At 47.4% G+C, this 104,883-nt stretch overlaps 3 protein-coding genes across 4 annotated transcripts; 2 read left to right on the forward strand and 1 right to left on the reverse strand.

The window, feature by feature from the left end:
• Positions 1–14,108: 14,108 nt before the first annotated feature.
• On the forward strand, positions 14,109–44,747 carry CSF1R (colony stimulating factor 1 receptor). Its single transcript, XM_025867257.2, has 21 exons — positions 14,109–14,303; positions 18,685–18,942; positions 19,385–19,669; positions 21,378–21,514; positions 22,162–22,321; positions 25,835–26,021; positions 28,630–28,745; positions 28,933–29,053; positions 29,145–29,332; positions 31,066–31,181; positions 36,651–36,777; positions 36,914–37,018; positions 37,505–37,615; positions 38,231–38,393; positions 40,482–40,573; positions 40,686–40,783; positions 41,823–41,945; positions 42,025–42,136; positions 42,659–42,758; positions 43,621–43,729; positions 43,828–44,747. Exons 1-21 carry the CDS (start codon positions 14,255–14,257, stop codon positions 43,969–43,971), a joined length of 2,901 nt encoding a protein of 966 aa, XP_025723042.1. The 5' UTR covers positions 14,109–14,254; the 3' UTR covers positions 43,972–44,747.
• A 153-nt stretch (positions 44,748–44,900) lies between these two features.
• HMGXB3 (HMG-box containing 3) lies at positions 44,901–89,921 on the reverse strand. Of its 2 annotated transcripts, XM_073890872.1 has the most exons (21): positions 89,442–89,568; positions 86,721–86,859; positions 85,452–85,626; positions 81,993–82,490; positions 80,833–80,931; positions 74,772–74,903; positions 70,104–70,250; positions 69,832–70,007; positions 67,984–68,159; positions 67,744–67,841; positions 65,784–65,882; positions 64,063–64,212; positions 60,915–61,216; positions 60,277–60,404; positions 55,905–56,036; positions 54,808–54,992; positions 51,122–51,341; positions 50,136–50,269; positions 49,179–49,295; positions 47,311–47,520; positions 44,901–46,314 (listed from the first exon to the last, which is right to left on the reverse strand). In XM_073890872.1, the coding sequence occupies exons 2-21, from the start codon at positions 86,855–86,857 to the stop codon at positions 45,847–45,849; spliced, it is 3,783 nt and encodes a 1,260-aa protein (XP_073746973.1). In that variant the 5' UTR covers positions 86,858–86,859; positions 89,442–89,568; the 3' UTR covers positions 44,901–45,846. The 2 variants fall into 2 exon arrangements, with proteins under 2 accessions (XP_073746973.1, XP_025723039.1); XM_025867254.2 differs by having other exon boundaries at positions 69,832–70,250; positions 89,442–89,921.
• Positions 89,922–90,008: 87 nt separating this feature from the next.
• On the forward strand, positions 90,009–97,291 carry TIGD6 (tigger transposable element derived 6). The gene is made up of 2 exons (XM_025867258.2): positions 90,009–90,146; positions 93,255–97,291. Exon 2 carries the CDS (start codon positions 93,338–93,340, stop codon positions 94,910–94,912), a length of 1,575 nt encoding a protein of 524 aa, XP_025723043.1. The 5' UTR covers positions 90,009–90,146; positions 93,255–93,337; the 3' UTR covers positions 94,913–97,291.
• The last annotated feature ends 7,592 nt before the right edge of the window (positions 97,292–104,883 follow it).

Below are 104,883 nucleotides of genomic sequence, written 5' to 3' on the forward strand. Positions count from 1 at the left end.
TGAAGGGCAAATGGGCCCAGATCAAAGCTGCCTCCTCCAAGAAGCCTCCCGGATCACTCAGCAGGAAGTGGTTTTTCTTCCTAGTCCTTTGTTTGACAGCCTCAGTTTCTGGATGCCCTAGGCACTCTCTCATCTCCTGTACCGTGCTGGCTCTCCTTCCTGGAATATGCCCCACTCCTCCCTGTACCTCCCCCCAACTCCTGGTCAACTTAGGCAGACCCCTTTTTGACTCCCCTCTTCAGTGCTCCCCAGAAGTCCTACCACCCCCCGAGCTCCGGGTCCTCTCTTGCCTCTGCCACCAGTCTGGGAGCTTCAGAGCGGGGAACGATGACTGCTGTGTTCACCACTGTGTCCCTAGGGCCAGGCACAGAGTACACGTGAGATAAATATTTGTTGAGTGCGCTAAGGGTTATTGTCTCACTGGATCTGAGTCAGTAACCCCTCCCCCACTTCACCAATGAAGAAACTAAGGCCTCAAGAGGCCAGGGAGCTGGCTAGGGTCACACAGCTATGGCGTGGGGAATGTGATTTCTGGTCTCTCTGGCTCTAAAGCCCAGGTCATTCCCCTCTAGCCTTGACCTTTCTGAGAGCCCCAGCTATTGCTGAAGGCAGATGGTTAAGCATATGGACTCTGGGGCCAAGTTCCTGGATTCAAATGCAGTCCTGCCACTTGTCAGCTGTGTGACCCTGAGCAGGTCGCTTACCGTCTCTGAGCCTGTCTTTCCTCATGTGTGACATGGGATTATAGCTATCCCCAAAGGTGGTTGTGAGGATGAGATGAGATGATCTGTGCAGAGACGGGCACAAAAGGCGTGCCCAGTGGGCAGGGTGATGGAGAATGATCCCTCTTTGTGCCCCTGCGTTAGTGCAATTATGCATAGCAACCCTTGGATGACGGATCATGTCAATATGGATCACTGCCGGCACTGCGGTGTAGGATCGTAGGGCCGCTAGGTGCTTGCGTTACCTCCCACCAGGACAGCCAGGGCCCTGCTGGCAGGGCAGAGCCCTGAGCTTTCTCCTTCCTGGGCCCGAGAGCAGGGCCAGCTGCGAGAAGCACCCAGGGAAGTGGCTTCTGAGAGCCGAGAACTCCCTCCACTCTCCCCATTTGTCCACCCGCTCCGCTCCCTCCATTCCTGTGCCCTGGCCCTCACTGAGCTCTCCCCGCTCTGCCAGGTGTGGGCTAAGCACAGAGTGAACAGGAGACCCAGAGACACGGTGGCCCTGCCAGGGGGCTTGCATCGGGGGGTGGAGGGGTTGACATGGAGTCAGTCAGTAACCCCCTTAGAACAGGGCTTGTGCTGCGCACTCGGGGCCAGGAGGAGGGTGGGGCGGAGAGCTCAGGCCAGACTGAGGCAGGGCCACATCCAGCAGTAAGTAAGGAGCCAAGTGAGTTCAGCTGCTGAAAATCCAGCGTGCAGTGCTGGAGGAGGGTGGCGGGGCGGGTGGGGGGGGGGTGTGGGTAGGAGGAGAGACCCGCAGTGAACAGCTCACAGGGCAGCTATATGCCCTGCTAGAGGAGGGAGCTGAGCTGCACTGCTGGGCTGGAATAGTGTCCCACAGTGTCCTATGCCAGATGCTAGAGCCCAGTGACTCCTCGAGCCCAGAGGGAGGGGTGGTCGGACCTCTCTGGCCGGGGATTGAAGCAGGACCAGGAGCCAACTATCCTGGGTCCCTGGCTCCTGGCTTGGGCTCCTCCACTCCAAGATGGGGGAACTTCCCCGGATCCCAGGGCATGGGTTGGGGCTGGGGTTGAGTGATCCGGAGGTCCAAGTTGCCCCTGCCGTGAGGTCTGGAAGTGCCAGGAGCCAGGGGCCAGGCAGGGAGAGGAGTTTCAAGCGCTTAGTATGTGCAGAAGTATGACACGGCCCACACAGTTACTTTGGGATTTCCTAATCCTTGGGCTGACGTGCAAACCCTTTTTAAAGTTCCTCTGCTGTAGGAAGGAGTGATGTCAATCGAGGATTCCTGCTCATCCCCCTCCCAGCTGCATCACTGCGGCTTCCTTGCTGGGTATCACCTCCCTGAACTGCAGGCCACGTCCATTCCATGGCCCCTGGTGGTCAGCATGTTTGCTGCTGGGGACCACACTCTGTGCAGTGTGGCGGCCATTAGCACAGGCTCTGAAGCCAGGCTGCCCGGTTCCAACCCCAGCTGTGTCACCTGCCGGCTCTGGGGCCTCGGGCAAGTGACCTAACCCCCCTGATCCTTAGTTTCCTCATCTGCAAAATGGGAATTACTAGAATTACTAGAATCAGACTCATGGCTGAGAGGATGAAACGAGATAAATGTGCAAAGGGCCTGGCATTAGTGCCTGGCACATAAACCATACTCAGAACATATGAGGCCTCCAGAGGCCATATTCCCAGGAGGGGAGAGTACTGTCCTGCTTGCAGAGTTTGGGAACAGCATTTATTCATGGACTCATTCATTCTTCAAATATCTAAAGTCGGTGGATCAGAATGGTCATGGACACCGTAGGCTCAGGAGGCAGGAATACCCTCACTCGCTGTGGGATCTTGGGAAAGTGACTTAACTTCTCTGAGCTTTGGGATAATAACAACGCCTACCTTTAGTGTTGAGGATTCCATGAGAAAACTTCAGAGTGCGTGGGATGCTGCTGACGCGTTGTAAGCACCTGATCAACCTTTGCTAAACCTCATCTGCCAAGTGAGGAAAGTACTGGAATGGCCTGGGATGCGTAGGAAGGACACTTGCCTGTCTGTCAGGGCGAGGGCGACCTCCTGGAGGTAGGGAATGTGAGGAGCGATGGGAGTTTGCTGGGTGGGCAGAAACGACAGAGCGAGCACCTTCTTCTGAGCTGGGGACAGAGCCAGGTTCTGCTGAGGTGGCCTAAGCCTCCCCTCAGGGCCACTGCGGCGTCCAACCCCCTCGCAGGCCACATCCATTCTCTATCTCCAGACCCTCCACCAGAAAGGGGTCTCTGCCAGCCTGGGTCAGGGACTTAGTGGGAATAGCATGGAAGGCGGGCACTGTCTCCCAGGATCAGATGCAGACTTTACCGACATGTTAGGGGTTCTCGGGTTCCCTTGAGACCATCCGTGGGTTTTTGAGGGCAGTGGCTTCTGCCATGAGTGAGCATCAGAACTCCCTAGGGAGCATGTTTCTTCTGCAGGTTTCCATCTCTCACCCCTAATTCAGCTGGCCTGGGATGGCCTTGGATTCTGCATTTTAACAGGTACTTCTATGAGTCTGAGCCTGGAATCCCCAGACCATACTTGGAGGTGCCCACCCAGAGGCTCCCATCAAGAGCCTGGCAGATAAGCCACTGCCGTCAAAAACCCACGGATGGTCTCAAGGAAACCCGAGAACCCCTAACATGTCGGTAAAGTCTGCATCTGATCCTGGGAGACGGTGCCCGCCTTCCATGCTATTCCCACTAAGTCCCTGACCCAGGCTGGCAGAGACCCCTTTCTGGTGGAGGGTGTGGAGATACAGAATGGATGTGGCCTGCGAGGGGGTTGGACGCCGCAGTGGCCTTGAGGGGAGGCTTAGGCCACCTCAGCAGAACCTGGCTCTGTGGCTGACAGGATAAAGTCTGAGCTCCAGGTGGGGTCGTCAGGGACTCTGCACCTGGACCTCACCCCTTCCTACTTCCACCTCTGCTCCCTCCCTCTGGCTGGCCCTGATTTCCCCCGTCTCCTGCCCCCACACCAGTCCTTCTCTAGATTCCCCTTCTGCCTGGAGGACTCCTCCGAGGCCCACTCTAAAGCCTCACAGATGCTCTGTCCTCTTTCCCCCAAGACATCTTTACCCCTTTGTGCCTCTGTCTCCACATGAAGGGGTTCCCTCCAAATGTGCTGGACTTGAAAAAGTTAATGTCACGTTGTTGACCGCGCATATGTTGAAGATCTGATGAGGGTGAGGATGACCAAATGCATTTGGAGAGCAGGCCCGACGAGGGCTGCTAAGGGACCAGTGTGCCCAGCCCAGAGATGTGGTGCCTCCGGGGAGCACAGGGCTGCCTCCACATTACGGGAGGCCCATCAAGAGGCAAGGAGCAAAGTTGTCTGAGAGTCCAGAATGCAGCACCAAAAGGGACAGGAGATGCCCCAGGGAGGCAGTCTGTTCCCTGGTAAGGAAGCGTGGGCTACAGCTTCCCAACAGCAGGAGGCGTGCGGGTGACCTGCGGAGCAGGGGGTGGGGGGATGGGGTGGGGGAATGCTATTGGCCCAATGGCCCCAGGAGCAGGGAGTGGTGACCTTGGTTTAAGACTCTGAGAATCCCAAATCTGGCTCTGGGTCTTCCCCAGAGTAGCTGGGTGACCGGAGGTAAGTCACTTACTAACCTCGCTGACCTTCCCGTTTCTTATCTCTCCGGTGGAGATAATATGCACTTCGCTGGGTCCCTGTGGCCCAAGCCTGTATGAGAACATGGAAATGAAAGTGCATTGTAAGTAAGAAATGGCTCACCCTGCCTAAGCAAGACATGACACCCAGAAGCCAGAAATGAAAAGACCAACAGATTTGACTACGTATAAAGTAAAAAATTCTGTGTACGTGGAGACACCAAAAAAGAGGGTTAAAAACAGAAGTGGTAGACTAGTGGAAGACACCTCAACATATACGATGGTAGGGCTAATAGACATAATACAGAATAGAAATAGTCCCAACAAATCAACAAAAGACAAAAACAAATAGAAAAATGGACAAAGGATATCTGTAGAAGAAATACACTTTAAAAAGCGTGTCGATAACCAATCACCTTGGATCCTTCTATTGGGAAGACTGTCCTTCCCCGCCCTGCAATCTCACAGTGCTGTCTCCATCATTTATCAAGTGCCTGCGTGTAGAGATCTGTGTGTGTCAGTAGCAAACGCAACCATACTGTCCTCATAGTATTTCTTCATACGTAGTGGAACACGGCTTTGCGTTTCTTTCTTCTTTAAGAGTGTCTTGGCTATTCTCAGCCCTATACTTGTAGTAGTCCCCATTCATTTTGTTAAGGTTTAAGTAACAGAGTAAAATTCACCCTTTTTAGTCTACAGTTCTTTTTTTTCTTTTTAAAGATTTTATTTATTTATTTGAGAGAGCGAGAATGAGAGAGAGAGAGAGAGAGAGAGAGAGAGCACATGAGAGGGGGGAGGGTCAGAGGGAGAAGCAGACTCCCTGCTGAGCAGGGAGCCCGATGCGGGACTCGATTCCGGGGACTCCAGGATCATGACCTGAGCCGAAGGCAGTCCCTTAACCAACTGAGCCACCCAGGCGCCCTAGTCTACAGTTCTTTAGAGTAGTCTATAGTGCTACTTTTGTTTTGTGTAATCTCTACACCTGGCTTGGGTCTCGAACTCAACACCTGGAGCTTAAGAGTTGCATGCTCTTTGGACTGAGCCAGCCGGGCACCCCTATAGTGCTACTTTTGTCGGATGTATATAGTCATGTGACTACTACCACAATTAAGACATAGTTCCATCACCCCTTATCGGATATATCATTTGCTAGTATCTTCTCCCATTCAGTAGGGTGCCTTTTCGTTTTGATGATGGTTTCCTTCGCTGAGCAAAAGCCTTTTATTTTGATGTTGTCCCAATAGTTTGGTTTTGCTTTTGTTTCCTTTGCCTGAGGAGATATATCTAGAAAATTGTTTCTACGGCCAATGTCAAAGAAATTACTACCTGTGTTTTCTTCTAGGATTTCTATGGTTTCAGGTCTCACATTTAGGTCTTTAATCCATTTTGAGTTTATTTCTGGGTATGGAGTAAGCCGGTGGTCCAGTCTCGTTCTTTTACTTGTAGCTGTCCAGTTTTCCCAGCACCATTTGTTGAAGAAACTGTCTTTTTCCCATTGCATTTTCTTGTCTCCTTTGTCTTAGGTTAATTGATCATATAAGTGGTTTATTTCTTGGCTCTCTATTCTGTTCATTGTTCTATGTGTCCGTTTTAGTGCCAATACCCTACTGTTTTGATAACTACAGCTTCCTAGTACATCTTGAAATCTGGGATTGAGATACCTCCAGCTTTGTTCTTCTTTTCCAAGATTGCTTTTGCTATTCAGGATCTTTTTTGGCTCCATACACATTTTAGTAATGTTTGTTCCAGTTCTGTAAAAAATGTTGTTGGTATTCTGATAAGGATTGCATTAAATCCATAGATTGCTTTGGCTAGTATGGACATTTTAACAATATTGGTTCTTCCAATCCATGAGCATGGAATGCCTTTTCATTGTGTCATCTTCAATTTCTTTCATGAGTGTTTTATAGTTTTTGGAGTACAGGTCTTTCATCTCCTCACTTAATTTTATTCCTGGTATTTTATTATTTTTGGTGCAATTGTAAGTGGGATTGTTTTCTTAACTTCTCCTTCTGCTACTTCGTTGGTGGTGTGTAGAAATGCAACAGATTTCTGTACATTAATTTTGTATCTTGTGACTTTACTGAATTCATTTATCAGTCCTAGTAGTTTTTTGGTAAAGTCTTCAGGGTTTTCTATATATGGTATCATGCCATCTGCAAATAGTGAAAGTTTTATTTCTTCCTTACCGATCTGGGTGCCCCTTATTTCTCTTTCTCATCTGACTGCTGTGGCTAGGACTTCCAGTACTATGTTGAATAAAAGTAGTGAGAGTGGACATCCTTGTCTTGTTCCTGATCTTAGAGGAAAAGCTTTCACCATTCAGTATGATGTTAACTGTGGGTTTTTCATATATGGCCTTTATTATGTTGAGATATGTTCCCTCTAAACCTACTTTGTTGAGAGGTTTTATCATGAATGGATGTTGTATTGTGTCAAATGCCTTTTCTGCATTCTATTGAGATGATCATATTGTTTTTTATGTTTTCTCTTGTTAATGTGTTGTGGCACACTGATTGATTTGCAGATACTCAAACCACCCTTGCATCCCTGGAATAAATTCCCTTGATCGTGGTGAGTGATTTTTCTTTTTTTTAATGTATTGCTGGATTTGGTTTGCTAATATATTGTTTTAAGATTTTACTTATTTATTTGTCAGAGATAGAGAGCATGCACAAGCAGGGGGAGCGGCAGGTAGAGGGAGAAACAGGCTCCCCACTGAGCAGGGAGCCCGATGCAAGACTCCATCCCAGGACCCTGGGATCACGACCTGAGCCAAAGGCAGACGCTTAACGGACGGAGCCCCACAGTTGTCCCTGGTTTGCTAATATTTTTGAGGATTTTTTGCATCTGTGTTTATTAGTGATATTGGCCTGTAGTTTATTTTCTTGTAATGTCCTTGTATAGTTATGTTATCAGGGTAGTGCTGGTATAATACAATGAGCTGGAAAGTGTTCTCTCCTCTGCTACATTGTGGAAAAGTTTGTGTAGACTTGGTATTATCTCTTCCTTGTTTTGTAGAATTTGCCAAGAAAAATATCTGGGCCTGGAATTTTGTTTTCATTTTCTGGGGGTCTGTTGTTATTGTTAGAAGGCTTTATATAAATGCAGGGCCATTCATGTGAGATTGGCCCTTTGTGTCTTTCAAGGAATTAGTCCATTTTATCTAACCCAATGAATTTAGTCTAACCTAACCTAACAATTAGCATTGTATGGAGTATTTCCTTATTAGCCTTTTAGTGTCCATAGGGTTGGTAGTAATGTGCCCACTTTCATTCTTGATATTAGTAACTTGTGTCTTTCTTGTTTTGTTTTTTGTTTCTTGGATGTTTTATTGTTTTTTTCAATGGTTTTACTGGTTTTTCTCTAGCATTTTTGTTCGGGATATCATTGATTTCTGGTGCTATCTTTAGTTTCTTCCTTATGGTTGCTTTCGGTTTAATTTTTTCTTCTTTTTCTAGTTTCTTAAGATAGAAGTACAAATCATTGATTATTTTTTCATTCAATTCTAAATATTTTCTAATTTCCCTTGTGATTTCCTCTTTGACTCATGGGTTATTTATAAGTGTGTTACTCAATTTCCGAATGTTTCGGATTTCCCAGATAGCTTTCTGTTAATGAATTCAAGTTCAATTCTGTTATGGTGCAAGGAATAATTTGTAAAATTTAGTTATTTGTGTTTTGTTCTGTTCTAAAGATTTTATTTCTTTATTTGAGAGAGCGAGAGAGAAAGAGAGAGAGTGCATGAGCAGGGGGAGGGGCAGAGGGACAAGCAGACTCCCCACTCAGTGGGGAGCCGACTCTGGGCTCAATCCCAGGACCCTGAGATCATGACCTGAGCTGAAGGGAGACGCTTAACCCAGCTGAGCCACCCAGGCACAACCTAGTTATTTGTGGTTTTTATTTTATTTTATTTTAATTTCCCAGAATATAGTAATCCTGGTGAAATTTCCATGTGCCCTAAAGAAGAATGTGTATTCTGCTACCGTTAAGTGGATTATTCTATAAATATCAATTAGGCCAAACTTGTTTATAGCTTTGTTCAGGTCTGTATTCTTACTGTTTTCTCTCTACCTGTACTATTTATTATGGAGAGAGGCGTGTCGCCAGATATTCGTCTGTCTGTTCTTTCAGTTCCATTGGTTTTGTTTCCCATATTTTGAAGCTCTGCTCTTACTGAGGTGCATATACATTTAGAATCGTTACATCACCTTGGATAATTGACTCCTTTGTCATTATGTAATATCCTTCATTATCCTGAGAAGTATTCCTTATTCAGAAGTCTACTTTGTCTGACATCAGTGTAACACACCAGCACTCTTTTTGATTATTGTTTATATGGAATATCTTTTTCCATCCTTTTACATTTACCTTGTCTATGTTGTTATATTTAAAGTGGATCTCTTGTAGAAAGCAAATAGCTGGAGTTTGTTTTTTTATCCATTCTGACAATCTCTGTCTTCAGTTGGTATATTTAGGCTGCTGACATATAGGAGACTAGCTTACATTTAAGATAATAAGACAAATCTATCATCTTGTTAGATGTTTCTATTTGTTTCAGCTGGTCTTTCCTTCCTACTCTTTTTCCTCCTTTGGATTAATGGAGGATATTTTATGACTCTATTATTTTATCTCCACTGTTGTCTTATAATGTATATTTAAATTTAAACAATTTTAGTGGTTATTCCAGGTTTAAAATATACATCTTTAATTAATCAAAACCTACCTGCAAATCATAGTATTGTGCTCCAAATATAGTATAAGGGCCTTACAAGAGTATACCTGCATATCTTCTATAATATCGTCCTACATTGTACTTCTACAGAGGCCAGACGCGTACAATACATGGCTAGTATATCCGCTTTAAGTCAGCCCATGCCGAGCCCGCACTTGTTTTTGTTAAGTCAGGTCTTACTGGGGTACAGCTATATAGTCAATAGCTCCGGTGTCATCCGCCGCTGCTTCTGCTCTATGTGGCCGCGGTGAGCAGTTGCCACACAAAGTGAATGGCTTGCAAAATCTAAAATATACACTATCTGGTTCTTTACAAAAAAAAAATTCACCAATGTCTGCTTTAGACAGTCTGTTATCTTCTTGGGCAACTAAAAACAAGATAAAAGTCTTTTTTATATTTACCTTGATTTTTTCATTTCCAGCTTGTTTTTATGTGTCTATCCAAGTTCTCTCTGGTATCATATTCTTGCCTGAAGAACTTCCCTTAACATTTTTTTTCTTTTGTAGTGTTGGCCTCCTGGCAATGAATTTTATGGTTTTGTTTTTCTAAAAAAGTCTATATCCCTTCTTCTTCTTTCTTTTTTTAAGATTTTATTTATTTATTTGAGAGAGAGAGAATGAGAGATAGAGAGCACGAGAGGGAAGAGGGTCAGAGGGAGAAGCAGACTCCCCGCTGAGCGGGGAGCCCGACGCGGGACTCGATCCCGGGACTCCAGGATCATGACCTGAGCCGAAGGCAGTCCCTTAACCAACTGAGCCACCCAGGCGCCCTCTTCTTTTCTTTTTTTTAATTGAGGTAAAATCCATATAACAGGAACTTAAACATCAACGACTTCAATGTACAATTCAGTGACGTTTAGCGCACTCACAGTGTTGTGCAACCATCTCCTCTGTCTAGTTCTGAGACATTCTCATCACCCCAAAAGGCAACACTCTCCCCATCAAGCAGTCACTCCCCGTTCCCCTCCTCCCTGCAGCTCCTGACAACCACCAGTCAGCTTTCCGTCTCTGTGGACTGACGTATTCTAGATGTTTCATATAAATGTGGTCATACCATATGTGATTTTGTGTCTGGCTTCCTTCACTCAGCATAATGTTTTTGGGGTTCATGCATGTTGTGACATTTATCAGTGCTCATTCTCTTTTTTTATTATTTATGTATATTTTTTAGTAATCTCTACAACCAGTGTGGGGCTCGAACTCACAGCCCTGAGATCAAGAGTCTCCTCATGCTCTTCCGACAGAGCCAACCAGGCGCCCCTCATTCTCTTTATGGCTGAATAACATTCCATTGTATGGAGATGCCACGCTTTTGTCTATCCATTCGTCAACTGTTTCCACCTTTTAGTTATTGTGAATACTGCTGTGTTAAACATTCGTGTGCAAGTATTTGCTCAAATCCCTGTTTTTAATTCTTTCGGATATGCCTAGGAGTGGAATTGCTGGGTCATGTGGTAATTCTGAGTTTAACATCTTTTTTAAGTTTTATTTATTTGTTTGAGAGAGAAAGAGAGAATGCACGAGCTGAGGCAGGGGCAGAGGGAGAGAGAGAATCCTCAAGCAGACTCCCTGCTGAGCACAGGGCTCGATCCCAGAACCCTAGATCATGACCCGAGCTGAAATCAAGAGTCGACCACTCAACTGACTGAGCCACCCAGGCGCCCCTGTGTTTAACTTTTTGAGGAACTATCAAACTGATTACCACAGCAGCTACACCATTTTATATTCTCACCAGCAATGCACAAGGGTTCACTTTTCTCCACATCATTCACTTGTTATTTTCTGATTTTTCAGTTATGGACAACCTAATTGGTGTGAGGCGGTATCTCATTGTGGTTTTGATTTGCATTTCCCTGATGACTAATGATGTTGAGCATTTTTCATGCTCGTTGGTCATTCGTACATCTTCCTTTTTTTTTTTTAAGATTTTATTTATTTATTTGACAGAGATAGACACAGGGAGCGAGGGAACACAAGCAGGGGGAGTGGGAGAGGGAGAAGCAGGCTTCCCGCGGAGCAGGGAGCTCGATGCGGGGCTCGATCCCAGGACCCTGGGATCATGACCTGAGCCGAAGGCAGACACTTAACGACTGAGCCACCCAGGCACCCCATTCGTACATCTTCTTTGGAGAAATATATACTCAACTTTTTTGCTCACTTTTAATTGAGTTGTTTGCCTTTTTGTTGATGAGTTAGACTAGATACATATATTCTAGAGATCTAATCCTTATCATACATGTGATTTGCAAATATTTTCTCCCGTTCTGTGTGTTGTCTTTTTATTCTCTTGATAATGTCCTTTGAAGTACCAAAATGTTTCATTTTGATGGAATCGAAACTTACCGACTTTTTCTTTGGTTGCTTGCACTTCTGATGACATAGCTAAGAGACCATTTCCATGCCCAGGTCATGAATATTTACCCTTATGTTTTCTTCTAAGAGTTTTTTAGTTTTAGCTTTTATATTCAAGTCTTTGATACTTTATAATTTTTATATATGGTGTGAAGGGTCTAAATTCATTCTTTTGTATGTGGATATCCAGTTCTTTTAACACCATTTGTTGAAAAGATTGTTCTTTCCACATTAACGTTCTGGGCCCCTTTGTTGAAAATCAATTAACCATAGATGTAAAGGTTTATTTCTGGACTTTCAATTTTATTCTGTTGATCTATATGCCTCTCCTTATGCCAATACCACACTGTTTTGACATCTGTTGCTTTGTAGTAAGTTTTGAAACTGGGAAGTGTGACTCCTCCAACTTTGTTCTTTTTTAAGATTGTTTGGTCCACTCAGAGTCTCTTGAAATTCCATATGAATTTGAGAATCAGCTTTTCCATTTCTGAGAAAATGGCCACTGGGCTTTTAATAGGGACTGCTTGGAATCTGCAGATCACTTTGGGGAGGATTGCCATCTTTACAATATTAAATATTCCAATCCATGAACACGAGGTGTCTTTCCATTTATTTAGTCTTCTTAATTTCCTTCAGCAGTGTTTTGTGGTTTGCAGGGCATATGTCTTGCATCTTTTTGGTTAAAGTTATTCCCAAGTATTTTTATTCATTTTGGTGTTATTGTAAATAAAATAATTTTTTAAACCTCCTTTTTGGATTGCTCATGGTAACTATAGAAATAAAATTGAGTTTTGTGTGTTGATCTTGTACCCAGCAACTTTGCTGAAAACCCATAGATTCTTTAGGATTTTTCTATACATAGATTATGTCATCTGTGAAAAGAGATAGTTTTACCTCTTCCTTCTGAATTTGGATACTTATTTTTCTTTGTGATTGCTCTGCCTAGAACTTCCATTACAGTGTTGAAAAGAAGCAGTGAAAGTGGTATCCTTGTCTTATTCCTGATTTAAAGGGAGAAGCTTTCAACCTTTCACCATTGAGTTAGCTGTGAGTTTTTCATCTACAGGTTTTTTTTTTTAAGATTTTATTTATTTGACAGAGAGCACAAGCAGGGGGAGTGGGAGAGGGGGAAGCAGGCACCCCGCTGACCAGGGAGTCCGATGTGGGGCTCAATCCCAGGACCCTGGGATCATGACCTGAGCTGAAGGCAGACGCTTAACTGACTGAGTCACCCAGGCGCCCCTCATCTATGTTTTCAGTCATGTTAAAGATGTTGCCTTATATTCCTAGTTTGTTGGTTTCTTTATTTAAATCATAAATTTTGTCAAAGGTTTTTTCTGCATCAATTGGGATGATCACATGGGTTGCTTTTTTTTCACCCGATAAATGTAGTGTTTCAGACTGATTTTCATGTGTTGAACCGTCTTTACATTTCTGGGATGAGTCTCACTTGGTCATTCACTGTAATGTTGTGTTTGGCTTGCTAGTATTTTGCTGCGTATGTTTGCATCTATGTTCATCAGGGACATTGATCTGTAGTTTTATTTTCTTGTGATGTCTCTATCTGGCTTTAATATTAAGGTAATGCTGTCTTCATAGAATGAGTTGATAAGTGTTCTTTCCTCTTCTATTTTTTGAATGAGTTTGAGAAGAATTGGGGTTAATTCTTTAAGTATTTTGTAGAATTTACCGGTGAAGCCATCTGGTCGTGGGGTTTTCTTTGTTGGGAGGTTTTTGTATATTGATTTGATCTCTTTACTAGTTATAAGTCTATTCAGATTTTCGATTTCTTCTTGAGTCAGTTTTTGTTGGTATTCATGGTTACCTGAGGTTCAAAACACTTTCCTGAAAAAAATGTATATATAAACATATTACATATACCCGAGTACATGGAAAGACTAGTCATTTTCCTGGATTGATGTTATATTGGAATTTTTTTAGTTTCAAGACGTAACTTTACAACCATGTTGTTTAGAAATAAGAAGGAAAATACTAAGGGAATCCGTTAAAAGGGGTAAAAGCAATTGACTCCAGGAAAAGGAAAGGGCAGAGGAATGCTATTTTTCTGAAGAAATAGAGCAGCACAATTAGACTTTTTGTAAAAACAAACAATGATGTGATGTAAATTTAAACAATTTAAGTGATGTAAAAAGAGTTCTACAACCAGGCTGTCTAGATCCAAACCCCACGTCTGCCATTCGGTAGCCCTTTAACTATGGGTACGTTTAAGGTGTTTGATCTCTCTGAGCCTCAGTTTTTCCATTTGCGAAATGGGAATGGCAGTAGTACCTATTACAGAAAGGTTCTACAGGAACTGGAGGAAACAGTGAATGTAAAGGGCTTAGCTGCAGAGTGTCCTGGAAATAGAAGCTTCTTGCTTCCATCATCAGGCTCTCCCAGACCAAACTAACTTTCCTTTTGGCTGAGCCAGAGCTGCCTGGTCACCCTGGAGACTCCCCCACTTGTGCTACTGACTGACTGACTGCCTGACCTTGGGCATGTCTCTTCTCCCAGGATCCTTTGGAGGTGGCTTCAGAAGGGCCCTAAACTTAGCCAGCTCCCCCAGGCTCAGGCTGGCCCTGTCCCAGACTCCAACCTCTCCCCCTGGGGGTCATGGCTTTGTTTTCTTCTAAAGGCCCAAGATTTCCAAACTCTGTGGTTGCCTTGCCTAGCTAAAAGGGGAAGAAGGGGATCAGCCCAAGAAGGAGGAGGAGGAAGAGGAAAACAAGAGAAACAGCCAGTACAGCAGAGAGGAGTGTGTGCCCAGCGGTCCTGGTCCCTGCGGAGCTAGCAGCTGAGACCCCAGTGCCTTGCCCACCCCTCAGCCCTGCATCAGCCTGCCACCTCCCCAAGGAGGCCATGGGCCCAGGGGCTCTGCTGGTCCTGCTGGGGGCCACAACTTGGCATGGTAAGAGCAAAACAGGGGACTCTGCGGGCTGGGGGGGATGAGTGACTACAGAGAAGGCCCCTGTGCAAGGACCCTGTAAACCTCTGCCTCTCCCTGGGTATCCCCGCTCTGGACCGCAGGTTTGCGGGTGTCTGCTTTGGAGAGGCAGTGGAGGGAAAAGAGGGTGTGGGTGGGGTGGAAGTAGCCAGGAGGGCTGCAGATCTGTTCCAGCTCAGAGGTTGACTCACCATGTGTCCTTAACAAGCCCCTGATGCCCCGGGGCTTCAGTGTCCACATCTATTCAATGGCAGGTGTTGGGGGCAGTGGTGAGCTGCACTAAAGCATGCTCTTCAAACTCCGCTCTGCAGATGGATTCCCTGGGGATCTTGCTACAATGCTCATTCTGACTCAGTAGGTCCCAGGTGCAAAGTGAGATTCTGCATTTCTAACAAGCTCCTAGGAGAGGCTGGTAACAGCTGGTCCAGACTTACAGCCCTCTAGGAGGCCCTAGAGAGCTCCTGATGGCTCTGCCAGCTCTCTGCCTGTAAGCCGCAGAGAGCAGGCCGGACCCGACTTGGAGGGGCCCAAGGGGGCAGCGGTCATTCCTCGGGAGGCTTGGGTAAGGGTCTGGAAGGGGAGATGAGAGGTTAGCCTCTGTGGCTCAGGGCTCAAGTGAGGTGAATTTGGGAGGAGAGTAGAGGAGGACTAGAGGAGGGCCTGCGGGGAGGACAGTGCTGGCCTCCCTGGCCAGAGTGCTCCCAGACGCAGGCTGCCGGGCCTCAGCCCAGGGAGCTGTGTGGCAGACCCCGTCCTGCCTCCAACTCTGGTAGCAGCAGATCTGGTGTAGCTCCAATCCAGGAAGGTGCCTCACTGGGGGTGAGGGGCTGGCTGCTTGGCTTGTAGCTACAGTTATATTTTATCACATACTTATTTGGAGGGATCTTGGGCCAGGATGGGGATGGGGTGGGGTGAGGTGGGAAGGCAGCCTCAGCTCTGGCCTCCCCATAGTTCTGGGGCTGCCGGACCCTGGGGAGTAGGTGCATCTGGTCCCCGATGAGGAGATGGCCCGCTGAAGGTCTTTTTATGGCCAGGTCAATCTCTCTGGGCTCCAGTGTCTGTTCCTTGTTATTGAGATGTAATTTACATACAGTAAAACGCACAGATTCTTAAGTATACAGTCTGATGAGGTTTGACAAATGCATATGCTTGTGTACCCACCATCCCAATGAAGACAGAAACTATTCCCCTCTCTCCAGAAAGTCCCATGAGTTTTATTTCACTGTCTTCTCCTATTTTCCTGCCTAGCACCTGCCAGTGGGGCACTGTTGGGGGATGGGAGGATTGTCCAGCATCTAGACCTGGAAGAAAGAAAAGATAGGAGGCAGCAGGCTAGAAGCCTCAGGTTTCAGCCCAACAGACCAGTGGTGCGAGAGTGGGGGGTGCAGGGGCGGCCATGAGGGAGTCAAGGGCCAGGCTCTGGATACCCTGGAGATGGGCAGAAGGCCACTAAGATCCTGGGCTGAGGAGGGGGCTATGTCCCAGGCCTTGGTGTGCAGTATGGAGGGGACATTGAGGGAGAGGAGTGGAGGTTGCGCCACATCCTGGGAGCTGAGATGAGAGACAGGCACGGAAGGGGACCTTGGTCAGTGTCTGCCAAGCCCCGGCCCCCAGCCCAAGGAGGACGGGCCTGAGCAGGCTTTCTCTTCCCGCCAGCCAAACCAGCAGGGGGAAGTTAGGGGCAGAAGTTGAGGGTGTCAGCCTGGCCCTGCGTGAATATCTGGGACAAGCCGACACGACAGAACAGGACACATTTCTCTGACCACATTTCCAGGAGACCGAGACAAGGGCTAGAGGGGCAGGGCAGGGAAGGAGAAGGTGCCACTGAGACCGGGTGGGTGCAGAGCGGAACACAGTGAGAATCACAGAATCTGAGACCTTGGATGGTACACAGACTGTGACCTTGAAAAGTTAAAAACTTTAGGGGCGCCTGGGTGGGTCAGGCAGTTAAGTGTCTGATTCTTGATCCCAGCGCATGTCTTGATCTCAGGGTCGTGAGTTCAAGCCCCATGTTTAGCTCCACACTGGGCGTGGAGCCTACTTAAAAAAACTGTTGAATCACAGACCTGTACCTCTGAAACAAATAATGCAAGATATGTTAAAAAAAAAAAAGAAGAAGAAGATAGCAGGAGGGGAAGAATGAAGGGAGTAAGTCAGAGGGGGAGACGAACCATGAGAGACGATGGACTCTGAAAAACAAACTGAGGGTTCTAGAGGGGAGGGGGTGGGGGGATGGGTTAGCCTGGTGATGGGTATTAAAGAGGGCACGTACTGCATGGAGCGCTGGGTGTTTTGAACAAACAATGAATCATGGAACACTACATCAAAATCTAATGATGTAATGTATGGCGATTAACATAACAATAAAGAATTTTAAAAAAATAAAAAATAAAAATTCAAAAAAAAAAACAAAACAAAACCGAAAGTTAAAAAGTTTAGATATCAGAGTGTCAGGACCAGACGGGGGGTTAGAAATGTCACGTCTGAGGCAGTAGCCCAGGGCAAGGGCACTGGACTGAACCTGGGGCCGCTCTCGCCTTACTGAATCCTCCCGGGACCTCCCAGGTGGAAAGGGACTATTCCCATTGGAAGGAAGAGTAGCCGGAGAGTCAGAGAGGGTAAGCAAGCTACCCAGAGTAAAAGGGAGAACCAAGTGTCAGCCCGTGTGGGTGTGACCCCACAGTCCAAGCTCTTCCCCGCGGTCAAGCCCCATCCGGGACCCCCCATGGCTGCAGCTGCAATAAGTCAGCCCCAGCTCTGCTGGGATTTGTCGACAGCCTGCCAGATATGATGCTTGCCCTTCTCCCTGGCGGTCATGTGGCACAGGAGGGATACAACCCCCAGGTGCTGGCCTTGGCAGTATTCCACCAGTTCCCTCAATGCTTTATGCTCATCAGAAGCTCAGGCAGCAAGGCAAACGCCTCTGGATGGGTCTAACATCAAAATGCTAACAAAGCCATCCTGAAATAATTCGACAGAGAAGATCTTTCCAATTCTGGAGTCTATGCTGGGGATGGGGTGGAAAACCCCACTTCGGGCACTTCTGTGCAGGACAGTGGAGAACCCTGAATTCAGCCGATGCCCTGGGGGCAGCAGTGACCAGGCCCCTGTCACTGGAGTAGAGCGGTCGGATTCATTAGGGGCACCCAGTTGGTCAGTGGCAGAGCCAGGCCCTGCAGCCCAGAATGTTCCAGTGTGCAGCAGGTGGCACTCCCTCTCCTGGGGGGTCCCTCCGTTGGAGAGGGGGCGGTAGCCAGGAGGGCCAGGAAACAGAAGTGAGAACATCCCTGGGAGGAGGGCTGCAGGCCGAGCGGAAACTGGGGGCCGGGCTGGACACCAGCAATGTGCTTCCGCCCACACGGGCTCAAGGGGGGCGCCTGGCCGCCCCTCCAAGGCCTTGAATCAGTTCTCACTTCCCTCCTTTGCCCCTATTTTAGGCCTGGAAAAATGCTGACGCGGCAGAGGCACCAGGTCTTTCCAGAGGGCCTGATACGGGTTTCAAGTTCTCTTTTCTCCTTCAAGAAAATTTTCCTTAAAAGAGATTGGCTTCCTAGTAAACACAGTGGTGCTGGTGTGCTGGGCTGGAAGGCTGACCAGCCCTTACTGAGTATTTATTTGGTGACAGATGAGGATGCAAAGGCTTTCCATGCACTTAAACCTCCTGGCATCCCAATAAATGTGTACAATTATGGCCCCCATTTTATAGGTGGGGGCAACTGAGGCTCAGAGCCTCTGAACCATCCCACTGTGCTGCAGAGCAGATGTCCAGTGGTGGGAGTGGGCATGACACAAGACTCCCAGAACCCTTCTAACTCTGCTGGGCCAAGATCCTACGACCCTTCTCTTCCTCTTCATATAAATCAAATTGGAGCACTTTGCCACGAACATTCCATTCCTTTGTTTTTTCCTTTGCTTGTTTGAGCTCCCTGCTTCGAGCCAGGTCCTGGGTTTGGCACTAGGGATACAGTCCATTTTGTACGTGGGGCCGAAGGGGTCCACCCGTTGGGAGGATGTTGCAGTCACAGCTGAGAAGACGAAGGCAGGAGGCTGGGGGAGACCCCACGGAACAGCAGCTGACTGGGCCCTGACAAAGCTCCCGGTGCCTGCTTCTCAGAGGAGGGGGCTGCTGGACATCAGTCCCTCCCTGAGCACCTTGTGGGGGGTGCTGAGCAAATGGCAAAGAGGGCCAGGACTTGCTCAAGGTGATCCCCAGTCACAGCTGAACCCCAGCACCACACGTCTCCAGCCAGGAGGATCTCAGAGGCTAGGATCATCAGACCAGGGAGGGTCTCCTCAGGGCTCACTCCTGTCTGCTATTTACCCCCCCCCCCCCCCCCCCCCCCAGTTCAAGGAGTCCCAGTGATAGAACCCAGCGGCCCTGAGCTCGTCGTGGAGCCAGGCACAACGGTGACCCTGCGATGTGTGGGCAATGGCAGCGTGGAATGGGATGGCCCCATCTTTCCCCATTGGAACCTGGACACTGACGCCCCCAGCAGCATCCTGACCACAAATAATGCCACCTTCCTAAACACGGGGACCTATCGTTGCACTGAACCTGGAAGCCCCCTGGGGGGCAGTGCCACCATCCACCTCTATGTCAAAGGTGAGGACTCTGGGCCCACTCCCAAGAGGCCTGGCCCAACAGGCTCCACCAGGAATGGGCAAAAGGGCTGGGCCCTCGGATTAACAACCATAATAAAGCAGCTCCACATTGACTGAGTGTCTGCCCTTGACAAAGACCAGCGGCAGTGCCTCCAATTTAATGTAGTTCTCACGGTAACCCTGTGGCGTAGGTCCCACGATTATGCCCGTTTTCCAGAGGCTCAGACAGGTTGAGTCATTTGCCCAAAGTCACACAGCACCAAGTAGGAGGGCTGAACCCTGGCTCTAGCGCCCCCACCCTGAAGCGTCCGTGGAGCTGCTCTGACGTGGTGTGGACCTCGGGCAAACGATCAGCTTCTCCGAGCCTCCCTGTCACCAATGTCCAGGGACCGCTTGGCCTGGTGGAGGGAGGGCAGTTGTAACCCCGTACCCCTCTACCCCAGACCCTGTTCGTCCCTGGAAGGTGCTGGCCCAGGAAGTGACGGTGATGGAGGGCCAGGACGCACTGCTGCCCTGCCTGCTCACCGACCCCACGTTGGAGGCAGGCGTCTCGCTAAGGCGGGTGCGAGGCAGGCCTGTCATGCGCCAAACCAACTATTCCTTCTCGCCCTGGTACGGCTTCACCATCCACAAGGCACAGTTCACTGAGACCCACGGCTACCAATGCAGTGCTCGAGTGGGTGGCAGTATGGTAACATCCATGAACATCTGGCTCAAAGTGCAGAAAGGTGCGTGGGGCTGGGAGGGACAGGCCAGGGTGGAGGGCAGGGACAGAGAGCCGGCAGACATGCGAGCCCAGGCAGGGCCCAGGCCTGAGGGGGAGCAACGGGCTGTCCCTCCTCTTTCACTTCTTCCTTCCAGTTGCACCGTGGTCATCCACAGGGCGCCTGCGAGGGCAAGACAAGCAAGGTGCGCTGGGCACAGAGAGACAGCCCAGGATCGTCTCAGCTCATGAGACATGCCATGCAAATCATTCCACAAGGGGATAGGAGAGGGTGGGGGGGCGCTCTCTGAGACAGTGACATTTTAGTCCAGCTGAACTGGGAATGATGGGAAGCAGGTGGCTGTGCAAAGCTGCTTCCGCAGACGAAACAGCGGGTACAAAGTCATGAGGTGGACGCAGGCTCTGACTGTTCCAGGAACAGAAGGAGGGCCCAAAGCTGTCCCACATGGATTTCCACTGAGTGTCGGCGCACTGCTGGGTGCTGGGCACAAGCAGGAGGGGCGGTGAGCCAAGTGATGGGAAGGTGGGGGTGGGTGCACGTGACAGCTCTCACCGTGGGGGTGACCATGGTGTTGAAGTCTTCCTCCTCTCCGCCTTGCCCCGGCTAGGCTGGTGCACCAGATTCTGGTTTCTGGAAGGCCCTGGTATGAGTACGCAGGACCCCAGGCTTGACACCTGGCTTGAGACAGGAATCAGGTCCGTGCACCGAGGGGTGGGGTCACAGCCACTTGGCTGGCAACAATGCCCTGGGCTCTGAAGCCATGAAACCTGTTCGGGAAGTCACAGGACCCCACCATGTGGGCAGAGGGGGCCATTAAGTCTCTTTCCCCCCCGCACTCCAGCTGGCAGAGCCATGGGCCCTCGTTCTGCCAGGATCCCCTCAGTGACCTTGGATGAGGCCCTTAGTGTCTCTGGGCCTTGAGAAACTGGATTAGATTATCTTTCAACACCAGCAATAGCCACGAGCTAGAATTCAAACACCCACTCTGCGTCAGGCACTGTACTAGCCATTGAGATATCTCCATCTTCCTGGGGGAGACAGAACAGAGAGCAAATAACACGCTGACTGTGATCCACAAGAACCCGCACCGGAGAAAGCTGGATGTATGTGGGCTGGGGGAGGCTCATTCAGCTGACTGGTCACAGAAGGCTTCTCGGAGCGAAAGATCTGGAGGATGAAAGTGGCCGCCCGCTCACGGTGTGGAAGGAAAAGCACTCCGGGCAGAGGGGGGCAAGTGTGCAGTCTGTGGCGGGAAGGCCAGTGCGGCTGCAGAGGGGCCGTAAGCACGAGGCAGCAGGTGCTCGGGTGGTCAGCAACAGGCCGGGGCTTGCATTCCAAGAGTGATGGGAAGCCACGGATATGGGCCCAGGAGCACACGTGATCCAATCCACGTTCTCAAGAGCTCCCTCGGGCTGCTGCAAGGAGTCTGCCTCGTGCAGGGGCCAGAGGGGAAGCGGGGGCCTTCCAGGCGGCTGTTGCAGGCGCCCAGAGCAGAGAACAGGGTGAGACTGGGGAGAGGTGTGGTGATGAAGGGGAGTGGACTTCTCAGAGTCTGTTTCAAAGACGAGACTTGCTGTCTGAGGCCTCCAGGCTGCCTCCCAGGATTTGCGATGGGAGCGTGGTGGGGTCCCCAGCCAGTTTCCGGCCTGTGGCAGGGAGCCGAGTGACAGCTCCGGCCTGAGTGTTCATGGGTTGCTCCGCCTGGCCTCAGTCATCCCAGGGCCCCCGACCTTGACGCTGGAGCCTGCAGAGCTGGTACGGATTCAGGGAGAGACTGCCAAGATCGTGTGTTCAGCCAGGAATGTTGATGTTAACTTTGAAGTCTTCCTCCAACACGGAGAAACCAAGGTCAGTCCGTGCAGAGACAGCAGGGTGAAGGGTACCCAACCTCCCAGAACACCAGGCCCCGCAGGATGGAGCCCCAGCCCCACTACCAGCTGGCTCTCTGGACTGAGGGCACGGCCCAGGCCCTGAGATCTCACTGCCTGTCAATAGCTGATTCAGAACCAGGACTTGGGCTCATGTCACTGATTCTTGGGGGGGGGGGGGTACTCTACCCCTTTGATCTTTGTCCCAGCCTGTAGATAAGTGCCAGAGGTCAGTTCACTTCTGACTTAGCAAGGGGTTCCTTGGCCACCTCGAAGCCCAGCAATATAAAGGCCATTTCAGAAAGACTAGGAGAGAGGGAAGCAGGGTGAGTATCCCCAAAAGGGAATGGCATCCGGCTGCTTCTAAGAGCTCCTTCCTGCGCCACTGTGCCCTACCATGTGCCGGCCACAACCCTACCCCCATTTACATGCAATAGCTCATTGTTCTTCACTACAACCCTAGGAGCATGGGCTGGTGTTAGTCCCATTTTACAGATGAGGACACTGAGTTCAGTCCCTTGCCCAAGGAAAGGCAGATAGTAATCTTTAAAGGCTGCCGATTTGAACCCAGAGTTTTCTCATCCCTAAACAATATTTGTATCCCATTTTCATTCCTTCTGGCTACAGCTCACAATCCCTCAACAATCCGACTTCCAAGGTAACCAGTACCAAAAAGTCCTGGCCCTCGAGCTCGATCACGTAGGCTTCCAAGACGCCGGCAACTACTCCTGCGTGGCCACCAATGTCCAAGGCATCAACTCCACCTCCATGGTCTTCCGGGTGGTAGGTGAGCGTCAGGGCGACGGGGGAGAGGGTTGCCAGGGATCCCGGGGCAAGCGAGTGTGTGAGGGGATTGGGAAGGAGGGAGCTGATGGCGGACAATGAGGAGACACTGTTAAGAACAGCTGCACGAGCCTCCCCTTATCCTGCGCCTGGCAAGGGAGCCCCACCACTGGGATCCCTCCCAGATCCTTCCCCAGAATCCTTCACTCCCTTCCTGGAGCTCCGACAGTGCATTACTGCATTTTGTTTTGTGACTGGCGTCCAGTAGCTCCCTATTAGACTGCTGTTCACGCCTTTATTCATTCCTCCATGCCGGGACCACCCATGTCACACAGACGCAAGAGCAGACAACGCTCACCCAGGGAGATCATGCAGGAGGCAGAGCGTCCTGGGAACACCAAGGGGGGGGGGCCCCAACCCTGGCTTGGTCAAAGTGGCCTAAGCTAGGCCCCAAAGAATGGAGGTGGGTTAGCGAGGCAGAAGGATGGGAAAGGAAATGCAACAGCAGAGCTTGTGGATGGCCCAAAGGGAGAGAGCAGAGAGCGTCTGAGATGTGGAGGGAAGCTGGCAGCGGCAGGGATGTGAGTGGTGTGACAAGGGGCCAGACAGAAGCCGGGAGCGAGGCAGCATGCAGACGGCAAAACGGGTGGGTGGCTTGCAGCCTATCCTGTTGGAAAGTCACTGAGAGTTTAAGAGAGAGTGATGGGATCAGACTGCCTGCAGGGGTACATTGTGGTGGCAGCACCCCAACCTGGCTCCGCCAATGACTAGCACGATACCTAACTGCAAGACGGGGATACTGACAGTACTAGCAGTCACTGTCTCATAGGTTTGTTGTGAGCATTAAGTGCATCTATCATCTACCTACCTACCTACCTACTCTGGCGCAGAGTAAATGCTGCCTAAGTGTGCACAGGGGACGTCATCTGAAAGGCCAGTCCGATGCCCTGTGCATTGGATGGGAGATCCGAGGCTGGACAGGCTAAGTGGGAATTTCTCACGGTCAAGACAGGCTGAGTGATTTTGGTCTGGCCACACCTCGTGTGTTCAATGTTAGGGGAGACAGAGGCGTGTCGGGGAGAGCACGCGTGAGCCTCCCCACCCGGAGAGCAGCCACACTGCACAAGGCTCGCGGGCACCGTGAGCTCCGCGGGGGGCCCCGTCCTGCGCCAGGAGCTGTGCGGGGTGAAGGAGGAGAGGAGCACATCAAGTAGTTCCCCAGTGGTGGGTTCTGAGCCTGTGTGTCTCCTAGTGCACGGGTACGGCAGTCACTCAGCGTGTGTGTTCGTGCACGCTCCTGGTCAGACACTGCTCTGGAGGCCAAGGACGCTGCTGCAAACACGGAGGCCCCTGCACACGGGAAGTTTGTGCTCCAGCTGGGGAAAGATAAGCAATGAGCGACATAGATTCTGGAAACCAAATCAGTTCTATATGGTTTGCCATTTAAGATAGGGTGTCCTCAAGGAAGGTCTCACTGGTCAGCTGCCATGTGAGCCATGGCTTGAAGCTGGCGAAGGGGTAAGCCACACAGATGCGCGGCAGCACAGAGCTCCGGGCAGAGGGCGAGCGGGACTGTGCTCGCCACGTGCAAGGAACGAGTCAGCCAGCATGGCCGGGGGGGAGGGAGCGGCGGGCTCCGGAGAAAGAGTGGTACAAGGGGAGGTCGGAGAGCTGGGCGGGAGAGGTGGCAAGTTCCCCAGGGCCCTGGAAGCCAGTGTAAGGACTTGGGTCTTTTCCCCTTGAGAGAGATGGGGTGCCGTTGGAGGGTCTGAGTAAAGGAGTGTGACGCCATCTGACTGGCACATAATGAGATTGAACGTGGCTTTCTGGTGCTATGTGGAGGGTAGAAGCAGGGGGAGAAGGTCGGAGGCTACTGCGATTTCCAAGCTAGAGGTGACGACGGCTTGATTAGGGTGGGGGAGGGGGAGGTGGTGGGAGGACGGCTGGAGCATGGATAGACAGATAGAGGCTGAGGGGGAGAGAGGGGAGGACAAAAGCCTTGCCCTAAAAGCTCACAGATTAGTTGGACAGAGAGGGTGCTTACCCAAGGGGAGAAGCAGACGCACAAAGTAGGATAGATGTGGTGCCTAACGAAGGTGTGGACTCTCCGGGCCGCAGAAGTGCAGGGGAGGGAGAGTTCCCTGTGGCCTGGCCTGTGGCTGGGCACCGCCTGAGAGGGATGAGCCTTGAAGGATGAGAAGGATTTAAATAGAAAAGAGGAAGAAGACATGGCTCCCGGTGGAGGAAATGTCTTGAACAAAACCTCCAAAGTAGGAATGACTGTGGTGTGTTGGTGTGGTCAGGGGATGTTAGGAGACCCAGATGGGTGGGGTAGTGTGTGTGTGTGTGTGTGTGTGTGTGTGTATGTGTGTGTAGGAAGAGGGGGCTGGCTAGATGGGCATAAGGAGAGACTTGACTGAGGAGAGCCTTGAATGCCACTCTGTATGTGGACACAATAGGGAGCCATAAGCTTTGGAGCAGGTATATAACAGGGTAGAAGAAGAAATTTTAGATTTCATAGAATTGAGGAAGGAGAGGAACCCTTAGAGATCATATAATCCAGGGCTTTTTGCAAAGTCTTGGGGATTTAAGAAAGCATTTCAGGGGCTTCCATGAGAGGTATGGAGAGACTGAGTGAATGGGGATTCTTGCCATAGCTCCTTTGCCTGAGATTCAGCCAGAGCAACTGATTTTAATTCATGCAAGATTTACTTCGAAGAAACTAGTCAGGACTTTTTCAGGCATAGGTACAGAAATCAACTTGAGCTGGCCTAATCACAAGAGGATTTTTATCGGCCTTATAGCTAAAAAGCTCATGGATATGAGCTTCGGGTAAATTGGATCTAGGTGTTCAGTTGATGTGGGCAAGAACCTGTTGCTTCTCACCTCTACATCTCAGCTCTACATTTTTCTTGTGGACCCCTTGCAGCATCAGGCTTGACAACCCCAGTGGAGTTGGGGCTTCTCCTTTCCCAGAGCTCCAACAAAAATCATGGAAATAAGTGTCATAGGACCCACGGGCTCATGTGCCTACCCCAAACCACTCTCTGGTCCAAAGGGGACATACTACTTTGGCTGGCTGGCCTGGCTCGCATGCCCCCTTAGAGCTGGATGTGGGAGCTTCACTGGCTGAACTATTAGCAGGAGAAGGGGAAATGGGTGAGGGGGTCCAGAAAAAAAACAGCAGACTTTGATTTTTTGCCACTGAAAATTTTCAAAAAATTGTAATAACACAAATACATTCAATCTCTTTGTTATATAAATAAGGATAGAGGTACCAAGGAGGAGAGGAATTTGTCCAGGTTCTCCTAGCGACTCAGCAAAGAGAAGAGTTTGGGATTCTGTGGGGCAGTGGTGGGCAGAGAGGTGTCTGAGGGTGAGTCTTGGTTAGGGGTGGGGGCTATACACAGTAGGCACTCAGGATGAATGGCTGTATCAATGGGTAGATCACCAAATGAGCAAACGAACGGAAACATCTTTCCTCTAATGCCCGATCTGTATGTGTTCTGCTTTCCAGAGAGTGCCTACTTGAACTTGACCTCTGAACAGAACCTCCTCCAGGAGGTGACCGTGGGTGAGAAGGTCAATCTCCAAGTCAAGGTGGAGGCCTACCCGGGCCTGCAAGGTTTTAACTGGACCTACCTGGGACCTTTCTCTGACCACCAGCCCAAGCTCAATTTTGTCATGATGAAGGACACATACAGGTACAGCCTATCAGCTCCCATCTGGACAGCCCCATAGCCAGAGGGAAATGCTTCAGCCAGGAGGCAGGACACTGACTGGGTCATGTCTCGACCTTGCTGGTGACCTGGAGTAAATCCCTTCCCCTTTCTGGGTCTCACTTTCGCTGACTATAGAACCTCAATATCAGTCATCCGTGTTCGAGGCGTCGACAAAATTGGCTTGCCCCTCTGTCCCACATCCTTGGGAAATCCAGCGAACCTCCTCAAGAGTTCTACCATTTCTTGGGACGTGGATTCTCATGCTCACTCAAGAGCCCTTAATCCCATTCAATCTCTTCTTTCACAGCCAATCCGAATGTAGAAGACATGCTCCATGATTTCTACTCCTAGATACACTCCTAATAATGATGGCACAGGGAATCTGCCACATACCCGGGTTTGGGGGATAGAATTAACATCACATGATCACAGATACATCAAAAGTTCTTTAAAGGCCTGTGGTCACCCACCCCTGAGAAGTTCTCTGTCATTCTTCTCCACAGACTCCAAATGCTTCTCATAAAGTGCCATCCGACTCTACCTCCTCTTTCCTCCCTTCTCTCCATTTCCAGAATCTGGCTTATCTCACAGGCACAGCATGTTAGAAGTCTATTTCCTGTCTCCCTACATCCTCAGAGTGTTACTTGCCCATCCAAAGTGGCCTCACTTTGGTAGTCTACTACATAAGAGAGTCTCCTCCACAGAAGGAACACCGATACCATGTGCTCAAACAATAGCTTCTTTACCCACTTGTGTTTTAACGAGAGCACGGCACTCAAGGACAGCAAGCTTGTGCTGTGCGTGCAACCCATCCCTCTCCCACACTCTTGACAGACTTCGCTAATCCACTGTTGAGCTCTTGCCCGCAGGGTCCGAATGCAGCCTGGGAGTCCTTCTTAGCACAGTCTCCTAGCCAGTATTTTCATCATCACTGACTCAGGAGAGGAGACGTGTTTGCCGTTATTTGGGGATTTGCTAGATATTTGCTAGGTAATCCCTTAGCCATCTTCCAACTCCAGAACTCTCCAGGTTCTCTTCCTAGCTCCTGAAGCCCAGACCTCATGAATGCCTGGCCTCCAGCTTGCCAATTATCAGAATCAAAACAGAACAAAATGTTCAACAGGACAAAAATGTTTCCTTGTCTTCATTTTTCTCCTCCTAGTTCCCTTCTCATCTATTCTGGTCAGGATTTCTAGCTTCCCCTTGTCCAAAGCAGAAGTTCTGAATCTGGAGTCTATAGACCCCTGGGAGGGGGTTGGTCCATGGACAGGTTTCAGGGGTCCGTATGCAATAGGGACATTGCAGAAAGAAACCATGGAGATCCCCCAAAACACAGTAGTGTAGGGACATTCGGCACAGGGCAGATAAGCCTGGGCACCAAACAGCCACCAAATTTAGCTCACGTGATGGGTGTGTTCACAATGGTGACATTGAGTCACGCAAAAAAAGTTAAATTCTTTCCACTTAAGAGGTAGATGTGTAGAGGGGTTCTGTATGCCAAGGGTCCTGCTGAATGAGACTGCCCTTTGAATACCATGGGTATTAGTTTGGTATAATTTATAATTATATGCTATAATTTATTTTAAAAAACTTATTTATTACCTAAACAATACATGTCCGTTATGGACAAATGCTAAAATAGAGCTTAAGAAAAGAAAAAATGAAAAATTACCTGGAATCAGCTGAGGATAATTTATGTTGTCTGCATCTGCTCCCGAGTCTTTTCTGTAACAGAGGTCACCATTAAACCGAGTAGCTACGACGAGTCGGGCTCTGTGTCAATCACCCTGCATGTATGTCCCTTTAATCTTCAGGCCAAGCCTGTGAATTAATACCATTGGTGTTACCCTCATAGAAAAGGAAGCAAAGATCAGAGACGTTAAGTACTTGACTAAGATCACGCAGCTAAGACAGACGGCACGAGAACTTGAACCCTGGTTTCTGTGGCCCCATGGCTATGTCTTGCCTCTCATCCCTCTCACAGTCCCTCCTGGCAGGGTTGGTGCTTTAGGAACTGCAGCTAACCTGGGTGCTGGTGTTCTGAGCAGGGACTGCTTAGCCCAGTAACGATGGTGGAAGTAGGTACATATGGTGGGAGCTTGTGATGTGCCTCCCAGTGTCAGCACTTCACAGACATCATTTCTATTAAACCTCAGAACAAAACCACTTTACAAATGAGAGAAGCAGGGACGCCGGGGAGGCTCAGTCGGCTAAGTGTCTGCCTTCGGCTCAGGTCATGATCTTAGGGTCCCGGGATCGAGCCTTTCATGGGGCTCCTGGCTAAGTGGGGAGTCTGCTTCTCCCTCTGCCTGCCGCTCCCCCTGCTTGTGCTTTCTCTCTCTCTCTCTCTCTGACAAGTGAATAAATAAAATCTTAAAAAACGAGAGAAGCAATTAAGGAAATTGGGTTGGTGGTTTCCCATGTCTTAATGGCACTCAGCCTGGGTCCCTGGCTCAGCCAAGGCCTTTGCATCCTGGACACTTTACCAAAAATAAAACAAAGCCCTTTCAGAAGGTTGTCTGAGCCCACTGTCTTGCAGGGGCCATACGAGGACTGGGTTCATGCCAGACGGCTTGCCCCTCTTGTGTAGGTACACCTCTATCCTCTCCCTGCCTCGCCTGAAGCCCTCGGAGGCCGGTCGCTACTCCTTCCTGGCCAGAAACACTGGAGGCGAGCATTCTCTGACCTTTGAGCTCACGCTGCTCTGTGAGTGATGGGGCAGGTGGGCGGGCGGGGCAGTACTGGGGACTAAGGTGCCTGGGGCTGCCTGTATGTCCCTGAGGCTGGCGGATGGGCAATGGAGGGAAAGCAGCTCAGTGCAAGGGTGGTCAGACAGGGACTTGGGGCCTCTGGGGCTGATCCCTCCTTCTTCCACCCCTCTTTTACTCCTCAGACCCCCCAGAGGTAAGGGTCACGTGGACTGTCATCAATGGCTCTGACGCACTGCTCTGTGAGGCCTCCGGGTACCCCCAGCCCAATGTGACATGGCTGGAGTGCAGGAGCCACACGGATAGGTAGGTGGCTCTACTCACCTTCTTCACCCCAGGCTGAGGGGCCTGACGGCGGGGCGTCCGGAAACTCTAAGCCACACTCTGCTCTTCCCAGGTGTGATGAGGCCCAAGGGCTCGTCCTAGAGGACTCACACGCGGAGGTGCTGAGCCGGGAGCCCTTCCACAAGGTGATCGTCCGTAGCCTGCTGGCCATGGGGACCTTGGAGCACAACCGGACTTACGAGTGCCGGGCTCTCAACAGCATGGGGAACAGCTCCCAGGCCTTCAGGCCCATCTCTATAGGTGAGCCTTCACCCCTCCCGGGCCAGGGTGGGAGGTGGGCCCAGGAAACTACCCCAGCCCCAGGGAGCCTGGGAGCCAGGGCCTAAGTGCCAGAGTGGAGCAGATCCCAGCCATACCGAGTTCCACCTCTCTGGGTCCAGCTGCAGCCGCCTCCTGACCAAAGATCTCCTGAAGAGGCCAGGCGGAGGCGTCTAGGACCCATGGGACTAGAAGCAGGGAGGAGAGGGGCAGAGGGAGAAAGCAGCCTGAAGCGTGGCTTCATCTGGCCCCTGTGCTCTTATTCCAGCATTCGATCTCCCCCGTGAACGCACAAGTATGTATTTGGCACGAACTGCGTGCCAGGCACTCACTCAGTGCAGGGGAGCAGTGTGTGCATGGAGCTTGGAGCCTGGGGGGGGGGTAGAGAGACAGGCCAACCGTCCCCCAGGGCCGGCCCCGACAGCCTCCTCCATTCCTCTCGGACTCTCTTCCCCCCAGAGGCACAGTCCTATCCATTCGGGGCCACTGTCCCCGGGTGGGGCTGATGGCCAGCCCCGGGCACTGACTTGGGCTGCGTCTGGTCGGAGGAAGGCGTGCCTTCCCTGTGTGGTACAAAGGCTGCAGCTGCCTGAGTGGGAGAGACCCACAGCTGCGGGGACCCACAGCACCTTCAGACTTCCAGCAAACGGGACTCAGCACCACTGTGTGTCAGGCCCTGGCCAGACTCTCTGGGCAGGCAGCACCGAGTGGGAGCCTCTGCCTGGCTCTGAGGCGGCCCCGCAGGTGCCTCGGAGCAGCTGGGACCAGGGCCAGACTCCACACACAGCTGCCTGTGGCAGGCCTGTCTCAGGGCTGGGGTCCGATATTAAACATGCTAGACGGATGTTTCACTGAGTGCTTACCGTGTGCCAGGCGCTGTGCTGAGCACCTTACAGTCATTATCTCAGCGAGCTCACACGACCCTAGGAGGTTAGCACTATTTTCCTTTCCGCTTGGGAGACGATGGACCAGAGGCTTAGGGAGAAGTCACACGCCTCCTAAGTGGCAGAGGTGAGATTTGGCCTCAGACCCACACTCTTGATCTGGGCAAGATGATGGACACTGTGTCCTTTAAACATATTGAAAGAAGTAAGGATATTGATCTGGAGGAGGAGACCCAGGGGCTATTAGTCAAGCTTTCAGACCCTCAGAAGGGCTGTGTGGTTCCAAGCGGCGCTCGGGAGAGCAGTGGGGAAATGCTGGGAGGGCAGATTTCAGCCTAACCTCTAGGTCTTTTTGTCTGAGCTGCCTGAAGGTGTAGGGGGTGAACGCCCATCACTGGGGTGTGTGTTTGTGTGTGTGTGTGTGTGTGTGTGTGGTGTGCATCTGTGTGTGTGTGTGTGTGTGTGTGTGTGCGCACAAGCCACAGCTGGGCACTGGCACAAGCTCTGCTGCAGAGCACCTCACATCGGCAGGAGGTGGTACTGTGTGACCTGAGGGGCTCCCCAGCCACAGAGGCTGTGACTGAGGGCAGGGCTTGGGGCTGAGCATAAGCAGACCCGGAGGGGCTGTCCTCCCGGCCCCTGGCTCGGGGAGGGTCTATAGGAAGACTCTCTGAGGCTCTGGGGGCTTCCAGGTGAAGACTCTTGGTTCAGTCAACGGGTATTTATGGAGCACCTACTGTGTTCCAGGCAATGCAGTGGCCTGATCTCAGTGGTGGCAGGAGGGCTCGGAGGCCCCGCTGCCGGCTCACTCCTCCGCCCTACCCCTTGCAGGAGCCCACACGCAGCTCCCCGACGAGCCGCTCTTCACGCCCGTGTTGGTCACCTGCATGTCCATCACGGCCTTGTTGCTGCTATTGCTCATGCTGCTTTTCTACAAGTACAAGCAGGTGAGCCTGGGTAGGGCGGGGGTGGGGGCGTCCAGGCACCTGAGCCAGCCCAACCCTGGCACAGGGCCACCAGGTTGCGAGGATCCACCCTGTAGCCCCCGAGAACCCACTCGTTCTGTCAGCCATTCGGCCAACAGCTCTTTAGTGGGCACCAGCTGTATGCCAACGTGAGCGGCTGGGCGCTGAGTGAGCCAGAACTCGGAGGCTCTGAGGCTCTCCCCTTGTGGAGCTCACCGTCTAGAGCAGGCGATGGTTGCAAAAAAAGTGAAGGTGCGGATTGCAGAGCAAAAGATGCAGTGGGGAGAGGGATGGGGTGCTCCAGAGAGTGTGAACATGGGGCCCCGTCCCCGCAGGGGGAGGGGGATGCAAGCACACAGAGAGGGCACCACGGGGCCAGGCCTGTGTCTCACGTCAGGCGGTGGGCAGTCTAGTGGAGGAGGAAGGCTTGGCCAGCATCATCCTCTTCATTAGTTATTATTCATTGAAGCTGCCATTGAGTTCTCAGTCAGCGTTAGTAACTTAAGGGACATTTTCCTGAAGACTGTTACTCACATCCTCTCGTTGAAGGCCCGCAACGCTCACGGCATGTGGATGGCATCGCTAACCCTATTTTACAGAGCTGGAAGCTGAGATTCTGAGAGGGGGAGGCAGCTGCCCTTGCCTGCAGCTGGTCGGTGGCAGAGGCTGGGTTTTAAGAAGCCATGTTTTTAGCCATTATGTGAAACACCGAATCATCTGATCTTACCCTCATGACGACCTGGAAGCAGGGACTGAAGCAGTCAGTATTTTACAGTAAGGAAACTGAGGGCTGGCAAGGGTGAAGAACCAGCCCAAGGATCCCAGGTGCCTCCCACGTGACAGCCTGAGGCCTCTGCCACCTGCCTCGCTGCCCTCCTACACAAAAGATGGAGTCCATTGTCGCTGGTGGGGAAGGGAGCCTGCTTGGAGAAAGTGGTGGGCATGGAGGGGCCAGATCTTAGAGAATGGGGGGTGCAGCAAAGGGAGACAAGACTCAGGGAAATGGTATCTCTGGGGGAGAGGGTAATGTGAACAAAGGGGAGGGCGGGGTGGGGTGAGACCAAGGCAAGTTCCAGAAATATTGATGCCTGGAAGAGGAGGCAGATTGGGGGTCCAAGGAGTTGGGCCCCAGCCTGTAGGCTCAGAGCCATCAGGAGGTTCGAACAAGGGAGCAGTGTGAGTAAGGGGTGAACAGCCCACCATGTGGGCCTCCTCTGCATCTTTTCTTCTGCATCCCTGCCTTGGGGTTTTTAGCATCAGAAGAGGACTTAGACAGTGTGGATGGGATATGGGGGCCCATAGGGGCAGCTCTCATGCTCATGCCAGCACCCAGCATGAAGAGGCAGCTCTGAAGGCAGCCTCCAAGAAACAAAGGTCCTGGGTCAAGACTTCAGGGGCCTGGGTCCAGCTCCAAAACTGTTTTGCCATGTGACCTTGGCTAACTCACTGCCCGCTCTGATCCTCAGTTTCCCTTCCCTACCAGGAAGACCGGTCACAGTCTTCCTGCTCTGACGTTCCACGAGCCTACGGATAGTCTGGTTTAAGAGCCAGGGGTTGGGAGTTGGACAGCTGAGGCTCCTGCCTCTGCCAGTCTCCAGCTATTGCAACTCTGGGGAAGCTGGGGTTGTCTCTGTCTCTGTTTCTCCATCTGTGAAATGGGTTTAATAATGGTGGCCACCCCACCAGGCTGTCGTGAGGATTCAATGACAGACCGCATGGAGGGGATTTAGCAGGGTGCTGGGCACAGATGGCGCTCAGGATGGACCCTGCGTGCCCTTGCCCCAGGAGGAAGCTGACTGGGGAAGCTGAGTCAGCTCATGCATCTTGGGGTTGTAGGAGTGTCTGAGGTTGGGCATCTCCTTGACTATACACCAACAGTGGTTGGAACACCCCTCTCTGGAGCACCCCATCCCTCTCCCACTGCATCTTTTGCTCTGCAATCCGCACCTTCACTTTTTTTGCAACCATCGCCTGCTCTAGACGGTGAGCTCCACAAGGGGAGAGCCTCAGAGCCTCCGAGTTCTGGCTCACTCAGGAACTCACTCAAGGAAGGAACAGTGGTTCCTTCCTCCGGGTAGAGACCTGAGATCCAGCCGGACGACCTCTCCTTCCTCTGACCGCCTCCCTCCCTTTCCCCAGTACCCCCTGCCTCGCTGGGGGCCCGGGCAGCACTGGGGAGGGGGCTGACTCAGGCCCAGCCTTTCAAGGCCTTGCTCACCCACCTCTATGGACAGGCCTTAACTCACTCTTGTTGAGTTCCTTCTCTGCGCAGCTCTGATTATTGTAAGTTTCTTCCTTTTATAGAACTGAAAATTGCCTCCCAGCCAGTGCCCCACAGAGCTGCCTCCTCAGCCCAGAGGGCTCTGCAGAGATTCCAGAGAAGGCCCAGTTCCCTCTCCAGCCCCTTCTACCTTTAGATGCCCAGCCCCCTTGGCCAGTTTTGGTTTGGGGACACCTTACCTTCTCTCCATGGGACCATTTTTGGAACATGTGGTCCCAGCCACCTCGTTTCCCGTCCAGGAAATGTAACTGCCCCCTGAACCCATCCAAGGCCAAGAAAAGGAGGGCACCCCATGGGACAAGACCTTGAGGGGTGCCTCTGGGCCCTCCGTCTAATCCCCTCTGCTTTGCCCCGTGGGGTGCTGAGCTTTGCCTCTGCACTGGGGACTCTGCCTGGCCCGTCCTCACTGCCTGGGCCTGCGGTGAGGGGTGGCTCTGGCTGGGGGGAAGGGTTGGTTCTGCCTCAGGGCTGAGTCATCACCTTCCTGGCCCCCAGAGAGACCACAAGGGGGGCCATCGGGGCCGGGGGGGGGGGGAAAAGGGCAGGAGTCAGCAGGCTGGAAGGAGGAAGGACACAAGGAGGAAAGGGTGAGGTAGGGAGGCACGAAGCCCGGGACTCTGGAGTCAGAACTGAGCTCTGGGACCTAGAGGCCGACTGGGGCCAGGTGGGAGGGTCCCCAAGGTTTCCAGTGGGAAGTATTGAGGTTGCTACCTTCCCAGGACAGAGAACATCCAGCAGCCTAGAACCATCAGGCCTAGATGGGGAGAGTCACGGGACTGGGCTGTCTCCCTGCCCATCTCAGTTGCCAAGGGGAAGTTGGGGTGAGCCTGGGCCTGGGCCTGGTGTAAGGAGTGAGAGGACCCATGCTGAGCGTGCCAGCCGGTGCGCTGCTCAGGGAGCGCGCCCTCCTACCGGGACAGCTACTACTGTTAGGAAACCTGGTCGAGGTGGCCCGTCCCAACTTCCCTGTAAGGGCTCTCCTTCAGAGGAGACCCCCCCAGGTAGAAGCCCTGGGTAGCCAAGGGTACAGAAGCAGAACTGCTGGCTGCCTTCCAGGACGGGGCAGGGACGCCAGCGGCACAGGGGGAGGCGGGGGAGAGCCGTTCCTTCCTCCAGGTAGAGACCCGAGATCCAGCCGGACGACCTCTCCTTCCTCTGACCGCCTCCCTCCCTTTCCCCAGTACCCCCTGCCTCGCTGGGGGCCCGGGCAGCACTGGGGAGGGGGTGACTCAGGCCCAGCTGCAGGGGCCAGAAGAAGGAGAAGTGGTGAGCAGAAAAAAACAGCTTTGGCCACAGAAGCCCCTGGAGATGGAAGTGGCTGGGGGAGGTCAAGGAACTCCCTCTGGGCTTTCTCTCCTTGTTTAGGGTTGGGAAGGCATCTGCATGCGGGGCTTGCATCCTGCATGACTCAGGAGCTTCCTCCTTTGGTCCCGCTTCAGACTCTTCCTCCCGAGCCACAGCACGGTTGTTTTTAAGTTTACCTGCAGCCTCCCTCCTGAATCAGAACCCGGAAGTTCTTCCTTATGTCTACCCACAGTCTCCTCTCCCAAACTACCATCTGGAAAGTTCTTCCCTACGGCTCTCTGGAGTCTTTTCTCTTAATCTGATGCAACTTGCAGCCACAGGCCGCCTCCCTCCCTGACATCCAGTCACATACCCGTTAGCTCCCCCAGGCTGGGTGCCCAGAGAAGGAGCCCAGCTGCTAAGCACAGCCCAGCTGGTCCCTGTCCCCTTGGGCTGACCGGAAAGAGCAGGACTGCTGACCCAAGGCCTCAGTGTCCTCCACCACCCAGGCCCAGCTTCCACTTTCCCCCTAAAGTCTGTCTTCCATCAGCGCTTCTCATGGGCACCCCCTGGCATGATGCCCCCAAGCAGCCGTCGCCCTGGGCAGGAAAGAGCCACGCATCTGCTTTCCTCCCTACGTCTGGCTCTGCCCTCTCTCTCTCCTTTGACAACATAAATTCGGATGTATCCCTCACCTGCGTCACCCCCTCAAGGGCTTCTCAGTGCAGTTAGGAGGGAATCCATTCACCTATCCCAGCGCTCAAGACCTTCCTGTCTCTGGAACATCCCTATCTCCTTCAAGCCCCCCCCCCCCGGGGAACCTTCCGGTCCCTCAAACTTGCCAGGACTTGGCCCACCTGCAGGCCTCTGCATCTGCTCCTCACTGAGCCTGCAAAGAGCTTCCTCTGACAGTCATCTGGCCAGCTTCTCTTCACCTCCTCAGGGGCCTTCCCTGACTTACCTTCCGTTGTACCCGGTGCTCTCTAGACCATCACCCTGCTTTGTTTTCTTCATGGCACTATAGGAAAATGTCCGACATAAGTATGTATTTGAGTTGAATGCCTGTCTTAGCCCCTTGCCTGGGGGCACAGGGCCTTTATCTTCTTCAGTTCTGAATCTATGGTGTCTGACACAAATAGGGATTTGGTGAAATATTTGTCTGGAAATATTATTCAGCCTTAAAAAGGAAAGAAATTCTGACCCACAGATGGATCTTGAAGACATTAGGCTGAGTGAAATAAACCAGTCACAAAAGGACAAATACTGCATGATTCCGATTAAGTGAGGTACCTAGAGTCATCAGATTCAGGAGATAAGTGGCCAGAGGCTCAGAGGAGGTAGGAATGGGGAGTCGCTTAACGAGTATGGAGTGTCAGTTCTGCAAGACGGAAAGCATTCTGGAGACTGGTTGCACGACAGTGTGAACGAATACTTCTGAATGATATACTAAAAAATGGTTGAGATGGTAAATTTTCTGTTGTTATGGATCTTACCGCAATTAAAAATAAAACCAGACAGTATTTGGTTGGGAGGATGGACGGATGGATAGGCCTCAAGATCCCTCCCTCCCTCCTGGCTCAGGAATTACCGAGTTATCAGGGCTGTCAGGGCTCTCAGAGGTGACCCTGTCCCCCGTCTTTCAATATACAGGTGGGGAAACCAAGGCTTGCGGAAGGGAAGGCCACATGGTGAGGCCAAGCCAGGCAAGGACAGGGCTCTCAGTGCCTTGGACGTGGGACAACCCGGTCCCTCTCACCACATCTCAGGCCACCCCTGCCTCCTCCCGCACGCCTTGGGACTGCCCACACCCCTGCCCTCGGGGGTCGGGGATGAGATCCCAGATCTGCCTGCAGGGGGCTGACGTACGCTTCCCCCTCCCTCTGCAGAAGCCCAAGTACCAGGTGCGCTGGAAGATCATCGAGAGCTACGAGGGCAACAGCTACACCTTCATTGACCCCACCCAGCTGCCCTACAACGAGAAGTGGGAGTTCCCCCGAAACAACCTGCAGTTCGGTGAGATGCGATCCTAGCACCCACATGGGACCAGCATGCACCGCAGGGAGCCTGTGGGCCCTTAGAGAAAGGGCTCTTTGTCACCCAGGGACCTAAGGAGACCGTGTGTGTGTGTGTGTGTATGTGTGTGTGGCAGGGAAGACTCTCGGAGCCGGTGCCTTCGGGAAGGTGGTAGAGGCCACAGCCTTTGGTCTGGGCAAGGAAGATGCTGTTCTGAAGGTGGCTGTGAAGATGCTGAAGTGTGAGTGAGGGGAAGGGGCTTCGGGAATCGCGGGGAGCGGGGAGGAGGTGGTGTATGCTGGGGGGGGGCCTGCCCTGTCATCACAAAAGGCACCACCCACACTTTTGGCCTGGGGTAGGGCCTGGGATTGGAGGCAAGGGCTCTTGGCTTCTTTTGTGAGCTCCAGCCTCCCCCTAACTCCTGGGTGTGGAAGGTCTTCTGATGGAGCCCCAAAGAGGCTGGGGCGCACAGAGGCCACCCTGGGCCATGGCCCGGCCACAGCGTGGTTTCCTGCCACTCGGGAGCAGCGCAGGGACGGGCCGTCTCTCCTTTCGCCCTGACTCCCATCTGTGTGTCTGCATTTTTCCTTTTCCCTCTTTTGGTCACTGATCACTTTGGGGCACTGGGTGTGCCCCGCTTGCTCTCTTGGGTGTCTCCTGTCCGTCTGTGTGGCTCTCTATGTCCTGCCCTCTCCCCATCCATGGGACCTGTGGCTCCGTCTTCCAGCCACGGCTCACGCGGACGAGAAGGAGGCCCTCATGTCGGAACTGAAGATCATGAGTCACCTAGGCCAACACGAAAACATAGTCAACCTTCTGGGAGCCTGCACCCATGGAGGTGAGGGGTCCTGGCAGGCACTGGGGCCCATGGTCTGGGAGCCTCTTGGGTGTCTGAGGGCCCAGGGTCACCTCACTCCATCTTTTCCTCCCTCTCCCCTCCAAGTGATGGTAGGATCTCTACCTCAGCATTCCTCAAATTCCTAGACCAGGTGCCTGGATTTGTCAGAAGGTGTTTATGACTGATAGTCAGTTCCACGAGCTCTGATCAGTGGTTCTCAGACCTTGGTGCGTGTCCTAGTCAGCCAGAGACGGGTATAAGAGTGCAGATCTCTGGTTCCTGCTGCAGGGAGTCTGATTCTGGGGGCCTGGAGGGAAGCTCCCACCCAAAGACACTTGGACACTCATGACAGGGTCCACAGAGGTGCCCCAGGGCCTGTCATAGATTTCCTTTGAAGAAAGAATTCTTTGGCTAGTTTTTTGAGATTCCTCTGTTTTAGACAGATGGGATTACTGAGGCACAAAAAGCAGAAAAAGCTGCTCATAGCCAGGCAGGATTAGAACTCAGGTTTCCCGAGTCCCATTCCAGGGGGCCGTGTTGCCCCACACCATGTTCCTGTCCACATGGGGGAGTGGGCTGAGGAGTGGCCTCACCCCACTCTCTTGGCTGCTCTAGGCCCTGTTCTGGTCATCACCGAGTACTGTTGCTATGGCGACCTGCTCAACTTTCTGCGAAGGAAGGCCGAGGCCATGCTGGGACCCAGCCTGAGTGTGGGCCAAGACCCCCAGGCAGGTGCTGGCTACAAGAACATCCACCTGGAGAAGAAATACGTCCGCAGGTAGGACCCTGGCAAAGGACAGGAAGGAGGCTGGGACTGGAGGAGGGGGGCCTGGGTCTGTCCGTAAAGCTAACAGAGGCTCGGTGGCCCTCACATTCCCATCTCTGCCATGGGAAGTAGTCACCCCCGCTTAGATGGGCCAACCCGGCTTTTCTACTACTTATTCCGAACATCCAACAAATATTTAGGCACCTAGTATGTTCTAGGAATATGGAGGGCAAAGATGGGCCCCTCATAGTCTGGTGGAGACAGGCGTTAATGAAATCATCACTTTAATGTACGTAAAAGATAAACCAGGATCCATTCAGCGCTCTAGCCAGAGATGGGCAGATCTTGAGGGCAACTGCCCTATTTGTCCCATGCTGTCAGGGGCTATACAGCACCCGGACAGAGTCTGCTGCTTGTTGGGGGACAAGGGGCAAAACAGGGTGACCGTGGCCAGGCCCCTGATCTACTTGGGCCTCGGTTTCCCCGGGGTGAGCCACTGGGGGGGTTGAACCTCTCAGAGTCTTTCCTACTCTGTCATTCTGTAATGCTGTGATTCCTGGAAGCCACCCCGAGGAAGATGGATGAAGCCACATGGGGAATCAGAGAGCGGAAGTGGCCAGTTTCGTGTCACACATGAGTCAGGGGCAGAGGCAGAGCCTGCGCTAGAACTCTGCCCCCTCAATTCCTGGTCCAGTACTCACCTGAGCCTCACTGCTGTCCTGAAGTCTCGGTCTCGGGGCGTGTGGGGCCTCAGGGCCAGGCTGCTGAGACAGGATCAGAACAAGAAGGGTGTACATGGGGCCCCTATCTCAGCCGCTATCAGCTGCCAAGCCTGGGGAGGCAAAAGGGGAAGGAGGCCATTTCATTCCATCTGGTATCCTCGAATATGAGGGCTGGCAGGATCTGCTTCCTCTTCCTCTCTCTGCTGCCCCTCTGAGAGGGCAGCTCACACCGGGCCTCCTCAGGCTGGAACCTCAGGTCAAGTCAAATCAAAATGAGAACTGAAGTAAAGTACTAACTTCTTATCTTCAAATGTGCAGATGGGGAAAGGATTCAGTGAGGTGACTTCAAGGGCAAATGGCATGTGAACCAATCCTGCCAGCGGGTTCCCAGGCTACATTAATGGAAGTATAGTTTCTAAACCAAGGGAGGGGATGGTTTTGCCATGGTCAAAGCCTAAATAAGACATTCCCTTCTCTTTCTGGGAACACTAGATCTAGTATGGGCATTGTCAAGGTGCACGTCTCCATCACAGAGGGAGCAGGGGTCGGGTAGGGTGGTGGGGAGGAGTCCAGAAATCATACCTAGTTGTAATATTAGAAGCAGTAGTGGCTATTCAATCTAGGGAAGTGCTTTCTCCAACTGTGACTCAAAGCGTGAGCTCATAGGCATCACCTGAGAGCTGTTAGAAATGCAAGAGCTCAGGCCACCAGACCTGCTGAGTCAGAATCAGCATTTCAGTAAGACCTCCCCAGGAGAATCATATGCTCCCGAATTAGTTTAAGAAGCACTCCTCTAGACCAGTGGCCTTTAGCCAGGCTGCACACTGGAATCACCTGGAGAGATTTCAAAGTGTGAACCACTGGGTTTTGCCCCCTAATTTCTGAGGTGGTCCGGGCACAGGGAGAGTCGACAATTCCCCAGGTGATTGAATGTGAAGCCAGCGGTGAGAACCACTGTCCAGACAGAGAAGGCTCAAAGATGGGGCCCTAGAATATGCTCAAATCCCTGTAGGGCTGTTACGGGAAAAGGGAACCTCATTCTCTGTGGCCCTTGAGGGCGGAGCAAGGACCAGCTGGAGGAAAACCCCAGGGGCAGGTTGGCATTAGGAACAGTGAAGAACTTTCTAACAGGCAGAGAGCTGCCCAACGATAGAACAAATTGTAAGCTTCTTCCCTGAATGGCCGTGCTGAAATCAATGATCACTCACACACAATGCGGCAGGGGAATTCCCTGTCAGAAAGGGATGTTCGAGTGGACCTTGAGGTCCCCGTCCTTCCCTGCCGATTGGAGAGGCCATGGGGAGCTAAAGGTCAAGGCCTGAGCTGGGCAGTTTAGCAAGAGGGACTCACCCGCCCCCCAACCATTTCTCCTATATAGGGACAGCGGCTTCTCCAGCCAGGGTGTAGACATCTATGTGGAGATGAGGCCTGTCTCTACTTCTTCTTCAAACGACTCCTTCTCTGAACAAGGTGAGGAGGTACTGGGTTGCAGGTCAGGGAGGGGCGGAGAGGGGCAACTGGGGGCTGGACAGGGAGGGGCAGGGGTGAGGTAGGGTTGCACTGACACCTCTTCCCACACCAGACCTGGACAAGGAGGATGGGCGACCACTGGAGTTGCGGGACCTGCTCCACTTCTCGAGCCAGGTGGCCCAGGGCATGGCATTCCTTGCTTCCAAGAATGTGAGTTGTAAACTGCGTCTGAGTGTGGTCACCCAGGGGGGTGGGAGGCAGCTGAGCCCCGCCCCCCCCCACGTGAGGCTGGATGACTGACGATGAAGGGGAGTAAAGGGGAGCATATGATGGAGCCAAGGAGGAGCCAGGTGCCAGAGAGCAGGTGGGCAGCGACCACACGGCCTCTAGGAGTGAGCAGAAGAGACCTACGGCTGCGAGTTCCTCCACTACGGGACGGTGGGAGCCCAAGCCTGAGCAGACCCGTTTCCCTGGTGTGCAGCAGACCATGGAGGACCCCATGTCCAAGAACAGGCTTTATTCCTTCGGTTTTGGTCGACAGTGTGAACAAGACAACCATTGTGTCCTTTTGTGAAGCCCCCGGTCTCGTGGGGCTAATAAGGGAACCTCCCTGAGTTGTGAGGGTATGAGAAGACATGTGCAACACACTCAACCCACGAAGTTCCCAGCGAGTGGGAGCTGTGACCGTCCTCCTTACAGCAGATTTGGGAGTCCAGAGTTTGATCGGTGGCTCAGCCATTTGCTGGGTGACTTTGAGCAACTATTGCAATTCTCTGAGCCTCGGTTCCTATACCTGGAAAAATGGGCACAATCACAGGGTTGTCTTAAGGGCAAAACAGGGTAATAATGTGGGCAGATGCTTAGAGAAGAGCCTGGCACGGTAGGGCCCTGGAGGTAGCAGCTGCTGTTATTAGTACCTGGGGGACAGGGCGCAGAGGCTGTTCCCAGCGCTAGGGCTCATTGCTTCTTGCCCAAGCGGACTGCCCGAGCTCTAAGGCAGCAGCCGCTGCTCAGGGCCAGAGGATCAGTGATGGTGCTTTTTAAACAGTGAACCGTCCGACCGCATTGAATTTCCTCAGACCTGGGTCTTGGTAGAAGGTAGGGACAGGAGCCAGAATAGAGGACCAAAATGGATGCCCACTCCCTCAATGAGGAGCCCAAGGCCTTCTGGGGCCCTGTCTGCTCCCCCTGCACCTCGGGCTCAAGTAGGGGAGGGGCTGAGACTAACTCTGAAAGCCCTTCCCTTCAGTGCATACACCGGGACGTGGCAGCACGAAACGTCCTGCTGACCAGTGGGCGTGTGGCCAAGATCGGGGACTTTGGGCTGGCCAGGGACATCATGAATGACTCCAACTACATCGTCAAGGGCAATGTGAGTACTAAGGAGGGTAGGCCAGGCTGGGGAGGGGCGGTGAGCTAGGGTCCGAGGTGACTGGGGTCTGCTGTGCCAGGCCCGCCTGCCCGTGAAGTGGATGGCTCCAGAGAGCATCTTCGACTGTGTCTACACGGTTCAGAGCGACGTCTGGTCCTACGGCATCCTGCTCTGGGAAATCTTCTCACTCGGTAAGCCACCGGCCCAGGGCAGGCTTGGCCTGGGGCTGACTCATGTTCGGTTACCATGGTGTCCTATACCTCGTGGAGGATGCCAGTCAAGGATACTTGGTGCCCCGGGCACAGCAAAGGCTGCTGGGAGTGAAAACCAAGCAGTGCACCTCCTGCATGGGCTGGGCAGACGCTCCATGCCACGAGGCATTCTGTCCAGACTCTTCCCTTGTCTGCCTGCCCGAGCGGTTGCTGCTTCCTTGAATGGTTTTCCCTCATACTGTGCGTACCTGCTTCTGGAGCTCTAGGCACAGGGACTTGGGCTAAGCCCTTCAACGAGCTCCTCTAACCTCTTATTCCAAAGCCTGTGCCAGAATTCTCTGTGGGGTATGATGAGGCCTGGGCGAAGGCTCCCCAGTTCCATCAAAGCCTACACCCTTTGTAACTCTTCACACCCCAGCCTCACCAAGATGTAATGTGGGTGTGGGGGCAGGTGAAGGTGAGCACTGAGCGTGGTCTCCTACATGATCTTGGCCTTTGCAGGGCTGAACCCCTACCCTGGCATCCTGGTGAACAGCAAGTTCTATAAACTGGTGAAGGATGGATACCAAATGGCCCAACCTGCATTTGCCCCAAAGAACATGTAAGTGCAGGACCCCAGGGAGGGAACAGGGTACCCCAGGCTTTCGTTGAAGGAGACGAAGTGTGTGTGTGGTCCCAGTCTCCCTGCCCAGTGTTCCAGAGCCAGGCTTTATCTCCCCCCAGTGGGCCAACCCAAGCCCTTTTCCGAGTGAGTTCAGGGTTTCCACTGCCTTCCCAGGTAGCCTAGAGGATGTGCTCCAAGGACTCTTTAACTGGGACTGGTCCTAACTCAAATGATAGGTTTTTAAGTCAGACTCTCTTACTACAACCTCGAGGAAGGCTCCTGCCATTTCTTCCATCCTGGCACCCTGTGGTGTCGGCCAGCCAGCCACAGCAGCCTCTCCACCACGAGCCGCCGACTCCCCACGGCCTCTGCGTGGGCCAGCGGGCCACGCATTCACCCACCGCACCTTCCCCCGCCACTCTCAACACGGCCGCTCCCGGTGCCCAGCCAGGCCCTCGCGGCCTGCCGGCTCACCAGCTCCACAGCCCCTGCAGCCCCCCTGCCCTGTTAAGACTCTTGCTACAGTCAGCCGCTCGCTCATCGCTCAGCCCACCTGGCAAACCGATCTGCAGGCAGCAAGGGCACCCCTTCTTGGTTCTAGGAGCTTGGGCAAGAGAGCATCTCTGAGCTTTTTCTCCTTTGAGCTGTCAAATGGGCGTGATGGAAATACCTTCCAAGGGCTACTGGGGAGATTAAGTAAGACAAGCATGTCAAGGACTTAGCACAGGTCTCGTGTCAGGCTCGCTCCTCACTAGGCTTCAGGCCCTCTGCTGGGCGAGACTGAGGGGCTGTGTGTGCATGTGCACAGGGGAATGGGTCACGGTCCCCAGGCCCACAGGCAGCTTCTGTTCTGTCTCAGATACAGCATCATGCAGGCCTGCTGGGCCCTGGAGCCCACCCACAGACCCACCTTCCAGCAGATTTGCTCCTTCCTCCAGGAGCAGGCCCAAGTGGACAGGAGAGAGCCGGTGAGTGGGGCCAGCCTCAGGGTGGGTGGCTGGCTCCAGCAGGCCAGGTGGGGCCTGAGCCATCAGGACCGACCACCCCTGGCCTCTCACACCCTCAGGACTACACCAACTTGCCAGGCAGCAGTGGCAGCGGAGGCAGTGGCAGTGAGCCAGAGGAGAGCTCCAGCGAGCACCTGGCCTGCTGTGAGCAGGGGGATATCGCCCAGCCCCTGCTGCAGCCCAACAACTACCAGTTCTGCTGAGGAGACGGCCAGGAAGCTCTGCTTTCCCCTTCCTCCAAGCTTCCACTCCACCGTGGATGGGGCACCGCGGGGAGACCTACAGACTTTGCCCTTGGTCATTTCACTCAACAGCCCGGCCCAGCTCTGAAACTCAGGGATGTGAGACCCACGGGAGTTTGGGGAGGACCCCACTTCCGCGGCCTGGGCCATCACTGCCAGTCAGGGGCTAGGGCTGAGCCCCCCGCCCACTGTTCTCAATGCTATGGCCTCATGTTCGCTATGCCAACTAGGAGAACGCCCAGCTCACTCTTAACCTTGTTCCCATGTCCAGGTACCCCTTTCCCTACCCCCCATCATCTCGTTGGAAATGGACCGGTTTTGTGCCTACCAAGTGCCCCAATGTTGAGACCAAGCTCCTTGGGCCTTGGCAGAGTAGAAGGACCCCCTCTGTAGCCGAGTGAAACGGCAAGAGCAAACAGGTGCTCAGACACTGTGCCTGGCTCAGGCACCTAAGAGCAGGGTGGCCCCTTTCTACGAATGAACCGTACCTCCTAGGCCCCACCCTCTGGCCTTCTTTCTGCAGCCCCACCCACCCTGGATCTGATCGCTACAATGAGCCAGGTGGCAGCTACAAGTTCGGGGTTCTGCCCAGTCCCCCGTCATTCTGAGTTGGAAGGCAGGGGGCCTGTGTGGCTGGCCACACCAAGCAAGCAGCATGCACTCCACCAAGCTGACCCCCTGTAACTAACAGTCGCCCTGTGGGATGTCTCGGTCATTAAACTAACAGCATTAACACAGCTGGCCTCCGACCTCCGATTCTCTGTGCCACTAGGGGACCTGCGGATTCCCTGGGGCCTCTTCCATCCTCCTTCACGTTGAGTGGCCAGCTCAGCATCTCGGGTGCTCAACCGCACTGTGCCCTACACAATGAGCATGGAATTGACTCCTGCTTCACCAAAACAGATAATTTAATAAATTTTATTCTTGGTGGGGGAAGGAGGGGAAAAAAGCCACCTACTCCACTCCTCTCAATAAATTAAATAACACACGGCCAATTCCCGTGCCCTAAGCAAACCTTAGGCACTTGAGCCAGTCCCGCTATTTCCTTATGGCCCAGTCTGCTTCCCCTTCACAGAAGGGAGTTTTTCCTACTGCTGCCAGGTTATGTCATGCCAACGGGCCACATCCCCTCTGTGGCGAGGGTCCAGGGCCCAGAAAGGATGTAAGGTGCAGCAGCAGTGGCCAGGAAAAGGAGGAAGGGGATCCTCTTCCTCAAAGCTCAGGGCAGAGAAGACAGTCCTGGAAGAACGCTGTGGCTGTTTCTCCCTCCTCAGCTTCCCCCCAATTTGGGTGCAGGAAGAGTAGGAGGGAAATGCATCCCTCCTCTGGGAAAATCAAGAGCCCGAAGGGACCCCTAGAGCTAATGAGGCCCCTAAGGCCCCAAGTCAAAGGCAACAGGCTAAGGAAGTCGTGTGGCTGCAGGGGCTGGCAAGAGTGTCCCCCCAGGGGTGGGAAGGGATACCTCAGCAGCCTTCCCACCTAGCGCCGGACTCCGCCTCAGCCTACCCCAGGACCTCCACCCTGACCCGCAGGAGGCCCCAGGGAAGCTACCACCATTCCCTCAGCCTCCCCTCCCCTTTGCTGAACATTCTATGTCCCCCAAGTGCTCTCTCAGGGCCAGTAAGGAGTGTCCTGGTGCTTCTCCTGACCCTCAGAAGGTGGAGAACCACGGACCCGGGGCCCCACCATGCTCAGGAAATGGAAGCTCTTTGGTCAGTCCCAGCATCAGAGGCCTCCCCAAAGGTGAACACTCCCGCCGGTCCCCTGGATGGATCTGCCTCGGGCAAGGGCCTCACTATGGCTTGAGATGGTGCAGTCCCTGTGCAAGAGCCCGGCTTAGACTGTCACTGCAGCCACCTCCTCTTCCTCACCCTCCTCCTCTGCCTCTGTCTTGATCTGAGCTACCCCAAGGCGGTAGAGGGTGTCTCGGATGACCACCTCGCCAGGCTGGCAGCTCTGCACGATGTCATGGATCTGCCGGTTGACTATCTCACGGCTGGTGAGGAAGTCCATGAGGCGGTTGTAGAGGTAATAGTGGGTGGCATTGTCAAAGGCAATGGGCCGCTGGCGGACACTGTTTGGTTTGCCGTCTGCAATGGAGGCCAGGATAGTTGCGTAGGGCGCCAACTCAGGGCACAGGGCTGAAGAGTGGTGCCCGGTACTGGGGTCACCAGGACTGGGTTGTGTGTCTACATGGACGATATGACGTGTGGCCGTCTTGGTGACTGGGTGCTGGACGGAGTGCTCAGCCTCCATCATGTCCACAGTATAATGCTGGTCCAAGAGTTCTGGGCAGGATACACTCTAGAGGAGAGATAAGAAACCACTGTGACATGAGGGAATGACTAAGGTAGAAGCTGTGGGGTGGGTGAGAGTGAAGGGGGGGGCGTGTCAATCAGCCCCATTTAAACCCTCACATCACCACATATGCTCACATCTCCTGGGGCAAGTCCCCTCTCCTCTTCCTCTCTCCTTGTGAAGACGGGGACAGTGACAGCGGCCAGCTCCCAGAGGTGGGAGAACAGATGCTGGATCGCCTGAGCTGCTACTGCTTATTACCATGCCTAGTCAATTCTGGCTGGGGCTGCAGGGGAGTGGGGAGCGGGGCTCTCGCTGAGGCTCAGTTGCCTTTTGGCAGTGCCGGGCACAAGCTCACAGAGCCACTGAGTCCAGGGAATAAGGAAAAGGTTGAGTGATGACAATGACGCCTCCTTCTTCCTGTTGCCAGTCCTAACATTCTTCCCAGCAAAGGGCACGTGTGTCTGGTAGGAATCACAGTCTGGTACAAAGCACCAAAATACAGAGACAAGGGCTCTGCCCCTTACCTGCTGTGCGACACTGGCTAAGTCCACTTCCCCTCTCTGGACCTTACTTTACCTTTTACTAAAAGGGGAGAGTTGGATACAGTGGTGTTTTCTAAGCCTCTGCACCTCTAGATCACAACAGGTATGCCATGCAGTACATTCATGGTCAGACCCAAGATCTGACTGGTCCGGGCCTTTGGTACTCCGGTGTGCAGCAATTTCATAGGCTTGTCTGAAAGGCAGGCGACCCCTGTGACTCCAAAATACCTGTGTTTGAGACACCCTGGGCACCCTAAGTGACATGCTGAGGCCTCACACACACAGGGCTTGATCAGTAAACATTTGTGGAGGAAATGCTGGCTCACAGCATCAAGACAAAATATTAGTGGAGACAAAGGATGCTGGAGATGGTTCCCAGAAGGCCTTCCCAAACAACCAGGAGGAGAGACATGGTCAGTCTGTGGGACTGTTTCCAGTTCCTCAGAAGGGAACTCACCACAGGTGGCTCTGCGGGGCTAGAGAAACAGCCCTGGTTCCTCCCCCACATCTGGTTGGTCAGCTCTGGGTAGCAGAGGTCAGCACACAGGGCCACTGGTGTGGCCATGTCTACCACGTAGACAGGTGGCCAATGGCGGGAAGAGACAAGCAGATCCACATGGTCGCGGGCACTCTCGCCCCGCACAAGATACTTGGAGCCACAGATCACCTGAGCAGGGAGATGAAGGGCACAGCAGAGGGTTAAGAAGCCAATCACCAGACAGAGTTGAGTCTTCTTCCCATAAAGATGAATAATCAGGTTTCGTGACTAAAGCCATGGCCGTCCTGCCAGAGCCCATCACATTCTGCTTCCTATTTCTGTCCCTAAATGAAGTCGCCAGCTCATCCCTGACTTCCTGAGAGAATACGGCTGGGAGCATCTGGTCTTCAATTGAGGCTGAGAGGCCCCCAAGGGCATCTATTCCAAACCCCACCCTCCACACTGTCCTACCAAGCACCCTCCAGTCCAGGGGCTCCAACTCCCAGCCACACAGCACTGGCAGCTCACAGCTGGTTAGAGATGGAGGTTCCTGTGCCTTACCCCACACCCAAGAAATTAGCCCCTGGGGGTGGGGTCTGAGCATCTGTATTTTGAGCAGCTCCCCACCAGACCCGGATAGGCTGCCCAGATGGGAACCTCAATGTAGACTAGTAAACACCTCCAATGACAGTGCCCCCCAGGTGCCACTTCGTTGCTGGGGAGGGGGCACTCTGTGTATAGTGGGGGATCCTGCATCTGTCTCCACCTCCCTACCTTCACCCCCACCAGTCTTAGCTATCACCTCCTAGTAATATTGCTTGCCCATCACAGCCCGGAAGCTCTGTAACTCTCATGGCCCCAGGCGGTCAAGTGCCTCTCACGAGATGGTCCCCAGTCACAGGAACACAGTCCTCTAAGCAGGCTCTGTTCTGCCAGAGGAAAGGCATCCAGTCTGTCCCTCAAACACAGCTTTGGCTGAAGTAGTTGATAATCAGATTCTCTTTTGACAGCCAGTTGCCATGCCCCCTCAGGCACCTGAGTGAACTGAAGGCTCTGCTAGCAATCCCTCCCCCATTCAGTACCTGTTCAGGGGGTTTTCGACCCCAGTATCTTCCTGGGCCTGCTTTGTCATATAGTGCACAACCTTCCCAGAGCTATCCCAGTGCCTGCCCTGTCTGCACTCTACAGACATGAGGCATGCTCTCCTTAAACCAAAATCAGAACTACGTCCTCCCCAATTCCCACTGAGAACTGTCCACTAGGCCCCTTACCACCCTCAGAGGGAAACCCAGACTGCTACTGTGGCCTACAAAGTTCTGCATGATCTGGTCTCTGCTCACCCCTCCAACCTTCCTCTTTTGGGCTCACCAGGCTTCCCCACACAAGACTTACTGGTCACCCTTCCCTCTGCTGGAACATTCTTTCCATAACTCATCACTGGGCTCTCAGCCTTCTCTGGCTGCCCCAGACAGCAGGTCCCTCTCTGTTGCCTTCTATCCCAAGACTTTGTCTAGTTCCTTCAAAGCTAGCGCCCTAAGCCATGGTGGCTCTATTTCCCCTCTAAAATGAGGTCAACTAGAGAAGAATGAATCTTCACTGCTCACCTCTGTACCCTCAACAGCTGACGCAGGGCCAGGATGTGAAAGGGTGCTTAATACTCACTGGTGATGACCCAGGCTCCCTTCCTACTCCAAAGAGTGGCATTTGACCCATAAGGAGCTACTCCACAGGCTGCCCAGTGACCTAAGTGCCAATTCCCACAGAATGAGCTGGATCAGCCAGATTATCTGTATGGGCAACGTGACATGGACAAATTCACCCCAAGCTACTCCTTATTATCCTCTTACCTGATGGGGGCACACCTTATAGATTTTACCCCCTGTGAGATGAGGTGGGGGCTGTCTAGCTCTGGTTCCATTCTGTACAGATTCATAGAGGGCCAACAAGGAGAAGCAGAGCTGTTCCTGGAGCAGAACAAGATTAAAAACAAAGCAGTAAATGCTAAGAAACCAGGCCTGGTGTGCAGCACCAAATGCTCACTTCAACACCCAAAGAGAAAGAATAAACTGTCAAGGCCAGAGTGTGCCTTGGAGCCTCACTAGCTTAATGTCCTCTAGGTACAGACGGGGATTCTGAGGCCCTGAAAGGACCAGGTCCCAGAGATAGCCAGCCAGAGTGATCAAGGTGCCAGACTTTTGAGGCCTGGGAGGGTCTTCCTACTTTTCACAGGGCAGGGGATGCTTCAAAGATAAGCTAATATTTGATCTGAACTTGAAGGAGGCATGAAATTTTCGAAAGGACATTAGTATGAAGAAAAGTAAATAATATAAATCACACACACACACATACACACCCCCCCCCCCCCCCCCCCCACCCCCCCCCCCCCCCCCGGATGTAACAACACTCCTTCTCTAAGGGCCTGGAGAGGTGATAACCACACACTGCAAAGTGCCTTCCTTCCTTACAACAACCTCATCGGGTCAGTATGTTGGTTATTTCCGCTTTGTAAACCAGGAAAATGAGCCTAAGAAATGAAATGTAGCTTAGCAAGGTCACGCCCAGTCAGCGGGAGAGCCAGGATTCCTGACCCAGAGTCTGGACCCACTACCTTCACCAGAGGAACTGACTGGAGGGAGAGGCCTCGCACACCTATCGTGACCTGGCCGTGGACGATCTCCCAGGCCCGACTGCTAGCACCTCATGTCCAACACAGGCACCTGTCACAGCTGGCTCATGTCGCCCAGAAAGCAGACCACCAGCCTACTCCCTGAGTCCCTATCTGCGCTGCTGCCCCCGCCACTCACCTTGGAGTCTTCTGTCCCAAAGGGGATGCCACACTGCCTCAGCAGGTGCCGCAGTTCCTCCTCACTGTACGAGCCAATCTCCTCAAGCTTGCAGGTGCCCTCGTGGAGCAGCCTCACCAGGGCACTGCCATGGCCTGCAAGAGATGACACTGCTGAAGGGAGGGCACGGCCGCCAGGCAACAGAGGTCACGGGGAGTCCCTCAGGTGTGAGGGTGAGAACCAGGGGATGAGGTCTAAGTCCGGCAAGCAGTGCAAGCAGGCTCTGCCCTGAGCACTGCCCTGCGTGCTGAGGGAGGTGGACTCGAGGCAGGTCTTATAACTTCTGCAGATATATGAAGTCTCTCAGAACTGGCTTTCTGCCCATGAACGTCTAGGGGAGAGATCCAGCAGAGCGCTCTTGCAAAGAACCTCAAAATGAGTAAGCTTTTAATCTTTTAAGGTTTTTCAGAACCAAGATCTCAGAGGCTTACCACAAGGGCAGCAACACAAGGAGCAGTAGGTCTCATTTCAAAAACGCTCTCTTTACACTGTGCTCCTGAACCTGCCTAACCACAATGAACTATATGGGGGCCTTAAAAAAGAACCAATTTCTGGGCTTTGAAACAGCAAGAATGAGGTAGGACCTCAGCATCTAATGTTAGGAAGCACTATCTGAGAACCAGTGGATCACAACATATTAAATACTTATCAAATCATCTCAGTGGGTCATATCCAGAATTTTAAAAATGAAATAAAACAAAATATATTCCACTTGGTAAGGAAAGGTATTGTTTTGTGAAAGTTGGCTGGCAGCTCTTCAAAACTCTACACCTTGACTTTAACCTCTAGGGAATTTTGTCACACTGTGTCATCATCCTTCTAGCAAGAGCCCTCTCCATGAGCCTGCCCCTGCCCTCCTCTGCCACTGATACTGGCTGGCCATGGAAATGTTCCCAACTCTGGACTCGGCCCTTCCCTGACCCCAGTCAGTCACCAGGTGGTCTTACCAGGTACTGGCTGCACATCCAGGTTTTTGTCCTTTTCGGTGTTGACGACCACAGCGCCTCTCATGAGTGGTGGGAAGAAGGGGGCAATAACAGAGGCATCAAACTTGGTGATAGGGATGCTAGCAGGGAAGGCCACCTGCTCAATCACCTCTGTCTCCATCGTGGCCCAAAAGTCCTCCACGTTTACCTCGCTCGGGCCCAAGAACTCAGGCCAGGTGAACTGAAAGGTCAGGATAAAAAAGATCAAACTGTAGGAACCCCAGAGTATTAGCAACACAAGGGCCCACCTTCCTGATCCACTCAGGACAACAAAGCGGGGGGCGGTATCAGACGGCCACGCACCGCCAGGGTGCCCGCCCTCAATTCTGACATCTTAGTGCCTGACGGCCTTTTGGCCACATTCTTCTCCCCCAGAGCACAGCTCTCCCCAATACCTGAACAGCGCTCAGTCCCTTCTGCATCTGCCTCTGGTCAAGTCCTTTCCCTGATCTGCCAGGAAAGGGGAGCTACCGCCGAATACCTGTTACATGTCGGACACTGTTTAACTACTGCAAAAGTCTGGGCGGCGAAGGCGAGACTACCACAGGGAAGGGCCGAATAAGAACGTGAACTAAAGTCTAGTCCCAAAGCCCAAGCCGTGCTCCCCACCACATGGGACGGTAGCGCACACTGTGAGTACACAGCACGAACCTCCCGCCACGCTTCACAGCTACTGAGCCCGCCCTCTCCACAGAACAAGGGGACAAGGAATGCCAACCACATGTGCTGCTGGGCACACCAACTGATGTGGTGACAGTCATCAGGCTAGAGGATCCTCCTCTATACGGTCCCTGAGGGGAGAGGCCACCAGACAGTCTCCTCCTGGACAACTGCCAATGTGAGTTTTGTTAAAAGTAACTTCTTGTTTCCTCTCACTGACTTCAGAATACCCTCTACCTGCTTCTCCGCCCATGCACCACACCACTCTGCACACACAAAAGGGAAAAAATAAAGTAGGCCCTGGTCTCTAGAAAGATATACCCAGTACCATAGAAGAGAAGAGACATGCATACCGAGAGTGAAGGGAATTCTACTCCATTCTGTGAGAAAGAGCCTTGATCGGACAAGGCAGATGCCAGGTAGGACTAGGAGACATGAGCTTTTGCAGGAGGGTGGGCATCTGTTTACTTCTGGAAACCAAATGGATTCTGCAGCTAGACGTCTTTTTAAAAAAAAACAAAAAAAACTTGGGCTCAGAGTCCCAGGAGTTGCTAGCAAGCATGGCAGTGCTTATGAGCTCAGATTCTGGAGTCAGACAGACCAAGGTCAAGCCCCAGCTCTACCCCTCCTGGCCCGGGTAAACGTGAACAAAACCCCTGGGCTTCAGTCCTTTCATCTACAAAAAAATCTCACAGGGCTGGGGTGAGAAGTCAGTCAAGCACTGAGCCCATCCTAAGAACTTGGCATATGTAGTAATATGCTCAATGAATTCTAGCTGGGTCACTAGTAACACTGCCAGTAGGGCAGCCTGGGTCATTCAGTCGGTTAAGCAACTGCCTTCAACTCAGGTCATGATCCCGGAGTCCTGGGATCCAGCCCCGCGTCGGGCTCTCTGCTCAGTGAGGAGTTTGCTTCTCCCTCTCCCTTTGCCTCCCTCTGCCTGCCACTCTGCCTGCTTGTGCTGTCAAATAAATAAAATCTTAAAAAAAAAAAAAAAAAAAACCTGCCATTAGATTACCATTAGACAAGCAGATCTGAATGAGGGTAGAAATAGCCTCTTGGTGAGATAACACACAAAAGCAAAATTTTTTATTGGTCATTTTATCTACAAAGAACACTTAGAAGACTCCAGAAAGCATTATGCTTACTTTCATAGATCTTGTTATGCACCACCATAGTCCAAATGGGATATGTGATCAAAATGTATATATATATTTTTTAATTGGGAAGAAAAGGAGGAATACGCATTAAATCCCTAACAGGCTCAGCTGGCCATGCCAAAATGGACCCAAGCTTTTCTCAGGAGGGCCTGCACCACCCCCAGTGGTGAACAGGTGACCTGCAGGTCCAGTGCCTAAAGAGACACTTGATGTTACAGTCCTCTCTCCGTCACTGTGCTGGAGTTCAGGGGTGACAAGCTCACCGCCCCCACCCCCACCTCCCTGCTACTACTAGCACTCACGGGGCACTCCATGCCTATGCATGCAGACCAGACCTCTCAGCATGATCATGGGGGAGAGTTCAGCAATCTTATGTGATTTTTTAAAAACACTGTGTACCAGGTCAAGAAAGATTCCTATTATTCTCAGTTTACTAAGAGTTTTATCATAAAAGGGTGTTGAATGATAATGAAAGCCCTTTTTACATCTATTGAAATAATCATATGGGTTTTTTTCCTTTAAACTGTACAGGAGCAAATTACATTAGTATATTTTCTACTGAAACAATCCTGCTTTCCTGGGATAAGCTTGTCGTGGTGGGTTACTTCCTTCACTGTTATATATGAACTGGCCATTATTTTATTCAGCACAGTGGCATCTATATTCATGAGTACAATCAGCTCCAATTTGTTCTCTTGTATTAAATGTCTGGCTTTATTTTCAAAGTTATCTGGCCATATACAATGAGGTAGGGAAATACATCTGCTTTTGCCATTCTTTTATGATCCGAACCATATATTTCTTGGCTGTTAGAATTAATGTATGAAGCCCTCTGAATTTGGTATTATCTTTATGTGACATTTTTTTAGTTAAGAACCAAGTCACAGATCGGACACTCTTCCTCAAAACCCACCCACGGCTCTCCATCTCACTCGGCATTCAGTCCTCCCAGTGGCCGCACCCCGCAGCCACTTGCACCTCTCACGTCCTACCACTCTTGCCACTGCTCATGTGCTCCAGCCACACTGGCCTCCTTACTGTTCCTTAACCAAGCTCAGTAAGCCCACCTGACACCGTTTTGCTGCTCTCGCTGCCTAGAATACTCCTCCCCTGAAAGCTACGTGCACTTCAGATCTCTCCTCAAATGCCTCCATGTTGCAGAGGCCTCCCCCTGACTACCCTCTAGAAAACAGGAATCCCCTTCTCCACCACTGTTCTCTCCTTTCCTGCTTTACTATTACCATGCTACTTTTAATTACTACATACTGCCTATATGATAGACATTAATACAACATATGCAATTATTAATAATGTTTGTTTCCGGGGCGCCTGGGTGGCTCATTCGTTAAGCGTCTGCCTTCACCTTGGGTCATGATCCCAGGGTCCTGGGATCGAGCCCCACATCGAGCCCCACATCGGGCTCCCTGCTCCACGGGAAGCCTGCTTCTCCCTCTCCCACTCCCTCTGCTTGTGCTCCCTCTCTTGCTGTGTCTCTCTCTGTCAAATAAATTAAATAAACAAAATCTTTTAAAAAATAATGTTTGCTTCCTGTCTTCCCAAACCAGAATTCAAGCCCCATGAACATAGAAACTTTATAGGTTTTTTTTTACCGCCCTGTCCCAAGTGTCTAAAAAGTGCACCTGCTTCATGTTTAATAAATTCATTGAAATATAACAAATGTCTCTATTTCCATCCAGCCTTCCTTAGATGAAAAAGCCACTCGCCTCCCCCAGGCAGGACCGGAGCCATCTGTTCCTGGGACAGCACACAGGAAGGTGGCTCCCAGAAGTGCGAGGGCGGTTCTAAAGGTGGCCAGGAGGCACTTACTTCCACACTCTTGAGTGCCAACACGTTTTCTTCATTCCTCTGGGCCATTTCCACTTTAGGAGCCACACCACAGATGCCACAGATCATGTCATTGTAGTCTCGGACAGTGAGGCACTCGAAAGCCCAATAGCCATTGCACAGCAGCTCCTGCAGCTGGCTCAGCTCCTCAGAGGTCAGAGTCTTCTCTGCAAGGAGAGCAAGAGCTCTGAGAAGGTCACAAAAAAGACCCCACGGCCACTGGGGATGAGCCAGTGGCCAACAAGAAAAGTGACTCTGCAAGACTGCTGCCCTAAGGACACCCAAGAGCACTTACCACCCCGAGGGTCAAGCACCCTGGCCTTTGAGGGCTTGGGTGGCAACCCCAAAGGGCAATTCCAGAGTTATTAAAACTGCCTTGCGCCAGTACCTACTAGGCACCAGAACATGTGCTGACATCTTCGAATACATTATTTCATTTAACTCTCACGTCTTTATGAAACCAAAGCTAGTCTCATCCCCATTTTACAACTGGAGAAACTGAGACACAGAGGATAACTGACTCAAAAATCACGCTGCCACTAACTGGCAGAGCCAAGACTCCAAAACACAGGCCTCTCCAACCCTAGAACCTTTGCCCTATTCCATATGACTTCACAGCAGGCAAGGTGCAAGGGAACTGAAGTCTACAGAGATGGGAAGGGGAAAGCATCAAAAGAAAGAAGGAAAGCAAGGAGAAAAAGAATTTCTAATATTAAGGAGGCTGATCCCCATCTTCAAGTCTCAATATGAGCCTTGGGACTGGTAGCAGACCTCCAGAACCTGTGTATTCAGAATGAATCCAATTAACATGCAGCGAGGCCAACTCTACCTATCATCAAAGGATCAACTTCTAAAGAGTCAGCTTAACCTTTTGATGAAGGTTCCCTGGATGGATGGAAAGATTCACGTTTTTGGCATTTGTAAAATTAAAAAAGAGGAGTGCATCAGGGAAGTCAAGAATGTCTCTTTTTCAAACTATCAGATTCTTCTCTAAGTTGATATTTTCAACCAAAGCCCATCGCTGAAAATTCCCAGGGGACTCAGGACGAGTGTGGGAAAGGGAAGAAGCCAACCTGTACCTGTCTGCTCCTGCACTGACTTCAGAACAGCACTGATGGACACTCTGGGGTCCTCTCCCAGCTTGATCTGGTTCCGGATTGCAAAAAGCAAGTCCAGGCTCACTAGTAGCTTGTTCCCAACATTAAAGAGACCTGTAAAGTTAAAAAGAGGCAACAGAGAAACTCACTGTAAAACATCCACAATGGAAAAAATTAGAAACAAACTAAGTATCCAGCAACAGGGGAATAGTTAATTATGGTACATTCCTAAAACAGAAAATTATACCTCATTAAAAAGAATAACATAGACCTAAATGCTCCGGCGTGGAGCTGTCCATAATACACTGTTAAATGAAAAAAGCAAGCAATGAAATCTGTATAGGAATTTTTAATTAAAACAAACAAACAAAAAATCCAAAACCCTCCATACCGCCCAGCTCAGCCCTCATGGACCACCAGGGCCCACTCTTCCTCTACTTCTCAACAACTGCACCATGGGTAAAGGCCAGGAGCACCCTCTAGTCCAGGGATGTGTAGGAGATGTAACAAAAGCAACAAAATCACCCACCCCTAACCAAATCCCGAGATAAAAGACTTGGAGGGATTTAAATGCAGTCAATTTAAGACCAAAAAAAGAGGGCAATTTTATATTTGCACAAAGTATAATGCGCAAATTTGCACAAAATCAAGTTCTATAATATGTGCTCCCATGAAAGAAGAGTATAGAGGAGTGGGGAAGTCCTTTCTGAGCATGATACCAAATACTTGAAACCAATAAAGGAGATGATTAAATATGATTACATAAAAATTAAAATAAAAACAAAAAGCAACCCCCCCCCCAAAAAAAAACAGAAAAATACCTTTGTGTCCAGAAAAAAAAAAAAATCACAAAGTAAAAGGCAATGGATAAACTAGGGAAGAACTCAGTCAATATTCCAATGAAGAATGGAAATGTTCACAAAATTCAAAGATATTAAAAAAAAATACATCCTCCTAGTAATCAAATAAATGCAAATTAAGAAATGATACACTAGTTTTTACCTACCAAATTGGCAAACTTTAAAAAAATTATAATATTGATCTACAAAAAGTTCCTTAAGCTGGTAAGTGAGTTTAGCATGGTCACTGGATAAAAATGGGTTTTGTCTACCCAATCATGTTTCTACACTAACACTGAACAGTTAGAAACTGAACCACATTATTTACCATGGAACAAAATGAAATAACAGGTATAAATCTAACAAAATATGTGCAGGATCTATATGCTTAAAACTACAAACCACTGATGAAAGAAATAAAGAAAACCCTAATAAAATGGAAAGATGGACAGGTTTAGGGATTAGAAGACTCAGTATTTCTAAGCATGTCAAGCTTTGACCAATTGATCTATATAGATTCAATGTAATCCCAATTAAAATTCTAACAGGATTCTGCAGATACTGAGAAGCTGACTTTAAAATTTATATGGAAATAGAAAGGAACTAAAATAGCCAAAACAACTCAGAAAACAATTCAGGAAGAACAAGGTGGGAGGACTCACACTAACTGATTTAAGGACCTACTATCTGGGCTGTAGTAATCCAGACCAGTGTGGTATTGGCAAAAGAACAGACAACATAAACCAATGGGACAGCATAGACCACAGAAATATACCCACACATATATGATCGGCTGTTTTTCAACAAAGGAGCCAAAGCAACTCAATGGAGAAAAGACTACCTTTCAACAAATGGTGGTACAAATGATGTCCATATGCAAAAGAAGAAAAGAAAGAACTCAATCTGGGCCTCCCACTTTATATAATAATGAATTCAAAATGAATCACAGACCTAAATGTAACCCATAAAATCATAAAACTAGAAAAAAATAGAAAAAATATTTATGATCTTCACCTAGAGAGACACACCTTAGGCCATCAAAAGCATAATCCCTAGAAGTAACAACTGATGAAGTGGTCTTTGTCCTAAGAACTTCTGCTCTGTGGAGGATTCCATTTAGAGAACGAAAAGTCAAGCCAGAGACCATAAGAAAACATCTGTAAATCAGTTATCTGAAAAGGACTTATGGGTCCAGAATATATAAAGAATTCTCAAAAAAAAAAAAAAAACTCTCAAAATTCAACAGTAAGAAAACAATCCAATTCAACAAGCCAAAGATGGAATAGATATTTCACCAAAGATGACACATGGGTGGCAAATAAACCCATGAAATGATGCTCAATATCATCAGTCATCGAGGAAATACAAATCAGAACCACAATGAGGTACCACTTCATAAAACCATCAGAATGGCTAAGAAAAAAATAAACAGTATCAAGTGCTCACAAATGGAGCAAAACAGAACTCTCACTCACTGTTGGGAGGTACTGCAAAATGGTACAAACATTTATGTAACAGTCTGGCAGTTCCTTTAGAAAAAAAAAATAAACCACACTTAGCATACAGCCCAGCAATTTGACTCCTCAGTATTCACTCAAGAGAAATGAAAATTTGTGTTCACACAAAAGCCTGTATGTGAATGTTTATAGTAGCTCTATTCATGTGTCAAAACCTGGTAACAACACGTATGTCCTTCAACAAGTGAAGATAAGCAAATTGTGGTACTCCACACAATGGAAAACTACTCAACATGAAGAAGGAACTATTGATACATACAACAATATGGATGACTTGACTTTTTCTTTCGTTTTTTTTTTTTTTGAGAGAGAGAAAGTGCACTTGAGTGGGAGGAGGCGCAGAGAGAGGGGCAGAATGCCAAGCAGACTACATGCTGAACCCAGAGCCTGACACGGGGCTTGATCACAGGACCCTGAGATCATGACCTGAGCCAAAACCAAGAGTCAGACGCTCAATGGACTGAGCCACCCAGGTGCCCCCGATATGGATGACTTTCAAAAGGCATGATGTTTAATGAAAGAAGCCAGACTCACTTAAAATGCTACAAACAGGGGCACCTGGGTGGCTCAGTTAAGTGTCTGCCTTCGGCTCAGGTCATGATCCCAGGGTCCTGGGATCAAGCCCCGCATCGGGCTCCCTGCTCAGCGGGAAGCCTGCTTCTCCCTCTCCCACTCCCCCTACTTGTGTTCCCTCTCTTGCTGTCTCTGTCAAATAAATAAAATCTTAAAAAAAAAAAATGCTACAAACACTGTATATCAACTATACTTAAATTCAAAAACTCATTTTTAAAAATAATTTTGTAAAAATGCTACATACTGTGACGTGAGTGACATTCTGGAAAGATAAAGCTATAGGAATGAAGAACATTATCAAATGGTTGCTAGAGGCTAAGGGTGTGGGGTGGGTTTGATAACAAGGGCACAGTACAGGAGAAAGGCTTTGGGCAATGGAACTGTTCTATTGATTGCGGTGGCAGTTAAACATCTCGGTGCATTTGTCAGAACTCATGTAACCGTCAAACAACAAAGTAAATTTTGCTGTATGTAAATTTAAAAGATAAAATTAAAAAAAAAATATATGTAATCCTAGGTACTACTGACCTAGACAGACTGCAGGTAAATGGTGTTCTCATTAACTACTGGCAAGACCAAAAAATAGGACAAATTCTATTGGGCGATACAAAACATTAAGAGCATGAATTCAAAACAAGGCACCTGAAGGTTCTGAAGACAAAGAGAGTAACAGATACTCTTTAATCTTCAGCACTCAATTCTACATGTGAAATTCAAGATCCAAATTCTGACATTGTTGGCACATGGTGAATGCTCTGTAGTGTTTGGAGTTGATGAATTTTAGGGGGGATAGGTAAACACGCAGCAATTCTGTGTGGAGCATGTGCCCCAGAGGAAATAATTAAGGCCTGCACACCATTAGTTAATTACAAGGAGGATTCTAAAATGGAGTCCCATGCCCCCCTTAAAAATGGTCATGTATTTCTCCACTTGCTGGCACAGAAAGATGCCTATGATACACTGCTAAACTTAAAAATAATATTCCAAAATAATACCCAGCACAATCCCACTTCTGTCGAAAGAAAAACTATAAACCCATAAATTTCCCAGGGCCTTATATTCTGTATGGATGAAAACACATCTGAAAGATTAAAGAGCAGAATGCTAAGTGTTTATCTCACGGCAGTACGATTACTACTGGCTTCAGTTTCTTCTTTATACGTGTCAGCATGTTCCATTTCTTCCACAATGAGGATTTGTTATTTAGGAATGAACTTTGTTTAAAGATCCCAGATATGAGAGTCCTAACACTTGATAGACGAACATCATCTTCTGGGGCTAAGACATCCAGAAGGAAAAACTGCCTCTTTCTCAGAAGCTCCATCTGAAAGAAGGCCCAGTGCTCAAAGGAGCAAGGTCTAACCCCCAGAGGCTGCGCCCAAGCCTGCTTTGGGGCCCTCTGAGGGAAGAAAGACTGACACCCACCTGTATAAATGTCCATGAAACTGTGCAGGGCCAGACAATGAGGGTTCAGACACATCTTCACTTGGGCAGTCACCACCTGCAGCCGGCTGGCTGTCAGCAGCCAGCACTCCTGGGGCCCAGCCAGGGAGCTAGTACCAAAACATCACCAACAGAAAAACAGAAGGGAAATCAACTTAATGCAGTCCCAAGCCTCAGTGATCAATGGCAAAATTCTCAAGACTAATGCAATAGGCAAATGAAGGTGCTGGGGCTTATGTTCCAGGGTTTTCTAGGTGGGTGTTCCCACTCTGTTGGAATAAGGTCTGTGGAATCACCCCGAAAGTTAACGTAACTCTTAATTTATTACCCAATTTAACCAATCCCCCTGAACTCCCAAATCCAAGCATTATGCTGGGCAGTCCAAATGTAAATAAAATCCTAACTTGGTAACAATAACTTTCAGGCATTTTTCATTAAAAATAATAGACGATTACTAATTATTACTATTTTACTTTAGCAGTTCAAAAGCAAAGGAAACCTAAGAGAAACAGAGACTAACACCTTCAAAGGCTTTAACTTTATAGCTATCTCAAAGGGGCAATATGGGCTGAGGAAGACAGGGCAGCTGGGGACGGGGTAAATCTGAAAGGGGTGCTTACTTTTGTCCCCCTTTGAATAATGGGCTGCTACAGAGTAGGCACTGCGTGGACGGAGACTCATAATAATTCGACCAAGAGGTCTGCTCGATGGTGACTGTCTCTTCACTCACGTTGGACAGAATGAGTCGAGAGCTGTTGAGTTCGTGAATCAGGGCGAAGACCTCGGCCAGCTCTGACTCGTTCTCAGGAATCTGCAGGACTTTGCGCAGTAGCTGCAGCGTGGACTGGCGCTGGATCTCCCTCTGGGCCAGGCTCAGCGGCTCTGTGGCACTCAGCACATCTGGGAGAGGTGAGTTGACCTCCTGGAAAGAGAGCGGACTGAACGATCAGCCAGCACCCAGGGTACCACCAGCCTCAGGCTAAAACACGGAGAGGCTACAAGTGACAGAGGGATGGGCCCAGCCATGGTAAGGGGGGGAGGGGACCCTAGTCTTTGAACCAGCTCAGTTAGTAACTCGTTGTGTGACTCAACGCAGGTGCTTTCCTTCTCTGGTGCTAGGTTCTCTCTCAGAAATGAGAGGATGACACACACTGCTTGGTAATAGTTTCAAGAGTCAGCTTCCATTCACCAGGGATGGGATTTAGAGAATAACACACCCAGGTCTCAATTTTGGACATGCCACGTAACAGCTACACATGTGTGAACCAAAGCAATTTAGTTATCTTTCTGAGCCTCAGTTTCCTCACCTATGAAACGAAGGATGAAATACTAGTGATCTCCTAGAGTTGTTGTACAGAGTCAATAAAATATTGCAAGTAAAGCACTTAGCACACAGTACTGGGGATGCAATGAAAACTCTATGAATGGTAGTTTTGATACATAAACAACGATCTGTATGTACTGCTTCAAGTATTTCTCTTTAACACTTTTATCTTCTGGGTACAAGGGAACTATATTAGACACCAATCAGAGGCTTTCACGAACAAGGTTCTGAAATGCTCATTAAAAACAGGTCCTTTACAATCCCTTGTACAAATGCAGCAGGAATCCCTCCCTCCCTCATGCTCCCAGAGTCCATTCTTTTACTGCAGAATTCACTGACTCACAGTTGGTGAGACTATTCCCCCATCTCTGGTGAGAATAAGGTCCCTGCTTATTTATAGATTCCCAATACCAGCATAACGGCACACAAAAATGCTAATTCATATTTGCTGGACATATTACATGTTGCTTTGCAGAAGTTAACTGCTAAATAACAAGAAGGAACTTTCTAGTAACTCTGCACACCTGCAACAACTCTTGGTCTCATTATCTGTAAGTTTGGCTACCTCTCTCCCCCACTAGACTGTGAGCTCCTCAAGGGAAGGGACCATGTCCTATTTATCTCTGTATCTCCAAAGACCTGACCTATGGTAGGCATTCAATGTGTGCTTGCTGAAAGAAAGAATGAACGGCTGCAGAGAGCTGAATGACACTAGGAGTTGCCCTCGTAGATAGTGTGTTCCCAGTCATGACTATGTTGAACCATGGATTGGAAGAAGAGTTGACAGGAATACTATATCCTTTTGCTCTGAACCAGATGAAAGATGGAAAAGAACGAAGACCATTCCTGCCCAAAGATGTTATAGTCTTAATTACAGCCAAGGACAAGTTGCACAGGAAACATATGGCCACCAGGGGGCCCCAAAGAGCACCACACACAAAGGTCCCCAACAAAGGTCCCCAGGGTCTCTGACCAGTGTTCCAGTTTATGAAAAACAGTAATTACATTTTATTTCTCTAAAATTTAGGAAGTTAAAGGTGACAGAATGTCAGAAGATAAGTGTCCCACGGGTAGGCAGCTATAAGCCAAAGACAGAAGAATATAAATATAAATACAAATATAAATTTCAAAGACTAGGATTTGAAATCAATAGGCTAGAAGTCCCTAGACCATTCCTGTCTGACCTGGAAAATTACGTCACTTCATTATCCTAAATCTAGGGACCAACATCCATTTCCATACTGCAAACCACACCAACAGCTACAATCAAATAGGAGAAAGGCATGTTCAGAGCCTCTACCTATACGGAACTCAATTCCATTCTATAATCACTGATCAACACATTGATTATGCACACTCCCGGGTCAAATGATATGGCGAAATAGATACACCTGCCCTAAAAGAGACTCCCAGTGGTGTCACTGGGAGTCAAGACAGAATGTCGTCAAATCATGGGCCTCAATGTGACCCTACGGCCTAAAAAACAAATCGCCTGGTTTAGCATTAAAGATCTTCCACAGTACGGCCCCAATGGGCCTTCTGTGCCTTATTTTCTGTACTCCTCCCTACATATCTTTCTCTTTTAGGCGACTGGAACACCCTCTCCAGCTCCTTGCTTTTGCCATTGCTTATCCTTGAGTATGGAATGCCTTCCCCTTCCATCCAAATCCTGCCCACCTTGCAAAGTCCAGCTTAGATCTGGAGTGGCCAGGCTCCACCTTGGATCCTGACCTATTCTGGATGCCCTCCTCTTTTCCCCCAAGGCAGATCAGGGAGATCTGTCTTCTTACCCTCAACCTAGTCATTCCATCTGCTGCCTCAGGTGCTGTATCTTTCTGCTCGCTTAAAGAAATTCACAGGACCTCTAAACATACCCACTTTTCCCGGTTCTGATAAACAAAAAACAAGTCCTAAGGAGCCAAGTGGAATGTGTTTTACCATCCAAATAGCTTGGTCCAACCTCAGAGAGATTTGCCAAGACTGCTAGAAGTAAAGCTTTGTGTTGAGCCAAAAGCTCTGCAAGGAAACTGAGAAGCAGTGATCTAATCTACAAAGTCTTAGGGTTGGCATTCTCTACATACCAAGACACTATTTACAGGTCCTCCACCAGGTCTCAGATCTAAAAGAATGTAACCCTTCCATCCCTCTCTTCTTCAGAATTCTCTTTAAAGCCTGTGTTCCCACTCACCTTGGGGAATGAACTCTTGGTCCACTGGGCTAGAAGGTTTTCAGACATTCAGGTACCTAGCCAACCTTCTCAACTTAACAATGAAGACAAGGAAGCCCAGAGAGAAGGAGGCTAGGTTAAGAACTTAACAACTGGTTACAGTTCTGGTGTTCTAACTACTATCATGTACTAAGAAATCATTTTCTATTTCTACTAAAACAGGTGCACCAACAGAGCTCACACAAGGTGACGGGATGTGTTTAGGGAAGGAACTCACGAGAGCCTTGGTGGTCTTCTCAGTTCGGTCTTTGGCAAGGTTAAAACCACAACTGGGACAAATCCGCGGTTTATGCCTGTTGGTGTAGACGTAGTTACAAGAGGGATTCTTGCATTTTCCCCTGCCTCTTGAAGTAGCCAGGCCCAAATCCTAAAAAAGTAAGACCAATATTTAATTCCATGAAAGTTACACCTGGGCAGAGTAAAAAACCAGGATGACCAGCTATCAGTCATTCAAAGATGAGAGTGACAACTGCAAAAGTACATGTAGACTAACTTCCAAAAAGCCTTGAAACAAGATCCTTTTTCTGCAGTTATCCCCTTTCAACTTACTACAGCCTGTGTAATTTTGGCAAGTCCCTCCTCCCCATCTGTGAAACGAGTGGACTCTTAAGGGTCAGAAATTCAAATGCCTTCAGGGTCCAGGCCACCAGCAGAGTGAAGCAGGCCTTTTCTAACAGAGTGCTGGATACTGTGGTGAACTAAGAGAGTCCATGCCCTGCCTGAAGACAACCATGACCTCTGCACTACCTAGGCTCCTACGACATCTAGGCTCTTACGACAAGCTGTTATCTAATCAGCCAAAGAGGAAGGTCCTGAAAGTTCCCCCAGATGGTAACCCTAGTGCCTCCTGTAGCCAAAGGGATGGGGAAGTAAAGGTACAGATGGCATATAACTAGGTCTCTGGGGAAAGAAAACTAAGCAGGTATCCAGGATAAAGGAGATATTCTCCTTAAGGATCAGGCCAAGACTATGCATTAATCCACCATACTGTGCTGTCTTGTTACTACGGAATCACCAGCAAAGTGCCTGGCCAGGGCAGGTGCTCAGGAAATATTTTTTGAATGAATGAATGGTTCTGCACCTGTCTGCCTTTATCTGGTAAGAATTTTCAAAAATCCAGCTGCTCTCTCAAAATCTGTGTATCCTACTCAGCTCAGCCAGAGAACCTGCAAAAAGGTACCTGGCTAACTGGTACCTTAAGGATCAACAAAATTAGAGAATATTAAGAGCAAGAAAAGCCCCAACATGGTATCGAGAATGACGCAGCACTTTATAGATGGTAAAAACTAAGGCCCAGAGAAGCAAAGAGCCTTGCCCAAGGTCATGTGGCATGCTGGCAGCAGAGCCAGAACCACTTCTGGATGAAGTCCTTCAAGTGTTTATTCTACTGCTCCACGTGGCTTACCCTGCTAAAGGATGACCCCAGAGTCACACATTTGTTTACTGGGATGATATATGTAGTGTTAAAAATAAAAGGTGGGTGGGGAGGGAAAACCTTGGTAGGAAATGCCAAGTGAAACAAAGTTGCTTTACCAAAGCACTTCTCAAATGCTTTGAGATACCAGTACTGAATGTGACTATGCTAAGGAGGATAAATACAACTTTCTCAAGCTTATCTGTGGAAAACACTTCTGAGGCGAAAAGGTCCAAAGACTGCTGAATGCTAAAGCTGGACTAGATTCTCATCTCCAATTACTCTCCAAGAAATATCCAGGTCTCAGCTGGCCTACACTCTGTAGATCTCGTCTGGGAAAAACCCAGCTGATTCACCCAGCAGCTATCATTTGTATCAGTGATGGCCTCTTCAGAACCAATGATCTATCCCTGACCCTACTATCACTCCGAACTACCACTCCCCACCTCCCTCAGACTTCTACTCACCCTCCACCAGAAAACCAAAACCACCTCCATGTCAACTCATCACCTGGCTACACTTACCAGCGTTACAGTGCAGCTGTACTTGTATGGAGGAAACATATCAGGCTTGACCTCTACAACTTTCACCTGAGATGTCCTACTGGCCGGACCATTTGAGAGCTGTGGATCAGAACAAGTGATTTACTTTATCTAAGAGTTTATAGACAGTTTATCTAATTGAGGTTTATCTGAAACCTCAAATTGCTGAGGTCCTGTGTCCCGAAACAGCTTGAGGAGATAGTTTCCCAAGGGAATGTGTAGAGCTATGCTCCATGTGAGCCTTCTAGGATGCTAGCCAGCATCACCAGCCTACCAAAGGTTGAGTATCACTTCCAAGTCCAGGGTTGCCACAGTCTTCTGTGCAGCTTCTAACACTACATGTTAGAAACACTGTGAATCAGATGGACAACTGATACCAAGTGAGAAAAGCTCATGATGGTTATACATGCAAATATGTGGTTGAATAATGTTGGCACAGAAAGAAGTCTGAGAGACTGTTCACTAAAGTGTCACAGGGTGAGAGGAAGATCATGCCTGTTTTCCCTTTTACCACCATCTATGAAATTTTCCAATGTTTGGGGCACCTGGGTGGCTCAGTCGGTTAAGCAGCTGCCTTCAGCCTGATTTTCCTATTTCAATTTGGTCTAACAGGGTTTCTGAACTACAGGTCGTGACCCACTGAGGGCTCATGAAATTAATGAGTTGAAACGAGCATTTTGCAAAATGGAAAATAGCGAAGTGACTACATATAATAAAGGCATAGATAGCTTCCTTACAGTTTTTACGTATACAGGTATGGATAAGTTTACTGGGCTGTGATGTGAAAATGTGTTATTGAGGGTCATGACCCAAAAAAAGAGGTCTAGTAAAAAAATGCTGATTTAGGGAATTTTGATCCTAACTATTCTAGTCACATATGGAAAACGAACTAAAACAAAAAACGTAAGAGCAAGTGTGCTTGAATACACTGAATTTCTGGCACCTGGGAGGCCTCTAATAACTCTATCATTAAGTTGAATGGATTATATACTGGCTACAAACCAGAATGTGGAGTAAGAGCCATGTTTCTTGGTTTTAAAAAAATCCTATTAAAAAACACACACAAATATAGGAAAGGACTTAAAGGCTGAATGGGCGCTGGGTGACAGGGATTTATTTTCTTTCTGCCTTACCTGAATTTTCTGTAACAGCCATGCATTCATTTTTTCCAAAAGAGGCTAAAGAAAGAAGACAGCTCAATGCAATTACCTAATCCTGGACTGACTGCTGTACTGGAGTGGAGAAACGCTGTCAAGGACCTAACTGGCTAAAACCGATGAGATGGGAATGCAAATGACAGACTGAAGTATCGTATCAGCGTGTCAGTAACGGAATGCCCTTCTTAGGAAATACACAGTGAAGCAGTAAGAAGCTCAAGGACAGGTCACCCCCTGAACGACCTGTATTTTAGAAGAACACAGGAGGATAAACGGCAAAGACGGGCGGTAACCGCAAGTGACGACGAGTTAGACGTGCGTGCTCGCTCTCTGCACCGACTTTACTCTTGCAATGCGATGTGTTTCCTAAGTTTCCAAATTTTTTTTTTTTAAGATTTTATTTATTTAAGAGAGTGAGGGAGAGAACAAGTGGGGGGCAGCAGAGGGAAAAGCAGGCTCTCCGCTGAGCAGGGAGCACGACGCGGGGCTCGATCCCAAGACCCCGGGATTATGACCTGAGCCGAAGGCAGACACTTAACCAACTGAGCCACCCAGGCACCCCTCAAAATTATTTCTAAATTAAAAGTTTAAAAACACGCATTCATTTTATAACAAGAAAAGAAATTTAACTAAAACTAAGTAACTCATTCATGGTCAACTTCATTCCAGAAGTCTACCAGTACAAGAACAGGCTTTTCGCCTCTGGCCTTGGGACACTAAGTAGAAGTCCTGTCCTCAGAGCAGCAGGCGTCCGACAAGCCCCACCTCTGGAGCACGGGGCTTACCTTCACCTCCCTGGCATTTGATGGCTGTTGGATCGGCTGGCCCAGCTGCTTCAGCGTGCTTGGCTTCAGGCCACAAGTCCTCACAGAAGGGGTTTTATCTGAGATAATCAGGAGCCAAACTGGTCACTTAAGTGCATTCAGAGTCTCCCTAAGTCTCTCAAGTCCATTCTCAACAACTCCCACTCCTGTCCCCTTCCCACTGGACAGCTCTCCACTCCCAGGTTTGTCCCAGCCCCTTACCACTCAGGGGAAAGGCCTGCCGGGCCCTGGGCAGTCCCATGCTGCTGCCTCGGCCCACATTAGATGGGGCCGGGAGAATTGCTCTCATGGGTCTTGCTGCAGCCAGTAATGAGGGTTTGACCCGAGCTTTGCCTTTGAGCTCCGGGACTCTGGCCCCAGGGGTGAGCAGGTCAACTCTGAAAAAAAAACAAGAAGGCAAATCTAAAAATTCCAGACCAAGGGGAAGAAAACCGAAGTACAATCTCCAAATAGCATTTTAGTAGAGGGATAGTGTAGTAAACTGTCAGGCTTTAGAGAGATATCTCATGGGGTCGTTATGAAGATAAAAAAGCACAAAACAGTACCCACAGTGCAGAATACCAACAGCTATTGGAGTTATACTATCTGATATGCCTCTCATTAGTATTTAAAGTTTATCAGTCTCCCATGTGAGGGCGGCTAAGAGACCCTGCAGAACAAAATCCAGTTTTTTTGTAGCTCCGGTGCGGAGCACAGTCTACATCATAGAGGGCCTCAATACACATTTGCCAAGTGACTCACTTGCCCAAAACAAAAGGTCTAAACTGCATGGCTTCATTCTCTAAGGATACAGAACCATCCCGAAGTATACTGTTAAATAAAGACAGGCAAGATATAGAAGTAAGTTATGCTACCATTTGTGTAAAAAAAAAAAAGCAGGAAAAAAAATATATATACATACACATCTATACATACACACATATGAAGTATGTGTGTAAAACTATGTCTAGAAACACAGGAAGGTGGGAATGCTGTGTCTGGAAAATGGAAATGGGAGTGAAGGAAGGGCTAGAAGAGAGATTTGTTTCAGTTTATATCTTCTGAGTTTGAACCGTATGAATATATTTCCTATTCAACAAGAAAATGTTTTAAATCAAATAATATACACCAGAATTTCTAAGCCTTGGCACTACTGACATTTTGGGCAGGCTAATTCTTTGTCGGGGCCTGTCCTGTGCACTGGAGGATGTTTAGCAGCGCATCTGGCCTCTGCCCACCAGATACCTGCAGCACCTCCTCCCCCACAGCTGTCACAACCCCAAATGCCTCTAAACATTGCCTCAATGTCCCCTGGGAGCAAAAGTGTTCCCTGTTGAGAACCACCGATATAAACAAATAGGGGCCATAAGGGCCATTAGTTATAAGACCATAATAGCCTCTGGGAAGGGGCCACATGAAAAATCCGGTCAGGCCTTTAAGGAGAGAACGGGAGGAAAAATAGCCCATATTTATGGGCCTCCTCCTATCTGTAAGGCACTGGGCTGTGCATGCTTTACACACAATCTTGTTCAGGCTGTTAAGGTCAGCCATTAAATTTTAGGTATTTTTCAATACCCAACTCAACATTTTTCAGGAGAGAATGGGCATGAAGGGACAATGCCCAAGATCAAACGGGCATGAAGGGACAATGCCCAAAGTCAGAGACAGATCACAACCAAAATTGAATTCTCTGACGACCAGGACAGGGATCGTGCTATAAGATGTCTTAATAAGATTTTTTTTCTTCCAAATCTAGTATCCAGGATTGGATACTAGTTTGTAACACGACCCTCGGCTTGTACCAGCAGGACCCTAATAACTGCTTCAGAGAAAATGACAAGAAGAGATGTACAGGAACTTAACAACAAAGCAGGGATAGCTGAGTGTAAGACAAAAGACAAATCATTCCATGGCTCTAGGCCTTGGTTTCTGTATCTCTAAAATAGGAACCATTAACTGGGTTAACTCCTCCCTCTTAGGAATGCTCTAAGAACATAGGATAAAACAAGGAGCATTTCCCAACCTGCTAGTCTAAATACAATCCTATAATATATGAGCACATTAATTTACCCTGCAGGCTTCTTAGGAGCAGGGAGAGGACTGGAGGTGCTGGTCCTCTCAGCTGGTGGTGGTATGTCTGGTCCAGGACTGTCATTCTCCGTTGTCCCCAGAGAGACCTCAGGCTGCACACCACTCTTGACCACCGGCTTCTTCGTGGCTGCTGTACCACGACTCCCAGGAGCTTCCTTGACCAAAACATGGGCATCTGAGATGATCACTTCCTCCCACTCATTCTCCTCACCCACTTCTCTTGGAGGAGCTACACTTAGGAGCTGGCTTACAGCTTCCGAGTTCTCCAGAGTCAGTTTGGAGGCGTGTTCCTTAGGGGAGTTTTGCTCAGTGTTGACAGGCTGCTGATTTCTTTTAACCACCGAGCCTCTGGAGGAGATACCAGGAGCCAATTCCACTTTGACTTTGGCTGGCTTTTCCTAGAAAAAAAAATAAGAATGCCTGTATGCATACAGCATTTTACAGCGGACACCACATCACAAGTACTCTCTCATTTGATCCTCACAACAAAAATGTATGGGTAACAGATTAGGAGACAGAGACCCAGAGAGAGTAAGTAATAAGCTAACTTAAGGGCCCAAGTACAAAACTGGCCTGAATCTAAGTCTTCTGGCTTCAGGTCCTTTTCACTACAGTATTCAACACCCCAGTTAGGATAAAGCTGTTCTCCTAACAAATTTCTCATTGATAGCTTAAGTTTCAGCAAACAAATGCTGGCATTTTGGGCCTGACCTTTCTTCAAAGTCTGTTTCTCTACGTCTAGGTAGAAGCTGACATATTGCCATACTGGGCCTAAAAGTTCTAGATTGTTTGTCTTGGTGGTCCCTTTATGAGATTCAGTTAATCCCAATGTGGTCAAATCTCACATGGAGAGACTCAAAGCTTCCAATTCTATTGGGGAAAACTCTTCTGTCCCAGATTCTTTCAGGTAAATCTTAAGGCTGGCCTACACACATGCCACAAACTTCTCCCTTGGTCAAATTAACTCAAACATATTAATTACTTACTAGAAAATACTCAAACTCACTAAAAATACCAGTTGTTATTTCAGATCAACCTACTTTAAAAAATTCCTTGGTGCAGTAGCTTTTATCCCATCAGCATTGCTGTGGAAATACACTATTATTTATACGCACACCTGTACACATACACCTATATTTATATACATACACATAAACAATTAAAAAAAAAAAAAACCGTGGTCGTCTCCAGAACAGGTCTCAGGAAAGTTTTTTAAGAATTCCATGTGAATAGCGAAAGGCACTATAAACAAGGATAAAAGCTGGGTTCTATCTAGGCTGTGCTTCACATCTAATTACTTATGTCACCTAAGACAAACTTCATTAGAACCCTCATTTTGCCACCATGAAATAAGAAGAGTCAGGCTCTCAGTGTTCATCAACAGCAGTACAAAAGCCTTTTGGGTAGCCCAATTCATGGTGCAGGATTCCCTTGCACATTGCAGAAGGTTAGCATCTGTGGCTAATGTTATTAAATTTCAGTATTCTCACCCAGTCACTGACTACCAAAACCCCTCACATTTCCAAAGCCACCTGGGCACCACATTGCCTCTGATTAACAATCAATATGGATGGGGCGCCTGGGTGGCTCAGTTAGTTAAGCGACTGCCTTCAGCTCAGGTCATGATCCTGGAGTCCCAGGATCGAGTCCCACATTGGGCTCCCTGCTTAGCAAGGCGTCTGCTTCTCCCTGATCCTCTTCTCTCTCGTGCTCTCTATCTCTCATTCTCTCTCTCTCAAATAAATAAATAAAATCTTTGGAAAAAAAAAAACAATATGGATGACCTTTAAAAAAATCTCCAGTAAAGCATTCCCAGATTGTAACACACAATAATAATCCATAAGGACAAGTAAATACAGAGAAAAATTCCAAGTAAACTGCACAGAGCCCACTGACTGCTGGAGAGGGAAAAATCAGCAGAAAAACAGGAGACAAGTTAAACTAAATCCCTGCAATGAAATCTCTGAGCAAAGCACTGCCCACTAAGTGGGCTATTTTAGATAAAAATCCTTTGCAGGGAGACTGAATAATTTAAAGAATCAGAGCAAAAAGCTAGCTAGTGAGCTCACATTTCCTTAACTCAGCCTACCCTTTTAGATGTCACTTTCTTTTAAGATGGAAGGTAAATACTACCAGTTGCCCACTCACAGAGACCTCAATTACCACTATCAGAGAGCCAAAGGAGTGAGGCTTTGAGCTAAAGAGCTTTATACACCATCTTTTGTTCCACCCAATTCATTGGGAACAGTGCCAAACTTTCTTGGGCTAATTTTAGCCAGTATGAACTCTGGAACAATACAAGAAAAGGTGAGTCATTTCTTGATGGGCACGAACACATTTGGAGCTTTTAGAAACTATTTATACTTGCTGCTTCAAAAATCAGAACTCCAGAAATCTTAAGATTCTGCAGCTAAACAGCATAGCAATGCCTAAGAAGTGTGATTTAGTGGAAAAGCACTGACATAATTAGCTATGTGAACTTAACAAGTTACTTCTCTTGAATGTATTTTTCTTCAGCTAGAGACTTGGACTATCTAAAAACCAGAGTCACTTTTATCTCTAAAAGTCCAAGTGCAATGATGCTAAAATGTTATCCTTTCTCTTCTTATACTCACTTATTCTGATCCTATGAGATTTAGAAATCACAGCACCTACTCTTTACATGGCAGTTCTCATAAAAACCTTTGGAGAAAAAAATCTGACTTAGCAAATCAAGATGGGGGACAAGCAGCTAAGAAAAAAACTGGTTTCACATTATGAGTTTGATCTTAGAAAAAGAACCATGGCTCAAAAGTTATTTCAATCAAAGGGAGAAAATGGACATAAATGAAAAAGAAAAGAAAGCCAAAGTAAAAACAGAACCTGAAGGAGACAAGGCCACGGATCAATGCAAAAGCACAAGGAATAAGGTCATTTGACAGACCTGACAGACAGCAGTGTGCATCTGTGAAGAAGAGCCAAGGAGGATCCTGACTATCCTATTCAATCTCTCTACTGCAGCTGAGGAAGTACATTAAGGGTGGGAGGAAACCGAATGGCTGCATAGCAGCCCAACAGAGATGGTGAGCACAAGAAACTCAACAAAATCTGAAACACACTAGCACTGGGTCCTTCCTGCCCCTTGAAGTGAAAGCAGTGAAGAGCAGTAACAGAGACAATCCCACTGCTGCCAAGAGCAACAGTAGTGACCCTGATCGAGGATTTAATCTATACTAGGAATGTGCCGTCCACTTTACAGGGATAATCTCATTTGATCCTTCCACCAACCCTAATGAGGTAGGCACTATTGTTCATTTCCATTTACAAATGAAAGATAAACCAAATAAAGAATAGACATAAAGTGACTTGGCCAAGGTTTCACAGCTAAAATCCCTGGGAAACAGAAGTTTAAACTAAGGAAAGCTGACTCCAGAAGTGTACTCCTCCCCACCCCCAAGGATACTCCTTTCTCTTCTATCACTCAGGAAATTTCTAGGGTTTTAGGAACTCAGTGCCAGGAACCTGGTGCAGAGACCAAGCACAAGTTTTTCTTTTTTCTTTCTTTCATGTTTGTTTTGTGTACGTCTACCTGTATGTATGTAATCTCCACACTCAATGTGGAGCTCCAACCCACACCCTGAGATCTAAAGTCTCAGGCTCTCCCGACTCAGCCAGTCAGGCACCTGCAGAAGTTTTTTTTTTTTTTTTAAGATTTTATTTTTTTGACAGAAAAAGACACAGCGAGAGAGGGAACACAAGCAGGGGGAGTGGGAGAGGGAGAAGCAGGCTTCCCGCGGAGCAGGGAGCCCCATGTGGGGCTCAATCCCAGGACTCTGGGATCATAACCTGAGCCGAAGGCAGATCCTTAACGACTGAGCCACCCAGGCGCCCCTCCAGAAGTATATTCTTAATTATTAACCTATTCTGTCTTCTGGAACTAGTGATGCCCTGAACTCCCAACACTCAGCCAGAAGGCAAAAGTCACCATCCCAGTGTTTTTCAGGCATGTTCTATGGAAACTGCCCCCGAGAAACTTAACGGGTATGCCACTACATAAGTTTTCTCTACATGGATAAATTTGGACCATGCTGAGTTAGACACCTAACAAACACAAACCTAGCCTAAGGATTTTCGCAAAAACAAAGCACTCTCTTTCCTTTTCTACCTACTCAAATTCTACTAATCCTTCAAGACCATCTCCTCTATAACCCATCCTTGACTACTCTAGTTCTTTTGACCCCACTTTATAGTCTCATATAAAAAATGTGGCAAGTATGTATGATTTATATAATCAGTGCAAAGTATAAAACAAGTAACAAAAAAACATGTTGAACTGAACTTCACAGGGGCATAGCTCTGGTGCTCATTTATTTATCAGGCATCATTTACTTAAGAGAGAAACAGACACAGAAGTATACACTTGGAAAGTTAATTATGAAAGACCTAAATATCAGGTTAAGGACCTCTACATTAAATAGACACTATAGGGACTTTGAGCTAAAAAGCGAGCAGATGTGAGTTATGTATCTGAGTAACTAAGCAGTCAGTGTGGAGGGTGGATTGTTAAAAATTTAACTAATAGGAAATGAATAAATCACCCTGGTGTAGTCATTCATGGGAACTTATAAAGCAATTAAAGATAATAGTCTTGAAGAGTATTTAATGGCATAAAAAAAAAGAAAAAAGGCAAGCTACAGAACTTGGATATTCACAGAAAAAAGACTGAAAGAAAAGACACCGAAATGATAACAATGGTTTTTCTTTGGATGGCATAAGATTACGGATAACATTTTATTCTCTTTTTTAAACAGTCACAATGAACCTTACTTGTATAGTCAGAAAATAAAAACGAGTATTTATTTTTTAAGTCCTCTGCTCTAAAGGGGACCAGGAAGCCCACTTTGTGGGGCCTCCAAAGCATCAATGACCACTGGACTTACCTTTGGGACCCACTTCCCTCCTAAGAAGTTACCACATATAGGGCACTTAGGTGGTTTGTGCCTGGTGACGTATGTAAAGGAGCAACCTGGGCTGGTGCAGGTCCCATGGCCCCGGCGGGTGTACGTAGTGGTCTGTAAGGAAAAGAGCAGGTCAGAATCAACACCACAGTGTAACCCCTCTCGGAGCCTGATGCCCATTATAACCACAACAATGCCAGGAAGATGCCAGCTTGTAGAAGAACAGCCAATTCATGGTATCTTAAAAGGTCAGAGTTGGAAAGGTCCTAAGATACAACTAATTATTTAGAAATGGAGAAACTAGGTTCAAATGAGGAAAAACAGCTGCCCAAGATTACACAGATAAGTATCAGAAGAATAAAGATAGCAATAATTACTAATTAAGCCAAGTACCACATAGTGCTAAAACATTTTACCAATATCTCATTTAACACTCTCAGCAACGCTATGAAGTAGGTATTATAACTACTGAGCTTCAAAGTGGTTAAATGCTTTGCCTCAAATTGTATAGTGAATCAAGGGCACACCTAGACCTAGAACCCTGAAATCTTTGATTCTTGGTCCAAGATTGCTTCCATGCACTCGGCTACACCCTCAGTCCTAAATACTTCGAAGAATTTGCTTCATCTTCATTCTTGTTAAAAATAAAAAAATTAAAAAAAGATAGTAGGAAGGGAAAAATGAAGGGGGTGAAATCGGAGCAGGAGACGGACCATGAGAGACTATGGACTCTGAGAAACAAACTGCAGGTTCTAGAGGGGAGGAGGGTGGGGGGATGGGTTAGCCTGGTGATGGGTATTAAAGAGGGCACATATTGAATGGAGCACTGGGTGTTATACGCAAACAATGAATCATGGAACACTACATCAAAAACTAATGATGTAATGTATGGTGATTAATATAATAAAATTAAAAAAAAAATCAAAGAACCAAGGACTCAGGGTTCAGAGATATAAAAATAGACAATGGCCACTTAAAAAAAAAAGGAGGGAATTCCAATAGAAATCAAGTTCTTTGACACTCAACAGAATTTATTTGCATATGAATATATTCAGCTACTGGCTCTCACCATCTCCAATGACTTCCCTTTGAACAGAATGATTACAAGGGGTTATTACATTTCAGCTGCAAATAGAAACTAGCCATGCCCCATTTCTTGATTAATGCTGCAAAGAAAACATTTCCCTTTCAGATTTGTTCTGTCACTTATGGGTGTTTACTCATATTAATCCCACCTTCCCGAGACTGGCCAAAAAGCAAAAACTCAAGCTGCCACTAGGTTACCTCTACCAGAACGCCTAGGGAAAGGTGATTGTAATAGTGGTAGCAAGTCAAGAATGAGGGTGAGTGGTGTGGCACCCAGGAAAAAGACTGACCGGGCCTTGAGTTCCAACTCTACCACTAACACACTGGATGACCTAGAGGTAAGTCACGTTAGCTCTTGGGCCCTGGGTTTCCTCCTCTGTAAAATCACCTGCCCTTCCTATACCCTAAAGAGCAAATGAGGTAAGAAATAAGGAAATATGTTGCTTAGTAACTTGTAAAAGATTCTATAGGTTTGTGAGAAATTATTATTACTGGGCTATATAAAACATCTCTCATCTTTGCTCAGACTGTGGCTCCATATGGAATATTCATTCTGAACACCACCAGAAAGCACAGTAAAAATTTAAGTTAGGTCAGTTCTACAAATAAATTACCATGAACTTGGAAAGACTCCTAAATAGCAGCTTATAGAAATAACTTTAGGAAAAAAATGCTAGTGTTCGAGGCTGTTTAAGTATTATTTATAAAGGCTTTCTAGAAGAGTCTGGCTGACACTTATTAAATCATAAAAGAGTAATTTCCAGGAGAGCAAAGGCTCAGGAGAAACCTGTAATTTCTCCATGAATTGGGTTGCAGTGGCTGTTCCTGTTGAAGATATGACAAATTTCTCATCTAAAAATAGACTGTTTATCCATAGGTTTTAGAAGATAGACTGTGGTAAGTTAAAGACGTACACTATTAATCCTCAAGAAACCACCAAATAGCTAAAACACAGTTAATAGCTAATAAGCCAATAAGGGAGATAAAACGAATTCATAAGAAATATTCAATTCAGAAGAAAGCAAAATAACACAGGACAAAAAGAAACAGTAAAAGGAAAGATTTAAACCTAACTATACATTTATACATTAAATGTTTATGGCCTAAATACTGCAATTAAAAATAGAGATTGTCAGATAGGTCTTGCTCTTAGATCCAAACTATATACCGCCTACAAAAAAAAAAGTACCTTAAATATAAATAGGTTAAAAGTAAAATGCTGGAAAAAGATATAACTTCCTAATAATAACAATAATCGAAAGAAAGCTCATTATCAAAGTAAATTTCATAGCAGACAATATTGCCAGAGATAAAGAAGGTCATTTCATAATGATAAAGGGGCCAATTCATCAAGAAGACATAACAATCCTGGGATGCCTGGGTGGCTCAAAGGGTTAAGCGTCTGCCTTCAGCTCAGGTCATGATCTCAGGGTCCTGTGTGCTGGGCTCCCTGCCCAACCGGAATCTGCTTCTCCCTCTTCCTCTGCCCCTGCTCTCAAATAAATAAAATCTTTAAAAAAAAAAAAGAAGATATAACCATCTTAAATGTTTAAGTACTTAATTACAGAGTCAAAACACATGACACAAAAATTAATAAAAATGAAAAAGGATATAGACAAATACTATTTATAGTGACAGGTAGATGTCTTCTCTCAATAACTGACAGAACAAGCAGACAGAAAATCAGTCAGGATATAAAAGAGTTGACCACTATCAATCAACCTGACCTAAACTGACACACACAGAACACTCTAACTCGGGCACCTGGGTGGCTCAGTTGGTTAAGCGACTGCCTTCGGCTCAGGTCATGATCCTGGAGTCCCGGGATCGAGTCCAACATCGGGCTCCCTGCTCAGCAGGGAGTCTGCTTCTCCCTCTGACCCTCTTCCCTCTTGTGCTATCTCTCATTCTCTCTCTCTCATAAATAAATAAAATCTTTAAAAATAAATAAATAAATAAAAAATACAACACTCTAACTCAACAGAAGACACATTCTTTTCAAGTGCACACAGAACATTTATCAAGACAAATCATATTTTGGGCCATAAAATAAGTTTTAATAAATTTAAGAAGATTCAAGTCTTAAAAACACAAAGTTCTGACTATAATGGAATTAAATCAGAAATCAATGAAAGGAAGATATCTGGAAAATCCCAAATATTTAGAAAGCAAATAATGTACTTTTAAGTAACTTATGGGTCAAAGAATAAATCAGAAAGTATTCTGAATAAAATAAAAATAAAAACATACCATATCAAAATTTGTGGGATGCCACTAAAGTAGTCTTTTTTTTTTTTAAGATATATTTTATTTATTTGAAAGAGAGAGCACAAGAAGGGGTAGGGTCAGAGGGAGAAGCAGACTCCCCGCCATGTGCAGACAGCCCGATGCGGGACTCGATCCCAGGACTCCAGGATCAGGACCTGAGCCGAAGGCAGTCGTTTAACCAACTGAGCCACCCAGGCGCCCCCCAAAGTAGTCCTTAGAGGGAAATTTAGAGCACTAAACAGCTATATTAGAAAGAGAGGTCTCAAATCAATGACTGAGCTTCTATCTTAATTTTTAGACACTAGAAAAGAATAAATTAAGCCCAAAGTAAGCAGAAGAAAGATTAAAGATCTGGGCAAGTATCAGTGAAATACAACACAGAAAAACAATAGAGAAAAATCAATGAAACCAAAAGCTGGTTCTTCAAAGGTCAATACAATTGATAACCTCTAGCCAGGCTTGTCAGGAAAAACAGAAAGGACATCCAAATTACCACTATCAGTGATGAGACAGGTAAAATCACTACAGTCTACAGATATTAAAGGATAAGCATTCCTCAGAATTTTAAACGCAGAATTACCATATGATCCAGCAATTCCACTCATAGGTATATCCCCCCAAAAAACTGAAATCAGGGGCTCAAACAGATATGTATCCACTAAGTTATAGCAGCGATATTCACAACGGCCCAAAGGTGAAGACAAACTAAATGTCCATCAATGTCTATGAATGGATAAACAAAATGTAGGCTATACACACAATGGAATATTATTCAGTCATAAAAAGGAATGAAATTGATACATGGTACAAGAGAGGTGAACCCTAAAACCTGCTGGGTGAAAAAAATGAGACCATAAGTACAATATTTGCATGATTCCATTTTATGAGGTACCTAAAATATGCAAATTCAGAGACGGAAAATAAAACAGAGGTTACTGGGGGCTGGGGGAGGGAAGAATGGAGTTACTGTTTAATGGGCACAAGGTTTCTGTCTGGGATGACGAAAACTTCTGGAACTAGGTATTGGCAATGACTCCACAACACTGTGAATATACTTAACGACCCTGAATTGTACACTTAAAAATGGTTAAAATGGTAAATTTTATGTTATGCATATTTTACCACAGTTTTTTAAAAAGAGAGTAAGGGAATGTTTTGAACAATTTTACGTCAATAAATTTGACAACTTAGATGAGATGGACAAATTCCCTGAAAGACAAACTACCAAAGCTCACTCAAAAATAACCTAAATCTAAATAATCTAAAATTATTTAAAAATAAGCTAAATAGTCCTATACATATTTTAAAAATTGGACTTGTGATTACAAATCTTCCCACAAAGATATCTCCAGGCCCAGATTGACCTCACTGGCAATTACCAAACATTTAAGGAAGAAATTAATACCAATACCACACAAACTCTTCCTGGAAGATTAAGAAGAAAAAGTACTTCCTAACTCTACTAGGTAAACATTACCCTGATACTAAAACCAGACAAACACTATACAAGAAAATTAGAGACCAACATCTTCATGAATACAGACACAAAATTCCTGAGCAAAGTTTCAGCAAATCAAATCCAACAATATACTAGAAGGGTAATACATGATTGCCAAGTGGGGTTTATTCCAAGAATGCAGGATTGGTTTAACATTTGAAAACAATGAAATTAATCACATTAACAAACCAGAAAATTCCTACAACCATCTCAACAGACCTAAGAAAAACATTTGACAAAATCCAACATCCATTCCTGATAAAAGCTCCCAGCAAATTAGGAATATAAAAGAACTTCCTAAACTTGAAGAGGGCATCTACGAAAAACCTATAGCTAATATTACACCTAATGGTGAAAGACTGAATGCTTTCCTCCTAAGATGAGGAACAAAACAAAGATATCTGCTCTCACCATTTCTAGTCAATATTATACTGGGGGTCCCAGACGATGTATTAAGAAATAAGGAACCCAAATGAGAAAGGAAGAAATAAAACTATCTTTATTCACAGATGACACGGTCATCTATGTAGAAAATGCAAGAGAAACTACAAAAAGGCTACCAGAATACATGAGTTTAACAAAGTTGCAGAATATGTTTAATATGCAAAAAAATCAACTATGTTATATTACTAGTAAACAATCAGGTACTGAAAAAAGTTTTGAACTACCATTAGCATAAAAAAAACCCATGAACTATTTAGGGATAAATCTCAGCCCAGATGCTGCAGTATGTGATGGAAAAACCATTAACTGAGAATCAAAAGACCAGGGTCCTGGTTCTGGTTTGTTTCCCAGCCCACTGGCTTTGAATCATACAGAGAACAAGTCCTTTCTCTTCTCTAGGCTTTTTTTGTAATATGTACAAATAATAAGATTGAATCAGATCAATGGCCCTCAATTTTTCTAAATCATGTATGCTTCTGAAAATTTGATTAGAGGCACTGAATCTATCCCAGGTAAATGCTCTTAAAGAGAAAAGTCTGTATGTACCTTGAGGAGTTTTAAGGATCCTGCAGAGCTCCATTCAAAGACCCTCCCCCCGCACCCCTATCCCCAGTAAAGAATACCTGGAGAGCAGATAATTTGAGACCTTGGCCAGTCCTACTGTCTTAATGTTATTAAGACTTAGAAAACTACCTGGAAGAGAATTCTTATGGAGCCCTAATCTCCATCAACTCCCCACACACTGACCAGTTTGATGGAGGTGGGGTTCTCCACAACTGAGTAGGCAGGAAGAGGCAACATGATGAACTGTGTGGCTGGCGTAGAGGAGCTACTCTCACTGGAATCCTGTGGGCACACGGAGAGAAGGACAGTTTTACTGAGATGGAATGAATACCCAGGGCCACCCACAACACTGAAAGACGGATCAACTCCAATAACCACAGCAGTGTGCTTATCCAAAAAAATGGATCTACAATTATCTCAAAACTTTAATTAAAACAAAAAAAGATACAGAAAACTTTTACCACAAAGAATATGCTATCCTCATTTTACAGATGAAAAAACGGAGGTCCTAGGAGACTTAGGACTCTGAAGATCATATAAGCGGTGAGTGAAAGAAAACAACTGTTCTGACCCTGTCAAGTGTTTTTAACATCCTACTGATCTGCCTAAACCAGGCAGGTGGCATGCCCTGAGGCAACAAACAAAAAAATGGATTTAGGCCTACCATAGAGTCTTTTGCAAGGAGCTACCTGCTCTCATACATCCAGGCCGTCCTACATTCCTCTTGGCCTGAGCAGAACTCCTACTCTGAGGATGCCACACTACCCAGGGTAATAGAGGGCATGGTGGTGGCTCCCCCGCTTCCAGGGGGACCAGGCTGTGGGATCACTGAAACTGCTCTTCCCATCAACTGGGCATGGCTGGACCTACGCCACTGGAGAGACTTCCCTCTTACTTCTAAGTCCTATCAAGCTGGCCTTGAAGACAGTTTCCTTTTTCCTACCCACTCTGCGCCCAGGAAGACCATTTGAAAATTCTCCTAAACAGTTCAAGGTGCCATTGTGTTTGCTGAAACAATCTTCAGGGAACATAAAATCCTAACAGCTTGAGAGAATCTGGCTTTGATTCATGGATAGCCGTATCATTTAAATGCTGTTAATGTACCTCATGTACTCTCTCATGTGAAGAAAGTCCTGGCTATGCTGGGCAAAAGGAGTTGATAAGAGTGCCTAAGAAACTGAGGAGAACTTTAAAGTAAGCAAGCCCAAGGGAAAAAGGTTCAAGAGAACTGTAGTCCTACTAGAAGTCCACACCAGTACTCTTAATTACCACTGCATGGTGCTAACTGCCTTTGTAGTAATTCCAGATAAAGCGAAAGAGACATAAGTACCAAAGTCACTTACCCTCATGACAGTTACCACTGACATGCTCTCCCCAACCTGGGGGTGGGGCACGGCCAGGCTTCCAGCAGGGAGGTCTGGTGAGCCATTCACTAAGGTCTCTTCAATTACCAGGCTTGTCTGATACGGTTGGTGGCTCTCCCCTACCTCCAGGGAAGCCTCCTCCAGGAGCACATCCTGGCTGAGGATCTCTGAGGTGGCGATCTCTTGTATGGCACCCGGCTGGGCAAGGGCTCCCACCTCCTCAGCTAGGGCCTCCACAGCCAGGCACTGCTCTGCCATGCCTGCATGGCTAGGCACTGCCTCCGGGGCAGTGTTGGACACAAGCGATGGTCCTTTAGGAGACATCTGGTTCTGGGCCACACAAAGCTCTAGCTGAGGGCAGTTGCGGTCCTCCTGCAGGCTGCTCTTGGGGATGATGATGTAATCTGAGCGAGGGAGGATCTTGCGGAAACCTGGGATGTCCGGAACCACAGCAGTCAGTGTGGAGAGCTTGGAGTTCTGAGGACCGGGAAGCCGGGGAAGGGGAGACAAGCAGAGATAAATGGTGTGAGACCACATGCACATTTGTGATTTTTTTCGTTTTTTGGATTTTCTGCAAAAGGGACCATAAAGACTCCTCTCTTGACCTAAGACTTCGAAAGGGTCAGCTTCTGTCAAGGGCAATGTCGCCCTCCTCGGAATCACACTTTAGCCCACGTAGCTTACTTGCTCAATCACACAGGAGATAGGTAACAGGGATCAGACTATGGAAAGGGCACTGATCTTGGCATTTGAAACTGTGAGCTGAAATCCCAGATCTGCAGTCCTGAGCAAATACTTTCCAATTTTTAGGTCTTGCTGCCCTATCCGAATTTAGCTATTTGTGAGTTCCTTTCCAGCTCTGATACACTGGATTGCAAAATAGCAGAAGACTTAAAAACCAGAATGTATAATGTTCAGTAAAACCCCAAAAAGCATAAAATACAAGTCAACAGGCCAAACTGGAACTCAAGGCAGCAAGCAAGGATTCTGGTAACACTGGTTTCTCCCAGACTTACAAAACAGAGGATGAACCGATCACTTCATGAGAGAAAGTATGCATGGATGGGAATATCTGACAGGAACCTGAATATATGGGGGCAGTGGTGGGGGGATATAAATATTAACACTGGCTGGGAACTTAACGTTCAGAAAATACTTTCCTGACCTTAACATTAACAACACTCTTAGGTTGGGTACTATTCTACTGAAGCTCAGGGAGGTAAACTTCCCCCAAACATAAAACTAGTAAGTAGTAAAGACTCCAAGCCAGGTCTTCTAAGGAGCAAGGAAACCAGGTACTAGAAGCAAAACCGCTCATGGCCAAGAAAAGGGTACTTTTATTTTTTCAAATTAAACTGCAAGTTACCTAATAAGAAAAACAGAAAAGTTCTAAGTCAACAGTTAAGTGAGAGCTGAAATTAAATGGAAATAATTTCAGATGATTTTTTAAAAGGAACACTAAGTCCATTACAAAAGGATCTTTAAATACATCAAAAGCAAGAAGTCGATGAGACTACTTAAGATACACAGGAAGCACTCAGAGATGAAAGTTGAAAGAAGCACTCAGATGAAACATAAAAGCAGGCCAAATCCTTTATGGAGCCTTTACTGGAGAGATAATGGAGAAATGACATTCTCAAGTCACCCTTTGAAGCAGACAGGTTAGAACAAGATTAAATGGTAGTAAATGCATAGAATGATCTGGACTTAATCAACAAATCCAGGCATCTAGACACCAGGGAGAGCTGAATGACACTGGAACCACAGGCCTTGCCACTAAGCAAGAGACTGGAAGGGCTGCGGAGAAGCCAGACTGCCACAAGGTCTCTGACAGGCTCCCAAAGTATGAAGGCAGGAGGGTCTTGCCTTCATACCAGGCAATCTCGGAGAGGTCAAACACAGTGCCCAAAGTCTTACTCAGTCTTGGCACATTCAGATGCTAATTAAATACCACCTTTTCTTATTATGTGGTCACTAGACAATCTACTAAAGAGTGATATTTACTGACCAAGGCAGTATGTGCCAATGACTCAGCTAGGTGCTTTATATTATCTAATTTAAACACTGTGAGTAGATACTATTATTCCCAGCTTTATAAACGAGGAAACCAAGACCCAAAGGTTAAGTGATTCTTCCAAGGTCACAGCTAGTTAATATAGGAGCTAATCCATTCATGTTCTTGATAGTAGTAGTAGAGATGATGGTAGATATAAAGTCCCACATGAGTAAGAAAAAATCAATGCAGATGATTTATTTAAAAAATGTTTTAAAAGTCTTAATAAGCACCTACATTAGTTAAAAACCATTATCACTCTGGGAATAGGTAAAATTTTCCTGTATCAGGGCAAAAGGTTGCTGACTTTATGATGGGGAAACCACAGGGAGGACACTACACTCCCCTTCCCCTTCCCCACAGGAACTGTCTCCCAGATTCAGTTTACAAACAAATCATCTAAAGGAGGGGGTACAGGGACACCTGGGTGGCTCAGTCAGTTAAGCGTCTGCCTTCAGCTCAGGTCATGATCCCAGGGTGCTGGGATCGAGTCCTGTATCGGGTTCCTTGCTCAGCAGGGAGCCTCCTTCTCCCTCTGCCTGCCGCTCCCCCCGCTTGTGCATGGCTCTCTCTCTGACAAATAAATCATCTTTTAAAAAAAATTAAAAAATAAAAAAAAATTTAAAAAGGAGGGGGTACAGACTGGTATCTCCAAGACTTAGATAACACAAAACTCTTCCAGAAAGAGGAATGCCAAGCCAATAAGGGCAAAATAATCTAAATGGTAGTGGCAGATGGCCTCCACTAAGGAAAACACAACCTCTTCTGCTATAACGTAGCTGTTGGCGTTCCTGAAGAACCTTTGCTCTACATTATCAAAGAAGAAATCAGAGACAATGTTTCAATTGAAAAAAGGAGTTAAGGTTAACCTTACAATAACAAGGTTATTTTTCCTGCAGGAATTTCAGTTTAACAAAAAACCAGCAGTATTAACAGGTGTCAGTGTTCTGTTATTGTGAACTAGAAATACAAAATGGCTGACAGACACAAATTAGAACACATCCTTATGCATTCTTTAATTCAAGCCTGTCTCCTCCATCATCTTCTGCTTCTGGCATAGTGCACAACCACCAGTGTTAATAGAAGAATGTGACATTATACAAGGCAGCTGTACCTACTTCCAAACTTGCCAGCCCAATTGCTGATTATGTTATAACTGACAGCAATCAGTATAACACGTATTCATTACCTTCCATTAGTAAGGTGAAAACTGATGGGGTGCAGGAGAAATCCCTTATAAACTACTACATTAAGAAAGATAAAACTGACTCAACTCAGTTTTCCCAAGAAAAGAAAAGGAAACAGGAAAACAGGGTGTGGGGGTCTTCCCAAGGCCTTCGCCACTGACGCAATGGAGAAATTAGTTGGGGAAAAAAATTACTTACAGGATCCAAACCTTCTTTCTCTAATTTGGCTTTCTCCAGGTAATAACTCCTCTCGGCCACGCTGAGGAGCCTCCAACTTTCACTAATCTTCTTATTGATCTCAGACTGAGGGAGGTGGGGGAGTTCCTGCTGCACTTTCAAGTAGATGTCATAATAGTATAGAAGGTAAGCCGACCTAAAGGAAGCAATGACCTCTTAAGGTTTTCCCTCATTCAACCAGTAAATAGTACAGTGTCAGGGTTTGAGAGTGAAGAGGCAAAAACCCAGCTTTTCATTTCAAAGCATTTATCTAAATAGGGACTGAAGCAAACAAACATTTAAATAACAGCCCTAGGGCACCTGGGTGGCTCAATTGGTTAAGCATCTGCATGATCTGCGGACCAGTCCCAGGAGGATCGAATCCCACATCAGGCTCCCTGTTCAGCAGGGAGTCTGCTTCTCCCTCTGCCCCTCCTTCCTGTTTGTGATCTCTCTCTCGCACACTCTAATAAAATCTTTAAAACATAAATACATATATACATAAATAACAGCCCCAGATGATGTACAGGTTTCTCCCTCCAGAAACCTGGAAGCAAAAGCTTGTCTGACTTTTCCATGGACCACTTTTTTTGTAAGAAGGATTGGCTCTACAGGCAAATATGAGCAAAGATATACAGGTGCACTGTCATCCCACTCTCAGGGAAAGGTTACTTAGGGGGCTAATCACAGTCTGGTTATCACCCACATGCTTTACTCCTCCACACACAGCCTCTGGTCATCTCATTGGCCAACAGCACCTCCCCAGAGCTGAGAAAAGGAAGTAAATTAACTACCAAAGTAACCCAAAAGCGGTAACCTCAGCAAGAAGTTTTGGAGTGTTCAGTTAAGAGGGAGATTAGAACAATAACATGGATAATCTTTATAGATATCATTGGTACTATTATAATTCTATCTTTTTATTAATTCCCTATTTTAAATGCTTAAATATCAATAACGTTAAAAATAAATAACATACTTCATTTGTACATAGCTTCCACCATTTGTATGGTACAATCTCGTATGAGAGCCTGAAAACATGATCAAGATCCGGCCAGGAATGGCAACTGCTGGTATCAACCTACCACTTCCTATTCCCCATCTCCTTCTCCCCACACCACCACTGCCCATCCAGAGACTTCAACAATAGACACAGCACTCTCAATGAATCTGGACGCAGCCTAGTCTTCCTCAACACAGTTCTCCAAGCAGTTTGTGTTTATAAATGCCAGCTACCGAAAGGTGTTGGCTAACCTGGGTTTCTTGGCCTTTTCTCCATGTATTTTATACTTTTTCTTCTTCTTGGGTGGCCCAGGGGAGGTATAACAGTAGGCTTCCTCAATTTCCTCCATCACGACAGTTACCTCAGTACCATCATATGATGCATCCATGGCTAGAGGAAAGTCAAACACAAACAGGTTTCAAGAATCTATCCCAAAGAGGACGGCAGCCACTTGATCCAATGATCCCCTATCTCTGCCAGGGCCTCAAGGTTCAGTCATTTCCCAAACTCAGCAGATCCTAAGCAGCACTGGGGGTACTTAATGAATATACAGCTCCCAGGGTTCCACCTCAGCTCTTCTGAATCAGAATCTCCAGAGGGTATGGAAATCTGTATGCTTAACAAGTGCCCCAGGTGATTCCTCTGACCCAGCAAATTTAGGATCACACTAGCTTTGACAACTCATTTGCTTATATTCACTCCTGGGATATAATAATTCTTCAACTCAAAGATTAGCCCCACAACAATTCCATATGGTAAAAAGTGAAAAGAGTATTTGCCCAGTAGTCAGAAGTTCTGGACCTTCTCTCATGTTTCATTACCTTAACCAAACTGCTTCACTGATTCATTCAGTTATTCATTCAGACACACAGTAAATGCCTATATGTAAGAGATTTCTTTACACCCTGCTAGCTTCTGTGACTTTCAGCAGGTCCTTTAGCTATTTCAGGTTCAAATTTTTTCACATATAAAAAGACAGATGTCTCACCCACCTTACTACAGATTTATAGTGATAAGGCTCAAAGAATATCATAGATACAACTCTATTTGAGAATAGTCAAGTGCTACACAAAGGAAAGGGTTCATTAGTAAAGATTAAGGATCTACAGCTGAAATGCTTAATGATCAACCTAAGGCCACCACAACCAAACAGGGACTTGAGATTTTTTTTCATTCAAAAAGCCAGCTTTTTTTTTTTATACTACACTGCTCCCCATTTCCACTGGCAACCCTCTAAACCAGCACTGTTCAATGAACTTTCTGCAATGATGGAAACTTTCTATATGTGCACTCTCCAATATGGCTATTAAGCGCCTGAAATATGGCTAGTGTGACTGAGGAACCAAATTTTGTTTTGTTTAATTGTAATTAATTTAAATTAGCCACATATGGCTAGTGGCTATGGTATTGGACAGCTTAGGTCTAAACAGTAATCTGACAGACTAACATTAACTCCCAGGCCTAAGAAACAGAAAATCTATTAACAGCTTTTCCTAGGAAAAGGAAGGCATAAAAAAAACCTGAATGACTAGTTCAAGAGGAGTGGCCCCTATTTGTGGCCACGTTCTTAGTTGGAGTTTTACCCAAAAGACTTAAGCCTTGGAGGAAGAAAGGTTTCCAGAAACTACTTCAATTTTACGAGACAGAAATGATATACTGTAGTTGCTCTTAAAAATTTGTCAGAAAAGAACTTAGGATTCTGAGAAGACAGAATTGTAGCAGTAAACACAGGACAGATCTGTGTATTACAAACCCACTCACATCTCATTTAAACCTCACTCTACAACTGATGAGGTATCTGGTTAAGGTATAATGAGAAAAGGATCAAGTCAGGAGATCTGACTCCAAGGCTCAACTCTAACCATGTGATCTCAGACAAGTCTACACTACATCCTGAATTTCAATTGTTCCTCACATGAGATGAAAAGGCTGAAATCAGTAGCTCCTAAATTTGGGGGAGGCAAGAATACCTTTGAGAAGGTTGTGAAAGCTAAAAACCCTCCCCTAGAACACGCAGACGAGCAATATGTCATCTATAATTTTAAAGATACTCCCCAGTTAAAAACACTTTATTCCTAACGTTTCTTGTTCTGTGTCATCTCTAATGATTTCCCTTCCCATTAAAACAAATAAACCCTGCATTCTGTCACAGCGCAATCAAGAAGAGAACATAACCCACAACTTGACTGGGTAAGTAATAGGCCAGTACCTTCACAGGGTAAGGGTAGCTAGAATTAAAATCAAGACTATGTGGGTACTATGCTTTTTTTGCCCTTAATAATTGACTTCTCAGTCCTTGACAGTCTTGCAGAGAAGCAGTAACTACAGGAGAGGATCTGTAAAAAATGACATACAGGGTTTTAGCACCCAGAGCAAAACAATTTAGGAAGCAGAGCCATTACACCCACCTTGGGGTGGGGGCAGGAAGAGACTACTCAGAGTTTTTGCTCGAATACCCCATTTTAAGCCTGGGTCCAAGATTATTTTCAGACCGCAGGCCTCAGTACAGCAATGCCAAAAAATGCAGAATAATATAAAGGTTAAAACCAAGGGCTTTTGTGGAAAGCAAAAGATCAGGACCAAGTTACACATTTTTATAGCACCCGCACAGAGCTCTATGACCTTGAGCAACCTACTTACTCTAAGCCTCAGTTTTCTCATCTGTAAAACAGGATTAAGGGCAGTACTTGAAATCAGAGCCACTTTCACTGTTCCAGCAGATGCTCCTCAAAACCTCATGAGATGGCCTTTGACGGTTCGGCTAGGGGCCACGGCTTGCCTTTGGGCTGGTTCATTCCCCTCTCTCGGTCTCAGACGTCCCAAACGTACCGAACGCGGGAGTAGAAGACTAAGGCTTACTGGTCCTACTTTGTGGAAGGGACAAGAGGGCTCAGAGAGCTGCAGCACCCGGCTCGAGGTCGCCCAGCATGTCCGCGGCACGGTGCAGCGAGGCGCTCGAGGGCGGGACTTACCCGGAGGAGCGAGCGAGCCGCGCGGCTCACATTCCCGGAGGCGCCCGGGCCGGGGGCTCGACGAGGGGGCTGGCCGGCGCACTCGCGCTCCCCGCTGTCGGCGAGACGCGGCTCCAGTCGTGACAGCGGCAACAAGGAAGTGGAGGCGAGGGCTCGCGCGCGCATCCCGGGGGCTGGAGGAGCCCCGGCCCCGCGGCCCCGCCCGGCGACACACGGCGCGGAGTCGCGACAGCTCCTCTCGCTCCCCCTTCTCGGAGTCGCGATATAGGGTGGTGGAGGGCGGGTATGGGAGCACAGGTTTGCTCCGCAGGCTCTTCACCGACGCCTGCCGAGGGCCCCGGGGGTCAGGCCCCGGGGAGCCCGAAAAAGACAGCAGGGACGCGGTAGTCGCCGCAGCACCGCTTCGGCGGCGGCAGGAGCAACACCAGCACACCTCAGATCGCCAGGGAGACCCTTCCCGGCGGCCCTCGCGGCGCACCGGAAGCGGCCGGCTGCGCGTGACTGCGTGCATCCCTTTGCGCATGCACAACAGTCCAGCCCTAGTCGAGGGGCGGGCCCATAGGAACTGCTTAAACGCTTAGAGGGGGCTGATAAGGCGGACGGACTGTTTCCGGCTAGAGGTTCCGGGAGGAGGAGGAAGCTGCGGCCGCCCGCGGTGGGACGCCCGGGCCGCTTAGCCCCGGGGCATTGCCGTAGGGCGCTCAGGTAACTGGGGCGGGGCTGTGCCAAGCGTGAGAGGTCGAGGCCCCGCCTGAACTCTCAAAGCCACGTCGGGCCCTGGGGAGCCCCAGGACCACCCTCTCAGCACAGTGTTCCAAGGCCTGACCCCAGCCCTGCCCAGTCTGTCCCCGCTTGTTCAGGATAGGGTTCTTACTTCTTAGTGCCACATCAAGCCGTTCTCACCCAATCCGTTCTTCCCACGGTCCCCCACACAGTTAATGGTAGAGTTCCTGGAGTGATTCAAACTGAGCTGAATGACCAAGTGGAGAGGCTCTGGAATCGGACAAGAATAGTATACTTTTTCCCGCCAGTGTCACAGATTGTTCCACATTTGTACAAGTCCTTGCACGACCCTCACTGTCTTGCAGATGTATTTCCAGTCTGCATACTTTTCTCCATGTACCACTGTCACCAACCTCCTAGTCACCATTATCTCCTCCTGGACTGATGCAGTTTTTCCCACCTCCCCTCTTGTCGCTCTGCAATCTATTCACACAACAGGCAGATTGATCTTTTTGCACTGTAACTGATTCAGTCACTCCCTGCTTAAAACCTTCTAGTCTCCTTTCATTCACTTAGAATAAAATTCAAACTTAGCCTCACCTACAAGACTTTGGCTTGGTTCTTTTTCTTAAACTTTTTTTAAAATTTTTTAATTAACATATAATGTATTATCTGTTTCAGGAGAACAGGTCTGTGATTCATCAGTCTTACACAATTCACAGCGCTCACCATAGCACATACCCTCCCCAATGTCTATGACCCAGCCACCCCATCCCTCCCACGCCCCACCACTCCAGCAACCCTCAGTTTGTTTCCTGAGATTAAGAGTCTCTCAGGGTTTGTCTCCCTCTCTGGTTTCGTCTTGTTTCATTTTTCTCTCCCTTCCCCTATGATCCTGTGTCTTGTTTCTCAAATTCCTCATAGTAGTGAGATCATATGATACTTGTCTTTCTCTGATCGACTTATTTCGCTTAGCATAATACCCTCTAGATCCATCCACGTCGTTGCAAATGTCAAGATTAAGGGGGTATAGCTCAGCGGTAGAGCATTTGACTGCAAACGGCAAGATTTTTTTTTTTTTTTTTTTTGATGGCTTGGCTCTTACTTCATTCTCTTTCCATGTCGCCTCTCAATACTGGTAGTTCCCAGAACAAGGTATATAGTACTCTATAGTGTTCAGAACACTGGCTTTGTATGAGTCTCCCTGGATTTGATTCCAAGTCCTGCCATGTTTAAGCTGTATTAAGCATGTAAAGTAACAAATTAAGTTTATGGAGATCTTCAGTAATTGGTTTCCATCTCCTCAATTGGTTCCCATCTCACTGCACGGCACAACCATCCATTGGATTGGTCAGTGCTCCCACCAGAAATCTGGGAGTTATTCTTAACTCCTCTTGCACCTGATATCCAGTCCATCAGCAAGGTCTGCAGAAACATAGCCCCAAACTGACTACTTCTTACCATAGCCACTATAACTCTAATCCAAGCCACCATTATCTCACATCTGGACTCCTGCAGCAGCCTCCTAACTAGTCTCCTGCTATTTCTCTGACACCCTTCAATTCCTTTCTTTACATAGTAGTCATCTTTCTCCTCGATTAAAATCCTTCAGTAGCTTCCCTTTGCTTTCAAATTAACATATCTCAACTGGCTATGGCCTTTTTTATCTACAGATTTAGGGCCACCTCTTAGGAAGATGGATTTTACCCCTTAGGTTCTCCACTTTGCAACCAAAGGACTCTTTCTGAAGTGCAAATCTGATCACATCATTCAAATAAACAGACCTCTATGACCTCTCTTTGTCTCAAGATCAAGCTAAAATCTCCACAATTTGGCTCTTGTTTTCTTCTCCAAAGATTTTTTTTCCTGACCATGCCATCATGTTTTCTATAGTATTTTATTGCCTTTACACATATTTCCTTCTGTCTCATGAACTTCTAGTTGTTTATACTTTAAGGCCCAACATCAATACTGTTTCCTCTTTGAAGTGCACTGCCCATCCATGTCCCACCCGGTTGATCATCCCCACTTCCATATTCTAGTTCATAGTGCTCTGTAACCTCTTTTATAGTTTTCATGCACTCTAGTGTTTGTCTTCCCTGCTTCCCCGATAGGCTTCTCCCCCCACCCCCGATAGGTTTCTGAGTGGTGGGCACTATGCTCCATCCATCTCTGGATGGCTGGCATCGAGCACAGTGCTTAGCACATAGAGGATGGCAAGAATTGATAGATAAATGTGTGGATGTGGTGGTAGGAGGCAGCCCTTGCAAAGGGGCAGTCACAGCATAAGTTCACAGCAGCTTCTCCTCTCCTGTGAGAACTCTCATGGTAAAATGTCTTCCCAGGCAGTTACCAAAACTGCTACTGCCTGATCATGTTTATTTCCTTCATAGCCATATCACACTCTATAATTATCTTATTTATCTGTTCTCTTTTTGTTTATCTTCCTCCACCATATTGTATATTTCATAAAGGCAGGGACCTTGACGGCCTTGTTCATCACTGTATCCTTACCACTTGACACTTATAAACACTAAATGAATGTGTGGCTATCAGAAACGTATTCCCACAGTGAAAAATCCTTCCAAGCCACATAGTGATAGAGCTTTGAGATCTCACTTTGGTGGAATATCCAGCAGGAGTATGGAGTTGCAGAAAGGGCACTAATTCTGAGCCAAGAAATCTGAGCTGTATGAACTTGGGTAGGCCCCTTCTCTGAGCCTCAGTTTCTGTTATAAAAAGAGCCGGATAATAGTCCCTTGAATTTATACAGTGCACTGCTATTTGCAAACCTCTTTTACCATTTATTTTTTCAATCTATTCCCACGGTGGACAGAACAGACATTATTTTTACAGAAGCTCGGAAAGTTTAAGTGAACTAGATTCTCTGTAAGATCTCTTCTTTTTCAAACACTCTCTGAGTCTGTCTAAGTAATCCCTACAAAAAGTCAGTAGTATGAATCCTATTTTCTCTTGACTTTGGCCTGATATTATCATTTCCTAGTAGGATTTTGAAAAATCTGACCCATCTTTTGGGCAGAATCCATTGTCTGTGGTTCCTGACAGGTACTCCACATTTTGTCTCCTCAGTTTTCTACAATTGTGGCAAAACAAGCTGAGAGGAGGAACACACTCAGCCCTGGTAATTGTGGCCCAGCACTCATTCTGTGAATATGGCAAACAAGGGGAACAAGAAGCGTCGACAGTTCTCCCTGGAGGAGAAAATGAAGGTGGTGGAAGCTGTAGACTCAGGAAAAAGGAAAGGTGATGTGGCAAAAGAATTCGGTATCACTCCTTCTACCTTGTCTACATTCTTAAAGGATCGTGCCAAATTTGAAGAGAAGGTACGGGAGGCATCTGTAGGACCCCAGCGGAAAAGGATGAGGAATGCTCTCTATGACGACATTGATAAGGCTGTTTTTGCTTGGTTTCAAGAAATCCATGCCAAAAACATTCTTGTGACTGGTTCTGTCATTCGGAAAAAAGCACTCAACTTGGCCAACATGCTTGGCTATGACAATTTTCAAGCAAGCGTGGGCTGGCTGAACAGATTTAGGGATCGCCACGGAATTGCTTTGAAAGCAGTCTGTAGAGAGGATAGTGACAGATTAATGAATGGTCTAGGAATAGATAAGGTTAACGAGTGGCATGCAGGGGAAATTATAAAACTGATTGCTGACTACAGCCCAGATGATATCTTTAATGCTGACGAGACAGGAGTGTTTTTCCAGTTGCTTCCCCAGCACACGCTTGCTGCTAAAGGGGACCATTGTAGAGGGGGCAAGAAAGCAAAGCAGCGGTTGACAGCACTCTTTTGTTGCAACGCTTCAGGGACTGAAAAAATGAGACCATTGATTGTCGGTAGGTCAGCCAACCCACACTGTCTCAAGAACGTCCATTCCCTCCCTTGTGATTACCGAGCCAACCAGGGGGCATGGATGACACAGGAGCTGTTTAATGAGTGGCTGATGCAAGTGGATGCCAGGATGAAGCGGGCAGAACGCCGCATCCTCCTGCTGATCGACAACTGCTCCGCTCACAACATGCTGCCACGCTTGGAAAGGATCCAGGTGGGGTACCTGCCCTCTAACTGTACTGCCGTCCTGCAGCCCCTGAATCTTGGCATAATTCGCACCATGAAAGTGCTGTACCGAAGTCACCTCCTGAAACAGATCCTCCTTAAGCTCCACAGCAGTGAGGACCAAGAAAAAGTGGACATCAGGCAGGCCATCGACATGATTGCTGCAGCATGGTGGTCAGTCAAGCAGTCCACAGTGGTGAGATGCTGGCAGAAGGCAGGCATCATCCCTCTGGAACTGACAGATTCTGACACAGAAGTGGCAGCCAGCGAGCCAGAGGCAGCCAGTGAAAAGTTGTGGCACTCCGTGGCTCTTGCCACCCGTGTCCCCAATGAAATAAATTTCCAGGACTTTGTCACCGCAGATGATGATCTCATCATCTCTCAGGAACGGATAGACACAGAGGTCCTCCAGGGCATGGAGGCTGGTGAAAATACAGATGAAGCTGGAAGCGAAGAGGAGGGGGAGGCATCTTTACCACAGCAGCCCAAAATCACCATCACAGAGGCCATCTCAAGTGTGCAGAAACTTAGACAGTTCCTTTCCACTTGTGTAGGTGTTCCTGACGCCGTTTTTGGACAGCTAAATGGCATAGATGAATATTTAATGAGAAAAGTGACACAAACTCTTGTTGACTCCAAAATTACAGATTTCCTCCAAACAAAATAATGTAGGCATTAACTGCCTCTTTTAATTTAGAAAGTGTAGTTTACAAGAACAAAGGTTTGTTTTTTTTTTTTTAGATAGGATATTGAACTTAAGTTTTAAGCAATATTATAATGACAACATTCCAGTCCTCTGAAATAATCAGGAAACTTCCTTGAATGGGCTTTGGAAATGAAATTTGACCAATATGTGTGTTATCTTTTGATTAATCAAATGGTTTCCAAAGTTGTCTGCACCTTAGGATCTCTTGAGGAGCTTTAAATAAATTTCTGAAGCCCACGCCTTATCCCAGGCCAATTAAATCACAATCTATGGTGATGGGGCACGGGCATTAGCAGTTTGTGAAACTGCCCAGGTGATTCCAGTGTTCAGGGAAGTTTGGGAATTACTGGATTGACCACAGGAAAATCAAGCACACTGTGGGTCTGGAGCCAACTTCTTCCCAGTAAGTCTAGCTCCGTGGTTTCCAAATGTTAGCTCACTTCAGAATCACTTGGAAGGCTTGCTAAAACCCGGATAGCTGGGCTCCACCTCCAGTTTTCTGATTCCGTGAATCTTAGGTGGGGGCCCCAAAATTTGCATTTCTAACAAGTTCCCAGGTCATGCTCATGCTAATGTCGTCCAGGATCTTTACTTTGAGAACCACTGGTCTAGCTGGAGTCTAGTACTTCTCTCTTCAGCCAGCCATCGGAATACTCCCCCTCACAAGCAAAACGGAAAAGAAAAGGAGAAAAACAAACAAACAAAAAAACCCAAAACATTAGCAGTTCTTATGCCAGATCTGTTAACTCCTTTCTGCTGATTTGGTAACTCTAGAATCTTAGCTTTTCTCTTGAACGCTGCGCCCGCCAGCCAAGTAGTGAGTAGAGGTACATCTGTCTGTGCCCAAAGAATCAACAGGAACCACCTAGGATATGAACACAGCTTGTAGTGCTTATTAGTCGGAGGGAGCTGGGGCCCAGGGGAGCACGAGGAGCGTAAAGACGAGATAGAATGCAATGTGGGAGGCCTTGTATGTCAGAGAATCCCGGGAGAGAGCACACAGCCCAGTGTACCCCTCGCCTTCCAGACGAGGTGAGAGGGAAGTTTGTGGGAGAGAGGACACGTGTGACAGGATTTGGATCGTCCCCTCTTTGGATTTTTCCACCTGTGGATCATCCAGCCTGGACTTTGTGATTAAGATGAAGGCACACTGTTTGCCTTTGCTAAAATTACTTCACCTTTATTCCTTCATGTTTGGCAGAGACATCCGCTAGAGCAGAGTTGATTTTAAGTTATCTAGAACTAAATAAATTTATAATCAGAATTATACTAAAGTTTTTCTCCTATAAAGAAGACATTTTTAATATCCTTCATAACCCTAGTGTCTGTTCCTAATATGTGAGATACGTGTCCGTTTCATTTTTAGAAGGTACGTACAATACCTGTCAGTGTTGTAGTGTAGTTTTCCGCCCCCATACAGGTTAATTTTTTGGTTATTTCAGAAACGCATAGCAATTCAGTTATTTTTCTTTCCGTAATCATTTAACTGAGACACATGTAAAACATTAATCACAGACCGCTTCCATGTTGAACAAAACAACAGTCACAAAAAACAGCAGATATTTAAATGGATTTTTGAAATCTCATTTTGTATATTTTTCTTTTTAACAAACTAGTATATTTTGAATTAAAAGTACTGTACATATTTTAAATCCTTAACACATAGGAGAGGAAAACTTTCTTCTGGCTAAGTCCTGTGGTTCTGCTCATTGTCAGCACCTATACTGCTGTCATTTTGTGTCAGGATTACTGACACAATTTTGAATTCCTTTGCTCACTTTTCTTCCCCTGAAGTCCATTTGGCACATAATGTTAGATCTATTGACATCGTGCCATTTCCCCTGCCCAAGTGTCTGTGGTGGCTCCCAAATGCCTAAAAATATGAAAGACTGGATTATTCGGTTGAGTTTTAGCACCCTCTAGAGTTGGTTACAACCTCCATTTCCAGCTTGCTTGCTCAGTACAGTTCAGTGTGTGTGCTGCCCCTGGATAGGCCGTTCTTTCACTCTGTACCCGTGTGTGCTAGCGCGCCTTTACTTGAATGCCTCACCCTGCTCTCTACCAAGGTGGGCCCTGACATAAGGCCCTTCAGAAACTAACCGGAGTCCTCTTTTGCCAGCCTTTTTTTTTTAAAAGACTTCAGCACCTGCTCCACCCTTCTCTCAACTCCTTGGCACTTTTTGTCTCTACCACTCACTTCAGCACCCACATTTTTGTCAATGTTCTGTGGCTCTTTGACTAGACTGTAAACTCCATGGGAGCAGGGAACTTTGTAACCTTAATGATGCCTACCACTGTGCTGGGCACGTCATAGGCACTTCAATAAACATTTGTGTATAAATTGCTATATACATGTAATGTGTCAATGCCACGTTTTTTTTTAAAAGCTGTATGAAGCACTGATTCTACTAGAATATGACTTGAGGATAGGATAGGGCTGTCCTCTATTTAAAAGAATTAGCAATTTTTTCTATGAATATCATTGTCTCAAATAGTATTCCAGTCCAGGTTATCATCTGTTCTTTGATAATGAGGAATTGCAATATATAAAGTTAAGCCATTTCCTTCCATATAAAGTCATTGTAGGATTTACACCCACAAGATTTTGGTATGAAAGGCTTCAAGTGCCTTGCACATAGTAGTAGTCAGTAAATATGTGCTTAAACTTGCTTTAAAAAAAAAAAGAAATTTCACACTCTTGACTCATTTAATGTATCATAATGAATTAGATCCTTATAGATGGAAATCATATCCAAAAGAGAGAGCTTTTGCATCCTGGTTTACATTGGTTAAACCTTCAAGTCTGTTGGGACATTAGGGTGTTGTTTGTTTGTTTGATACTTTTGTTTTTTTAAACTAGAAGATATCATCCCTTCTGAGTTGGCTGTCTTCATCAGGCCCTCCATGGCTTCTCCCTGACTCTCTGGTCCCTCCTGCCCCAGTTGAGGATTAGTTTGCCCCAGTTCACCAATCCACTCTGTAGGCCAACATTCTGAAACTAGGTACTTAACTCAATTGAGCTGTTATGAGGATAAAAATGTATATCTGACACAGACTAAGTTCTATAAATGCTATGTCATTAATATCCATCCTTATTTGGAACTTTACAGGTACTATCTAGAGGCAGGGACCTCCCTTACCAGACCTTCCTTTCACTAACAGATCTTGGAGTTTAGTGTTCCAGAACCACCAAGACTGATCATTAGGTAAAACTCGTTTTCTTGGGCGCCTGGGTGGCTCGGTCAGTTGAGCGTCTGCCTCAGGTCATGATCCCAGGGTCCTGGGATCGAACCCCGCATCGGGCTCCCTGCTCTGCCGGAAGCCTGCTTCTCCCTCTCCCACTCCCCCTGCTTGTGTTCCCTCTCTTGCTGTCTCTCTCTCTCTGTCAAATAAATAGATAAATAAAATCTTAAAAAAAAAAAAAACTGTTCATGCTACCAGAAGCCATAGTTCTTCGAAGTGAAACGTGGTAGCATATTCTGGCCACCAGAGGGCAGAGGAAGACTACACAATAGAGATAATTTGGCCAACCCAAGAACCCTTAGAAGCAGCCATGTTTTTTAATTCCTCTGACTGAAAAGGGAGACAAGGAAAGATAGAAAAGACCTCACTGATATGAGGAATTCTTAATCTCAGGAAACAAACAGGGTTGCTGGAGTGATGGGGGGTGGGAGGGATGGGGTGGCTGGGTGATAGACATTGGGGAGGGTATGTGCTATGGTGAGCGCTGTGAATTGTGCAAGACTGATGAATCACAGATCTATACTTCTGAAACAAATAATGCAATATATGTTAAGAAAAAAAAAAGAGGAAGATAGCAGGAGGGGAAGAATGAAGGGGAGTAAGTCGGAGGGGGAGACGAACCATGAGAGACGATGGACTCTGAAAAACAAACTGAGGGTTCTAGAGGGGAGGGGGGGGGGTGGGGGGATGGGTTAGCCTGGTGATGGGTATTAAAGAGGGCACGTTCTGCGTGGAGCACTGGGTGTTATACGCAAACAATGAATCATGGAACACTACATCAAAAACTAATGATGTAATGTATGGTGATTAACATAACAATAAAAAATTAAAGAAAAGACATAGGATGTAATACTTGCTCAGGCAACTAACTTAGAAATAATTGTGCCTTGGGCCACCTAAACCAACACCATTACACACCTATCCCTTCAGCAGGGACTTTTTCCAACCTATTGGAAAGGCCATGTAATTGACCCGAGACAGATAGACATGCTCTGCAAATGAACCAATGTTAGAGAAGTAACTATCCACCAAATATAAACATGCTTGGACCTTATATCCACTGCTGGCCATAGAGGCTCTAAGGATGAAATACACGGCCCTATCCTCAGGGAGTCCAGTTAGCAGATAGGGAAGAAAAAATAATAGAATGGCAAATGCCATTTCAGAGGCAGAGATGAGGTCCAAAGGAGACCGCATGACAGAAGAGGAATTCAATAGGAAATATTGCCAAAAGCAAGGGATTTTTAGTAAGAAGTATTTGGAAAGAGTAGTAAAAGGTTATGCATATGGGGCTGGGAGGCTACTCCTGGCAGAAGGAACAGCATATATAAAGGCCTGGGGTATTTTAAAATGGTCCTTTTGGGATCACTTCAGGTCAGAGGTTTATTGGTCAAGCAAAGGGGTGTGTGACAGGACAAGAGGTGGAAGATGTAAGCAAGGGCAAAGTTTTTAAGGTCTTGTTGGCCATAGCATTGATTCTGGACTTATTCTGAAAACACTAGAGAACCACTTAGAAGTAACAAAGGTCTTTTTTTTTTTTAAGAAAATAATTGATAACTAGTGTGGAGGCTAAGTTGTAGAGAAACAGATTAACTAGGTAGGTTGTGGCATAGTCCTGAAGATAAATGAACATTGAGGGCAAGAAAGAGATGTTGGATTTGAGACTCTTACCAGGTAGATGGATTTGAAGAGGAATATTCTAAAATTTTTCAGGTTTCTGGCTTGAGTTGCTGGGTCATGCCATGATCAAGACAGGTTAACAGGGGAAGAGTTTGTGAGGATGTGTTCTATGTGAGGTGCCTCTGGGCATCCAGCGGTTATTGGACAGCTCTGGAGATTTATATATAGACAGATATGCTGGCTGGTGTTCTGGAAAGGCTAGAAATCATGTTTGGCTGCCATCAGCACACAGATAATAAAGCAATTGAAGCCATGGATGTGGATGTAGTCATCTGAAGACAGCTTATAATGCAAAGTATTCATGACATGTGGGTCCACGAACCAGCCTTTTTATAAATCGTGTGTATGTACATGTGCGCATGTGGTATTTCTCCAAGAAGAGCCATACTTCCATCAGTCTCAATCAGATCTGAAAAGTCAAACCTTAAGCAATGGTGCTAAATGAGGAGAGAAGAGGCCAAGGACACAAGCACTGACAGGACAGATGGGAAGCAGAGCCCTCCAAGGTAGCTGGAGAGATGCCAGAGAATGAGTGTGTGAGGCACTTCACAAGGCTCTAGATCCCACGTGCTGCGTGCACATGAGTGAGTATACGAGATGGTAAAATTGGAAGGGCCCTTCGAAGACCATTCAGTCTAACTCCTTCATTCTGCATATAAGGTGTTAGCCTCAACTTACTGATTGGGAAAATGTGGCCCAAAATTCACTTACCAAAATTTAGGGTTAGGAGTAGTAAAACATGAGCCAGTTTGGGGTTTTCTGATTCCAACATGGTACAGAATAGTAGTCATGCGACATGAGAACTGGAAAGGTCCTCAGCAATCTAGTGCTCCTCCCCTCTTCATCGATGCAAAAATTGAGTCCCCAAAGGGTTAATGTACACCCTCAGGACCACAAAGCAAAAAAGCAAAGAAATGCATTTCTTTATGCATTATGTCTTTCTATAAAAACACATCTTCTTGCTGTAGTTGGGAAAAATTAATGACTGGGTCACTCTCCAAATGTAAAGAGATGGTATTCCAAAGCTCACTGGTGACCTAAATGTGTTTCTTAGTTGCACTTAAATAATTTAGACACAGAGTAAAATTTTATTAGCATAACAATTTATTAGTAGAAATGACACCTCTAGATCTCAACACATATAGTACTTACATAATAAACAACATGAACATATCTTTCCAAAAGACAAAGATTTGCTATTAACCAACTCCCCCCCTCTCCTGCAACACGCTGCAATCCCTCAATTCATCCTCATGCCATAGAGGGTTAAGCCTGATATATATGGAATGGCATCAAAGCACTTGCTTTAATTAAAAAAGATATATGTGGTATAAAACATGTTCCTAAAAGTCACTAGCTGTGAATAATTGGGGGAAAAAAAAGGGCAGTTTGCTTTTTAGGGGACAGACAAAACTGAGAATTTATGTTCATTCACCTGTCACCCTGGTATTGTCTTGATTTGTATATAAAATTGCAAAGGAGACAAAAAAGGTAGCCTTTTATGTAGATTGGTTTGTTCCCACTAATTTTTGAAGAAATCACGGCAGCATCAGAACTCAAATAGTAATTTCCCAACTGACCTGAATGGAAAAGGCAAGAGCTTTTTGAATCCCAGTATCTTATTATTTTAGGGATGGGGGATGAGGAAGAGGGGGAGATAACTTCCCTAAAATATGTTTGTTAAAAATCCTTTCTGGCTAAGGCTGCTTGTCTATTTGCCAACTAAAAAGCCTTCAGTTAGAAATTTTGTCATTGGCATTTTGTAATAAGATTATAATTATCTGGCCTTTTTCAGAGCCATAATTCAGTCTAAGAAAGGTACAAGGTGCCAGTGTAGGCTTGCAAACATGGTATCTCAAATAAAGGCATTTAGTGTTCTAGTTTTCATAATTCAATTTCTCCTTATTTTATATCACAAAGAAAAAATAGGATACACACCAAAAAAAAAAAAATCCACTATTTAGTATATTGCTTATTTAACTTTCCCAACTGTATTTAACATGTTTACTTAAAAAATTCTAGGTGCAGGGACACCTGGGTGCCTCAGTTGGTTAAGCGACTGCCTTTGGCTCAGGTCATGATCCTGGAGTCCCAGGATCGAGTCCCGTATCAGGCTCCCTGCTCAGCAAGGAGTCTGCTTCTCCCTTTGGCCCTCCCGCTCTCATGCTCTCTCTCTCTCATTCTCTGGCTCTCAAATAAATAAATAAAATCTTAAAAAAAATTCTAGATGCAAAACACTTTTAAAAATAATAGTCCTTGTCAGGATAAAAATTACCTTATAAAAATAAATCTTCCCGTACTCCCAGATCTAAATTCTCCGTCACTAAAGTTACTAACATTAAAAAAAAAAAAACTAAAATGTACCTTTAACTTACAATATTTCAATAGTATTTTACTTTAATAATAATAGGCTATGATAACAAAGCAGTAGGTTCATTATTTTGGCCTGTTCCATTATACTTCTCACTCTTTTTTTTTTTTTAAGATTTTATTTATTTTAGAGAGAGAGAGAGAGAACGAGCAGGAGGGAGAGGGAGAAGCAGGCTCCCCGCCGAGCAGGGAGCCCGATGCAGGACTCAATCCCAGGACCTTGTGATCAGGACCTGAGCCAAAGGCAGACACTTAACCAACTGAGCCACCCAGGCACCACCCCGCATTATACTTTTCATTCTTGTATTAACGCTTGATGATTCTAATCTTGATTATCTAATAAAATCTTAATACAAAAGAAAAGCCAAATTAGTTCAAAGCCTAAAAGCCTTCTAGATCTAATTTCCTCCTCCTTGCAGTTTTTAAAATCCAGTTTCAAATTAAGGCACCACTAGAACAGATAAAGAAAACAGGGGGAAAAGAGAGAAACCTCAAAGAACAGAAAAACTAAAAGCCTAAACCCTGTTGATTGGGTTTTTGCCATCTCACTGTGGAATCATTCCCTAAATAGACCGGGGCATCCATGCCTCCTTGTTTGACTCAGTTGCCTGTCTCCTGTTCAGACCTCGGTCCAGGCTCAGCTAAGCCCCTTCATAAAGCACCTCTAAGTGCCCCAGGTGTTACCTAGGAGAGTTACTGTATAGCCCACCTACTAGATTTAGTACCATAGTCCCAGCACCTGGCCCAGGGCCCTAGACACCTGCATGGGTCCTCAGTAAGTATTGAGGGTTTTGCTTTTTTTTTTCTTAAAGATTTTATTTATTTATTTGACAGAGAGAGACACAGCGAGAGAGGGAACACAAGCAGAGGGAGAGGGAGAAGCAGGCTTCCCGCTGAGCAGAGAGCCCGATGTGGGGCTCGATCCCAGGACCCTGGGATCATGACCTGAGCTGAAGGCAGATGCTCAATGACTGAGCCAGCCAGGCGCCCCAAGTATTGAGGTTTTATTTACATTGGTGCAAAAAGAACCTATAGCTCATCTATAGCAATGGAGAGAGGAAAACAATTCATTAAGAACATCAACAAAGACCACCAGAGCTCAAATTTATCATTGTAACTTCTAGACTCCATTTAAGTTCCCAAGAAATTCACTGCCTTTTTCTCACTTACATATTAAGAGTAGGGCTAACACCCAGACAATGTGTTCTTCAGTGACAAACTATTAAGAAAATACACCTGCAGAGAATAACTGTTCTTGTTAAAACATATTCATTTGCAGTAGAATAGTCTAATGAACTCTCTAACATCTTGATACATGTTTAAAGATCACCATTTATCATACTGTAACCCAGATTTTGGTTTCAATGACTACTGTTGTTTAAAAGCTAAGGTGGACTATCCAAATTTGTTTTCCTTTGGTCCCATTAAAAAAAAATTGTCAACTAGACATTTGTCATTTTTACCACCATCAGAGGCTACTGTCCCTCAGTCTGTGCTCCAGAGTCAGTCAATTGGGCCTTTGCCCCACCTCTGGGGTACCACACGCTCTTCAGCTCTTTCAGCTTTGGTGAATCTGCCCTCCCTTTCTGGAAACAGAACCCAGTTCTGAGCCTGCTGTCAAACTAAGGTGTGGCTCCTATTCCTGATCTCCCTCCTGCGGAGTGCGGCTAACCAGGGGTTGGATCCCATTCAACTGAGTCCTCTCCTTTCTCCCCCATTGGGTCCAAGAGTTTTTTTCCAACGGTGTATTCCCTTCACTCCTCCTGAATGTTATCCTTACTCTTTCTGTGCATTGGCATATGCCACCCCTCCAGCTGTAAGTTTTAACCATCAAGAATGTATACACTATGTTTCAATTAAATGACCATTTTAAGATATTTAGAATTTTATACATTTGTTATTAAGCAATGAGAAAATGCTTCCTTTATACTCTAAAGTTTAGGGTAAGCAAGATATTTTTGTATCAATAAAGTGTGTCAAAGTATCAGCTACTGAACTAAAGTCCAAGCCTTGAGCAAGAAAGAAAATGGAAATAATAGTTTTGTTGAATTAGATTTTGGTTTCAGGCTTGGTTTCTTTAAATACTAGCAATCAACAATGTGTCAGTATAACTGGACCTCAACTCAAGCAGAGAAGTGAGGTATAAATTCTAGTGAAATCTTAAATGTTTTTACAAGTGGCTGCCAAAAGTAGAATCTCCCGTTTGTTTGTTTGGGTAGAAGAGGAACAAACCAAAACATAATTCAAGAATCTGCTGACTACTGGGTATTTACCCCAAAGATACAAATGTAGGGACCCGAAGGGGTACGTGCACCCCAATGTTTATAGCAGCAATGTCCACAATAGCCAAACCTGGAAAGAGCCAAGATGTCCATCGACAGATGAATGGATAAAGAAGATGTGGTATATATACACAATGGAATATTATGCAGCCATCAAAAGGAATGAGATCTTGCCATTTGCAACGACGTGGATGGAACTGGAGGGTGTTATGCTGAGTGAAATAAGTCAATCAGAGAAAGACATGTATCATATGACCTCACTGATATGAGGAATTCTTAATCTCAGGAAACAAACTGAGTGTTACTGGAGTGGTTGGGGGTGGGAGGGATGGGGTGGCTGGGTGATAGACACTGGGG

The sequence above is a fragment of the Callorhinus ursinus genome, unplaced genomic scaffold (genome assembly GCF_003265705.2).
Source record: "Callorhinus ursinus isolate GAN/ISIS: 27379988/994484 unplaced genomic scaffold, GSC_fseal_2.0 scaffold3, whole genome shotgun sequence".
Lineage (NCBI taxonomy): Eukaryota > Metazoa > Chordata > Mammalia > Carnivora > Otariidae > Callorhinus > Callorhinus ursinus.

Bases quoted from the DNA above. Each gene is read 5' to 3' on its own strand.
- CSF1R (XM_025867257.2), top strand. From the start codon at position 14,255: ATGGGCCCAGGGGCTCTGCTGGTCCTGCTGGGGGCCACAACTTGGCAT. The intron at 21,515-22,161 runs GTCAGTCCGTGC...TTCTGGCTACAG, and splicing joins TCCAACACGGAGAAACCAAG to CTCACAATCCCTCAACAATC. The intron at 40,784-41,822 runs GTGAGTTGTAAA...CCTTCCCTTCAG, and splicing joins CATTCCTTGCTTCCAAGAAT to TGCATACACCGGGACGTGGC.
- HMGXB3 (XM_025867254.2), bottom strand. From the start codon at position 86,857: ATGGATGCATCATATGATGGTACTGAGGTAACTGTCGTGATGGAGGAA. The intron at 82,491-85,451 runs GTAAGTAATTTT...CCCGGTCCTCAG, and splicing joins AGAAAGAAGGTTTGGATCCT to AACTCCAAGCTCTCCACACT. The intron at 64,213-65,783 runs GTAAGTGTAGCC...TTACTTTTTTAG, and splicing joins ACAGCTGCACTGTAACGCTG to GATTTGGGCCTGGCTACTTC.
- TIGD6 (XM_025867258.2), top strand. From the start codon at position 93,338: ATGGCAAACAAGGGGAACAAGAAGCGTCGACAGTTCTCCCTGGAGGAG.